Source organism: Odocoileus virginianus, chromosome 32 (genome assembly GCF_023699985.2).
Source record: "Odocoileus virginianus isolate 20LAN1187 ecotype Illinois chromosome 32, Ovbor_1.2, whole genome shotgun sequence".
NCBI classification, from domain to species: Eukaryota; Metazoa; Chordata; class Mammalia; order Artiodactyla; family Cervidae; genus Odocoileus; species Odocoileus virginianus.
This window is the reverse complement of record NC_069705.1, coordinates 25,289,274-25,433,452: the sequence shown is the minus strand read 5'-3', so window position 1 is coordinate 25,433,452 and position 144,179 is coordinate 25,289,274.

Below are 144,179 nucleotides of genomic sequence, written 5' to 3'. Positions count from 1 at the left end.
AGATCAAATAGATATTTCATTCACACAATGAGAACAGAATGGTACAATGTAGGAATGATCAGAAAATGAAAAGCTGTTAGATTTATCCAAATAAAAAGTCATGGAAACATTAGAAAATAAAGTTTAGGAATTATCTCAGAAATTAGAAGAAAAATATGTAAGTGGAAAATATTTTTAAAATAATTCCAACCTTGAGTTTAAAGAGATTTGGGCAGGGAGATGCATTTTTTTTTTTTTTTTAATTTTTATTAGTTGGAGGCTAATTACTTTCCATCATTACAGTAGTTTTTGTTATACATTGATATGAATTAGCCATGGATTTACATGTACTCCCCATCCCAGTCCCCCCTCCCACCTCCCTCTCCACCCGATCCCTCTGGGTCTTCCCAGTGCACCAGGCCCGAGCACTTGTCTCATGTACCCAACCTGAGCTGGTTATCCGTTTCACCCTAGATAATATACATGTTTCAATGCTGTTCTCCTGAAACATCCCACCCTCGCCTTCTCCCAGAGTCCACAAGTCTGTTCCATACATCTGAGTCTCTTTTTCTGTTTTGCATATAGGGTTATCGTTACCATCTTTCTAAAGTCCATATATATGTGTTAGTATACTGTAATGGTCTTTATCTTTCTGGCTTACTTCGCTCTGTATAATGGGCTCCAGTTTCATCCATCTCATTAGAACTGATTCAAATGAATTCTTTTTAATGGCTGAGTAATATTCCATGGTGTATATGTACCACAGCTTCCTCATCCATTCGTCTGCTGATGGGCATCTGGGTTGCTTCCATGTCCTGGCTATTATAAACAGTGCTGCGATGAACATTGGGGTGCATGTGTCTCTTTCTGATCTGGTTTCCTTGGTGTGTATGCCCAGAAGTGGGATTGCTGGGTCATACGGCAGTTCTATTTCCAGCTTTTTAAGAAATCTCCACACTGTTTTCCATAGTGGCTGTACTAATTTGCATTCCCACCAACAGTGTAAGAGGGTTCCCTTTTCTCCACACCCTCTCCAGCATTTATTGCTTGTAGACTTTTGGATAGCAGCCATCCTGACTGGCGTATAATGGTACCTCATTGTGGTTTTGATTTGCATTTCTCTGATAATGAGTGATGTGGAGCATCTTTTCATGTGTTTTTTTTGCCATCTGTATGTCTTCCTTGGAGAAATGTCTGTTGAGTTCTTTGGCCCATTTTTTGATTGGGTCATTTATTTTTCTGGAGTTGAGCTGGAGGAGTTGCTTGTATATTTTTGAGATTAATCCTTTGTCTGTTGCTTCGTTTGCTATTATTTTCTCCCAATCTGAGGGTTGTCTTTTCACCTTGCTTATAGTTTCCTTTGTTGTGCAAAAGCTTTTAAGTTTCGTTAGGTCCCATTTGTTTATTTTTGCTTTTATTTCTGAAATTCTGGGATGTGGGTCATAGAAGATCCTGCTGTGATTTATGTCAGAGAGTGTTTTGCCTATGTTCTCCTCTAGGAGTTTGATAGTTTCTGGTCTTACATTTAGATCTTTAATCCATTTTGAGTTTATTTTTGTGTATGGTGTTAGAAAGTGTTCTAGTTTCATTCTTTTACAGGTGGTTGACCAGTTTTCCCAGCACCACTTGTTAAAGAGATTATCTTTTTTCCATTGTATATCCTTGCCTCCTTTGTCGAAGATAAGGTGACCATAGGTTCGTGGATTTATCTCTGGGCTTTCTATTCTGTTCCATTGATCTATATTTCTGTCTTTGTGCCAGTACCATACTGTCTTGATGACTGTGGCTTTGTAGTAGAGTCTGAAGTCAGGCAGATTGATTCCTCCAGTTCCATTCTTCTTTCTCAGGATTACTTTGGCTATTCGAGGTTTTTTGTATTTCCATACAAATTGTGAAATTATTTGTTCTAGTTCTGTGAAAAATACTGTTGGTAGTTTGATAGGGATTGCATTGAATCTATAGATTACTTTGGGTAGTATAGCCATTTTGACAAGATTGATTCTTCCAATCCATGAACACGGTATATTTCTCCATCTGCTTGTGTCCTCTTTGATTTCTTTCATCAGTGTTTTATAGTTTTCTATGTATAGGTCTTTTGTTTCTTTAGGTAGATATACTCCTAAGTATTTTATTCTTTTTGTTGCAATGGTGAATGGTATTGTTTCCTTAATTTCTCTTTCTGTTTTCTCATTGTTAGTGTATAGGAATGCAAGAGATTTCTGTGTGTTAATTTTATATCCTGCAACTTGACTGTATTCGTTGATTAGCTCTAGTAATTTTCTGGTAGAGTCTTTAGGGTTTTCTATGTAGAGGATCATGTCATCTGCAAACAGCGAGAGTTTCACTTCTTCTTTTCCTATCTGGATTCCTTTTACTTCTTTTTGGGAGATGCATTTTTTAATCTGCCTATCGGTGGTAACTGAAGCGATGGCCACAGATGAGATTGACTAAAGAGAATTATTTGAGAGGAAGGTCCTAAACCAAACCCTTTAGAGCTAAAAATTAACTGGCCTAGAAGATGATGACCATGCAAAACAGAAAATGAACAGTTGGAAGATCAAGGTTAAAGTGGGGGACCAAGAAACCTCTCATCACAGAAAAATGGTCAATATTAGAAACTATTGAAGGCAGGTCCAGTAAGATGAGACCTGCACACAAATAAAGTACCATAGACACAACGCTGAATTTCACAAAAGCTATTCTGGCAATGTGTTGAGTTTAGAAGTTAGATTTTAGGGAGCAGGGAATGTAAACAGAAATGGTAAGAAGAGGCAGCACCAGGAAGAGAGAGGCAGACTATAACCCTTAATGTGGTGGTAAAAAAAAAAAAAAAGATCTACTTTATTTCTCAAATCCATGGCCTATATGTTCTTAAAGTGAAACAAGAAGCTTATTCACTCTAATGAAGAATCTGGATAACCTATATAACTGATTCCTTGTGTATCAACATGAAACTTTTATTCCAATAAATACTAAAAATTATTCTCTGTCTTACTAAGCACTGTACTTGTTGTCAGATTTCATAATTATACAGGTGGTATGGGTTCTTTAAGCCTCAGTCATTCATTTTAAAGTTCCAAACTCATTTAACTAAAAATTCTTTTTCCGGGCTTCCCCGGTGGTCCAGTGGTTAAGAACCTCTTTACCAATGCAGGACACAGGTTAGATCTCTGGTCCAGGAAGATCTCACATGCTGCAGAGAAGCTAAGTCCGCCTGCCACAACCACTGAGCTCATGCGCTGCGACTACTGAAGTCCGCTCACCTAAAACCCATGCTCCACAAGAGACGCCACCGCAATAAGAAGCCCACGCGCTATAACTAGAAAACAGCCCTCACAGCGACAGAGACCCAGCACCATCAAAAACAAACAAAAACAAAAACAAACTTCTTTCCTCATCCCACTCACCCACACGTTTAATTAAAAGTGTCTTTTGTGTGTAAGTGTTTGGGGAGAGTAGTGTTTTCTAGCATGTGTGATTCACTCCAGTGTTCACATGGGAAAGAGGGATAAAGGAACAAGGATAGTCTCCCTGGGATCACCGTTGAAGAGGGTGAGAACTCTGGGGGGGGCACTGCTGCTCTGCTAGCCTGGCACAATTCTTCTATTTACCAGATTTGCAGATTATTTCAGAGGATGCTATGGGGACCCAGTTCTTGACATGGGGTATCCACTCTGGGAATCGGCACTTCCTCTCTCCCCACATGGGTGATCCATCGTAACTGCTATGATATCAGTGGGGGTGCCTCAAGCTCCATCAGCCTGTCGTGGTTTCCACTTCCCTGGTGGCTCAGTGGTAAATAATCCACCTGCAGTGCAGGAGACCCATGCTCGATCTCTGGGTCGGGAAGATCTCCTGGAGAAGGGAATGGCAACCCACTCCAGTATTCTTGCCTGGAGAATTCCATGGATGGAGGAGCCTGGCGGGCTATAGCCAATGGAGTCGCAAAGAGTCGGACACGACTGAACGACTGGAGGTTGTTGCCATTTCCTACTCCAGGGGATCGTCTCAACCCAGGGATCAAACCCAGGTCTGCATTACAGGCAGATTCTTTACCACTAGCGCCACCTAGGAAGTCCAGGTGTTTAATGACAGAGCAACATTCAAATGAGATGTCCAACTGTTTTCCAACCAAGAGGAAGAGTGGAAAATTCAGACACTGTAAATCTTCCCTTTTAAAAAAAAAAACAAAAACTCAAGCCCAACATGAGCGGAAGGGAGAAAACAGCCTCCCCTCATGGCCACTATGTTACTTCTAAAACTCAAATACTTCCTTTGTCATATTGACTATGGATCCAGAATTGTGTGTGGTGGGTAATTCTGATTTTGCTGGCTCACACATCTCAACAAGCTCTAAGACAAGGAGACTGACCTCACGAAATGGCAGTGTTTTGAATCACTCAGTTGTAATCACTCTGGTCTACTCTGTTCTAAGCTGTAGATGCCAGCTGCCAGTGTATCAGTAGGCATTCAAATCCATCCTGTCTCACTTGTATTCTCCATAATCATTTACCACTGTTGCTTGAATTTTGTCCATGTGAATAAGACAAACAAGGAGGGAATTAGCATATGTGCATTTAAGGGAAAAAAGGTGATCATTTTGTAGGGATAGTTCCATTTAGGAAATACATACAAGAATAAAAATTTAAACAAAAATTCACTATAGAATTTAGTAAATTGGTCATTCAATGAACACAGAGAAATAACACCCACTGTCAGGGATAGAGATTTGAGCATTATCAAACTTAGTGGATAAAAATGTAAATTAATTTTAGTTCTGAAAATTGTAAAGAGTATATCAAATCTTAATATGTTCCTATCCCTTGATCCAAAGATTTTGTTTCAAATAATTCATTCTAAATGTTTTAAATTTACATTCTAAAATGATTATTAAAGATACATTTAACTTGGATAAAAATGAAAATAACAATATGGGAATAGTTTCAAAATATAGTATTTTCTTATAATGCATTATGAAACAGTCTTCAGATATTATACTAGCCTCTCCCATTATACAAAAATACTCCTAATGCACTGTTAAATGAAAAAAGCAAGAACTTATTTGTATGTATTCCAGACCACATGTAACACTTAAACTAAGGTTCTTTCTCTCTCAAGATCAGCTGAAGCCAAAATAAATATATGTCAAATACCCAGCACATCCTAAATTTCTGTCCCTAATATTGTACAGGGCATGACTACAGATCATAAAACTGTTCCACATTAGTCCAATATCTCCCTGGAGCATAAAAGAGCAGTATTTGGTGAGAGGGGTCAGTGTTCTTTGCATCCTGCTAGTCTGAGCATATAATGTGTTTCTCCTTACCCAAGTCAAACGAGATGGACCTGCACTCAGAGACTGGCATGAATTCCTGTGACATATTGGCTTAGCTAACAAAGGGGGAAAAACCCAGCTGAGCTGGGCGGGAGCAATCCTTTCACAAATGGTGGAGCAGGACTCCTGCCCAAAGGGGCCGTGAGAAACAGAGGAGATCTCAGTGGAAGAGATGGAAGCTGAAGGCCCAGAGGTTGTGTGATGGGTAACATTGGCAAGATGTTGCCAATGTCAAAGGCACTGCAGCGAGGGATGCAAAGGGTGTTCTGGAGAAATTGTATCCCAAGAGAGAAAGAAGCAGCAACTATATGCATCACCTGCATACGGTGTCAGATTACACATGTACCTGCCAGACTAGTACTCTACCATCCATGTGCCAATTACCCATACCACCTTCAGCCTGAGGCCCAATCTCAAAGTGACAGGACCTCTGAAGTTAGAGTTATGATATCACATTAGACTTGCATTTATTTTGGAGTTAACAGAAAAGCGGGAGAACTGACTGAGATTTCATCCAGAGCAAAGAAAAAAACTATTCAAAATAACACATTTAATATGAAGTGTTCAATATGAATTGGTTATAACTCTGTGTGTGTGTGTGTGTGTGTGTGTGCGCGTGCATGCGTGCTTAGTCATGTCTGATTCTTTGTGACCCCATGGACTGTAGCCCACCAGATTCCTCTGTCCATGGGATTTCCCAGGCAAGAATATTGGAGTGGGTTGCCATTTCCGTCTCCAGGGCATCTTCCCAACCCAGGGATCAAAACTGCATCTCTTGCGTCTTCAGCATTGGCTGGCAGATTCTTTATCAGTGCACCATATGGAAATCCAGTTTTATAATGGACTACCAAATTCTAGTTATATAATCTACCATTTTAAGTATAGAAAATAAAAATGGAATGAAATATGGAAAAGTATGACTAGACGTTGGTAGGCAACAGATTTATAGGTAATTGTTTCTTATATATTTTATATATTGTTTATATGTGAAACAATATAATTCAAAAATCATAAAAGTAGTTATTAAAAATAATTAAGTCAAAGTAGTAGAAAAGTAATTCCAAATCTGTAATTCCCAAATCAGCCTCCACCACCATATTCAAACTAAGACTGTCTGAGCAAATACGAGCCCTGGTACTTAGCTAGTGGGGTATTTGTTTAGCCTCTGAATATTTTGACAATACAATTCTCTCAGGCATGCTGTGACAATTTTACCACTTAGCTAAGGGAATGCTGGAAGATGCTTTTCAAATTAATGGGATAATTTATGCAAAAAATTATAAGAATAGTATGATGCATGCATTAGGTATTAAATAAATGCTATCTGAAACCAGAAATTAAACTCATTATTTTTGAGGACTACTGCTTGTTCACACAGAATAAAAATGAAGTAGTGTTTCAAGGATGGATAAAGTGTGCTAAATAACTACCTTTCACTTAATTACTGAGAGCTAGATGACCGATATATGGGGAACATTCATTCCACAAACCTAGAAATCTGTGATAGCACCACAGTTCTGCAGAATGACCCCCTAGGAAAAGGCCCACTTGATTGAAATTCTTAATTGGAAGAGGGGAAGGATTCTTGTTTTACTGTTTATTCTTGTCTACGCTTACTCCTGCTTCAAACTGAACGCGTCAATTACATTCTCATATTATTCACAATGGACAATGTGCCCTCAATTGCTGTCAACATTATCCTTGGATTTTCTCACTGCACTATAAATCTGACAGGATATCTAATGGGAAAGGAGCAGTCATTTTCTATTTCAACTCAGTTTTCATGCACCAGGAGTTTTTCCCCCCCTCAACTCTAAATGTACTCTGCTTGTCAGCGGTGTAAGTAATTAAAAGGTTCAGTGGTTAAATATTGCTACAAGTAGTTCAAAAATAAATTGTCATTTTAAAATACAGACAGAGAGACAAACACAGATGGATAATAAATGCATGATCTGTGGACTGATGTGGAACTAGAAAAAGAAATGCTGACACCATTCTTCACTCAAAGAAGACAGGCGACTAAATTTAAAGGGAGCAGAAGTCCATAAAGGAATAAGTTGTAATCGAGAGGCACATTATGGCATTCAATGGCAGGTAGTTTATGGGAGAAAAAAAATCAACATAAGCGTTACATTTGCAAATGTAAGTCAGGGTTACTGTTTCATTTGTCAAGGTTTTAGACCACAGAGTATAAACATTTAAATGAGCAATTTAAGTCAAGCTAATCTTTTTGAGATTGTCCATTTATTCAAAACATTAAACTTAACTGGTGCTTCAAACCAGATTACTTTTTCTCTTTCCATCACGGTTGTCTCAACTCTCATCACTGCTTTCCTGTTGACTTCTTTTATTAGATTCTTTAAGCCCCATAATTGAAGTTAACGTGTATTTCCACTATCACCATGAGACTTATTAATATGAGACATCTTTTAACAACCCCAAAATTCCAAAAAAGGAAAAGGAAACTACACAAAATATAAAAAATAATTCACTTATTTTAAAGATAAATATGTAGCAAATCTTCATTTTTCTCCTTACAACACTAATCCCAGGAATTAGTTATAATTCCTTTCCAAACATTATTGTGCTGTTATAGATCTTATTTTTGAATTAGGAAGAAAAAAATCAAGTAAAACAAAACAGTCATTTATGGTCATGGCTGTTTGATTTCATCTCTTCTTGGTTTCTCACCAGTAATGTACAGAACGGGCTTCCCAGGAAGAACCCGCCTGCCAATGCAGGAGACAGAGGCGTGGGTTCTATCCCCGGATCCTCCTCCCTGGAGGAGGAAATGGCAACCCACTCCAGTATTCTCGCCTGGAGAATCCCATGGACAGAAGAGCCTGGTGGGCTGCAGTCCATAGGGTGGCAAAGAGCGGGACGTGACTGAAGCGACTTAGCAGCAGCAGCAGCAACAACATCACACGCTAGTAAAGTAATACTAAAAATCTCCAAGCCAGGCTTCAACAGTACGTGAACTGTGAACTTCCAGATGTTCAAGCTGGATTTAGAAAAGGCAAAAGAACCAAAGATCAAATTGCCAACATCTGTTGGATCATCAAAAAGCATGAGAGTTCCAGAAAAACATCTACTCTATTTAACTGACTACCAAAGCCTTTGACTGTGTGGATCACAATAAACTATGGAAACTTCTTAAAGAGATGGGAATACCAGACCACCTGACCTGCCTCTTGAGAAATCTGTATGCAGGTCAAGAACAACAGTTAGAATTGGACATGGAACAACAGACTGGTTCCAAATTGGGAAAGGAGTATGTCAAGGCTGTATATTGTCACCCTGCTTATTTAACTTATATGCAGAGTACATCGTGAGAAATGCTGGACTGGAAGAAGCACAAGCTGGAATCAAGACTGTTGGGAGAAGTATCAATAACCCCAGATATGCAGATGATACCACCCTTATAACAGAAAGTGAAGAAGAACTAAAGAATCTCTTGATGAAAGTGAAAGAGGAGAGTGAAAAGGTTGGCTTAAAGCTCAACATTCAGAAAGATAAGATAATGGCATTTGGTTCCATCACTCATGGCAAATACATGGAGAGATAATGGAAACAGTGAGATACTTAATTTTTTGGGTTCCAAAATCACTGCAGATGGTGACTGCAGCCGTGAAATTAAAAGATAGTTTCTCCTTAGAAGAAAAGCTATGACAACCTAGACAGCATATTAAAAAGCAGACATTACTTTGTCAACAAAATCTGTTTAGTCAAAGCTATGTTTTTTCCAGTAGTCGTGTATGGATGTGAGAGTTGGACTATAAAGAAAGTTGAGCATCAAAGAATTGATGCTTTTGAACTGTGGTGTTGGAGAAGACTCTTGAGAGTTCCCTGGACTGCAAGAAGATCCCACCAGTCCATCCTAAAGGTAATCAGTCCTGAATATTCATTGGAAGGACTGATGCTGAAGCCGAAACTCCAATACTTTGGCCACCTGATGCGAAGAACTGACTCATTTGAAAAGACCCTGATGCAGGAACGATTGAAATCGGGAGGAAAAGGGGACAACAGAACATGATATGGTTGGATGGCATCACCGACTAGATGGACATGAGCTTGAATAAGCTCCAGGAGTTGGTGATGGACAGGGAAGCCTGGCATGCTCCAGTCCATGGGGTCGCAAAGTGTTGGACATGACTGAGCAACTGAACTTAACTGAAGAAACACTCTAACAATATTTGGAATATCCTAAAGCAATAGCTCTCAGTGTGGATAATGGACCACCCACATGAAAATTATCTGATGCTTACTAAAAGGATAAATTCCCGGACCCTATCCCATACCTACTAATTAGCACTCTGTAAATGGGGCTTAGAAATCGCAATTTTCAATAAACTTCTCTTCTGAAATTTGAGTGCACTAAAGTTTGAGAAGTGTCCTGTGATCTGGCCAGGTTTATGGGCACAATTAATAATGTGATTTTTCCAGAATGAGGTGTAAACATTTAAAAATATCAATGATAATAGAAGTAGTGGGAAAATGCAAATTCACATTTGTTTAGCATACGTTATATGAATTTTTTAACCTAAAGAAGTCATAACATGACCAAGATTTTTACTTCATATTTTGTTGTTCATATTCCTTAATTTTTTAAATACACCTTACAATAGCAGAGCATGGACGAATAATCACTGTAGTGTCCGTTTTCCTACAGTGACAAGTCAACAAGAATTTTCAGGGGATGTCACAGGTGTGAGCTGGGAACCACTGCCTGTGTTTTTCTTATATCCATTTACATCTAGTCACAGTGCAGCACTGTCAAATTATCCAAGGTCAAAGGGAAGTAGAGAAAACTGATAACTGAACACTCGGCTAATAGGAGATGACAAGTATATTGTGGAGCAACGGGCTCGTTAGATGTAATAAGGATGCAAGCAGTGAGCTAGAATTAAGAGGAACCATCAAATGTCCAAGCAAGCACAGCCTTTGGCAGCCATCACTGTCTTAGCAAATCTCAAGTACAAAGGTGGATGTATAATACATCACACGTCCCTCAACATTGTTTCCCTTTTCTCCACTGTGTCATGTCTGTTTTATTATTTCACATGCATCATAGCTAATCCAAATATAGTTTAATTTTAAAAGATGGGATATAGTCAAAAGGCTTGCTTTATTTAAATTAAAAAATCTGCATTAGTAAACTCATTAGAGTTTTGTACCCGTTACTTTGTTATTTTATAAACCTATAGTGAGTCACTTTTTCACTAAAACAGTTTCCTCTAAATCAAATTTAAATATTTCAAATACACAGGTCGCTCTTCAGAAATAATGCAAGGCACATCATTACGTGTGGGTCAGAGTGCTAGATTAACTGCCACATAATTAATTAGATCCTGCAAAATCTTCTAAAGATATTCAAATTGAAGCTAGGTTTCTGATGTAAATGCAAAAATGTCAAAGATACAGCCAACAAAAACAGCAATTTTCAAAGTGGCCTTGTGCTTTAGGTTATAACATTTATTTTTGAAATGATGGCTCCTGCTTCATGTCCATAAAGTTACATGAAAGAAAATGAATGATGTAATACTCATATTCAATCATATCAACATCTAAAAGATATTCAGTTTTCATAAAAGATGTTTTAGATGTCTGAAAAAATCACAATGTCAGAGTATTCTGTGCTTTGCCTCTAAGATATTCCTGGCATATTTCATGCTGGACTGTATTCATTATTACCATCAACTAGAGCTGCCTCTGCTCACAGGCTTGGAGTTTGCAACCATGACAAAAATCAACTGCTTTCATCTACTGAGTAAGACCCAGAAACTCAACCAGCTACAATTTATTTAGCAGCTCAACCTCAGGGAGTCTTTGGTCCTGCAGATTTCTGAAAACACAAATCTAACTATTTAGATGCCCTGAAATGCAACAAGAAAATACGTCTGTTACTATCTTCTTGTAACAGTTTTATTAAGTCTGGAAATAAAGGTGATGCTTTCTTGAGGCAGAAAGAGAAATACATCCTGTATCCCAGGATCTGTCAATACAACGCACATTTCTTTGTTGGAATGAAAACAATAAAAATCTATCACAGACTTCTCTCTGTGATTTAGAAGGGGGGCTGAAAATGTCATTAGCTATTCTTTGTTCAGTTGCTAAGTCGTGTCCAATTCTTTGTGACCCCGTGGACTGCAGTGTGCCAGTCTTCCCTGTCCTTCACCATCTCCGGAGTTTGCTCAAACACGTGTCCATTAGCTATTATTGGGGCACAAGAAATGAGCAATGATCTCAAAGAGGAGCCAGTGGCATCTCTCATTCTGAATGTGTCCCGGTGCTATTACTGAGTGGATTTCTCTGAATTGTGCAAGCTGTTCGTGATTTCACTCATGGCCACTCTCTGGTGTAATACCAGCAGACACATGCAAGAGTACTGTCATCCTGAGGAACTGGACTATCTGTCCATATATCACATCAAATCTTAGTCACACAGGAAGGCAGCAGACAATTGATAACTGATAATCAACACATCTTAGAGAAAAAAATTGGTAACTAAAGGAATTACACTTATTAGCAGTAGAGATGTTCATGTACCTTAGTTTTGGAAATGAGTCTCAAAAGAATCACCCCATATCAAAGGCCTCATCATCAGTGTCAGAGTGAATCATGTCTATATTTCTATTTACATTGATGCATAATTTTTAAGGTGTATAAATCTCCAAAATGCAAATAAGATGCATAAAAGCTATGGCAATAATAATATGAGCTAAGATTAGAGTACTGAGTAAATTTTAAACACTTTATATATTTAAATGAATTTAGAATTAATTTATAAATGTACTTACAAATTGTTATCATTGTTCAGTTGCTGAGTTGTGTCTGGCTCTTTGATCCTACCAATAGTTTTATGAAGGAATTTTCTGTTATTCCTATTTTATAGACGAGCACACAAAGATTAAATAACAGAAAATCTTCTCTGTATTCGCCAAAATAAAATTTTCATTTTAAATTAGCTTCCTCCAATAGATGGGGAAGTAGTGGAAACAGTGGCTGACTTTATTTCTGGGGACTTCAAAATCACTGTAGATGGTGATTGCAGCCACGAAATTAAAAGATGCTTACTCCTTGGAAGGAAAGTTATGACCAACCTAGACAACATATTAAAAAGCAGAGACATTACTTTGCCAACAAAGGTCTGTCTAGTCATGGCTATGGTTTTTCCAGTGGTCATGTATGGATGTGAGAATTGGACTATAAAGAAAGTTGAGCGCCAAAGAATTGATGCTTTTGAACTGTGGTGTTGGAGAAGACTCTTGAGAGTCCCTTGGACTGCAAGGAGATACAACCAGTCCATCCTAAAGGAGATCAGTCCTGGGTGTTCATTGGAAGGACTGAAGCTAAAGCTGAAACTCCAATACTTTGGCCACCTGATGCGAAGAGCTGACTCATTTGAAGAGACCTTGATGCTGGGAAAGACTGAAGGCACGAAGATAAAAGGGGATGACAGAGAATGAGATGGTTGGATGGCATCACCGACCTGATGGACATGAGTTTGGGTAAGCTCTGGGAGTTGGTGACGGACAGAAGGCAGGAAGATAAAAGGGGATGACAGAGAATGAGATGGTTGGATGGCATCACCGACCTGATGGACATGAGTTTGGGTAAGCTCTGGGAGTTGGTGACAGACAGAAGGCAGGAAGATAAAAGGGGGTGACAGAGAATGAGATGGTTGGATGGCATCACCGACCTGATGGACATGAGTTTGGGTAAGCTCTGGGAGTTGGTGACGGACAGGGAGGCTAGGGGTGCTGCGGTCCATGGTGTCACAAAGAGTCAGACATGACTGAGCAACTGAACTCAACTCAACTGAATATTCATGTAGTGAAGAAGGAAATGGCTACCCACTCCAGCATTTTCTTGTCTGGAAAATCCCTTGGGCATGAGGAGCCTGTTGGGCTACAGTCCATGGGGTTGCAGAGTTGGACACAACTGAGTGACTGAGCATGCACATATCCATGTGGAGCATCCTCTCTCATCTATCTGCAGGGCTGCTATTCAAGTTCTCAGAACATATGGTCACAACTGGAATCCATGCATGGATCTTGTAAAGTATTTTTAATATGAACCCTGACTGTATGTTTGTGTACACCAGGGTTTCTTCCCCTATATTCCTAAGACATTTGGAAGTTACCTCTATTACTGTACATATCAAATACATGAATTTCATGTCTACTTTCCAGCTATAGACTGGAGGTGTATGTTCTTTCAAAATTCACATGTTGAAACCTGTGGTGATACTTGGAGGTGGGGCCTTAGGGAGTTGATTAAGTCGTGAGGGTGGAGTCCTCACAAATGGAATTAGTGTCCTTATCAAAGAGTCCCCAGAGAAATCTCTCACTTTTTCCACCATATGAACACACAGCCAGAAGGTGGTCATATATGACCAGGAAGTATGCCCTAATAGGATAGTTCATCAGCCAGCACTTTAATCTTGGACTTTCCAGTCCCCAGAAATGTGAGAAATCAATTTTATTATAAGTTATCCAGTCTATGGTATTTGTGTTAGAGCAGCCCAAGCTGATTAAGTCATTTCCTAATTAGATCGTGATTTTTCAAAAGGCAAAGATTAAAGTATTCATCATTTTTTCCCCCAACATATGGCAAATAATTGCATATAGTACTGCACAATAGAAACTCTTGAGAGTCCCTTGGACTGCAAGGAGATCCAACAAGTCCATCCTGAAGGAGATCAGTCCTGGGTGTTCATTGGAAGGACTGACGCTGAAGCTGAAACTCCAATACTTTGGCCACCTGATGCGAAGAGCTGACTCATTTGAAAAGACCCTAATGCTGGGAAAGATTGAGGGCAGGAGGAGAAGGAGATGACAGAGGATGAGATGGTTGGATGGCATCACCGACTCAGTGGACATGGGTTTGGGTGGACTCCGGGGGTTGGTGACGGACATGGAGGCCTGGCGTGCTGTGGTTCATGGGGTCGCAAAGAGTCAGACATGACTGAGCGACTGAATTGAACTGAATAGGTATAGCTGAATGAGTGCAAGAAGCTGATGACACTAATTCTATTTTCTCATTTAGAAGGGGGGAAACAGAATAACATGGCATCACAGAAGAGCTGTGAAGATAAAATAGACCAGAAAACATAAAGTATGCTTAGAAAATTGTGTGTGTGTATGTATGAAGTGAACAACTTAGCGACTGGACAACAAAGTGAATCAATTCACCCTATACATTGGACTTACACTATCTAAAGTCTGAGGATTTCATTTATCTTAAAAGTGAGTAAGATCGCCACACCTGGCCTGTTCCAACAGTTAAGTCATGTATTGAAGGCTGTGCCACATCTATCCCACCACAATCATTTTAATGACTATACAAAATACATCTTTGTAGCCATTCCCCTCCACCATGTGAAGCCAATTCTTAAAAAAAAAGAGGCTCCAACCTAAACAGATAAAGTTTATTTCAAATGGATACAACTTAAGCCTGCCAAACCATTTATAAGTCAATGCTCTGCTTCTCATATGTTGCACTCACTTTAAATGATCATCAATTGACTATTTTCTCCTGTTTTCCAAGGAGAAGTACTGATGTGACTCTTCCTCATTATTAATAACTCTTAGTAGTCCATTTTTACAGTAATGGGTTACTTGGCTCTTTGTCTCTAGACTCACATAAATCACCTGTATCATCTGCTCCACTCCAAACTGTGAGACAAATTTTGGCTCAGGTTATAACATCTACAATAGCCTAAGGATCCATTCTGTTCTGTAACTATACACATGCTTCTCTGCATTGGGTCCTTCAGTTTCCCACTTACTAGAATCCCAAATGTGCATTTCATAGTCCCATATTCCTATCCACAGAACATTTCTCTTCCAAACAAATCATGTTGCTATCTAAGAACCCAACAGAGTAAGGTTCAAAAACCTTTACACTGATTTCTTGCAATTGGAATCTGGTTAATAATTTTATCCAATTTCTTCTATTCAACAGATTCTGGAAATTAGCCACCATTTGAGCATTGATTCAACATCCCCCAATGTGCCTGTCCTTCCTTAAAAAGATTACTGTTTCAGCTTTACGTGAGGGTCCATAGTAACATGTTGCCAACACCAGACTATTTATTACTTGGCTTAATCTTCACAATCAAATATTCAAGGTTCATGCAAAAATTACATAAGAAAATCTATATACTAATGCAGGCTTGGGAAATAATTGCCACTCAGAATCTGTACAAAAAAATAACAAGAATTGGAACCAAATGTCTTTGGGGGAAAAAAAAAAAAGAATCTGTGTACAAAGATCTGGTACACAGAAGCTTTGTTCTTTCAATTCTTCTGTATTTGAGGTATATGCTTGGGATACTAATTCTTAAACTTCCCCAAGTCCCTATCGTTAGACTTCAAACAAACATGTATTAAATACCAGTTTATTTTCTTGCAAGTGTGGGGATATAAACATGTTATGACATGTTCTTTCCCCTTGATTGATGAGGGTCATTAAAGCATGAATAGAATCACAGTGAGATGGTTAGATAGCATTGCCGACTCAGTAGAGAAGAATCTGAGCAAACTCTAGGAGACAGAGGAGGCCGGCTTGCTGCAGTCCATGGGGTCACAAAGAGTCAGACATGCCTTAGTGACTGAGCACAGAACCACGATGCAGAGCTCCACCTGCTCAGCGCTCTCCAGGCTCCTCCGAGTTCTGCCGATGTGCTCGTCCCACCCTCACCTTCCGCCTGTAAGCTTTTCTCCCAGACGGTCTCAGGGCTCATTCTGTCACCTCTCTCACATCCTTGCTGCACTGCAACATTCTCAGGGAGACCTTTTACATGTTGAGACTGAGTTTCTGAAAATCCAGGAATTCTTAGTAATGAATAAACATATCACTTCACCATATCATAAAATATATACTTAATGCAAGTTTTACTTGTCAAAGAAACAAATTTTGTAGCTTATGGCAATATTATATGTTGGAGTGTTTTTGTTTTTTTTTTTTTTTACAAAAACTGTATAGCATATATTTTTTTGAAAAGTCCACTATGTATTTTTGGAAAAAAGTTATGTCAATGAGACAAATGTGGGGTGGGGGAACTTAGGCATGCTCAGCTCAAAGAAGCTTCCAGATCCAAGATATTTCTGAATCAATTTCATTGACCCCCTAAAGGGACCAATTCTGAATAAAATGACAATTAGAGGCAGTTATTGTGAAATAAGGACTATATGAGAAAATTCCAACTGCTTTCAGCATTATCTTCTTTTACACTCCCAAAGAATGCATGGATAATAACAATGAGTGTCAGCCAAAATACATGATGTCTCTTTTCAACCGATAACAGAAGAAAGTTGGAAACTGAGACAATAGAGAGATGTGTTTACTTACTCAAATGAAATCTTTGCAATTTGTCTACCATAAACCATTGTGCAAGCGAGCCCTGATTTCAACATCTGACACTAACAAATTACAAAATATTCAAATACACTATAAGCATTGTTAACAGAGGCATTTGGTTCATATTTGTGTGTGTGTGTGTTAGTCGCTCATATTTACTTGACTCTTATTTACTTTCAAGTTGAGTGTTAGAGTAACTGTGTCTGGCTTTTCCTATTTAAGGCTAACACCAATTCCAACCCTTGCTCAGAGCAAATTTTCCTAGGATAAACTTCCCGGGATGGATGAAACTCCTGGAAAGAGTGCCAAGTGTTCAGCCTTTCAGAAAGATTCATGAATATGGATGGTATTGTGAAAGTATTGATTACCAACATCCCCCTATGATACTTTTCTCTCCATCAGATACACTCGATTCTCCAGATATTACTAGGAGCACAATTCAAGATCCTAAATAAAGATAAGTGATAAAAACTCTGACCCTTGGGCCACTGGATAATTAAAGCCCCGCCTTTTTTTTTTCTTAGCAGCAAAGTAACATACCGCATACATGTCTTTCCCATTGTTTAATAAAAATGCAAATTCTTCATCAAATGTGCACATATAACTCTACTAAGATCCTGGAACCAATGCTAGAAGTTCAAACATGTTAGTGAAGGACTGCCATGAGAAGCAGTGTAAGACTGAGGGAACAGAGATGGAGTGCATGCTGCAAATCACAGAAAATGTTACCATACTCAAAAGCAGAAAGATATCTGCAGTCCTCCAGAGAAGCAAAACTCAAGCATCCAATCACCCTGTTAATCTGAGCCAGATATTTCACAAACCACTTGTTGACCAAAATACAACATGCGCCTCAAATCAAAGTCACAAAAAGGCAGCAATGATTTTAGGAGATAAAAGAAAGGGTTGTTGAAGATAGAATTCAGCTTAAATCCCAAACTATATTGCCTGTATGATGGACTAACATTTAAAAGCACACTTGATTATGTCAATTTTCTTTTAAAAATCATAGGATTCAATTCTATTGAAAAATTTCATCCTAACATGATAAACATGCTTTGTGCCTTTGATGAACAGGGTGGGACTTTTTTTTTAGGAGGGAAGAGCATCAAGTTCTTTACATGCCATTTCAATTAAACTATAAAATATCTATAATATTAATGCAAGACGTATTCATACCAGCTGAGCTATCAGGGAAGCCCTAAGGCAAGACATAGTTGTACAAACAGCAACTGAGGAATCTGCTTTCCTCTAATAAACAGGAGCACTGATCAAATAACTCTTCACTCTAATTTTCATCAACTGTTCCTATCTTCATGTCCCTTTAGGGAAAGCCTTGACTTTTTTGTTAACAATAATAATAATAATTCACTATGTTAAATGTATAGATTGCATTTATAGAAGTTTTCCATTTACTTACCCATTCAGTTTTTCTTGTAGTAGATATTATGTGTTTAAGATTAATTTTATAAATGTATGTTTAATTGACCTCTGAGAATAAAACAAAATAAAAGACTATATTGACATTATTTTCTCCTGAAATTTAATTTTTAGATAATGGAATAGATAGAGCAGATACTGAATCCATTGTTAGAAACAACTATTTTTCTTTATTAATAAGTTGTGAGCCACACCTGAGAATAATGGAAAATCACGTGAAAGAACACTTGCTATAAAACCACAAGGGACCTATTCACCAACTTTCAGTTGCACTGATAAAGACATCAATTTGAGTTTCCATGTGTATGTACTCTTTCTGTTAATTTCAGCACAAAACTGTGATGATAATATTGTTTGTTGCATACTAAATATTTTTACCAAACTTGTTGCCTCTAGGGTGAAATTAAAGGTTGGTTTTGTGTTATGTATGTGTTTTAATGAAAAGCAGAGTATCATGGTTCCCACTTGCTTGTTAAAGATGAAGGAGAAAGGTGATACTCAAAAGTAATGATCACCGATTTTAAGATCTTATTTTTAAAATTTTGGAGTAAAGCAACTACAGGAAAAAAAATGGTTGAATTTTAGATTAACCCAATGTGATAAACTTGATAGGCACAAAATATGTAGCTTCTGTTTTTTTTTTTTTTTCCGAGACCATATACATGGATGATGTCAAATCTTCATATCACACTGAAATGAAAAATACTTTAGAAATAAAAACTTGGTTTTATGTTTGCATTTGAAGATCACAAAAAACAAACTGATTTCTAATATTTGACATATACATGATATAAAGATCCCAAGGAAGAATTTTAATTTTAACCTATTTTCTGTAAGTCATATTTCATAAGAATGATATAAAATGAAAGATGTTTTTCTCTTTGTACCGTTTTTTTTTAATGAATATAAAATGAAATATCTTTGTTTTTCTGGCATAGATTTAGAAAGGCAAATATGTTGGGAGATTGGAAGGAATTAATCCTTCAGCCACATTCCCCTGAAGATTCTGACTGATTAAAAATAGATAGAGGAGCAGAACCAATCAAGAATAGACACAACCTGCGCAACCATACGTGGACTTTCTGCACAGAAGCCAGAGGGGAATTAAAATACACTGCCTGCCTTAGTAACAGTTTCTGGATTACAGTGCGACTTGGTCTGGCAGCAAAAATGGGCTCCTTCCACTTTCTGCCCTGAGTTGAATTCTCTGACTAAACGTGCTTCAGTGAACTTGAAAAGGAAGGAGCTAAAAAGGTGCAGAGAAAAGGATTAAACTTTCTTTATTAGCTTCTCTTTAGAGGGACAGAAGTGCCTAGAATCATGGTCTGAGACAGGAACTCTTAAAAGAAAAGTTTGAAAATGTATTTTAACTTCACTGGAAATGGTTTAATAAAAAACGTTATAACTTTTCTGTAATCACATCATCAGAAACAGTACTGTACAAAGGTATCATAAACAGAAACAGGCTTAATCTAAATTCGAATTCTGTCACTTATGTCACAATTTCCTCATCTATATAAAATAGAGATAATGATGCTATCAATATAAAGTCTAAAAAATGCCTAATAATTAGACAAAATTTTAAATGCCACTGGGAAAGAAAGCCAGAGCCAATTAAAATATGACAGAAAGCTCTTAATGCTATGAATTTTATCTTGTATGCAAATTAAAAGTACTCTTTTAGAACTGTGCATTTTAATCATATGCCAATATCATGCAAATACATAGAGGAAAATATAGGCATCATAAATTGGAATTAGAAACTCCTAAAGCTTTTTCATATTCAGATTCAAACTCTTCCAAACCAGTTCTTGAATCAGATTTGTCAGTGTCTGAGTTTTTCCTTATAACACATTGTCCATTGTGCTATCAGAAGTGTTAATGGTTCAGCACTTCTTCACACAAATCCTCCTAAACACCACTGGTGTTGGGCTCCTCATCTGCCTTTACACTTCCAGAACCAGCCTCTGCTGACTCTGGCTTTAGGAACACTGCTCAACCTGGGCGGCTCACCACTCCCTCTATTATCCGCTGACAACAAAGCGGTTCTTAGGATTTAGAGTGTTTTGTTTACTCCCCTTGGGAAGTCCTTCCTTGCTCCTGACATCTCTTCTGAATATTTTTTAAGACTGGTGATTTTGATGTTTTGAGATGTGCAGGTAATAACAAATACCATCTTAACTTCTGCCCCATGGACAGCAATTGTAAGAAATCATCCATTTTAAGACATATCTGGACTTTAAAACTATAAAAACATTTTATTTAATGTATTCAGCATAGAATCAGTGGAAAATAGAGTTATTACATGGATATAAGGGCTTTCCTAGTGGTTCAGATGGTAAAGAATTCAACTGCAATGCAGGAGACCCAGGTTCAATCTCTGGGTCAGGAAGATCCCCTGGAGGAGGAAATAACTATCCACTCCAGTATTCTTGCCTGGAAAATTCCATGACAGAGGAGCCTGGCAGGCAATACACTTCATGAGGTCACAATGAGTTGGATACTATGAAGTGACTAAACACATATGGATTTAAATGAGTCAAATAATCTAAGACCTTAGAATAGTGGCTGATACTTTGTAAGACCACACCAAATGCAGTCAGTTACTATTACTACTAGCTGACCTAACACATGGTCATGAGCTCCAGCTGGTTAATTAGTTTAAGAAAATGTTACTCCACAAGTCTTGCATATTTTTGGCCCCCTAAAAACAAGGAAAGTTACTTAGAAAATTATTAATAAATGCTAAACAAACTTCTCTGATTAATGGCTTCTATTATGCTGAAGATTAAACCGGGTTTTCTTGAAAACAGAAATATATGGAGCATCAACACCATGTTGCCAGAATTCCCTAGTGGTCCAGGGGTTAGGACTCCTCCTTTCCACTGCAGGGAGTGCAGGTTCCTTTACTGGTAGGAGAACTAAGATGCCACATGGCCGAGCCAAAAACCACAAACAAACAAACAACCCCCCAAAATACCTGTGGTGTAACAAGTCCTACTTGAAGTATCTGTAGAATCATTATGGCTCTCACGAAACTGTGAATTTTATAAAAGACAAATATCATGTCTTCTAGTATATTCTCCATATCAACAACAACAAAAAAGTTTTTACGCTAATGCTTAGCTGTTTATGACCTCCTGGAGCAAGGGTATGGGAAACATGTTGCTTAATGGGTCGTGATTTTGTTTTTGGTGTATTAAGAAGAGATGATGACCCCTTACCCAATCTCCCATCAAAGTCTACAACTGCTTAAGATCAGAAAGGACAGACTGACATCACACTTAAAGCTGGCGACTGAAGTTTACCTTTATTCATAACAACATTTTGATCAGCATAAGCTCATACTTTCATAAAACTAAATAAATCTACCCCAAAATAGACTCCTAGGATTTGTTTGCATCTCATAAATTCACCTTCCATTTGTAATCCAGTACATTTAAATCCACATCACTGCAACAGTGAAAGATCACTGCCACCTATACACACAGCATGAGTTAGAGAAGCTATTCAATACTTTAGAAAAATGAGAGTGTCCCAGAATTTAAATTAGAAATATTTTGTTAAAACAGTACCTTAGCAAAGAGAAACAGGAACTTGTAACAGAACAATCTTTCAAAAGTAAGTATTTTTTCTACTGCTTTACTGCCTGATCAAATCACTGGCCCAAGGAGACATCACTGTTACCTGCGAGATGAATGAGGTATGTGTATGTATATATAATATACTGAAGTTTCAAAATACTAATTTTCCACACAGTTGGAAAAATGTAAAAATAATATATGTGGCTTCCTAGTTTGCTTTCTAAGAGCAACTTGTTAAAATGTGAAAGCAAGTGTGATTGCATAAAACTTGAATCTTTTCTCCCCAACTATGCAAAGAAAAAGCAAAACAGTTATTGAACAAAAATAGCACATACAAGTAAGTAAGAAAAACTAAATCTCTACTCAAGTATTTCCTTATTTATCAAAAAGAAATGTTCCCATATATTTCCCACAAATGCATGTTTTCAGCAAATCAGCCAGATGTCCAAACAATAAAATAGCATATTGTTTTTTACAAAACCATTTTTAACAAAAGACCATGCTTATGGTATTTCTGATGTACCCATGCCAAAATGTGGCCCTGGCCAGATTCCTGTTTCTTACACTCTCAAATCACATTTCCAGATAAGAGTGATCCAGTTACATTTAGAACTGACCGTAAATGCCAAGAATTTATCCACACCAATTCACACTTTGTTAATGCCAACATTCTTTGGTCTTCACCTGGGTATTGAATACTACTTTCCAGCTCTAGGACTTTTTTGATATGGGAAGAAGTTTGGCCAAGAACCAAAGAACAATTTTTGTAAAAATGGAGTGGATGAAACTGCTGAGGTAGTCATTACCTCTCAAACAATAGAAACTACTTCTCCAAGAGTTGTTTTGACAACAAGGTGGGATGTCTGTGCCCTCACCTCTATGAAGCTCTCCAAGATTGTTTATTTTACATTGATCATAATTAGCCTTCAGGATACATACCCTGTCCATGATACACACCATGTCCTTTCCTTTCTCAGCATCACTCAACAGAGTAAGATGTTGAGTCTTACTCAAAGACGTAAGAACTCATAACTCTCAAATTGTAAGCTATGTGTCAGTGCAGTAAACATAAAGGTAGCCTCAAAAAAGCACTATGAATGAGTTAAATTTCTACCAAAACATTTTACTTATGAGCATGCTATACAAAGGTAATAAGTGGCTCTGTAAACATATGGTATAAATGTGGATTTTACTAACTATATTTTAAAAAGAAGAATCAAAGTTATATGAGCAAGGCCAGCAGTGGCATCTGATTTTATGTAGGTACTGAGGAGTTCACAACAAACAGATGGGGTAATAGTGAAGCAGTGACAGATTTGATTTTCTTTGGCTCCAAAATCACTGTGGATGGTTACTGCAGCCATAAAATTAAAAGACATTTGTTCTTTGGAAGGAAAGCAATGATGAGCCTAGACAGCATATTAAAAAGCAGAGACATCACTTTGCCGACAAAGGTCCATATAGTCAAAGCTATGGCTTTTCCAGTAGTCATGTATGGATGTGAGAGTTGGGCCACAAAGAAGGCTGAGTGCCAAAGAATTGATGCCTTTGGACTGCAGTGCTAGAGAAGACTCTTAAGAGTCCCTTGGATTGCAAGGAGATCAAACTAGTCAATCTTAAAGGAAATAATAACTGAATATTCATTGGAAGGGCGGATGCTGAAGCTGAAGCTCCAATACTTTGGCTACACAATGCAAAGAGCCGACTCACCAGAAAAGACCCTGATGCTGGGAAAGATTGAAGGCAAAAGAAGAGGCTGGCAGAGGATGAGATGGTTGGATGGCATCATCAACTCAGTGGACATGAGTTTGAGCAAACTCTGGGTGATGGTGGAGGACAGGGAAGCTTGGTGTGGTGCAGTCCATGGGATCACAAAGAGTTGGACATGACTGAGTGACTGAACAACAAAAACAAACTGCAGAGTCACGGATGCTGTCCACCTTCAGTGAACCCCTGGGAGGAGAGAAGATTTGAGGATAGTGGACAACCATGAGATTATACTCACATCCACGAGTTTCTTCACTTCTTTAAGGCACCAATGGCATCAAGCCAGGTTTTATCTTGGAATCCCCAGATTCTGAAGTATTCCACCACGTATTTCAAGACAACAGCCTTAGTTTTTTCTTTTCTCCTACAGTAGGACACAAGAAATAGGAATGTCTTGACACAAAGGGAAAAGGAATTATTCTTTACTCCCTATTCTAAATGTCCTTCTTGAGTCAAAGTCTGCTTCCACATGATACAAGATCACTCAAAACAGGCAGGGAAAATTTGCTCCAATCTACAGATAAGGTACTAAATAGAGACACTATCAGAATCGAGACATTTTGGTCACTTATTAAGTGCAGAGATTTTATAGGAACTAATGATCCCATTTAATGAATTAATAAAGAGATAATCATGCAGACTCAGTGGCTTGATCAAGATCAGACAGCTGATTTGTGGAAAGCAAGGGTTTGAACCAGGTTTGGCTAGGCTTATTGTATTATATTCTACTCAAAAGTAGAAGAAAGATTTGGTTATACCTATAAACCTACGAAATTCACTGGTAAGATCAATGGCTAGCCTTGTTATAACCTTCTCTTAAGCATCTTTGGACTATCCATAAACTATAATCAGAGTTGCACTTGGATACAGAAAATTAATAAGAGGATGCTTTATCTATTCTTAGGGAGAATAAGCACTGTAATATTAATGTCTAAAATTATAAAAAGATATCTTCAAGACTTGAAAAATAAATCAACATAACATAGGTAAGATTTATGTTTTGTATCCTGATAGTTCACATCAGTGTGCAGTCTTTGCTACACAAATTTAAAATAGAGGATAAACTTACACCCAGAAATATTTGAAGTCACAGATTAGTACCTATTCATCTCATGTAAATATAGTTAAAAGTTTACACATTGCCTTACATTTAATCAATGAACCAAAATAATTTGAAGTAGCAATATCATCAAGCATTGCTGAACTAGTGTTAAATCTTTTTTTTTCCCTAAAGTAATGAAGCATACTTACTTTCTGGTTTCTAGTACTACATAATAAAAGTCAAATTTAAGCATCATGTCCAGACTGTATGTGAGCAATCTCAAACTATAATTGAGTAGAACAGAATGTCAGATTTAGAAGAGCAAGTGTAAATAAAGCAGATTTAAAAACAAGAGTATATAAAAAGGAAATAGAAACCCCACTTATGAGCAATCTAGACCTGAAACGGGGCTTCCCTAGTGGTTCAGACGGTAAAGATCAGCCTGCAATGCGGGAGACCTAGGGTTTGATCCCTGGGTTGGGAAGATTTCCCTTGAGGAGGGCATGGCAACCCACTCTGATATTCCTGCCTGGAGAATCCCATGGACAGAGGAACCTGGCAGGCAACAGTCCATGGGGTCGAAAAGAGTCGGACACGACTGAGCAACTAAGCACCGCAAACCTGAAATTGGCTACAAACTTGTAGATGGGAAAGTGAAAGTTGGTCGACCTTTTGTTCCTATACCAAAGCATTTTTATAGATTTTATATTTAAATTGACTTTCACATATTAGAAAAGGCAGAAGAAAGCCCACAAATTTAGAAATCATACCATGATTATCAAATATATCATTTCATAATAATAGAAATGTAATAGTATTGGGGAAGTTATGAAATATTAACATGCAGAACAACTCATTGTGGGCAATTCAATTTCAGATCATCTGGCAACAAAACCACCTTGAGCATATGCTCAATTACGGCACAGAAATGCAGTGACTGCCATTTTTAGAAATGAAAACGCGTCTGTGGCACCTCAAATATCTACCCTGAATTGTAAACTCTAATAATGAGAGCGTCAAACTTCCAGAGCAACTGTGGCATATGCAATGCTTCTATCATCAGCATAAAACTAGATCCATCATAGCAGGAAGTTAATACACATTTGTTGAATTAATAAATATGCAGCACTGCATGAATAGGAAAATACATGTGATAACTTTCAAAAGCAGGGTTGGAAATTCCCAAGAAGAAACAGTGTTTATAAAGTATCAAAAACAAAAGCTACAAAGGAGCAATTGATGTTTAAACTGTATTTTCCCATCAATTTAATCAACCATATTTCTAAGCAACATGTAAGACAAATCCTGTCACGTTTCAGAATTAATAGCCTCGAGTTCTTAATTCTTACGGAGGTTGACAAATTATTGTTCCTTATGGCACCAGTCACACTTGATCATAAGTAGCATCTCTACACGTTAACATTCCTTCCATCAAATTGAGCCTAAGTTTATTTGTCTAACACAACACGCCAAAAGGCCTATGATGCACAATGAATCAAATGTGTTCCATTAATGAGCAAAATGTTTCATGTGTGGAAAATGATTCTCCAGCTTCCAAATGGTTTCATATAAATACAAACCCATTGCTGCAGTTCTTATTTTATTTCCACAGTAAATGACTGCTGTCTACCATTCTTGGAAGTAGCCTTAAAGTTGTTTTCAAGTCATTGAGCTCGGAGGCACTAAAATGCCACACATTTCTATATATATATACATACACACACACACACACATATATATGTATCTTTCCTGGCATCATCACACACTTGTTTTTCTAAGCTTTCTTGAGGATTTATTGAGAAAATAATGTTATATCAAGACTGAATTAATAAACATTCTCTGAGGGAGCATGTTCTCTCAATATGCTATGTTTTTTGGTTCCGCTAAGTATTCTAAATAGCATAAATTAAAACCTCTATTCTATTCGTTAGAATGCACTATTAAGAGGGAAATGGAAATCTCCATAGACCTAGCATTCAGAACAAAACAGATAGGGTTTAAATATCCAGTTCACCAGAAATTGAAGATATAATCTTGAACCGGTCACCTCACCTTTTGTGTTATCTATAAAATGGGCATAATTGTACCCAATTTCATTTTAAGATTAAATAAATTTATTTATGTAAAATATAAAGCTTAGTGCCCTGCACGTGAAAGATACTCAACAGACTTTTCCCCACTTTTGACATCTGCATTCCAGTTTAAATTGATAAGGAAAAGTTCTCAAGACCATTGCTCTCTTTGAGTGCTCCAAACCAAAGAATAACTGATCAGTTTGTAATCCTAAAAGAAACAAACTGTGATGAATTTCACATTTGAGAGAACAGTAAGGGAGAAAATTCATGTAAATCCTTACGGTCTTCACCAGGTAACATTTTCAAAAGGGTGTGACTGCCCAGAGTTTTTAGCCCTGGCCTTACCTCAACCCATTGCTTCTCTCATGATACAGAAACTTTGACATAGGCAGAAGGGGACTGAAATATTAAAGTTCACCTTCTTGACTTAAAGCAGCTATTACCTGATCATGGCAGAAGACAATCTCATTTGATGGAAGGCCAATCAGACTAAATAGATAGGAGGAACATGTCTACTATCTAGGATTCTTAAGGTAAATATGTTTCCATGGGGTCAGAACCCTCTGGTCTCAACAGATTAGATATCCTATAAGAAAAAAAGACATCTCTGGGTCTTGATCATGCCTTGGAAATTAAGGTATTTCTAGGATAACTCTCTAACTCATAGCCAACATTAGAGTGACCACCTCTCAGGCCCTACTTCTTTGGCTTGATATCCTAAAAATATTAAATTCACGAATGCTAAAGACAGCTTCAGAGATACCAAAGATTAAACTACAATCAGAACACTTAAGTAAATACTCTTTATTGTGATATCATATATATTTGAAAGTTGATCATTCATGTACAGAATTAAATTTCCCATTAACAATTTAAGCAACTAGAAAAAATTCTGACCTTTCAGAAAATCAAGATCTCTCTATTCAACTATTTTAGTAATAATGTAAAAGAACTAAAAGTGTAAGAAAAATATTCCTTTAAATACAAGAAATATCATTCCAAAGACATCATTTATTTAAATTTTTTTATTAAGTGTGATCACTTAATCTTTTATAGTTATATTCCTACCCTAGAATCTTGTCAAATTGTTTTTTATAAGGGTGTTTTCAGACATTAAATCTTAACAATGAAATAAAATTTCAAGGAATGATTTAAGCAAAGTTTTAAGATCTTTTGTGAAAGTAGTTAAATATCTGAGATGTAAATCTATGTCTTATCTTTCATCTTTGGAATTAATTCTCCCCCTAAATACTACATTTATCTTTAAAAGGATGTATGATTATGCTATAAGAGCTTTCTTCAATATATGTATTAAAAACTCACTTCTGTTTGAATCTATTCAGAGATATAAAATCTATAATATCACAAGATTAAAATTATATACACACAATGGAAAAAAGGAAGTTATAAACAAGACCATTACAAGGTAGTTTACGTAATTGTGGAAATCTTTTAAATTCCTTATTGAATGCATGCTTAGTCGCTTAGTTAAGTCCAGCTCTTTGTGACCCCGTGGACTGTAGCCTACCAGGCTCCTCTGTCCATGGGATTTCCCATTTCCTTGTCCAGAGGATCTTCCCAACCGAGGGACTGAACCTGCATCTCCTGTCTCTCCTACATTGGCAGGTGGATTTTCTACCTGCTGAGCCGTGTGGGAGGCTCCCCTCCCTGCTGAATAACCACTCTTAAAATGCCAGATGGTCCACCTTGATTGAAATGCTGTTCATGTTATTGGTTTGGGTCTCAAACTTGAATTCCTGAGCTTAGAACTCAGTGACAGAACATAATCTTGACGCAACTTTGACATCAGGAGGAGTGTCACTGCTGCCACTAGAAGGGATGATGAATCACTCTCAGCCCCTCCAGTCTGCTTGACACAGCACAAAACTGAAGACCACTGTGAAAAACAGTCTTGCAGTAACTTCCTCCTATAGGCCTTAACTCACACAGGGCCTAAAATCAGATTGCATTTGATGCGATTGGACAAACCCCTAACATGCACTGAATATAATTCCATTTGTTAGGGGCTTTTCTGAGATAAAAACAAGACCAAAAAGAAAACCACCAGATCCTTTTCTAAAAAACTGAACTGAAAGACATTGTGTGGGCACCCTTAAAGAACGAAAGTTGGAACGAGGGCAACTCCAATGCCTCAAGCCAACACCTGAGCCGTATTTCTATGTCAATGTCTCAGCTCTGCTGGGCTGGGGCAAGGTGGACACATTTCAGTCCTGACAAACTCAGGTCCTTTCTGACAAAACCACTGATCTTAGTTATGGTTTCGGCTTTGATGTTACTTATGTTTCGGATCACTAACCCCAGACAAGTAGCTGCACTGCTTGTTTTATAGGCCAGTGATCATGAGATAAACATTTGTGATTTCACGGCCCTAAAGACTAGGAGAAATCTTTACTGACAACCTATGACAGGAATGTGGAGTAGGAAATAGCAATCCACTGCAGTATTCTTGCCTGGACAATTCCATGGACAGAGGAGTCTGGCGAGCTACACAGTCCATGGGGTCGCAAAAAGTCGGTCACGACTGAGCACACACGGAGGCACGATAGGAATGACTTTAGACACTATCACTAATCACCTCATCACCATAGACCAATATTGCAGTCTGAATTTTTAATGAAATTCTCAGCTACTTCCTCTAGCTGGATACCAACACATTTAAAACAGTTTCTAGACACTAACAAACTATTATGCTATATGATGAAACTATTAAAGAATATGATATCTATTTTATCTCCTATCTGCACATATGCAACCTGTGAGGCAGAAAGATCCAGCTGCCAGTCCCAAGTGAAGACTCCCACCATATGAGAGACAGCAAAGCTCATAATGCTGTCAATTGCCAGAAGTAGGAGCCTGCAGACTGGCCGCCTGAATCTTCCACAGGTTCAGAGGGACCAGGGTGGACTCAACATTCAAGGCATTGGACAGACCCATGCTTCACCGACAGAAAGAAATGCAACGAGATCAGCATCTGTAAGGCCAACTGTTGCTCAGTCACTAAGTCCTGTCCGATTCTTTGCGACCCCATGGACTACAGTACTCCAGGCTTCCCTGTCCTTCACTATCTCCCATAGGTTGCTCAAACTCACGTCTATTGAGTCGGTGATGCCATCTAACCTCCTGATCCTCTGTCACCCCCTTCTCCTCCTGCTCTCAATCTTTCCCAGTATCAGGGTCTTTTCCAACAGGCACATAAAAAGATGTTTAGCATCACTAATTATTGGGCTTAGTCGCTCAATTGTGTTCAACCCTTTCTGACCTCATGGACTGTAGCCAGGATCCTCTATCCATGGGATTCTCCAGGCAAGAAAACTGGATCGGGTTGCCATGCCCTCCTCCAGGGGATCTTTCTGACTCAGGGATCGAATCGGCGTCTCTTACATCTCCTGCATTGGCAGGTGGATTTTTTACCACTAGTGCCACCTGGAAAGCCCCATCACTAATTATTAGACAAATACAAATCAAAACGACAGTGCAGTACTCCTTCACATTGATCAGAATGGCCATCATTAAAAACTCTACAAACAACTGATGCCAGAGAGGGTGTGGAGAAAAGGGAACTCTCCTACACTGTTGGTAGGAATGTAAGTTGGTGCAACCACTATGGAAAACAAATGCAGAGATTCCACAGAAAACTAAAACAAATAAAATTACCATTCCTGGGCATATATCTGGAGAAAACCATAATTCAAAAAGATATTTGCATCTCTATGTTTACAGCAGCACTATTTCCAATAGCTGAGACATGGAAGCAACCTAAATATCCATCAACAGATAATGGATACAGAAGATATAGTACATATAGACAATGGAATATTACTTAGCCATAAAATGAATGAAATCATGCCATTTGCAGCTACATGGATGCAAATAGAGATCATCATACTAAGTGAAGTAAGTCAGCAAGAGAAAGACAAATACCATATAATGTCACTTACACATGAAATCTAAAATGTGGCACAAACAAAGCTATCTATAAAACAGAAACAGAATCTTGGACATGGCTTGGGGAAGGAATGCAGTGGGATGTTGGAGTTAGCAGGGGTAAGCTACTATGTATAGAATGGGTCAACAAAAAGGTCCTATCATAAAGCACAGGGGAACTATCTTCAAGATCATATGATAAACCATGATGGAAAAGAATAAAAAATGTGTATACATATATAACTGAAGGACTTTGCTCCACAGAAGTTAACACAACATTGTAAATTAACTATAGTTCAACTAAAAAAAAGGTCAGCACATGTAGTATGTTCCCATCTCCCATGGCCACAGTCTCTCTTGATGAGCCATCATGAAAGTTGGACTAAACACACCCCTCTCCTTCTATAAGCAAGACCCATTCCCTTCCCAGGTGTGTGTGGCGGGTGGGAGCCAGATACATTGGTGGGCTGATCAGGTGCCACATGAGTATACAGTTAACAACATAAGAAAGTTCACTGTGTACCCAGAAGGGAAGAAAAGTTTTTCCTAGTATGGAAGAATATGGGACCAAACAGCAGCTCAGCCTTTAGCTTCCACATGGGGGATGCTCCATCTCACACTGGATATCCATACAGCGAAACAGCATTTGTCCAAGAAAGAAACACACCATTAACTGATGCTACATCACGGATGAAACTTGCAAGTGATATCCTAAGTGAAAGAAGCCAAACAAAGACCACAAATTGTATGATTTCTATTTACATTAAATGTCCAGAATAGGCAAATTCACAGAGATAGAAAGATTAGTGTTACGAGGAACCTAGATGGGGGAGATTATGGAAAATGACGACTCCTAAATAAAGGGTTTCTCTCTGGGATGATGAAAATATCTCAGATTTAGTGGTGATGGCTGAACAACATTATTAATGTACAAAACAAACTAAGCTGTCCACTTTTAAAGGGTAAATTTTATAGTATGTGAATTGTGTGCTGTGTGCTAAGTCGCTTCGATTGTGTCCGACTCTATGCTACCCTATGGATTATAGCCTGCCAGATTCCTCTGTCTATGGGATGCTCCAGGCAAGAATACTGAAGTAGGTTGCCATGCCCTCCTCCAGGGGATCTTCCTGACTCAGGGATCTAAACAGGTCTCTTAAGTCTCTTACATTGGAAGGCGGGTTCTTTACCACTAGTGACACTTGGGAAGTCCCAGTATGTGGATTATACCTATTGAATAATGCTTACCTTTTTTAAAAGTGGGGTTAAAGTAATAATAATAGCTAACACATATGAGCATATACTATGCACCAGTCACTATGCTAATACTGATGTCACATTGATGGCCTTATTTAATTTGAAGATAATCTCAAGTGATCCAAACTGTTTTCATCTCCATCTTATAGGTTTTAGAGAGATTGGAAACATTTCCCAAAGCTGGTCAGTGAGCAAACAGTAGAGTCGGGACTGCCATTTCTGGCATCTGACTCTGAATCCACGCTCTTGACACCACGCACCACCTCCAGCAGTCTACCCTTGGGAAGGTCTGAAACATGGTTGGGTGATTATCTTCGTGTGTACGTGCGTTCTAACCCTGGTAGTAAATAAGAAGAGTAGAGTTGCCAGGTGTTCGGCGGCAGCTCCTTTTCTGCTTGGCTTAAAATAACTGATGGAAGACGTTATCAGACAAGTCAACACTTTAAAAGAGCTGAACTTTTCCATAAACACCTGGAGTTGGAGGGAGCAGCAGAGAAACAGGCCAGCAAGAATCATGAGAGGGTAGGCCCCTTCCAAGGTAAACATACCTTAAAATACACAGAAGTCCAAATCAAAACAAGTCAGCCTGCTGACAGTAGCTTATTATTTTTTTCAACTGGAATATTTTAAGGATTCTTTCCTTTGTGAGCAGGCCCAAAATAAAACAGTGTATAAAAATTTTAGAAAACCTTCTTTCCAATCATAATCATTTATAATCCAGAAACGAAAATGGAACTAAATAGCATTTACTATACATGAAACACAGTTAGTAATAATTAGAAATAATTATGAAATGAAGAAAACTCTATATTAGGAACTTACAATAATATAAAATTTAAGATGAAAAATGGAACAGACAACATGTAATTGTATTTTAAACTATGTTCAAACATGTGTTCTTACTGAAACTGATAAGCTTAGTTTGGTCCTATACAAAATCCCAGAGTCATTTATTTTTATAATAGCTTACAAAGTTATATTTGTATGCATAAGCCCATATTAAATATCTCATTAAAAATGGAGAATGAAAACACTGCAGGTTGGGATAGAGGAATGAATAGCAGAATCTTAAGCTACTCATTTGGCAGTAAGCCCTGAGTTGTTGTTTGGCCAGTGAGCAGTTGTGTGCCAGGCAATCAACAATTTTCTGGGCATCTATTATTGTGTCATTAAGAAAATTCCAATTACTATTCTTGGCAATTTTTTGTTTCTCTGTTTCCAGCTCTGACTACAAATGTAATTTAAATTTCTAGAGTCCGCTTGGAAGATATGAGTGAGAAATACTATTGTCTTGGTCTAACGGTAGTGACTATGTCCACTGTTTCCTTCATTGACAAAATTCAGATTAATGACTTTGAAATTTTGTATTTCTTTAGCATGCATGTAAAATGCTATAAGCATCATGGTAACTGTACCTTATAATGCATTTTTAATGTGTTTATAGTGGACATTTCCAGTTCTCTTATTCCTGATACCATGCTTAAGTATCTCTCCAGTACAGTTCAGTCACTCAGTCATGTCTGACTCTTTGCAACCCCAACAACCGTAGCACGCCAAGCCTCCCCGTCTATCATCAACACCCGGAGTTTACCCAAACTCATGTCCATTGAGTCGGTGATGCCATCCAACCATCTCATCCTCTGTCATCCCCTTCTTCTCCTGCCCTCAACTTTCCCAGCATCAGGGTCTTTTCCAATGAGTCAGCTCTTCCCATCAGGTGGCCAAACTATTGGAGTTACGGCTTCAGCATCAGTCCTTCCAATGAACACCCAGGACTGATCTCCTTTAGGATGGACTGGTTGGATCTCCTTGCAGTCCAAGGGACTCTCAAGAGTCTTCTCCAACACCACAGTCCAAAAGCATCAATTCTTCAGTGCTCAGGTTTCTTTACGGTCCAACTCTCACATCCATAAATGACTACTAGAAAAACCATAGCCTTGGCTACACGGACCTTTGTTGACCAAGTAATGTCTCTCCTTTTTAATATGCTGTCTAGCATAACTTTGTTATGTCTGGTCATAACTTTCCTTCCAAGGAGTAAGCATCTTTTAATTTCATGGCTGCAATCACCATCTGCAGTGATTTTGGAGCCCCCCAAAATAAAGTCTGACACTATTTCCCCATCTATTTGCCATGAAGTGATGGGACTGGATGCCATGATCTTCATTTTCTGAATGTTAAGCTTTAAGCTAACTTTTTCACTCTCCTCTTTCACTTTCATCAAGAGACTCTTTAGTTCTTCTTCACTTTCTGACATAAGGGTGGTGTCATCTGCATGTCTGAAGTTATCGATATTTCTCCCAGCAATCTTGATTCCAGCTTGTGCTTCATCTAGCCCAGCATTTTCATGCTGTACTCTGCATATAAGTTAAATAAGCAGGGTGACAATATATAGCCTTGACGTACTCCTTTCCCTATTTGGAACCACTCTATTGTTCCATGTCAAAATCTCTCTCCACCTACTGCCAAAAATGTTCATTCTTTTTTTCTTTCTTTAGTAATCCAGATATTCTAAGTTGCTTCTGTACCAGTTTGGCACAATCCAGGTAAAAGAATCCTAGATAGTATTTCTGTTCCTGGCAGAGATCCTGGAAAGTAATGTTATTCGTTCCTTTCTTCCAAACGAGCTAGCCTTACCCCCAAATCCTCATTATCAGCAAGTATTTATAAGCATATACTGTGTGCAAAAAGCTACATAGTGCTAAGTCTTGGTAAAATTTTTGACTAACATATATTTTTTAGGCATACATAATAGTGTGCATTCTTTCCACCATCTCATACTGTCTCAGAGGATGGAGTCTAAGGGGAGAGCTATGTTTACAAGACAAAAGGAAACAGCTCATTGGATCAAAGAATGTTCAGTGTGTGTGACGTTATGGAGATCAAGAGAAGGCAGAGTTACAAGACAGTGGAACTGGAAAATAGTGCTAGATAATGCAAAGACTGTAAGGAGAATGAGAAGTGATAAAAGGCCCCCAGATTTGGTCAACAAATAGTTGCCAGTAACTGTAGACAGTTGGAGGGAGCTTTGCCTGGAAAAATAAAGGTGCATGCTTGGAGAAAGACCTTAGCTTCTCTTGCCCCTGCAACGGTATTGATGGAGAAACCCTACTGCAATCAATCCAGTACAACCATTATCTGATAGTCACTGCCTATGGCTAATCAGGGAAGCTGAAGCCCTTGTTTTCAAGGAGTTTACAACTTAACTAGGGAGACAAGTTTTTAGACATAAAGAAAACTAGAGAATACACGGGCTGAGGGGAACAAACTAAGACACTGGTTTCTTCCCCTTCCATGACTGCCTTTGTCCTGCTACCCTTCTTGTGCTTCTGGTCAGAAGAGGACACACAGAATTAACCTGCTGCACCAATCTCAGGCTCAGGTGCCCTCTCAGAAAAGCGGTCAGCTGCCACAGTGCCAGAAATGTCAACATTATCGTCAGATCATCAGTTCCTTCGATTAAGAATTTAAAAGGAAAAAAATAAAATGACTACCATTGACATTCCTTCATTTCCTCCATTTATTTCACGAGTCTTTGTTACTCCATAAAATAAGAAAAAATTCAATAGCCAGATTTTTTAGATAACTGCTTTGATTTAAAAATTATATATCAACCCATGCACCTATGATCAATTAATCTATGGCAGAAGAGGCAAGACTACACAATGTTTCAAAGATAGTCTCTTCAACAAATGGTGGTTGGAAAACTGGACAACTACATGTAAAGAAAAAAATGAAATTAGATCATTTTTTCACACCATACACAAAAATAAGCTCAGGATGAAATTAAAGATCACACTATAAGACATAAGAAAAGATAGGCAGAATACTCTCTGACATAAATTGCAGCAATATCTTTTTTGATCTGTCTCCCAGAATAATGGAAGTAAAAACAAAAATAAACAAATGGGATCTACTTACCCTCAAAAGCTTTTGCACAGCAAAGGAAGCAAAATAAACAAAACAAAAGGACATTCTACAGATTGGGAGAAAATAGCTGCATATTTGTGGATGTGACCAACAAAGGATTAGTCTCCAAAATTTACAATCAACTCACAGGGCTTCCTGCCAATTCAGGAGACATAAAGACATAGGTTCAGCCCCTGGGTTGGGAAGATCCCCTGGAGAAGGGCATGGCAGTCCACTCCAGTTTTCTTGCCTGAAGAATCCCATGGACAGAGGAAACTGGTGGGTTACAGTCCATCGGGTCACAAAGAGTGGGATATATGACTGAAGCAACTTAGCACACACATGAGGCTTCACACCACCAAAACAAACAGCCCACTGAAAAATAAGCAAAAATCTAAACAGACATTTCTCCAAAGAAGACATACAGAAGGCCAAGAGGCACATGAAAAGATGTTCAACATCACTAATTATTAGAGAAATGCAAATCAAAACTACAATGAGATATCATCTCACACCAGCTAGAATGGCTATCATCAAAAAATTCACAAACAATAAATGTTGGAGAGGATGGGGAGAGAAGGGAACCCTCCTTCACTATCGGTAGGAATGTAAATGGTACAATCACTATAGAGAACAGTATGGAGATTCTTAAAAATTAAAATAGAGCTACTATGCGCCTCTGCAAGCCCACTCCCGGGCATATATCTGTTTACAGTAGCCAAGACAGGGAAGCAACCTAAATGTTCATTGACAGAGAAATGGATAAGGAAGATGTGGCACATATATACAGTGGAATATTAGTCAGCCAATAAAAGAGAATGAAATAATGCCATTTGAAGCAACAGGGATGGACCTAGGGATTGTCATACTGAATGAAGTCAGACATAGAAGGAAAAATTTTATGGCATCCCTTATATGTGGAATCGAAAAATAAATGATACAAATGAACTTACAAAACAGAGAGACTCGCGTACTTAGAGAATGAATTTATGTCGTAGGAGGAAAGACGGGGGGAAGGGATAGTTAAGGAGTTTGGCATCAACATGTACATATTGCTATATTTGAAATGGATAACCCACATGGACTTACTGTGTATCACAGGAAACTGCTCAATGTTATGTGGCAGCCTGGATGGGAGGGGAGTTTGCGGGAGAATAGATACATGTATATGTATGGCTGAGCCCCTTCACCGTTCACCTGAAACTATCACAACATTGCTTGTTAATTAGCTATATCCCAATACAAAATAAAAAGTTTTAAAAAGTAAAATACATGCATATCAAGATTTCTGCTACTGAATATATCTATTTTGTACATGTATGAATAGCTTTTAATTCAAAAGTTTCAGAAACTACTGAAAAATCCTGAAAAGATTATAGCTTTTGCTGCTGAGTATACTTTTGAAATATCTGTATGATTTGAAATTTTGCATTTAAAAGTCTCCAGCAATATTACAAAATATCTATTACACAAATATCAGAAGTAGCATTATAAGCATAATGATTAACAATTCACTAGGAAAATAATTCTTCATTCTTCATAAAAAGATGTAACAGAACTCTTAACTACCATATAGCTTCCCCATAAAAAAAATCAATAATTTTTATAGTACTTACACTTAATTCACTGAAGTATTCTCAAAGTTGGACAGTGACATTTCTCCGCAAAGAGCAGTGCTCTATGCCATTATTTGTTTTATCTGTAAATGTTCTGGATATGCATAATAAGCTACAGTGTCTTATGAACCTGCGACAACAGCGATCTCAATGTTCTACCACCTGGCATCTAAAATAACCTTTGAGGAAAGCTACTGCATTCTCTAGGTTGAAGGGGCTGGTTTAAGGTTTTTCTCCTTACTACTTAATAGCCACCTGGTAACCTGCAGAAAAAGTGTCAAATACATCTAAATGAAGGGGTTTGTCATTTCTAGAATGACCACTTGCCTTTCCCATGTGACAGCTGGTAGGAGCTTTATCCAACCAATTTGAGCGATTTACAAATACAAGAGGAGGCTGCGCTACTGTTAGAACTAGAACCACTGGCCAGTGTCAGCTGTTTCTACATCTCACTACACTGAATAACTTTCAGGGAGTTCTGTTGAACACCATTCAGGAAAAGATATCAGGGATTAAAGAGCAGGCAGCAGCAGAGAGTTGGTTATCTAAAGGAATAGTAACATAGCGTCTCCTGAAGTTGAGAATCTAGCCTGATAGCAATCAAAGAGCCCAGCAAGCAGAGGGCCACACACCCCCTCAGGAAATTCAAGCCTCACAGGGAATCCTTTGTCCACAACGTTTAAAAATCTCTCCTGGAGGGATTAAAAAGTCCTTGAAGCAATGATCCAATGAGACACCGAGAGGCAGTGGGTATTGTAGGATTGTTCTCCACAGTACACCAAGTACCAGCAAGGATGTGAGCTCAGATGCTCAGAAATTGCTGGTGGAAATGCAAACTGGAAAATGGTTTGGAAGTTTGTCTAACAAAGTTAAACATACATTTATCCTACGGACCAGAAAATTCACTCCTAGATGTTTACCCCGGAGAAGTTAACACTTATGTACATACAAAAATCCACGTGTGAATATTTATAGAAACTTTATTCATAATACCCCAAACCAGAAACCAAATTACTGTCTTTTAATAGATTAACATATTTTAGTATTAACCATACACTGTTTGTAGATGCCCTTTATGAGACTGAAGATGTTCTTTTATATTCTTAGCTTGTTGAGAGTTTTTGTAAGGAATGCAGGTTAAACTTTTTCTGCATCTAATGACATGATTGTATGGTTTTATTTCTTTTGTACATTGATACGGCAAATTACAGTTTGATTTTCAATTGTTAAATGAATCCTGCATGCCCAAAATGAAACATGTTTTGTTATGATCTATTATCCATACTATGTGTCCCTGGGTTCTACTTAATGAAACTGTCCTGATAAGTTTTGTGTCTATGCTCAAGAGAGATCATGGAACAGCCTATAGCTGACTTATCTTGAAATGTCTTCCTGTAATTCTGGTAACAGGGTAATTACGCTGTCATAAAGTGAATTGGGAAAGATCCCTTCCTTTTCCCTTTCCAGAGAAAGCTTCTACAGAATTTATATCATTTTTAAATAATTCATCAGTGAAATCATTTATACATGGAGCTTTCATTTTTGGAAAGTTTTAAACTATAGCTCAAATTCTTTAATACACATAGACTATTTGGATTATTTTTTTCCTCATGAGCTTTGGTATTTCATAGCTTTCAAGGAATTTGTCCAGTTTATCTAGGAACATAAGGACATAAAACATTTCCTAATATTTCTCATACTTTAAAAACCTCAGAATCTGTCAAGTTGTTTCCCCTCCCCACTTTTTTTTTATTCTTGATATTGATAATCTGTATCTTCTCTCTCTCTTTTGGTCTGACTGTAAGCTTATTAATTAACTTTATCTTAAAAAACTGTCTTTTGTTTTATTGATTTTATCTGGTGATTTCTGCTTTCAATTTCATTAATGTATGCTTGCATCTTTACTGTTTCCTTCCTTCTTGTTTATTTTGGTTTCAACTTACTTCCTTTTAGTAATTGTTTAATGTGGAAGCTTAGATAACTGATATCTGACTTTTCTCCTTTTCTAATCAAGTATTTGATGCTACACGTTTCACTCTAAACACTACTTTAACGGCATCTCATACATTTTGAAATACTGTGAGCTTTCATTCAACTTAGTTATTTCTAATGTTCTTGTGTTTTTCACCAAATGGGCTATTTACAAGTATAAGCTTTACTTTTTAAATATTTTCAAATTTCTCACATATATTTCTACTACTTCTCTATTTTTTTAATTCTACAAGGTCCAGGAAGTACAGTTTGATTTCAATTTATAAAATTTAATATGACTTATTTTCTGGCCCAGAATATGCTCTGTCTTGGCAAATGAGCCATGTGATCTTAAAAAGAATATGGACTATTCTGCTATTGTGTGATCTATAAATGCAATCAGTATTTTCCAGGGTTTCAACACCCTTACTAATTTGCTACTAGCTATCTTAATTACTGAGAGAGAAGTACTGAAGATCCTTACCATAACTGTGACTATTATCTACAAATTAACTGTAATTGGCTAGTTTAATTTCTAATAGCTTAAACTTTATATATTTTGAAGCTGCGTTGTTAGCTGTGTACACATTTACTATCATGATGGCTTCTTCATTAATTGACCCTTTAGCCTTATAAAATACAATATATGACATTTATTGCTAAGAAATCTACTTTCTTCTAATTGCTGTCTGGTATACCTTTTTCCACACTTTTCACCTTAAACCTATTTGTACTTGACATATTTTTGATCAGTAACTTTCTATTTCTGTATCATGGTATTCTTCACTGTTAAAGATATATCAGCTGTTCTGCCTGCCTCTTAGGGTTATTGTAAAGGTTAGATGAGATAATTTATATGAAAAAAGTTATGTAAGCCCTAAGTATGATCATTATTTTAAGATTTTATAGGTCTTAATAAAAAAAGTATTTCAGGAATTTAAATTTATTGAACACATAAAGAATGTGCTAAGTGGACTAGGTTAGAGGGTGAGAATCTTATTTGGAGACATTTCAGTAATTTAGTCATTAAGTGATGAGAGGGTTTAACAGCTTTGGGTCTATTTAAGTCATTCCCTTGATAATACTTTTTCATATTTTTCACATATCTTTATTCGAAGACATGATTTTGCTGTACATCACCTTCAGTAGATTTTGTAAAAGTAAGAAAGGGATTTCACAACAAACTATGGAAAATTCTTAAAGAGATGGGAATACAAGACCACCTGACCTGCCTCCTGAGAAATCTCTATGCAGGTCAAGAAGCAACAATTAGAACTGGACATGGAATAACAGACTGGTTCCAAATCAGGAAAGGAGTGCGTCAAGGCTGTATAGTGTAACCCTGATTATTTAACTTGTATGCAGAATGCAGCATAAGAAATGCTGAGCTGGATGAAGCACAAGCTGGAATCAAGATTGCTGGGAGAAATATCAATAACCTCAGATACGCAGAGGACACCACCCTTATAGCAGAAAGTGAAGAGGAACCAAAGATTCTCTTGATGAAAGTGAAAGAGGAGAGTGGAAAAGTTGGCTTAAAACTCAACATTCGAAAAACTAAGATCATGGCATCTGGTCCTATCACTTCATGGCAAATAGATGGGGAAACAGTGGAAACAGTGATTGACCTTATTCTCTTGGGCTCCAAAATCACTATGGACAGTGACTGCAGCTACAAAATTAAAAGACTTGCTTCTTGGAAGAAAAGCAATGACAAAGCTAGACAATATATTAAAAATAAGAGACATTATTTTGCCAACAAAGGTCCATCTAGTCAAAGCTATGGTTTTTCCAGTAGTCATGTGTGGGTGTGAGAGCTGGACAATAAAAAAGGCTGAGTGCTGAAGAATTGATGCCTCTGAACTGTGGTGTTGGAGAAGACTATTGAGAGTCCCTTGGACTGCAAGGAGATCAAACCAGTCACTACTAAAGGAAATCAGTCCTGAGTATGCATTGGAAGGATTGATGTTAAAGTTGAAGCTCCAATACTTTGGCCACCTTATATGAAAAGCGGACTCACTGGAAAAGACCCTGATGCTGGGAATGACTGAAGCCAGGAGAAGGGGATGACAGAGGATGTGATCATTGGATGGCATCACTGACTTAATGGACATCACTTTTAGCAAAACACGGGAGATGGTGAAGGATAGGGAAGCCTGGCGTGCTGCAGTCCATGGGTCATGAAGAGTCGTACACGACTAAGCAACTAAAAAACAAATATTCACACAAATGCAATGGATAGATAAATCATGTCTCCACCTACCTTGTTATGCTTTTATTCATGTTACAAGCATTAAATGGGCTCCCCTGGTAGCTCATCTGGTAATGAATCTGTCTGCAATGAGGGAGACCTGGGTTCAATCCCTGGGTTGGGAAGATCCCCTGGAGGAGGAATTAGCTACCCACTCCAGTATTCTGGCCTGGAAAAGTCCATGGACTGTATAGTCCATGGGTTTCAAAGAGCCAGACCTGACTGAGCAACTTTCACCAACACAAGCATTAAATAGGTAACAAAAGTACACATCCTGCACTCCATTATACTAAGTCTATTAGCGTGGGAAGAAGACATGAGGGAAAGTGTATCCTACACGACTTTCCATATAAAATGTTAGAACATTGAAATTTATACTGTGTTTAAATGGTGTCAGTGAAGATAAAATTGGACTCTACATGTAAGATCACTTGCTCAGTTTGGCCCTTGTTGGGAACTAACTAAATCTTTCTTTCAAAAGGCCATAATAAAAGCTTTCTCTTTATCTTTGTACTTGAGAAAGAACATAAAATGTATTAAGTGCTCCATAAGAGAGTTATGTAATTCTTGGCATTACAATTTTTTTTTTAAAGAGCAATTTTCAGAGCATGCTAGAGATCAGAAACATTTCCCTAATGTGGAACCTAAAGAACTACTTTGAAGAAAGGCCAAGGGACCAAATTTTTTTTAAAGGGCTTTATTTATGTAGAGAGTATTTATCACAGCATCTGTGTATCATGCAAGTATATCTGAAATAAAGGCCTCCATAACTGTGGACAGTTTTATGTTTTAGTGAAGGCATAGAGAAATATCCAAATACACACCAAAAATGGTTTATCAACAAGAACAGCTTAGAGACATAATTCATATACCATATAATTACACTTTCTAAAGTATATAATTCAGTGCTTTTTCATGTATTCATGCAACCACCCCTGTTATCTAATTCCAGAACATTTTCAACCCAAAATGAAAATGCACACCAAATATTAGCTGTAACTCCTCTCAATTTCCCTCTTCCAAATCTTGTTTACGTCTGTCTCTGGGTTTGGCCTCTTCTTGATATTTCATATAAGTAGACTCATATAATATGTGACCTTTTGTTTGGGGCCTCATTCACTTAGAATACTGTAGATAAATTTGCCATACTAACAATATCAAGTCTTCCAATCCTTGAATACATATATATTCCTTTTTATTCAGATCATCTTTAATTACTTTCAATGATGTTTTGTAGTTGTAAGTATACAAGTCTTGAACTTCTTTCATTAGATTTATTCTGATATATTTTTAAATGTTATTAGAACTGGAATTGTTTTCCTAATTTCATTTTTGGATTGTTCATTGATAGTATACAAAAATATAATTGAATTTTGTATATCAGTTTATATCCTTTCATCCTGCTTTATTATCTCTAAGCATTTTGAATTGCTGTCCTTATAATTTTTTATATACAGTATTGTGTCATCTGCAAATAGACATTTACATTTTCTATTTCAATTTAGATGCTTTGTTCTTTTATTTTTTGGCCTAGTTTTCCTGCATTAAATCTATAGACTTAGTATATTTAATATATAGTACAATGTTGAATAGAAACGGCAGTAAATATCTTTCTTTATCCTAATCTTAGAGGTAAAGCACTCACCATGAAGTATGATGCTAGTAGGACTTTTCAGATTTTTTGTTAGAAACTGAATGTTTGTGTCTCCCAAAATTCATATAATGAAACTTTAACTCCTGATGTGATAGTTTTAAGTGATGTCAGAATTGAAGAAAGAAACAGACAGTTCAACAAAAAACATTTGGAGATTTCAATATTCCCCTCTTAAAAATGAATGGAACAACTAGAGAGAAAATCAACATAAAAATAGAAGACTTGAATAATATTATAAACCAACAGACAATAGTGTTTCTGAATCCTAAGTATAGGAAAGCATTGTTTCTAATTTTATTCCTTGATAAATCTGGAGAACTGTGTTCAAATCTGAGAACATCTGAAATGATACATTGGACCAAGTTCCAAAGAGAACAACCAGGAATGAGATGTGTTATGGAGACAAGAGTTGAAATGATGGATTGATTTATAGCATGTAGATGAGAGGACTTGACCAGAAATCTAGCAGATTTCTTCAAATGTTTAAAAGACTACTAAATGGAGAGTCCCTTGGACTGCAAGGAGATTCAGCCAGTCCATCCTAAAGGAGATCAGTCCTAGGTGTTCATTGGAAGGACTGATGCTGAAGCTGAAACTCCAATACTTTGGCTACCTGATGCAAAGAGCTGACTCATTGGAAAAGACCCTGATACTGGGAAAGATTGAGGGCAGGAGGAGAAGGGGATGACAGAGGATGCGATGGTTGGATGGCATCACCGACTCGATGGACATGAGTTTGAGTAAACTCCGGGAGTTGGTGATGGACAGGGAGGCCTGGCGTGCTGCGATTCATGGGGTTGCAAAGAGTTGGACATGACTGAGCGACTGAACTGAACTGAATGGAAAAAAGACAGTGCTCATACTGTATTCGCACATCAAGTAGAATTGGGACCAGTAAGATGTTTGTTTAATCATTAACAACTACAACTCAATTTACAGAATTATATTAAAAGATAAGATATTCAATTCAGGGCTTCCCTGGTAGCTCAGCTGGTGAAGAATCCACCGGTAGTGCAGGAAACTCCAGTTTGACTCCTGGGTCGGGAGGATCCCCTGGAGAAGGGATAGGCTACCCACTTCAGTTTTCTTGGGCTTCCCTGGTGCTCAGACGGTAAAGAGTCCGCCTGCAATGTGGGAGACCTGGATTCGATCCCCGCGTTGGGAAGATCCCCTGGAGGGCGGCATGATAGCCCATTCCAGTATTCTTGCCTGGAGAATCCCAATGGACAGAGGAGCCTGGCAGGCTACAGTCCATGGGGTTGCAAAGAGTCAGACACGACTGAGTGACTAAGCACAAGATATTCAAAGATGGAAAAGGTACAAGAGACAAATCCAACCCTTTTAGCAGCAAAGATAGGGCAGGAAGGTACAAGCAGAGGTTTAAAAAATAATGAAATCTTGATCTATAAGTTCTTTCTAACATTGGGATTTTTATTCTATCATTATATCATCTCCAATACGAGTATTTGACCTTCCACATACTTTGGATTCCTACTATCTGACCACTAAGATTAGAAGTAGTTGGCCTCAAAGGCTCTAAATCTCCAATTAGAAGGACCTAGGCAGATATACTATAATTCTTTATTTAATTAAAAGTATCAGGTGGAAGGGAAAATGAATCTCTATTCTTTTATATGTATCTCAGAGAGTCCCAAAGTTTTAGAGGCAGTATCATTCATGCAATTTCTTAAGCAAAAATGGACCTAGAGAATAACACAGGTCTCTCCCTTGCCAACAATGTAGTCAGAAATATTTTTATTTCTCACTTTCATTATAACAAAATGTTTTAACATTGGGTGACAATTTTATAACCTATTGATAAAGTCCCCTATTGCTTCCTCTGCTCAAGAGTTCATGATTTTATTAAATGGAAGACAAGGCGGAAAAAAAAGGAAGGGAAAGTTTGGCTGAGAGTTGGTGATTCTGAGTCATTTTAGAGACTAGAGTATACAATCAAATTTATGGTTATACCCTTATCCCTTTCTGAGGAAATGCTTTTCACAACCACAGTTTTGGCAGACGTCTTCTTGTTGTGGGGATCAGAAGGAAAACAAATGTTTATTGTTAGCCTCTGTCTGGCCAGCAAAATTATCAGAGCAGAAAATACCCCTTTTCAGTAAATACTGTATTCATGAACTGAAAAAGCAGACTGCTCCATTTCCAGCAATGACGCTCTACCAAGTAAAACATTAGTTGGAGACAACAATGTGGTCACAGATGTAAGACCACAAGAAAAACAAAACTGAAACCAAATGCATACTAAGACAGTGCAAACACATATAAAGATTCTCCTGCGTTAGGGGAATGGTGATCATGCTTTGTGGTGATTTTGTTTATGATACAAACTTCAAGAGAGCAAAATTTTTTCTGGAATCCTTGGGTATATTACATTTGTCAAATATTGTTTTAGAATCTATTTATCTATTCATCCATTTAGCTATTTAGTTTTAGTATGTGGAAGGTAAAAGAAGAATGTTTGGCTAATGCAAAGTTTTATCATCTATCCATTTAAGAAGTACAAGAAAATAGTAACAAACACAAAACAAAGGTGGATTATTCAGAATACACTGGCTTCACTCAGTTGGAATTTTTTTAACTTGTCTGACTTCTCACCAGCCTCTATTTAGCAGTGAAATTTTTAAATAGCTGTTGTATGTAGTAGACTACAAATAGGGACCTAACTCACATTGTAACACTGTAAAATCTCACAGTTTCAGAAATTTTCATTCACTGACTAAGCATATGTTATAATCTATAATCCTGCATTATGGAGTCATTGTGAGTTGTAAGATTATTTAATAAAAATAAATACACATTTTCTCATTTCAGCCTTTAAAGATTGCAGGGAGTTCCTAACAACAAATAAAATTTCTACTGAAATCACTAAACTATTGATAGCTTGCATACACACTTGATCAACTTGTCTGTTATTCACATTATCAAGAATTCTTTGAACTAAACTCAGAATTACATTTTGGAAGCTGATTTAAACTTACTTAATGATGTTAATACCATCAGAAAGCATTCCTTATGGATACATTATCTTTCGGAATTGTTTTGATCTTGATTGGAAAGGGTTTGGCACTCAGCCTGAAGTATTATCTGTTATAACATTAGAAAATCTTAATTTTTTGCAGCTTTATAAAAATTGGCACCACCTGAAGGGATTTTTGTTGAAGAAGATGTTGCTATGCGTATTTCATATCATCATCTCCTTTAGTTTTTAAATTTTGGTGATTTTTTTTTTGGTCAAATAAAATTAAAAGAAAAATATAAAAGTGTAATGTGCCACTAAGGCAGTGGCCAAAAATCACTAGCTGATGAAATGGCTTTAATTAATGTATGAAAAAAAACAATACAAGTTTCCTATCTCATACATGTACATTTCTAGTAATTAATAATGTCATGTTTTTTTTTTAAATGGGGCTTCCCAGGTGGTGCTAATGATAAAGAATCCCCCTGCCAATGCAGGAGACATAAGAGATGCTGGCTTGATCACTGTGTCAGGAAGATCCCCTGGAGGAGAGCATGGCAACCCACTCCAGTATTCTTGCCTGGAGAAACCCACGGACAGAGGGGACTGGCAGGTTACAGTCCATGGGGTCTCAAAGAGTCAGACAGGACTGAAGTGATTTAGCATGCAAGCATGCTATTGAAAGGCAAGGATTTACAAATGTAAATGTTGTCATTCTGCTTACATCTAAAAGAAGGATTTCTTATCTGACTAGGTTGTGACAATATGTATTTGCATTGATTTCTCTCTGCTACATCTGATCTGAAATGTGCTCAATTGTATTTTGGTCAACATTTTCAAAGAAAACTCTTAACCATGTGGCAATAAAAAATAAATCTAAAAAACTGTCAAATATTGTTCCCAAACAAAGGTATCTTCTTTAAGCCAAGCTTTGCAGTATAGCTCATTATTGCATGTCCTCTGAATTGATTTTATTCTCTCGAGTTTCAGAGAACTGTTTTCAATCTCTGTTTACTGTTATTCCTATGCAGATTTGCGATACTGGAAAACAAGCTGCCTGATTTACTGTTGTGTACTTGGAGTCTTTTCAAGAAAAAGGAACTGCAATTGATCTTAATAGGGACATGTATACAGAGAATTTAGCCTGAAGAGTACAACTGAAACTTCTTAGATTGCTTTAATATTGAAAGAGGAAACACAGAGGAGTTTTCTTGTTTATCAATACCTGCTTTTCATAATACAAGGAAAAGTTAATTGCCGAAAGGCAATTTTTAAAAAGCAATTTACTGCTTCCTTGCTACAGCTTCCTTTTTTGCTTTACTAAGAAAAATAATACAAAACAGGTATGTAGGGAGGAGCCAAGACGGCGGAGGAATAGGACGGGGAGACCACTTTCTCCCCTACAAATTCATGGAAAGAACATTCGAACGCTGAGCTAACTTCACAAAACAACTTCTGACCACTAGCAGAAGACATCAGGCGCCCAGAAAAGCAGCCCATTGTCTTCGAAAGGAGGTAGGACAAAATATAAAAGATAAAAAGAGAGACAAAAGAGCTATGGACGGAGACCCGTCCCGGGAAGGGCATCGTAATGGAGGAAGTTTCCAAACACCAGGAAACCCTCTCATGGGCAGGTCTGGGGGAAGTTTTCGTATCTCAGAAGGCAACCTAACTGGGAGGAAAAATAAATAAAACTCACAGATTACGTGCCTAAAAGCAACTCCCAGCAGAAAAGTACCCCAGACGCCTGCATCCGCCACCAGCAAGTGGGGGCAGAACAGAGAGGAGCAGGCAGGCACTGCTTAGGGTAAGAACCCGGCCTGAGTGCCCTGAGGACAATCGGAGGGAGCTAACGTGAGATAGCAACTTAAACCATGGGATAGCAAGAGAGAGAGAGAAAATTAACTGGCCCGAACACACTGCCAGCCATTCGCAGAACAAAGGGACTGAGCAATTCCAGAGAAGAGCTAGCCGGCTGCCGACTGGCCCATCCCCGCCGGAGGCAGGAGGCAGGGGGGAGGGGAAAGAGGCAAACTCGGCCCCAGAGACGGCACCCCCCTACCAAACTGCAAACAGGCCTCCAGTTTCTAACCAAAGACTTCCTGAGATTCTGGATGGTCGACATCTGCCAGGAGGGTCGCGGCTAGAGGCCAACTCCTGAGAACAGACACAAGCCCCATGCATCTGACTGGCGTGTGCGGAAACTGAAGCTCGGACCACGGAGGAGAGAAGGCGCACCGCACCCGGGGAGAGTGCGCCCATCAAGCTCCTGGCTGCCTGAGCTGCTCGGGCGAGGAAGGCACAAAACGCAGGCCCAACCGAGTCGGCGCTTTTGTGGAGTACCCGAAAACTGGAACCGCATGCAAAGCAGGGCCCACTCCATACAGAGCAGCCGGGAGCCTGAGCAGTGTAGATGGGGAGAGCACACACCCGTGAGCGGGGCAAACCCAGTGTGGCCGGAACACTGTGAGTGCTATCCACACACAGTGATATCTGTCTGCAGTGCCCCGCCCTCCCCGCAGCTCGACTGAACCAGCGAACCAAAACAAGAGACCACCTCCGCCCGCCTGTGTCAGGGCGGAAATTAGACACTGAAGAGACCCGCAAACAGAAGCCAAATAAACAAAGGGAACCGCTTCAGAAGGGACGGGTGCAACAGATTAAAATCCCTGTAGGTAACACCGACTACACCGGAAGGGGTCTACAGACATCGAGAAGTGTAAGCCGGAACGAGAAGCTATCTGAAACTGAACTGAACCCCACACTGACCACAACAGCTCCAGAGAAATTATAGATATATTTTTACTTATTTTAAATTTTTTTAAAAATTTGTTTTTCCTTTTCTTTTTTTTCTCTTTTATTTTCTTTTAAAATTCCCTGTTATTCCCCCATTACTCCTTAACTTTCATTTTCATATATTTTTACTATTTTTTTTTAATTAGGAAAAAATTTTTTCCTGTTTTATTTTTTTTCCTCTTATTTTCTTTTAAAGTCCTTGATTACTCCTCTATTACTCCTTAATTTTCCTTTTCATTTCACTATAACCTTGCAAAAAAAAAAAAGGAGAAGCCATATTTTTAAACCGAACTTCATATATATTTCTAAAGTTTTTTGTTTTTAATATTGTATTTTTAAGAGTCTAACCTCTACTCTAGATTTTTAATCTTTGTTTTTCAGTATTTGATATCAATTTTGGACATTTACGAATCCAACATTCAGTACCCATTTTTACTCAGGAGTGTGTTGATTACTCTCTCCCACTTTTGACCCTCCGTTTTCTACCTCATATCACCTCTGTTTCCTCCCCGCCCCCTTCTCTTTCCAATCCAATTCTGTGAATCTCTGTGGGTGTCTGGGCTACAGAGAACACTTTGGGAACAGATAACTGTGTAGATCTGTCTCTCTCCTCTTGAGTCCCCCTTTCTCTCCTCCTGCTCATCTCTATCTCCCTCCTCCCTCTCCTCTTCTTCATGTAACTCTGTGAACCTCTCTGGGTGTCCCTCACAGTGGAGAATCTTTTCACCATTAACCTAGAAGTTTTATTATCAGTGCTGTATAGTTGGAGGAAGTCTTGAGACCACTGGAAGAATAAGACTGAAATCCAGAGGCAGGAGACATAAGCCCAAAACCTGAGAACACCAGAAAACTCCTGACTACACTGAACATTAAGGAATAAGAGACCATCCAAAAGCCTCCATACATACACTGAAACCAACCACCACCCAAGAGCCAATGAGTTCCAGAGCAAGACATAACACGCAAATTCTCCAGCAATGCAGGGACATAGCCCTGAGCATCAACATACAGGCTGCCCAAAGTCACACCTAACACATAGACCCATCTCAAAACTCATTACTGGACACTCCATTGCACTCCAGAGAGAAGAAATCCAGTTCCATGCACCAGAACACCGACGCAAGCTTCCCTAACCAGGAAACCTTGACAAGCCAATCATCCAACCCCACCCACTGGGTGAAACCTCCACATTAAAAAGGAACCACAGACTACCAGAATACAGAAAGCCCATGCCAGACACAGCAATCTAAACAATATGAAAAGGCAGAGAAATACCCAACAGGTAAAGGAACATGAAAAATGCCCACCAAGTCAAACAAAAGAGGAGGAGATAGGGAATCTACCTGAAAAAGAATTTAGAATAATGATAATAAAAATGATCCAAAATCTTGAAAACAAAATGGAGTTACAGATAAACAGCCTGGAGACAAAGATTGAGAAGATGCAAGAAATGTTTAATAAGGACCTAGAAGAAATAAAAAAGTCAATTAAAAATGAATAATGCAATAAATGAGATCAAAAACACTCTGGAGGGAACCATGAGTAGAATAACAGAGACAGAAGACAGGATAAGTGAGGTAGAAGATAAAATGGTGGAAATAAATGAAGCAGAGAGGAAAAAAGAAAAAAGAATCAAAAGAAATGAGGACAACCTCAGGAACCTCTGGGACAATGTGAAATGCCCCAACATTCGAATCATAGGAGTCCCAGAAGAAGACAAAAAGAAAGGCCATGAGAAAATACTCGAGGAGATAATAGCTGAAAACTTCCCTAAAATGGGGAAGGAAATAGCCAACCAAGTCCAAGAAACCCAGAGAGTCCCAAACAGGATAAACCCAAGGCGCAACACCCCAAGACACATATTAATCAAATTAACAAAGATCAAACACAAAGAACAAATATTAAAAGCAACAAGGGAGAAACAACAAATAACACACAAAGGGATTCCCATAAGGATAACAGCTGATCTATCAATAGAAACCCTTCAGGCCAGAAGGGAATGGCAGGACATACTCAGAGTAATGAAAGAGAATAACCTACAACCTAGATTACTGTATCCAGCAAGGATCTCATTCAGATATGAAGGAGAACTCAAAAGCTTTACAGACAAGCAAAAGCTGAGAGAATTCACCACCACCAAACCAGCTCTTCAACAAATGCTAAAGGATCTTCTCTAGACAGGAAACACAGAAAGGTTGTATAAACGTGAACCCAGAACAACAAAGTAAATGGCAACGGGACCACACCTATCAATAATTACCTTAAATGTAAATGGGCTGAATGCACCAATCAAAAGACAAAGGCTAGCTGACTGGATACAAAAACAAGGCCCCTATATATGCTGTCTACAAGAGACCCATCTCAAAACAAGGGACACATACAGACTAAAAGTGAAGGGCTGGAAAAAAATATTTCACGCAAACAGAGATCAAAAGAAAGCAGGAGTCGCAATACTCATATCAGATAAAATAGACTTTAAAATAAAGGCTGTGAAGAGAGACAAAGAAGGACACTACATAATGATCAAAGGATCAATCCAAGAAGAAGATATAACAATTATATATGCACCCAACATAGGAGCACCACAATATGTAAGGCAAACACTAACGAGTATGAAAGAGGAAAGTAATAGTAAAACAATAATAGTGGGAGACTTTAATACCCCACTCACAACTATGGATAGATCAACTAAACAGAAAATTAACAAGGAAATGCAAACTTTAAATGACACAATGGACCAACTAGACCTAATTGATATCTATAGGACATTTCACCCCAAAACAATCAACTTCACCTTTTTCTCAAGTGCACACAGAACCTTCTCCAGAATAGATCACATCCTGGGCCATAAATCTAGCCTTGGTAAATTCAAAAAAATTGAAATCATTCCAATCATCTTTTCTGACCACAGTGCAATAAGATTAGACTCAATTACAGGAAAAAAAAATTATTAAAAATTCAAACATATGGAGGCTACATAACACGCTTCTGAATAACCAACAAATCATAGATGAAATCAAAAAAGAAATCAAAATATGCATAGAAATGAATGAAAATGAAAACACAACAACCCAAAACCTATGGGACAATGTAAAAGCAGTGCTAAGGGGAAGGTTCATAGCATTACAGGCTTACCTCAAGAAACAAGAAAGAAGTCAAATAAATAACCTAACTCTACACCTAAAGCAACTAGAGAAACTAAAGAGACCATAGCAAAAATCAACAAAGCTAAAAGCTGGTTTTTTGAAAAAAATAAACAAAATTGACAAACCGTTAGCAAGACTCATTAAGAAACAAAGGGAGAAGAACCAAATTAACAAAATTAGAAACGAAAATGGAGAGATCACGACAGACAACACTGAAATGCAAAGGATCATAAGAGACTACTACCAGCAGCTCTATGCCAATAAAATGCACAACTTGGAAGAAATGGACAAATTCTTAGGAAAGTATAACTTTCCAAAACTGAACCAGGAAGAAATAGAAGATCTTAACAGACCCATCACAAGCAAGGAAATCGAAACTGTAATCAGAAATCTTCCAGCAAATAAAAGCCAGGACCAGATGGCTTCATAGCTGAATTCTACCAAAAATTTAGAGAAGAGCTAACACCTATCTTACTCAAACTCTTCCAGAAAATTTCAGAAAAAGGTAAACTTCCAAACTCATTCTATGAGGCCACCATCACCCTAATTCCAAAACCAGACAAAGATGCCACAAAAAAAGAAAACTACAGGCCAATATCACTGATGAACATAGATGCAAAAATCCTTAACAAAATTCTAGCAAACAGAATCCAACAACATATTAAAAAATTCATACATCATGACCAAGTGGCTTTATCCCAGGAATGCAAGGATTCTTTAGTATCTGCAAATCAATCAATGTAATACACATTAACAAATTGAAAGATAAAAACCATATGATTATCTCAATAGATGCAGAAAAAGCCTTTGACAAAATTCAATATCCATTTATGATTAAAACTCTCCAGAAAGCAGGAATAGAAGGAACATACCTCAACATAATAAAAGCTATATATGACAAACCCACAACAAGCATTACCCTCAATGGTGAAAAACTGAAAGCATTTCCCCTGAAATCAGGAACAAGACAAGGGTGCCCACTCTCACCACTACTATTCAACATAGTTTTGGAAGTTTTGGCCACAGCAATCAGGGCAGAAAAAGAAGTAAAAGGAATCCAGATAGGAAAAAAAGAAGTGAAACTCTCACTGTTCGCAGATGACATGATCCTCTACACAGAAAACCCTAAAGACTCTACCAGAAAATTACTAGAGCTAATCAACGAATATAGTAAAGTTGCAGGATATAAAATTAACACACAGAAATCCCTTGCATTCCTATACACTAACAATGAGAAAACAGAAAGAGAAATTAAGGAAACAATACCATTCACCATTGCAACAAAAAGAATAAAATACTTAGAGGAGTATATCTACATAAAGAAACAAAAGACCTATACATAGAAAACTATAAAACACTGATGAAAGAAATCAAAGAGGACACAAACAGATGGAGAAATATACCGTGTTCATGGATTGGAAGAATCAATATTGTCAAAATGGCTATACTACCCAAAGCAACCTATAGATTCAATGCAATCCCTATCAAGCTACCAACGGTACTTTTCACAGAACTAGAACAAATAATTTCACAATTTGTATGGAAATACAAAAAACCTCGAATAGCCAAAGCAATCTTGAGAAAGAAGAATGGAACTGGAAGAATCAACCTGCCAGACTTCAGACTATACTACAAAGCCAGCCATGAAGACAGTACGGTACTGGCACAAAGACAGAAATATAGATCAATGGAACAGAATAGAAAGCCAAGAGATAAATCCACAAACCTATGGACACCTTATCTTCGACAAAGGAGGCAAGGATATACAATGGAAAAAAGACAACCTATTTAACAAGTGGTGCTGGGAAAACTGGTCAACCACTTGTAAAAGAATGAAACTAGAACACTCTCTAACACCATACACAAAAATAAACTCAAAATGGATTAAAGACCTAAATGTAAGACCAGAAACTATCAAACTCCTAGAGGAGAACATAGGCAAAACACTCTCTGACATAAATCACAGCAGGATCCTCTATGACCCACATCCCAGAATATTGGAAGCAAAAATAAACAAATGGGACCTAAAGAAACTTAAAAGCTTTTGCACAACAAAGGAAACTATAAGCAAGGCAAAAAGACAGCCCTCAGATTGGGAGAAAATAATAGCAAACAAAGCAACAGACAAAGGATTAATCTCAAAAATATACAAGCAACTCCTACAGCTCAACTCCAGAAAAATAAATGACCCAATCAAAAAATGGGCCAAAGAACTAAACAGACATTTCTCCAAGGAAGACATACAGATGGCTAACAAACACATGAAAAGATGCTCAACATCACTCATTATCAGAGAAATGCAAATCAAAACCACAATGAGGTACCATTACACACCAGTCAGGATGGCTGCTATCCAAAAGTCTACAAGCAATAAATGCTGGAGAGGGTGTGGAGAAAAGGGAACCCTCTTACACTGTTGGTTGGAATGTAAACTAGTACAGCCACTATGGAAAACAATGTGGAGATTCCTTAAAAAACTGGAAATAGAACTGCCATATGACCCAGCAATCCCACTTCTGGGCATACACACTGAGGAAACCAGATCTGAAAGAGACACGTGCACCCCAATGTTCATTGCAGTACTATTTATAATAGCCAGGACATGGAAGCAACCTAGATGCCCATTCAGCAGATGAATGAATAAGGAAGCTGTGGTACATAAACACCATGAAATATTACTCAGCCATTAAAAAGAATTCATTTGAATCAGTTCTAATGAGATGGATGAAACTAGAGCCCATTATACAGAGTGAAGTAAGCCAGAAAGATAAAGACCAATACAGTATACTAACACATACATATAGAATTTAGAAAGATGGTAACGATAACCCTATATGCAAAACAGAAGAGACACAGATGTACAGAACATAATTTTGGACTCTGTCGGAGAAGGCGAGGGTGGGTTGTTTCGAGAGAACAGCATCGAAACATGTATATTATCTAGGGTGAAACAAATCACCAGCCCAGGCTGGATGCATGAGACAAGTGCTCGGGCCTGGTGCACTGGGAAGACCCAGAGGAATCCGGTGGAGAGGGAGGTGGGAGTGGGGATCGGGATGGGGAATACATGTAAATCCATGGCTGATTCATGTCAATGTATGACAAAAACCACTACAATATTGTAAAGTAATTAGCCTCCAACTAATAAAAATAAATGAAAAAAAAAAGAAACTTAAAAAAAAGTAAATGAATAAAGAAAAAGAAAGTTGGGCAAGAAAAAAAAACATATGTAATGTAAAATTAGTGACAGGTTAGGGGAATGAAAACAACAACTGAATTATGTCAAAAACATCACACATGATGCTGATAACTGTTAGGCTGTTTTTCTTCCGCAAATATTTTTGAGTATTTTGTGGTGAGTTTCACTCAGACATCCCAACAGATTGCCTTAATTATGTAAGAGATTTTTCTTTTAAGTATAAGTAAAATGAGACATAAAACATAACAGTAAAAGAGGAAGTAGAGTTTTACTGTTATCTACTAGAGAGTTTCTAAGTTTACAAAATCTTAAATAACTCATAGTTTAGGAACTTTCTTTTCAATACTTAGCAATGATTCACTTGATCACACATTCTGAACCAAAGATGGGAATGCATGTCCTGATATCTCTTATCTTCCCGACCCTGATAAAATATACTATTTAGAAACTTGGATATACTATTTAGAAACTTGCTGTGCTTGTAAATGTAGAGCATGAGCAACATGAGTAAAATGACTAAAAATAAAGTCCTACACAGTGATGAGGTGAAAACTGACCCCATATAGTGGTCTAGTTGGTATCTTCTCTGTTTGTGCACTATGCCACCATTCAGAAACACATAGATTTTATGCTCTTTGCTTAAGGAGCTTATTTTAACATGGCAGAGGCAGACACGTCTGCAGCAGGTGTGAGCTGTATTGATTTTCAGAGGAAGGAAGGGAAGGTTCCTAGAGGTGGTCATCTTGCAGTGCCACTTGAGTATGTATGGCCATGGATTCCAAAAGTAGCTCTTTGGAGAAAAATCAGCACTGTAAAAGTACTTATCAAATAGATGAGTGAAGCATAAAATAAAAAATTACAAAAATTAGTGGTTAGATCTTGTTTTTATTTTCTTATCTGTAATATAACCAGGTCACTCTTTCTGCTGATTATAACAATTAAGGGGATTATTTTTAGCCTTTAAGGAATTTGAAGGTGAGGTGATTTGCTTTTGCACTTCAAAACAAATTTTCAATAAAATTAAAGACTAAATATTTGTATTTTAAAATGGCAGTCTAGGCTCTACTTTTCTAAGGGCAGTGTGAAGAAGTCAGGCAATTCTAACCTGTAGGATCTAAAAATAGATACAGACAAAATTAGTGAAATGAAGTGAAATGATCAATGCAGGGTATAGAAAAGTGGCCAAATGCCAGCAACAAAGTGTGAAGTGTTTGTTTATGAAAATCACCTGCTGCATCAAGTAAAATGAACTTTTGCTTTTTTGAACCAAGGATATTCACATTCTCCCAAACCTAGGCAGTTCAAACTTAAGAGTTTTGCCAGCTGGAGGTGTGTGGAGGTGGTAGACTTGGCTTGAGAGTAACCAACAGAGCAACGAAACATTAAAGAACGATATTATTAAAGTGAAAGTCTCACTCATAGAGAAAACACAGCAAAGGGCTGAGACAATAAACAGACTGAACAAGTTCTAAACTGTACACATGTGGAAGAAATGTGAGCTTGGTGGTGGTGGTGGTGTAGTTGCTAAGTCGTGTCCGACTCTTGCGACCCCATGGACTGTAGCCTACAAGGCTCCTCTGTCCGTGGGGGTTCTCCAGGCAAGAATACTGGAGTGGGCTGCCATTTCCTTCTCCAGGGGATCTGGTAGCACCATGAAAAAAGAAACTCTGAGAAGATGTGTAATTGTGCTGCATCTTTGAGTGCAATCCTCAGCCTGAGCAACGCTGAGGTGGCAAAAGAGTGGAATTGTTTCTGGCTTCGGGTGTCTCAACATAACCTCTGCATAAATAATTGAATAATTATTAAACAACAGAGCTGAATGAAAGACCTCAGGAAAGCAATCAGGAGGAAACTCAAAGAAAAAGTCTGATATGAGATATTTGAGGTTGTACACTGTTTTGCAGTTCAAAGTCAGGCAAGTTACTGGATTATTGAAAGAAAACAAACAAAACAAAACTAACAACCTTCTGAAGAACAAAACAGAAGCCAGCGTCGCTACCTGGTATTATCTAATATTCAAACAAAAAATATAATATACAAAAAAGACCAGCCCCCACCCACCGCCCCCCCCCCCAACAAAAGTCTATAGAAACCCTGAGTAGGCACAGATTTTGGATTTAGTAGACAACATGTATAATATACAGGCTCAAATAATCAAAGGATGATATGTTGAAATAATAATGAAAAATTGTTAAATGTGAGTACATAGGTAATATCAGTGAGCAAGTGGAAACTATGAAAAAGATACGAAAATTCTAGAGATTACAAAGTAAAATATCTGAAATGAAAACAAAACAAAACACTATAGAGGACACAACAGAAGATTTGAGATGGAGAAGAATCATTAACCAGGAAGTTAGATGAGTAGAAGTTATTCACTATGAATAATAAATCTTTTTAAAAAAGTAAAACAAGACCATAAGTAATATATGGAATAATTCTCAACATTCCAATAGAGCAGTAACTGAAATTCCCAAAAGATAAAAGAGAGACATCTGGCAGAGAGCAAAATTTAAAATATGACCAAACACTTCCCTAATACTATGAAAGTTTTAAATTTGTAGCCTCGCAAAACTCAGTAAAGACCAAGTAAGATTAAAGTAAAGAAAATCACAGCTAGACGTATACACAAACTATATATGTATGTATAAACTTAAACAACATAAGCAACAAGTTGTATAGGGGTCTGTGTATGGGTATGTGTAGCAAGAGTGTGCTTATTTATGTAAGAATATGGGGTAGCTAAGTGTCCCAAACTGGAGTCTTGATTTAACAGAACCAGGGAAGTGCATCAAGAACAGAAAGAATAGGGCTGAGAACACACCTCTAAGAAAGCTCCACATTTAAGGAACAGGTAAAATCACTGCAGATGGTGACTGCAGCCATGAAATTAAAAGATGCTTACTCCATGGAAGGAAAGTTATGATCAAACCTAGACAGCATATTAAAAAGCAGAGACATTACTTTGTCAACAAAGGTCCATCTAGTCAAGGCTATGGTTTTTCCAGTGGTCATGTATGGATGTGAGAGTTGGACTACAAAGAAAGCTGAGCACCAAAGAATTGATGCTTTTGAACTGTGGTGTTGGAGAAGACTCTTGAGAGTCCCTTGGACTGCAAGGAGATCCAAGCAGTCCATCTTAAAGAAGATCAGTCCTGGGTGTTCATTGGAAGCACTGATGCTGAAGCTGAAACTCCAATACGTAGGCCACCTGATGCGAAGAGCTGACTCATTGGAAAAGACCCTGATACTGGGAAGGTTTGAGAGCAGGAGGAGAAGGGGACAGACAGAAGATGAGATGGCTGGATGGCATCACTAACTCAATGGACATGGGTTTGGGTGGACTCCGGGAGTTGGTGATGGACAGGGAGGCCTGGTGTGCTGCAGTGCATGGGGATGCAAAGAGTCAGACACGACTGAGTAACTGAACTGAACTGATAGAGATAGGATTTTTTTTTCCAGAAACTGAATAGTCTGAGAGATGATATGATCTAACGATCAGTCATAGGAGAAAGTTAAGAGAGGCAAAAAAATTTATCCTGAGTTGGGAAGGTTGAAGCTCTGTAAGGTCAAAGTGATGGTATCGATGTAGACATTGTAAGTTAGCGTGAAGATGGAGGGATATAGAATGGGAAAAAATACATGACCCAGGTGATATAGAAACACGACCAATGAATGGCCACATAAAGAGGGTGAGTGTCAAACCTTTAGAAACTTAAAGGCAGAGGAGAAATGGAGGAAGACCTTATGCTAGTTGTTATACTTTCAGTGGGCTTCAAGCAGGAAGATTCATAAAGGAGAAAGCCTGTTAGTACTGTGTATTGCAGTCCTTAAAATAATAAGAAATTTTCTTACTACAAAATCTTTTATTCTAGCAGCACTACCCACTTTGATATATCTATCAGAGGAACAGGTGAAGTGTGCCTCCCTGAATATATTCACACAAACTCAGCTTTGAAGTTTCACTTTCTGAAATATATTGGTAAAATCTAGTTCCCTAAGAAATGTTTAACACAACCTTACTAATCAGGGCCCCAACATAGCTGTTTGCAGTTAAGTGGAATGAAGAGTAGATTGTCATCCTCGAAAGCTTTGATCTTTGGTTGAATCTGTAATCGTTTGCTTGGCCTGTTACTGACTGAGAGGGTAAGGGGAGTGGGGCTCCTGAGTTATAATAAAAAGGTTTTGCCCTGGGATTTATGCAGCCACCCCCAACCAAGATGTTATATTTTCTAGATAAGCATTTGCCTTTTTCATTGTGATTTTCATTTGTACATAGCACAATAATAAATAATCTCTCAACATAGCTACCCAGCCATGGAATTCCAAAGTCATTAAATATCAAATTCTACTTTTGGAACTTTTAAGTACAGAGCTGCTGGTTGGCACAGCCCTAATATTCAGAGATAATGGAGAGTTAGAAATTTAAAACACCTTTGCTGTGCTATAAAGCAAAGAATATACAGCAATGCAAGACCAGCATAAGTTAAACGGGGTAGAATTCTCAAGCCGTAAAAATTCCCAGCCCATTAAAATGACTAATAATATTGCTCTGTATTTATATAGTGTCCTCCTACAAAGAAGCTTAAAATGTTTTACTAACATTTTCTCATTAACTCTACCTTCATCTCCAGGAAATATGTGGTGAGAGATGTTACTGCTATTTTTTTCTTGCTTTACCTGTGGTTAATGGGATGCCTGGCATAGTAAGGCCATAAATTGAAGGTCATTCTGTGGATTGGTGATTCCAGGAGCTCCTTTTGTTTCCCCTTCTTTGCTCTATGGGCAATGGTACGTGTATGCGTGCTATGGGCAATGGTACGTGTATGTGTGCCTGTTTTCAGCTGCTCAGTCATGTCTGACTCTTTGTGACCCTGTGGACTGTAGTCTACCGGTTTCTTCTTTGGAATTTTCCAGGCAAGAATACTGAAGTGGGTTGGCATTTCTCACTCCAGGGATCTTCCCAACCCAGGGATTAAACCCATGTCTCTTGTATCTCCTGTATAGGCAGGGAGATTCTTTACCACTGTGACACCTGGAAAGCCCAATAGTGTCTCTTTAATCCAGGTTTTTAGTTCTCTTGTCATAGATGAGAGTGTATCTTTTTGAGTATAACTGGGCTAATGTTACACACTAAATAATGTATCAATATTATTCATAATATTGATAAACTTCTGTTTAAGTTCTCACCCATTGACTAAATACTTTCACAATAATTACCTTTTTTTTTTTCTGATAGGCAGTGGAGAAAATTGTTGTGAAAAATAAGTCATTAATCAGTGCAATTAATCTGTACATTTATGCTTTTGAAGAAATCACAATTCAGAAGAGAAGTCATGAAAAGCACTAAAATTTTCTGAATAAAATTTTACTTAACATATAGGGAAACACCTCTTAACAGACCTGTGTAAGAGTGGTGGTATTTCAAATGCAAGTCTTCACATTTTATAAGAGGTAAGATGGCAGGTAATAAATAGGAAATTTCACTGAAGACCAAAATAGCTTCATTAAAAATTGACATTTTAAAGTAATCATATTTGTTTGGTTATTTTGATGACAACATTCAATTGCCTGAAGCTCCCTTTGTTACCGGATTGTTTAGCTGTGACAATGTTTTATCTCTGTGCTTTTGCCACACTGTTCCTTCACTCTGAAATACCAGTTATGTCATCTTTTGGAACTCCTTTCTGAGCCGGCAAAAAATGTAGGTTCCTCCTTCCACTGGATCTCAGTGCCCTATGCAAAAGCATATCTACTGTAGTACTCATTCTGATTTCCTAAATATATGCTTATGTACAGTCCTCTTTTATTCTGTGGTCTGCTTTAAGGAAAGGGAGCTTTACTTATTAACCACAGTCCTAGTGTCTGGCATATGATATGCACTCTAAATGTGAAGAATGAATGATGTAATTAGCTCTTGATAATTCCACTCTATCTTACTGCTTTACTCCATTTACTTAATGAGTCTGTAGTTAAATATATGATAAATGAATGAATTAATGAGTGAAAGCATTCAACTGATCAATAAATGTATCGTAGTAGGCTTAAGAGAAAAGACTTCTGTAGACTGCTTCACTTTCAGTATCTATGTGTCATTAAGCCATGTGTAAACTCAGCTATAAACCTAGCCCTCTCGGTCCCACAGTTAAGCGGCAATGAAGTTACTGCTATTGGTTTCAACATTTTATGGGGATTATTATTCATAAATATGTTCATTTATGTTTTCTCATCTTCAAAAAGATATTGTTTTCTGTCTAGATTATCTGCCATTAGTCAAGTTACTAGGACAATAATTTAAAAATATTCTCTTCATCTATCTTTCTCTCTTGTCCCCAGACAGGTAGTTTCATCAGAATTCGAAGTATTTAAACTCATTCTGTGTTTTAACACCAATGGAACATGGTCAGTTAACGTCCTATTCTGCCCACGTTAACAAATCTTCAGTCATGTTCTCTTCTCCATGAGTCTCCACCACCTTTTAATCATCCTTTGGGTTTCTCTGTCACCAGGCTCATCAAGTTGTATACAGATAAACAGCTTTTTGTACCAATCCTACTTCAATAAAATGGCTTTAAAATATATAAACTTAAAAATTAAGGGTCTAATCAAATGTCAGGGGACAGAATAAACGAATAGAACACAATGGGAGATGTGATGTTTGAGTGGAGAGGAAAAACCTCCCAGATGGGTGATTGTGAGCAGACTTCGGTGAAGTGCAGAAACAAGTGTATGTAAATCTGAAGGAAGAACATTTCAGGCAGAGTGAATGGGACTGACATGAAGACACACTGGCTCAGTTACTGCAAAAGGTCAGTTGTGAATAGGTCACAATAATTTAAGGGGAGGATGCTAAGAGAAGTTGGCAGAGTTAGATAGTCGGGGATAATGTGACGTAAGCTGTGCCAGCCACTGTTTGAACTTTGATTTGTATCCACTGAGATATTAATCCACATGTATCATTTGCATCTTACTTCCTTCTTTCTAAAGTGTTTCCATGGTTTATCTTAGGTCAATACACAGATTCAGTGCATTCACTTTAAATACCGTATACTGTGCCATTTTACAAATGCATGACAATTTTCTATGCCAGTTCCTTACTGATAGACACTTAGGAATTATAATTTTCACATTGTCGGGTTAGTATTCATTCAGAAAAATTCTGCCTTACAGCCTGGATGGGAGGGGAGTCTAGGGGAGAACGGATACAGGTGTATTTATGGCTGGGTCCCTTTATTGTTCACCTAAAACTATCACGACATTATTAATTGGCTATACTCTAATATAAAATATAGAGTTTAAAAAAAGAAAGTAACTTTCTGCCTTAAATTAAGAAGAGTTTTGGTTTATTATGACTGACACTGTGAAATAGTTTCTATGACTTAGTTCCGTGGTTTCTAATTAACAATATTTTTGCTTTGTTTTTTTGTCTCCTTTTCCTGCCCATTGTTAGATAGATTGCATTTCCTTGATGCCCATGTTGTTTTCTCTGTTTTGAAATTAAAGCAGTGTACTTTTAGGCTTATCATTTAACTGTTTAACACCCATGTTTAAATGTAGTATTTAATGTCCATCTTTTAAAAATTTTTACTAGTGTTGTCAACTGATGTCTTAATTCCATCCAATACCTATCCAGATGTAACAACTTTTGTGAGTCAAAAACTTCTACACCTGTTACAATTAATTTTGTATACAATTACTTTGCATTTTCTTCATCTGGGTTCTTTTTTTGTTTTATTGCTGAAGTATATATTTTGTAAGAATTTTCAGGGGGCCCCTGTGGGCAGCAACTCAGTCTTTTAAGTCTGAAATTGTCTTTTTTTCCTGAGTTATTGTACTGTCACCTGACTTTTACTGATGCTCCATCTGATCTTTACAAGTCATCTGCTGCACCCCTTTGCCTCTGATGCTCAGCCTCCGAACTACTGTGTGTGGGGGGGGGCATTTGTTATTATTTGTGCTGCAGAGAACTCAGTATAAACCTTCAATCTGATCACTCCTGTCTTTCTTCAATTCTGGAAAAATTTTAACTAACTATATTAGAATATCACATATCTTCACCATTTTCTCAATCCCCTGCTTCTGCAACTTTTAATAGATAAAGGCTGGAACTTCACCTGCACTCCTCCATTTTTCAAATTCATTTTCATATATTCTGTTTCTTTCCATCACTGATCTATATTTAGTGACTGTGCATCTATATTCTAATTAAGTCTGCTAATGCTTTATTCATCATTAGATAAAGTTTAAAATGTCTGGTGATTTGATCTTTTAACTTAGAAAATCTATTTTTAATACAGTCTCATTTTTATTTAATGATTTGTTTCCTTTCTCTGAGATCATTTCCAATATACTTGATTTACACTTTCAGAAACTTCATTCTTAGAGTACAAACCTCCTGTTTCGAATCAGCTAGGTCTCACTCCTAGCAGTTTGCTTCTTGGTATCACTGTAACTTTTTATGGTGATCTAATGATGGGTTCTCCCTTTCTGTAAGAAGTGTTCCAGTTGGTAACACTTGTCCTGTTAGGGTTATAAGCTTTTCAAAGAATCTAGACTAATTGTGTGTTTCTCATGAGAACTGCCTTGCCATCTATGTCATGTGAAATCAGAGATCATATCATCACTTGGCACCTGCTTGGTATTCCGGTTTGTGTTAGTAACATCACTTCTCTAGGCTAAGGGCACTTTTTCCAGTCTCCATTCCACAGAGGAAGCAGTGCATCTGGATTTTTGGCTTTCTGTATGGGGCTCAGTTTTGTTTTCTACTCAAATAGATTTGGAAACTCACTTCCTGCCCCCTAGATGTTATGCCTATAACTGGTTGTAATATTCACATCAACTGTTACACTGGGCCTTCAGATCCCTCCCAGCAACAGTTATCTGGGTATTTTCCTTTCTTGCTTGTAATGCTTGCTTTTTTTGTATTTTGCATTGTTTTAAAATGAAGCGACAATGTTTTTCCAAAGCATAATTTCAGTCCTACTATGTGTGAAAAAACATTGTATTTTGAACTCTTGAGCTATATCAAAAGAAAAGCTGCTATCAAGTAGCACAACCTTTTCACAGTTTTGGACAGCACCAAAAGAATTATTTGCAAAAATAATATATATACATACATACATATGTGTATATAAATATATGTGTGTGTGTGTGTGTGTGTATATATATATATATATATATATATATAAGTAGTAGTCATTTTGTGTAATGAACAAGTTGCAAGAACATCTTGCTGGCAAAAAAAAAATCAAGTATTGATTTTTACGTTCTACAAAGCTAAACGGTTACTTTCAACAGATTTTCCCATAGCGTGGGGAAAAAAAATCTTTTTCTTTCACTATATACAATTACTCTTTAGAAATTTGAAACTTGTGTTTAGGGTCCTTTATGACTTGCGGGAATGTACATGAATTTCTTAACACTTAAAAATTTGAAAAACACATTGCTATTGTTTGGAATCCTTGGAGGAAAAAATAGATTTTATCTACAAATACAAAAATGGAAAAATTTGAGAATTAATACTTGCTTAAAAAACTACTAGATGGAGACTTCCCTAGTGATCTAGGGGTTAAGAATTCACCTTCAATGCAGGGGGTGCAGGCTTGATCCCTGATCAGGGACCTAAGATCCCACATGCCAAGCAGCCAAAAACCAAAACAAGACAGAAGCAAAACTGTAGCAAATCCAATAAAGAGGTTTTTTTTTTAATGGTCCACTTAAAAAAAAAACAAACGTAAAAAAACTACTAGATGAAATTATTCTACATGTGTGTTCTATCTGTGCTCCTACCTCACAGGCACCACAAGAGAAAGTAATAGTCTCTCTTAAAATTCAGAAGAACTTTCATCACTCTACTATTTTTATAAATGTTTTCCTGTTTTCTAAAGTAGTTTGAAGCAAAAGTCTATAAAAGTGGTAATTTCTCGATTAAAAAATAAAGAAATAAATAACTTGAGTAGATGTCAATGTTATACAGCATTAGTGGAATACAAGTGTCTGTGTGAGGACGCACTTAGTTGTTCAGTTGAATCTGACTTTTTGTGACCCCATGAACTGTAGCTCACCAGGCTCCTCTGTTCATGGGATTCTCCAAGCAAGAATACTGGAGTGGGTTGCCAATTCCTCCTCCAGGGGGTCTTCCCAATCCAAGGATCTAACCTGGTCTCTGGTACTGCATACGAATTCTTTACCATCTGAACCACCAGGAAAGCCCAAGCTGGGAGGGGATAATTTGTAAACAGAAGTTCTTTTTTACTAAAGACAAGCAAATCTGAGAGACTAACAAGTTTCAAATACTCCTACAACACTTCAAACTAATTTCATGTTCATTAGCTGAATCTTGTAGTTAATTATTGGATCAGAGTACCAGCAGAGGTTTAAAATATACATACGTATATTAAGAGAGAGATGTGGGGGTAGGTAAATTTTGAATGTACACACAAATACACACAGATATTTGAAAAAAAAAGTCTGTTTAACTATTAAGCTTGGACATTAACAAAAGATTTTATCAGACAGCCAAAAGTTCATATTTCGTATGTTCATTCTGTGTTTACACTCTTTTTTAAGGATTTTTTGCACTCAGTGTTGTGTATGCCAGAAAATGCCATTAGGAAGGTAGCTTTTTCTGAATTTCTTTTGGGTCTATAACACAATTTTAATTTTCACAGTTTAGTATCTGCAGTTGTCAGTAATGCAGATAGCAAATGTTGATCTACGGCACTGCAAGGCAGAAAAAGCCAAGCATGATTACTCGGATAGCTATAAAGATGGATCTTCTTTTGCATGTGTGTGTCAGTTGAAATCGAGAGGCACTGTGAAAAATTCGAGATGAAAGCATTGTCACTTTGGATAAATAGGGGCTCCAAAGCCTGCTCAGTAACATAACAGTTCCCCCCAGGGCTGAGAGCCTCAATAATCTAGAGTGGATCTTTTGAATTAATGCCATGAACTATTTGCTCACTGCATAACTGCAGTTAGAGAACTGTTCCTGTAATTGACCAAAGTTATAAGGTTTCATACCTACTTTTACTTACCTTGACAGCTTACAATTGTGATACAAAGCAGCTGCTAGGATTCTGCACTGCCATTAAACGGCAAGGGAAAACTGCAGTGTTCAAATGAGGCTGCTGCTGCTAAGTCGCTTCAGTCGTGTCCGACTCTGCGCGACCCCATAGACGGCAGCCCACCAGGCTCCCCGTCCCTGGGATTCTCTAGGCAAGAACCCTGGAGTGGGTTGCCATTTCCTTCTCCCACGTGTGGAAAAGTGAAAAGTGAAAGTGAAGTCGCTCAGTCGGGTCCGACTCCCAGAGACCCCATGACTGCAGCCTACCAGGCTCCTCCGTCCATGGGATTTTCCAGGCAAGAGTACTGGAGTGGGGTGCCATTGCCTTCTCCGTCAAAGGAGGCTACCAACTGAAAGTAAGCCTCAGTTTGGGGATTAAAATGTATTTCAATGGTTTGCACTATGCTTGGTTTGTCTACAAATTTTATTTTCCATTCATTTGAGTGGAGATTAAAATGATAAACTTGAAACTCTTCAAATAAACTCATAATAATATTATTTTTTGGAATTGCTTTTTTTCCTTGAGTTTAATTTTAATTTCAAGCAATGTATCTTAAGTGTTCACCCAAACTGCTTACAGATTGTCTAACTTTCTGGTGAAGAAAAGTGACAGTGTTACTCGCTCAGTTGTGTCCCACTCTTTGCAAACCTATGGACTGCAGCCCACCAAGCTCCTCTGTCCATGGAATTCTCCAGGTAAGAATACTGGAGTGGGTTGTCAGTCCCTTCTCTGGGTGATTTTCCCTTCCCAGGGGTCAAACCTGGGTCTCCTGCATTGCAGGCAGATTCTTCACCGTCTTAGCTGATTGGAAGCCCACAGTTAGGAAAAAAGTCTTTGAATTAATATTTTTGTGCTGACACCAAACAGTTACAAAGGTGGTAATGATATATCTATGTCAACCTGACAAACGCGAAAATGATTTCTTTGTTGGTAAGTTGAATAAAAATTTGGAGAAATGTCTCAGGTATGAAGTGCAGAAGACCACAGATACATGTGAACTAATAGAAAAATATATCCTGTATTACAAATATTCACATCAAACTTTCAGACACACAAAGAATGTAGATAACTACAGCATAACCTAAGATTCTCAGGAAGGCATGAAATTACTTCCACTTTTCCTTTTCTAGAATTTTTAATAGAGTTTTCCATGGTTATTTATATCTTAAGAAATATAAAAGTATAATAAACTCTAATGTACTAATGAATTTATTTGCAAAACTATGTTTTTATTGATATAAGAGAATTATTGTGGTGATAGAGGTTTTAATACCTATACAGTATTGACCTTACTGGTCTCTAGTCAGCCAGTTTGGGTCACTTGTTTAACCTTTTACCTTATATGCAAAGTCTAAGTCTAATAAGATCAAAGTGGGGGGTCTCGGGGTTGTTTTGGACAGTGTTTACATTGCCCACCCTATATTTTTTTTTCCAGAAATAGCAACCCAGAAACCCTTTCCTTTACTTAATAAGGCTTGCCATAGATAGTTATTTAATATTGGTCATTTATAAAACATATCGAAGTGCTATTTATTGATAAGAGAGAGAGATTTCAGCCAATTCTGAAATTACTGTCAGATGGGAATTGTTTTAAATCTACAATTTACCTCCACAAAGCCCCAAATTATGTTAAATTTAAGCCGTCTACTCAGATAATTTTGTTTTGTAGTATAAAAGCAACCTTGTTGTATCTAAGAAGACATTTATATGAAAAAAATTAATACTCTATATTTTAAGATTCTAATGCTGGTCTTTAATCATAGAAGCTGCATGAGTTCTAAAATATAAAAAATCTAAAATAACTTTTCCAAAATAATGAATGATAAACCATAGAAAAAGAAAAATATCATCCATAATTATATTCTAATAAATGTATTATTTGCAAATTTGTGAAAGGGGAAAAGCCATTGGGCAGTGAATCCTAGAATTTTATCATAGTTATTGTTTTCTATTTGTTGTTAGTCCATTCACTTCAAAAAGAGAAAACAAGAATAGGATTTCCCCTAAGTGAAAACAAAAGAAAGTAAGACATGAAGAATTTTTGGCTCTCACTAGTGAAAGATTAGTGCTTTTTTGTATTAAAGATCTTGAATTTATCTTATCTGCATGAAGCAAAGGAATCTGCCCTTGATTCAAGCTCTTCTTTTTCTCCTTTCAAAGCAAGGACTATTAAACAGCATGTAAATAAACTTGTCAAGCAAAACCTATTTATTGTCACAGCAAAGGCATTTGGTAGACAGCTTGTCAGAGACTGAAAAATTAACATCTTTTTCGGACTCTTTTTCTTCCCAACAGGTTGATACGTTTAAGACAAATATATAACATAGCCTGGTGTTATTAAAGTATAGCTATGACTGCTACATCTTAAGTTTAATATAAAGTAGTAAATTTAAAATTTTTTGTAGCTTTGACACAAAGTAACTTGATATTTTAACTTTAATTGAATTTTGATCATTTCATAAGGTATGCCTGAATGTTCATTGCTCCACAACAGAGAAATTTAGCATTGACCAAAATTGCTACAAGAAGGAAAGATATAGTTGGAGAGCTATTTTCATTCACTATTATTTTTCATTTATTTGACTGCCTAGTCCTGCTCTGTTGTACGACAGTAGCAGAAGGGGAAAATTGGTCTCAGATTAACTATTTCAAAATATCTCCTGAATTAGAGCTTTGGAGAATTTCTCCTGAGGATTTGGGAAAAGAACTACCAAGTCTGATGCAGCCAATACTCTACAATTAAGCATGGAGCAAACAAAGACATCAATAAAAAAAATACCAAGATGAATGAGAAGTAATATAAGAATGTCTAAATTTTTGGCATTACAACAGCTTGAAGAATAATGCCTTAAAGTAATCTAAATATCAAAGTCCAAAACAAACAAGCAAAATTATTCACCAATTAGTTGCATAGTATGCATGATATGATCACAAACACATCAAAGTCATAAAGATTCCTGCTCACTGAATCGCAAGATAAATTTACCTTCACATGGTAGAGACTGAATAGCTCATCCCAAATAAAACTCAATATCTATATGGCACAAATCTTTGACCATGACTTCCTCCTGGGTGGTTGGACCACTACTCCCAGAATTTTCCCTGTGCACAGGAAAGAATCCACCTATGATAACAAAAGTTACCAGCCTCCCTCTCCTAAAGCAAGATGAACATATTCTGTTTTCCACTGTCAGAGATCATTTGGCTACCATTTTTGCTCCATGTATTGACTTGGAGGGCAATATAACACATATTGAAGCCCTTACTAAATTCATCTAACTAGGTTTAAATGAAAATCAACAAAGCTTGGCTTTACCAGACATTAAAATATCTCTAATTTAAAAAAAAAAAAGCCATTCTCCAAAATAGGATGACCTTGAAATTATTACTTTTTGCAAGGAGGCACCCTGTGCCATTATCTAAACAAAATGTTCCATGTTCATACGTGATGAGTCTAGTAAGGTATTATTGTTATCAAATCCCTTAAAATCTAAATAAACACCCTGAATGATCTTACCCTCAGCTTAAGGGACTTGATAAATTAGCAATTTGGATCATGGGGCTCTTGATGAAAAAAAAATTGTTATTTTGGGAACCATCATCTTGATATGTCCTTGCTCTCAAATGTGCCTTTATTGCTGCTAAGGTATCTGCCTCCGAAGTAGCCAGGTTGTCATGGAATGAGCACCTCCGTGCTGTAAAACCCCTTGATGAATGCCCAGGGCACATTACAAAAGAGGAGGACGTCTAAGATGGCTAGAGCTGATCACAAAGGATAAAAAGTTGCAGGCGATCATTGATAGGTCATGGCTACCAGTTGATCCGGGAGCAGAACCTGGGCAATCTGGGCTTCTCACCTCCTTCCTTGTCCTTGGAATGTACACTCTGCCCACCATTCCCACAGTGGGAGCTATTTTCACAGACACTGACTGGAGAGACCAGTGTGGTATTTGAATCATCTGGACTGTGTTAAAGGCCCGATAAAGGCCCCTTTCTAAAGATTCTGGTAGTAGGTTTGGAAATCTACTCATCTTGTGGCCGCCCAAGATAAGGCTTGTAAGGAAGTTCCTTTTCTTACTAAATCTGCTGCCTACCAATCTAGGGTGGTCTTTTTCTTCAGTCCTTCCTTGTCTTCTATACAGAGGCTAGTTTCAAATTTCACCCAGGAAAGTCCCAAGTTTGAGAATAATACTTGATTTGAGATCTATGTGCTATTATGATGATTATTAGAAGATGTAAGAGTAGTAAAAGGGCCAGTGCAGGAAATGCAAGAGATGTGGTTCAATCCCTGGGTCAGAAAGACCCCCTGGAGAAGGGATGGCAACCCACTGCAGTATTCTTGCCTAGAGAGTTCCATGGACAATGGAGCCTGACAGGCTACATAGAGTCGCAGAGTTGGACATGACTGAAGCAACTTAGCAAGCATGCAAAATAGTGAAAATAATTAAAGATTTGGGATAATCAACATGAATATATAGAGTTTAGATTTATATTTATATACAGAAAATTTCACCAATTTTAGCAAGAGTTGAAGCCAATTTTCAATCAGTGAGTAATCCTTTTTTGTGACTCAAAAGCATCATATATTAACAACCAAAGTCATCAGTCAGCTCAAAAACTTTAGTGATTTCTAATTTTTTCTTACAAATTAATATAAAGACCTTAACCTGTGTTGTAGTCTTACCTAATTTGGGGAGAAGATAGTCTCCAATAGATAGATACAGTTGATTACTACAGGTTCCCTTTCCCCATCACCACAATCTGGTGATAGGAAAACAAGTCCAAGACTTAATTCCAACACACACATACATGCATGTGTTAGAAATCTGAATCATATTTTATAGACTTTGGCAGTCATTGAGATAGGAAATCTGGATAATGATTTCAAATTACCATTTTCGAAAGGTTCCTCTTATTGCCATGTGAAAGATAGATTGGAGAGGACAGGGCTGGAAGGAGTGAATCAGAGTTGCTTGAGGGAGGCTTGTAATAAGTCAATGCCAATGGGGATAGAAAGGGTGAAAATGAGACCAAATATGATACTGAATTAACAAGCATTAATAGTATCACTTATAGCAAACTATGCAAGTGAAGAAAGAGATGGCAAATAAAATGAATGATGAGTTGGCAGGCCCATGATGTCAGTGTCTATGCCGCAATATGAGAGAACTGCAGAAAAAGTATCTCAGATAAGAAAAAAGAAGCCACTAATTCCAATTTTTAAAACGCTGTCTGAAGAGTACATGAAATGTCTAAAAGGTAGTTCTAAATATAATTCTCAGTTCAGTTCAGTCACTCAGTTGTGTCCAACTCTTTGTGACCCCACAGACTGCAGCATGCCAGGCCTCCCTATCCATCACCAACTCCCAGAGTTTACCCAAACTCATGTCCATTGAGTCGGTGATGCCATCTAAACATCTCATCCTCTGTCATCCCCTCCTCTTCCTGCCTTCAATCTTTCCCAACATCAGGGTCTTTTCAAATGAGTCAGTTCTTCGCATCAGGTGGCCAAAATATATATAATTCTAGAGCATATGAAAAAATTCTAGATCAAAATATAAATTTGGATTCATTATTATAAACTAGCATATGAAAGAACAGACACGAATAAGAGAGCCCGAGTAAAGCAATAAAATAGAAGGAAAAGATTCTGTTTCAATCCTTGAAAACAGAATTATTTAAGACATGGGTGGAGAAAAGTAAACATACTAAAGTGATGTGGGAGGCAGTGCTCAGAAAAAAAGAAGAAAACCAAAGGAAATTGAGGAAGTAAGTTGTAAGAGAAAAATGAATTTCAAGATAAAGAATGTTCATATTGTCAATTACTCCCAAAGAGTAAGTAAAAGAAAACGACAAATTCATTGGATAAGTTTTCTAGAAACTCAGAGTTTACCATAATGTAAACAGGTTCAGTGAGAACAGAATATAGATCAAATTCCTTACTCAAAGTTGCCTTTATTTTCCAATTAAATAGTAGTATCAAGCTATTTTGTCCCTACTATTATGTCATAATGATTTACCTTAGTTTTCACTCAACCACCTAAGGCTATACCTCATAAAACATTTCCTGAATTATTTTGATCTTGTACATGATTTTGAAAATTGTAAACCTGGGCAAAATCCCAAATGGAAAAGTCATCTTGAAAAAGCATTTTCCTATGTATAAAACCCCAAAAGTTTATTTTCCAAGGGAAAAAAAATTAAAGCTCCATATCCAATAGAGTGCTGTTCATGTATTTTGTATTTACAAAGGCAGTAAAAGAGGCTATTAGGCCCACTACTCTACGAGTGAACATAAATCCCAGTGCCTCTTGTGGAAAAGAATATTAAATTCTTATATTGCAGGTTTCATAGCCTCAGGGATAGACAGGACGTCTAAGGAGTCAGAAACTCACCAGGAGGAAACAGTGATGGTTTCAAGAACAATTTGGTCTCAGAAAAGGAAACACAGGAGATTATCCAATCATAGTCACTGTGTGCTATAGACAATAACTGTCTTTGACTCATCAATAGACTTTGGCTCCTTGAAGCAGACAAACAAACAAACAAAAATTGCCTCTAGCGGCCAAAATTATAAAGCATTAACAGTTCTCTGACACCCAGAGAGCTTAAAATTCAAGACAAGGCAACAATCAACTGTGTACAGTTTTCAGTGATTCTCCCAAGAGCCATCTTGAGGCTTTCGACCAATTTCTACACTGTGCTTGCTGCCCTTGTGATTTTATGCCTCTGGGCCAAAATGACAATATACCATACCAAGTGACTCTGGATCTGGACTAGATAAATAATTAATTCTAAACTCAGCCAGAAGCCACTACTGCTGGCTTCAGTTGACAAAAAGCAACTATTACCCTGACTCCAGTGCTGAGTACAGAGACCTTGAGAAAGCCCGGGAGTGTCATGATATTTGCAATACGTATGAATAACGATCTACTTTTAATAGAGTTTCTTACCTCTTATTTTCCCCAGTGATATCCTAGTAACCAGGAATAGCCGGAGAGAAGCCACCACTCTCTTTTCCCTTTAGTACACAATAGCATGATTCAGCCAGTTGATGTTATGTATTTTTTATTATTCTTGAAATCAGGAGATCTGTCTTACACATATTAAATGTTCAAGATTGGCAGAAACTCAGAACTCCTTTCTTTAATGTCAATTTAAATTGCTGATATCTGTAGTTAGCCTCAGAAATTTCATTACATTCACAAAACTGATTAAAAAAAAAAAGCAGTTCAATGCAAAAGGCCTACTCCAACTATATAAATGAGAATGTATTTTTTAAAACCTCAAAAACAATATCTTGGTCATTCATTTACAATTATTCATTTCCTTCCTATTTTATGCTAAATAAGAGAATGTGCATTAGAAAAATAACCAGGAAAAAAAACCTCTTTAGATTAAGAAGAACTATATCTCTTCATGTATATATAATACAGAAATATCTACACTAAAACTTTCTCTTTCATACTCCCTAATTTTTCCCAAAGCAATGACTTCCCATTAAGTAAACATGTACAAAAACAGTACAACCGATTCAAATAATTTACAGGTTCAAATAATGCCTAGAAAGTGAAAGGCATTCATTTAATACCTACCCAGTTAAGGTCACTGATGAAAGCCATAGCAGTCCCTGGAAGCCCCTTGGTTCTATTTTCCTTGGCAGTAAAAAGTTGAGACTGCTGGGGCGCTGGGTTCAGCAACCTTAGTTTCACCACCAGCCATCCCCATTGAAGACTTGCCACCATCTTTGAACACTGCTTTGGAAGAGGTTCTTAAAAATAAGGGAATTACTGACTTTATCTCCTCACCAGCAACTGGGGTTAACCTATGGTGGCTCAGACGGTAAAGCGTCTGCCTACAATGCGGGAGACCTGGGTTTGATCCCTGAGTTGGGAAGATCTCCTGGAGAAGGAAATGGCAACCCACTCCAGTACTCTTTCCTGGAAAATCCCATGGACAGAGGAGCCTGGTAGGCTACAGTCAATGGGATCGCGAAGAGTCCAACACGACTGAGCAACTTCACTTTTATGTTTCTATAATGCTCAACGACAATCTCTTGTATCTCCCCTCTGTACAACTCATGTCTTCAATGTCCTTATGTTTTTATATGCAGGGGGAAAAAATCAGAAAAAAATAAAACTGTCTTCCTGAAATTGTGATTCATTTGTGCAAAGATCTCTGAGGCAGGTAAATATTAGAGGCCTTGTTATGGAGCAATGGGAAAGACTCAGTGGTAGAAAAATTCAAAGAGAAAAAGAAAAATCAGTATCTTTAAAAAATATCCTAATGCCATGGTGATTAAATGCTTAGACAAGTTTGGGTTCAAATCCTGGCCCTGCTATTTGTAACTTGTATAATCCGGGGCAAAACATGTAGTCTCTTTTTTCCCCAACTTTTTATTAGTAGCAGAGAGTAGTTATTGTTGGCTTCCATGGATACTGCCACTTAGCTTTTTTTTTTTTTTTGCTTCTTCTGTGAAATGGAGATAATAATAATACTTTCATCCTGGGGTTGTTATGAGAATAAATGAGTTAATATTTATGAAAGGCTTAGAAGAGCATACTACATAATAAGTACTCTGTGGTTGTTACTTATAAATAAACACCTTAGAAAAATTAATCCATGCTTCAGTACTGGTTTAGTATAAATTGTATGATCTGAAACCTAAAAAAGTTAATTAAAAATAGCTAAATTCATATAGGAGGAAGTAAATAACTCCTCTCTAGTTAAACCAAAACTCAATTTCACAAATGTAGTGCCCACTTTAACACAGAGCCTTCAGGAAAATATTAAGTAGAAATATTTTGCAGAAATATATTGCAGTATGGATGAAATACAGTTTCTTCCTATTGATAAGACCCAGCATTTTCCCTGTTGTAAAATAGTTACACATTTAATATATGCCACTTCAAAGAACCTCTAGGTATTGTTCAAATTTTTTTCTTTTTTCAAAATTTATTTTTAATTGAAGGATAATTGCTCCACAATGTTGTGTTGGCCCCCTGCCATATACAAACATGAATCAGCCACAGGCACACACATGCCAAATTTTTTATTGCATAAAAATTTGTATGTTTTTCCTATACAAAAAATATTAACTTAAAAATAGCAGAGGAACTATATTCAATATTTTGTAATAACCTATAATGGAAAATAATTTTTAAAAGAATATAAATACATATATATGTATAGCCAAATCAGTTTGCTGTACACCTAAAACTAATGTAATATTGTAAATCAACTCTACTTTAATAACAAACTAGGCTTAATAGAACTACAAATCCTCAGATTGGATAAATGTGATTATTGAATTTTTAAAATATGTCCTTAATATAAAGGTCATATATGGGAAGCTCACAGCTAACATGATACTCAATGGGAGAAGGCTGAAAACATTTCCTCTAAGATTAGGAATAAGAGAAGCATGCCTTCTCTCATCACTTTTCTGCATCATAGTATTGGAAGTTCTAGCCACAGCAGTCAGAAAAATTGAAAAAGAAATCTGAATGGGAAAGGAAGAAGTAAGACACTATATATAGAAAATCCTAAAGATCCCACCAAAAAACTATGAGAATTCATCAATGAATTCAAGTAAGGCTTCAGGATACTAAATTAATATATGGAAATTTGATGGGTTTCTACACGCTAACAGCGAATTATCAGAAAGAGAAAGTAAGAACTTACAATTGTATCAAAAAGAATAAAATACCTAGGAATAAATCTAGGAGGAGGTAAAAGAGTTACTTGGCAAACTGTAAGACCCTGATGAAAGAAACTGAAGTTGACACAAATAAATGGAAAAATATGTGGTGCTCCTGGATTGGAAGAATTAACATTGTTAAAATTACTGTATGACCTAAGAAAATCTACAGATTCTATGCAATTCCTAGCAATCAAATTTCCTGACAAATTCCTGACATCTTTCACAGAACTGTCACACTTACATGGTCAATTAATCTGTGACAACGGAGGCAAGAATAAACAGTGGGGAAAAGACAGCCTCTTCAATAAAATAATCAAATGTTCTCATACCATATACAAAAATAAACTCAAAACGGATTAGAGACTTAAATGAAAGGCCTCAAATCACAATACTTCTAGAAGGAGAACATAAGTAGTAGTCTCTTTGACATTGACCTGAGCAATATTTTTTGGATATATCTGCCTAGGCAAGAAAAACAAAAGCAAAGCTAAACAAGTGGGACTATATCAAGTTAAAAAGGTTTTTCACAGTGAAGAATACTAACCCATAAAATGAAAAGACCGGCTATGTGATAACAAGATAATATCCAATGTACACAAAGAATTCTTCCAACTTAATGTCAATACAAACAGAAACAATTTAAAAATGGACAGAGGGAGTGAATAGACATTTTTCCAAAGAGGATATGCAGATGACCAACAGACACTTGAAAAGATGTTCAGCAGCACTAAATATTAGAGAAATGAAAATCAAAACAAAATAAGATATAACTTTACATCATTCAGAATGATTAATTATCAAAAAGACAGCATATAACAAGTGTTGGCAAGGATGTGGAAAAATGGGAGCCTAGTGCACTGTTGGTGGGAATGTAAATTGGCTCAGCCACTACAGAAAACATTATGGAGTGTTCTCAAAAAATTAAAAATGGAACTACCATACTATCCAGCAATTCCACTTCTGGGTTTTTTTCTGAAGAAAACAAACAGATAAATTCTGAAAGATACATGCACATTGATGTTTAGTGCAGCATTATTTACAGTAGAAAAGATATGGAGGCAATATAAAAGTTTATTCATAGAGAATAGGTAAAGAGATATTTTATATATATATATATATATGAGACAAAGGTGCAATATATATGTGTGTATATATGTATATATACAGTCCACTACACAGTGGAATATCACTCAGCCATAAAAAATGATAAAATCATGCCATTTGAGACAATATGGATGGACCTAGAGAGTATTATGCTAAGTGAAATAAGTCAGAAAGAGAAAGACAGATGCCATATTATTTCGCTTGCATGTGAAATCCAAAAAAAAAAACAAAACAATTGAAGAAACATAACAAATCAGAACTAACAGATACAGAAAACAAACAACTGATTACCAGAGGGGAGGTCAGATTAGAAAATGCGTGAAATAGGTGAGGTTGATTAACAGGTACAGAAATCCAGTTACCAAAAAAAAAATCAGAGATGAAATGTACAGCATGGAGAATATATTCAATAATATTGTAATATCTTTGAATGGTGACAGGTGGTAACTAGACATATCATGGTAGTCATTTTGTAATAGGTAAAACTAGCTAATCACTATGCTCTTATACTACATACCTGGAACTAACACAGTGATGAGGGTAATTACATCTCAACTAAAAATAAACATGCAGACTCATGGAAAAAACACATCAAAATGGTACGGATGGTTGTCTCTGGGGGAAGGATTATAAGTGGTCATTAATTTTTTCTTTATGCTTATTCGTATTTCTAGTTATATGCAATGAATATGTATTGTCTGTAAAATTAGAAAACAATAAATGCTACTAAAATAAAATTTTAAATACAAACATACCTTAAAGAGAATGTATCAAAAAAAGAAACAGCTGCCATCAGTTAAAGTGGCTCACTACATACAAAAAGGGTATGAGATCAACTTTAAAAATCGTGTTTCATTTATTACCATTTCATGGAATTGATTTTCCGTCCTAAGAAATAAAGAAATTTTGTACCTGACCCCCCAGAAGACAACATGACTTGACTTTCTTTAAGAAAAATAAAAAAGAAAGCAGAAAATAAATCTTCCATGTTGAAAGAACAATGCATAGATTAAAATACAAATTTTAATATTTTCCTTTTTTATTAGTGAACACCTATTATACGATTGCCTTAATTTCCTGAAACTCTTTACACTTATTTCCTCATAAATTATGCTTCTAGATATCAGTGACATTACAAAACAAAATGTTTATGTCTGAACATACAAGAGCCAGTGTTACATTTGGAGACATATGCTGAAGTGATTGAGTATAAATTACCAAGATGTGAAATTGAGGCAATATTTAATGAACAAACTTGAAAATACAACATGTCAAGTTTATAAATAGTCATTATAAAGGGTGATCCTTTGAACTTTAATTTCCACAAATGAAGTTCCAACATTTTAAACTTTACTGAAAGCCCCAAAAAGCAAAAACAAAAGAAAAAAAGCATCAGCCCATACTTGGTAGAGATCCAGTTGTTTTAGATTTGTTATTATGATATTGGAGGGAAATGTTTGAATTTTTCAGGGGATATAATATACTGTCACACAGAATTGTAACTCTAAAACACTTTTAGATTGTCAGACTAGTGAGAGTTCATGAACATACAGCCTCTGTAGATACCTGGTAGCCGCTGGTCTTCAGTAGGACCTCAAACGTCCTAGTCATCTTAAAATTCTTAATAATTTTGGAACAAGGAGTCCCCATTTTCCTTTTGTACTAGATACCATGATGTATATAGTCTATCCTTAGTAGAGCTCTCTTAACATCCCAGTTCTCTCTTTTACATATTATTATATGTTCAATGGACATTTATTCCATTTATTTACCCTAAGATCATCTGCAAAGAATGTAAGTAGCAGCACCTGTGTTGCCATGTCCCTAGGTGATGGTAAATGGGCCACATGCTTTGGCCTCACTTCCCCTTTTGTCACCTGGGACCTATTTTGGTCAACAATGTCCTCTTCTTTATCTTTAGACCTATCCTCCTCCACATCATTTACTTTCAGCCAAAACCTGCCCAAGTATCTTGCATATTTAGCAAAAAAGATGTATCTTTTATTTTTATCTATTTAGAAACCCACCAGTTTATAGCCAAGAATCTGAATCACAGTATTTTTTTCTTCTTCACGAAAATAATACAAACACAGTAGAACAGTATAAAAATACATTAAAATATTTTTTAAAAAATCTTTCATCATTTTACCATCAAGAGAAAAATGCTATCTAAGAATATTGTTTTTAAGAAAAAAAAGATCTACAGCAAAAAATTAAAAAATTTAAGTTAAATAAAAATATTATTTCTTTGCCTTATTCTAAGCATTTATCATGAAAAGTGTGATCCATGAGAAGACCAAAGGAGGTCTTCAAGACTCAGGGGATCCATGAGGTCAAACTTCTGTTTATTACCAGTAGTTGCTACCTTCTTCACAATCATACCCTCAGAAGAATAAAATAACTTTTTATTCCATGCCTTGATGAAGCAGTGATTTCTATTTATTTTATCAAATCTTGACCTGCAAGCACATTTTTAAAAATATTCAGTGTGATGAAATGAGAAATATGTACAAAGCACTCCAGCACAGTAAAGTAAGCTAGCTGTCTTGAGGAAAAGCATTTGACCCATTATTTGAGCTGTGAGCAGAACCAAATACTTTTATCACAGAGCTTCATGACTGACAAAAAACTATATTTATTCAGACTTGAGTATTTGTGAAACTTATTTTTTTTTCCAGAAATTAACATAGTGAAGCCATCACATTAAGGGAAACAATGGACATACTTGTGGTCAAGGATAAAATTTAAACTTTCAATTGAAAAATCAGAATTGTAGAAAACACATTCCCACTACCATGAGCTTTATGGCTTCAGAGTAGTTAAAGACTATTCTGATGACATTGGTGGTGTTAAAAAATATGATTTTTGATACTGTATAATTAAATATGTTATTTGGGATATAGGGATGATTCAATGAAACAATATATATTCCAAGATCATGCATGGGTAAAAGAGTCTAATTCAAAAAACTCACTTTCAAAAATAGTGTAAAGTTACTTTTAGACACTCAAAAGTAAAATCTTTATTATGTGTGTGTGTGCACTCAGTCACTCAGTCTTACCCAACCCTTTCCAACCCTATGGACTGTGGCCCACCAGGCTCCTCTGTCCATGGGATTCTCCAGGCAAGAACCCTGGGGAGGGTTGCCATCTCCTCCTCCAGGGGATATTTCTGACCCAGGGATCGAACCCTGGGTCTCTCACGTCTCCTGCATTACCGGTAGATTCTTTACCACTGATCCACTGTGGAAGCTCTTATCATCTATAGATTCATGTTAAAAATAATTAAGAGACCTTGAATGAAATGGACAGGGTAAAATAGAGAAAGAAATTATGAAAAATAGGCAAAAGCAAGTTGATTAGCCTAAGTCACCTTTGAGTGTAAAAAATATTTAGAAAAATAAATTGGTGAGATAAACTCAAGGCCAAAGTAAAATACTTGGCTACAATAAGAGAGATAGTAGAAAATAATCATAGCACTATGAATCTTCTTAAGTAAGTGGGAAAGGCATAGTAGATATTCACAGTATTAAGAAAATTAAATGGTTAGTTTGCATTTTAAAAATATAAGAGCAGGGCTTCTCTGATGGCTCAGTGGTAAAGAATTTGCCTGCCAATGCAAGAGACAGAGCTTTGATCTCTGGTCTGGGAAGATCCCCCAGGTCATGGAACAACTAAGCCCGTGCATCACAATTATTGAATCTGTGCTCTAGAACCAGGGAGCCACAACTCCTGAGCCCATGTGCCACAGCTACTGAAGCCTGAGCTCCCCAAAGCCCATGCTCTGCAAGGGAGACCACAGCAGTGAGAAGCCAGCACACCCCAACTAGACAGCAGCCCCCACACTCCACAGCTAGAGAGAAGTCTGCACAGCAACGAAGACCCAGCACAGCCAAAAATAAATAAAGTTACTGGTAAAACATACATAAGAACAATAATAAAAAGATAATAGAAAGCACAAGTTTTATTATAGTAGAGAAGAGAATTAACGAACATCAGATCATTGCAATGTAAGACATGAAACAGGAAATGAAGAAGCAAAGAAAAGCAGGGTTAAATAACAAAATAAACCAAAGCCTCCTAGTAATCATTGTATGAATCTGGGTTTTTTCAGAGAAACAGAACAAGATATATATATGCATATATACATATATATGTGTATATATATCTCGGTGTTACAATTTGCAACTTACAGATTATAAAAGGGGAGACTTAAAACCACTGAAAATGATATAAAAATAAACTGATACATAACAAGTATAAGAAGTAGCATAAACTGGAGCTTCCTCCTCAGTTCAGAAGATTCATTTTAGAAAAATGACTGCTAGACAACAGAAAGCACCATGGAAACCATATAAATCTTCAAACTTCCTGCTGAATATCTGAACAAAGCATGCTGAAACTAATCAGGCATAGATATTGGGAAACAAGGAGACTCTCCACTGCCTCAGTCAGCAAACAATTGGTGTCTACAGACCTTTCCATGTTCAAGGGAAAATAATCACACAAAAACAAATACCAAGATAAGGCCTGAATAAGAGTCATCTGGTTGACTAACATTTCCAAAAGTCTTGGTCTCAGAATTAATTCTGAAGCTACTAAAAGGTAAGAGACAAAGGCCTTGTCATAAAATATAATTAGAAATTCTGACTTAAATGTTACAATGATTTCTGTATTTCAGGACCTTCTGGTACCTGGAATATGCTGGTTTTCATCGTGTATCTAGAACTGATGACTACTTTCTGAGAATTTCTTATGGCATTGGTATTTTCAGAGAGACTTTGAGAAATGCTCCTTAGAAATATCTTCATAAGGAAAATATAAGCAACATCTCTTATAAAAATATAAAAGCTTTTGAAACTTCAAAATGGGGAGGGGCAATAGTTAAAAAGAGATCTGTGTTGAGATGAAAATATGGTTGCCCTATAAGTGTATTTATATTCTTCTGAACATTTTAGAAATTTCCAAAAAATTATTACAAGGCTTACTAAAAGGTAGAATTTTACCTAGTTGACTCTATGAAGCTAGCACAATGCCGGTACTAAAACCTTAGAAATATAGCAAAGTCAGAAATCAATCTAGCTTATAAATACAGAAGCAAGTATTTCTACTTAAATACTAGATCTGATTACATGAAATTTTAAATTTTCTATATCAAAAATATCCTAACTGTAATAAACATCTAAAAATATTTGCAATTACTTGCAAATGTGTCAATATCCTTAATATTTAAGGATAAAATACTGTTCAAATAATCAAAGAAAAATTGAAAAAGAGGGAGAGATATACCATTCGCATGACAACTAAAGGGTCCAAAGTTCATCAAAATTGAAGATTTTTTCCCCCCAGTGTTAGAAAATTCTACACAACCTGATTCTGGAGAATTGTACACTGGAGTAAATTGGGAGATAAATTTAGGATATTCTTGTATGGTTGTCATGGTACCTGAAGCTATAAGACTTCACTTAGGTGTCTTCTTCATAGAGGTCAAATACTACCTCAAATAGACAAGAAAGAAAAAGGGGAAAAAAATTGGTAACCCCACCTTTGGCCAAAGCAAGTAATCAGTGTGTATATGTGGGAAATGTAATCATGCAGGACTACAGTCTTGGGGAAAAGAATAACAACAATATCAACAAACATAAACATAAATGTCATGTTTAAAAAAGTCACATCAAACAATAGCCTGAAGCTATTAAGACAACTGGCGGCTCAGTCTGAGTAAAAGAAATATTGGGTTGGCCAAAATGTTCATTAGGTTGCTTTTCTGTAAGACAAAAGATGCAAAAGGGAATTCCTTTGTATGTACATAGAAGACCTGTGTATTATTTCTTTCTTAAATTACAGAGAAAGGAAGCAAAAATAAAGTTCCAAAATTCCAGATACTCCAAATGGTAGAAACCTACTCTTCCAGAACACCCAGACATCCAAAAGTTAGCACAAAACATCAAAACCATCAATGGCATCCAAGTCGCCATGTCAGTATCTACACTAGAGGCAGGAGCTGGGTGGCTGAACAGGACAGACAGAGAAGAACTTTCTTCCTGATGGTTTGGGAACTGGACAGGAAATTAAGAGAGAAAACATTAATCAATGCAAAATGTCTAAAACAAAGTCGAACCCCCAAATTTGTGTATACTAGAGGATATGTGTGTGAGTGTGTATGAAATACAAAAAGGAACAAATATATGTAAAGGTAATAATGACATGAAGAAAATTTCACTTTGGGGAAAGAAAAAAAAAAACATCTCAAGAAACAATGGTGATTTTAAGGTAAGAAAAATTTGGACTCAATACAATGAACCAAATCAGTGAGCACATGCATAGAAAATATGGAGTGAAACATATAATTTTTAACTAAAGTCTTCTGAGTGATAGAAATACAAACTTAAAATTTCATTTTCTTTTGCATAATTTTTACCTTCTGAAGTTTCTACAACTAATTTGTTAAGATCCTAACTAAACCAATATTTATTTGAGTTTTCTATATGCCAGGTACTGTAGTAGACATTATGAATACATCAGTAAGCACATTCAATATGTTCTCTGCCCTTCAGGCACTAATTCAATAGAAAGAGATTACCAAGAATTAGAAAGGCATAATACAGTATGATAAAGTGTTATGATCATATTGATAGATAATTGTAAAAATAAGAGAAAATACTGTACAACTCCTTTAGGAGTTGGCTAGCAGAACACAACTCAGTGGAGGATACTTTATGTAAAGAAATAACTTATGATAAAGTGAGTGGGCATTTAAGTATTTAAGAAACAAAGAAAGCAAATATAGATTTCCTAAATTGCTGTATTAAGAGATGATATCGAACTTTGTAAACAGGGAAATAGGATATTACCTGAAGGGGAATGTAACATTTGGAGAGAAACTTAAATTACAGAGATTGTGTGAGAGTTGTATTGACGACAAGAATAAGAGGGAGGGAGGAAGGGAGTGGGGGTGGAGACAGAGAGAATGGATCCTAACAGCATAGGAACCCAGACAGCCTAGCTTTTCCGTACTCAACTGCATTTCCTCACTTTCTAAAGACTCTCAGTGAAACACAATGTCCCTTTTCCCTATTCTTGGGTCTCTTCTTGCTGCCATTTTAGTTCATCAGCAAGCCATCCTTTGTGATTTGTTAGTGATCTGGAGTACAAAATATCTCTACAGTCTTTACCTTGTTAAATTAAAATGCTAATACCCCTCTTTATGGCACAGTGCTTACCTGTGAAAATTACACATGAACACTGGGGATTCTAAATAAAAGAGCTAATCTCTTGTTTAGTTACATTGCACTTGTAAGATGTGAAAATATTCTGAATGAAGTGTATGTTCTCAAATTAGGTAATGAAAGAAAAAAATTGGGGAAAATAATATGTGAGCATTTTCAAAGTACTGTTTTTAACAAATACAGTCAAGAAAAAAATTATTTGAAAGCTCGGGTCTAGTTCTGAGAGCGAGAAGGAGCTTCTAATAACATCCCAAATCTACAATTTAAAATTCCAAAAGGAATTCTATGAAAGTGTTCACTGTCTGGTGATCTGGAGCAATAAGACTTTGAGTCAGATTCCTGACAAAAAACAATAAACACATCTTGTATCAAACACACTTCTCTCTCCTCTGGTTAGTAGGACATAAACACCAGTTGGTTAAATCCAGTCTCAGCTATTCTTTGAGAATGCAGAATGTAAACCAGGATTATGTGCACACTTGCAAAACCGCCCCAGGGGAGTTGAGTCATGGCAATGTGTGTATCCTACTGTAGGTTCAAATGCGGTTCCAATAGCGGGGAACCAGAAAGAGCAGAGAGGATCTCCTTCTACATTTATTATGTTCTGATGATACTGTATTTTAAATAAAGAGAGAAATTTTTTCTTCTAGAACTATTTCACTCATTTCTACCTGAGTATATCTTAGTCATTATATTGAAGTTATTTCATTGAGTATAAATCTTCAGTAAGTATACTGTACTAAAGATGGTGAAGGAAGGAAGGGAGAAAGAAAGAAGGAAACCTATCTTACCTTCATAGTAATTCTTGCTTTCAAATACTGTTCATTATGATTCTTTTTATTTAAATAACACCCCTGAGAAATTATAATTCTGAGATTCTAGAATAATTTGCATTTTTGTGGTTAAACAGACCAGTGTGAACTCTTTAAATAATCCACGAAGGACTTCATAACCAAGATGCACACAATCAAGTTGTACTTGATCATTAAACAGAGTTTCAGCTGTGGCTTGTAGGCTCTTACAAACTAATCCTCACAAAAACAGCCCTTATTGAAAGCTCATTTGTGATTCTTGGGGACAGAATGCACTGAACTGGCTTTGCTGTTTCATGAAAACACTCTTCTTACTTCTTCAATAGTCTGTCACACATTCATTTCCTGTGTATGAACATAAAGCTATTTAATATACCAATTCTCTGGAAGCTGTTTATGCAGTCATAAAGTCAGTGAAATGTGCAAACTCTTCAGTGGAAACTGTCTCCTGGCCTAAGAGGCCTGCTCAATGAGCCATCCCACCTCCCACGCCCACACCAGCCTCATTTCTATCCTCCTCTGCACTTAGCATCTGAGGTCACGCTGGTCTTCGGTCATTTTCCATCCCTTTCTCTCACCCAGCACATCCTCACCTCTTGTTCCCTCTGCCTGAGTACCCTCTGACTTCCGATTTACTGCTGCTGCTGCTAAGTCACTCCAGTTGTGTCCGACTCTGTGTGACCCCATAGATGGCAGCCCACCAGACTCCCCCGTGCCTGGGATTCTCCAGGCAAGAACACTGGGGTGGGTTGCCATTTCCTTCTCCAATGCATGAAAGTGAAAAGGGAAAGTGAAGTCGCTCAGTCATGTCCAACTCTTAGCAACCCCATGGACTGCAGCCTACCAGGCTCCTCCTTCCATGGAATTTCCCAGGCAGGAGTACTTGGGTGGGATGCCATTGCCTTCTCCTCTGATTAACCTCAGCTTATATGTCAGTACTACGAAGACAGTGTCCTTGATCACGCAACAGAAATTAGGACTTCCTAAGCATCAAAGAGGTGTTCCCAGGTGACTCAGTGGAAAGCAACCTGTCTGTCGATGCAGAAGACATGGGTTCGATCCCTGATCCACGAAAATCCCCTGGAGAAGGAAATGGCAACCCACTCCAGTATTCTTGCCTGGGAAATCACGTGGACAGAGGAAGTTGGTGAGCTACAGTCCATGGGGTTACAAAAGACCAACTAAACAACAGCAAAGCTTCAAAGAACTCACAAGAAGAAGTAACTATTCTACTTATTTCCTTCTACCTGCTTTCTTGTTTATTGCATACCCCCCTCTCTAAAATATGAGCTTGACTGATATCCATGTAACTATCTCAATTATTATAACTATCTCATTTACCATTTCATCCGGCATATAGTACCATATTTGTAGGAGCAGGGTTCCCAGAAAATATTTTTTAGAATACTTAAATCAATGTTCCTACATGAATCAAAGTGAACAAAGTGTCTGAGGTTCTTTTAATAGGCTTAAGCAAATGTATCTCCATGGACAGAGGAGACGGGTGGGCTACAGTCCGTCGGGTCGCAGAGTCGGACACTACTGAACGACTAAGCACAAGCAAATGTGAATAACTTGATGGCATCATTGTACACAGTTCTGCTAAGAGACAATAATGACTGTAAAGATGAACAAGAGGTAACTCTTGAGTTTATATTATTAGTTTGGTAAATAAAATACTTGTGGGAAAATGTTCAAAGCTATTCTGGATTTCTTCACCATTAAAGAATAAATGAAGGTAAAGTACCAATGTTTTCCCAGCAGGTAGGTTTTCTCAGTGCAACTGGAAAAAGCTGGAAGTTACTCAAAATCTGGCTAGCTGAATTTGCTAGTCTGTATATGTAACAATCACACAGGATCTTCATACACCTGTCTTTTTAAACATGGACTGAAGAAGACTGGAATGACTGAAACTGTCATTCCTATTCCTCTACATATATATTTTGAATATAGAGACAGTTATACCGTAACCCCCCAAAATAAATATTTTTGGAATACTGTATTCCATTATAGTTGCTACCTATTTTATGTCAATTCTAGCTATTTTGCATGTTAAGAAGTAAGATTTCCTCACTTAATGATGAATTAGTTCTAATTAGGATTGTTTATTTCTGAAAGCTCTTTAATTGTAATTATGGGAGGCACAAATGGAGCAGAAGTCTGTAAACTGGCAGGAGAGAAAAAGGTTCCCATGTAAAAATGAAAATGAGACATTGTCGGAAAAAGAATAAACAAGAGACAACTAGTGATAAAAAAATTTATGAATGTAAAATAGAACAAAGAGGGTTTTGTCTTCCCAGGAAGATCAATGGTGCTCTAGTTTATAGTAAAATTAAAAAATAAAGATAGTTAGACAAAATAAATGACTGTGTCATTAGGGGACAAGAATTTAATTTTAGTATTCTAACTGTAAAACTTAAAAATCAGATAACCATTGTTGGTATCCCAATCTATGTTTTGAAATTTTACTGAATTGTGAAATCCAAAAATCTAGGAGCAAAATGATGCTAAAATAGATCATAAATGATAACTGAAGCAGAAGTATTCAGGAGTTGTATCATGAGAAGATGTCAGATAACATCGAATTAGCAGATTGTCCAACTATTTAATCATCCTTAAATTTGATAATAGACGATCAAGGTGAAATCTGATAACCTGGGAGAGGCACTCTACCCAAGTTTGTTTTCCAACCATTAAATTACTGTTGGACTACTGGAGCTAACGAGATTGTCCATAGGATTTCCTAGGCAAGAATACTGGGGTGGGTTGCCATTGCTTCCTCCAGGGGATCTTCCCAACTCAGGGATCGATCGAACTCACATCTCTTGTTTCTCTTGCATTGGCAGGCAGATTCTTTACTACTGAGCCACCTAGGAAGCACCCCAAAAGAAAAGTACTGCTTTTCATATATTCCAGAAATTTTCGGAAGGGAAATATTCTAAACTTGAAATCCTTCACATACTAATAGCTAAAAAACTTCAGATAAAATTGAAATAACATAAATATAACATTGCTTAAAAGGTGATGTTTCAAATTTGTTTATAAACATTTCTCCAGACTTACTCATAGATATGACTTTTATAATTCATTAAATATTATTTATAATTTTGCTAATTAATATTTATAGATCAAAGGAGAAAATAGAAAATTAGACTTATAATGTGATCTTGAAAGTTTGAATTTTCGTATTTTTAAAGGACACATTTTGTTGAAGAACAAAATTGCTGCTGCTGCTACTAAGTCACTTCAGTCGGGTCTGACTCTGTGCGACCCCATAGATGGCAGCCCACCAGGTTCCTCTGTCCCTGGGATTCTCCAAGCAAGAACACTGGAGTGGGTTGCCATTTCCTTCTCCAGAAGAATAAAATTAAACTTTTGAAAATTTGAATATTTAAAATCTGAATCCCTAAATCAGCCATATTCAGGTGACTTAACAAAAATGTCACTTAAAGAGATTAATCAATGATTTAAAATGCCTAGTTAAATAAACAGACATCTGAGTGAGCTTCTTTGGCATTTAAACAAAGATAAAAGGGAAAGAAAGGAAGGAAACCAGAAAGGAAGGGAGAGAGGGAGGGAAAGAGGACAGAAGGAACTTAATAAAGACACTCTGGAGCAACAATAAGTGAATTTGGGGGAAAAAGAAGTATTTGTTCAAATAAGTATAAGTATGTAACTGCATCCACTTTGTGTAAATAATATGTGCTCACTAAAACTTGAAGAATGTTTGAAATCACACTTGAAAATGAAAAATTAAATTTTCATTTAAATGAAAATGAAATAAATTTTATTATAAAATGAATAATTTTCATTCATTTCATTTAAATTTCATTAAAATATTTTATTATGAAGCCATTTCTGCAAGTTTGTACATGAATGGAAATCAAGTTGTTTTTCTGTTTGATAATGGCAGTTATGAAGTCATTGGTAATTCCTGAACTAAGAGATATAAATACATCAGCAGATTAATAACAAATTTGCAAACCAGAAATAATCAGTCTCATCATGGTGGTAGGGAGAAGAGGTGATGACCTAGTTAGGCTAGTCTCCTTATATAAATATGTTCTCAAATTTAGACTCAATATCATAAAAATGAGTTTATTTTACTTGATGTTATAAAAGGAAAGTAATGAGAACAGCCAGTGGATTTTCAGAATAAATGATACATATAAAAATGTAAGGAAATATGTAGAAGACAATATTAGAATTTAGAGGAGAGATCATGAAGTTATACATGTGAGTTACACACAAACAGGTGATCTGAAACTGTGAAAGTTGACAAGGCTTTGAGAAGAAAAGTTTATAAGAGGAAGAACAGAGTGACAAGTGACCTCCAAGGAGTATAACTGTTTAGGTGGCAAAAAGAAGAGATGAAATTGAACAGTGAGGCATGAAAATCAATAAAGCAAAGTTTCACAGAAGTCAAGACTATCTTGTAAACACCATGAATTGCCTTTGGCTAAAAGAAAATATATACAGCCCAACTCAGCTCTATCCTTAGGTTTATTGCTAATTTAAGTATCATCCTTAGACACCATGACCAGTAATCAAATTGAAATGGGCAATTGCTGATTTATTCTCCAGTTGTTTTATGAAGATAATTAATTATACTAGGCCTTGGGATCATCTTTCTGATTCCTCGTGAGGTTTCCCTGGTGGCTCAGGCAGTCAAGAATCTGCCTACAGTGCAGGAGACCCAGGTTAGATCCCTGGGTTTGGAAGATCCCCCAGAGAAGGGAATGGCAACCCACTACAGTATTCTTGCCTGAAAAAATCCCATGGACAGAGGAGCCTGGTGGGCTACAGTCCGTGGGGTCACAGAGTCAGACACGACTGAGCGACTAACACTTCTGAGTCCTCCAAGGAAAGATACCGGAGTATAATTGCCTTACAATGCTGTTAGTTTCTGCTGTCAGTGAAGTGAACCAGCTATATGTGAACATATATCCCCTCCCTCTCAAGCCTCCCTTCCCACTGCCCTCATCCCACCCCCCTTGGTCATCACAGAGCACCGAGCTAAGCTCCCTGTAATTTATACCATTTTCCCACTAGCTACCTATTTTACACATGGCAGTGTATTACACGCCAAAAGTGAGAGGCCGATGTAGAGAATGAACACATGGACACAGGTAGGGAAAGGAGGCGGTGGACGAATTGGGAGTCCCTAGCATTTTAAAATGCTGCCTGAACTAAGAAATGATGACTTGGTCTCTAGCTTGTTTCTAAATAGCTATACCAATCAGCACTCTCAGAAGAGCAGAGAAGGCAGACAATGTGTACAGACCCAAGGGAGGGAGACAGTCACTGCAAACACAAGAGGAAATCCGACAGGCGGGCAGAACTGCACAGAGCTTTGAGCCCCTGTAACAAAGCTTTCTTCTCGCCGTGTCCCACAGCCTGTTTCCCTCTCCCACCATCTGTCTTGGCACAGAGAGCTCTAAGGGCAGCTCGCCATCTAACCCCTTTACTCCATGAGCAGAATTCCCAACATTAATCTGGTTCCTTTTATTGTCTGCTCCTTGAACGGAAGCCAAACTAGCCATTCGCTGCAGGTGGTTATCAGTCAATACTTGCAACTAAGATCCAAACCAGTTTTCCCACAGAAACACATCACATTATTGAAAGCAATGCAGAAAGTGTGTTTTTTTTTTTTTTTTTTTTTTAATTCAGGGATGCCAACAAACTAACATCTGAAAGGAACTCTAAAAAGGTTTCAGAAGACAAATGAGTCTTTAACAGTCCTAATTTCCAAAAGTTAGCTTGAGTCATTTAAATGCTCTTCTTTTTTTTCTCCTCAAGCAAAGCATTTACAAGGAATAGGTGGGTTTTTTAATTTTTTAAGAAAAATTTATGGGTACCTACTCCAGAGACAGATCATGTCTTAGACAATGGAGATAAAGCAATGTGTATGTCATAGCCCCTACTTAATGGAGCTTACATTCTGAAGCTTTAGGAAGAAACTAGACAAACACCTACAGATCATTATATATAGTGTTATGTGGTATTTACATATATAAATGCTATGAAGAAAATAGAATAGGATAGAGAGATATGAAGTGACTAAAAAGGTGATTCAAGAGGGTGTTATTTTCATGAGTAAGGACCTCTTTAAGGAACCAGCATTTGTAATAAAATATACACAATGGAAATGATCCAGCTATCTAAGTATCCAGGAGGACAATTCTGAACATGGAAGAAGCAACTGAAAGCCCCGAGATAGCACAGGACCACAAAAATATAAACTGTCTGTCTCGCTAAATTTGCAATAGAAGAATGGGAAAGATGCTGTTGGGAAGCAGGTCAGGGTAGAACTATTTAGATCCTGACAGGCCATGCGAAGAAGCACACATGTTACTTAATTTTCCCTGGTGGCTTAAATGCTAAAGAATCTGCCTGCAATGCAGGAGACCTGGGTTTGATCCTTGAGTAGAGAAGATGCCCTGGAGAAGGTAACGGCCACCCAATCCAGTCTTCTTGCCTGGAGAATCCTGTGAACAAAGGAGCCTGGTGAGATACCCTCCAGGGGGTTACAAAGAGTTGGGCACAAATATGTGACTAACACTTTCACTTTTCACTTTTTCAGACAAAGAGAAACCCTCGACCTGTTATCAACAAAGAAAAGACGCAAATAGATTGCCACATTGAACCTACCCAGGTTCTACATGGTGCCATCACTGTGGGAGAGCAGGGCTCCCACCAGTCTTGCCCCACATCACTGTGAGGAATGATGGTGCTGGCTTCCCTGAGAAAAAGCCAGGAATGAAAAAATATACCTTTATCCTCAGTAAGTCAAGAAGTTCTACCGGGAGAAGAATTTTTCCTCTACAAGTAAGCGCTGATTTCCACTGGGCTCCTGATGAGATCTTTGTTAAGTGAAACATATTTCCTCAACTCTTACTCCTGACCACTTCTCCTCTCCCCATCATTTTATCTGGAAGCAATAACAATGTCCAAAGATGTGCAGTTCTAGCAGGAGTGATTGTGCACACATTCTCGAGCAGGAGCGTTTCAGAGTCATTCAGAAATTACAGCCACAGCTTTGAGCCAAAGAGAAATGGATACGGCAGCTCTCAGCAAACAATAATGCATCATGCAAGTAAACATGAGCACCAGGAGGAGAATACCAAACATGTGGGAACCAGGACAACCACCTGCACTAAGTTTCTGCTTCTCATCACCTGGCCCATTGAGTCTCTATGTGTGAGCAAGTATCACAAAAAGATGTTTGGTGCTGCCACGACAATAAATTTATCAAAGTTAGACTCATTGAACTCTGTGAATTATTTTCCAAAATATAAACCTCAATCTGGAAAGAGTTGTCTTCACCTGAGGCATTTCCGTGAAAATAAATTCAATACTACATAAAACAGACAATGGACATAATCAGTGGCTAGGCTGATATGTGATTTTTCATAACTTTCTGAAGATACTTATGATATGCAAAAATGCATTCTCTTATTTGTCATTATTATACTGAAATGTACTGAACAACCCTGAGGTAAACATTGAATCAGCTACTTGCTCTTTAACACACTGGTACAAAGTCATTTCTCCAAAATGAGAGGAAAATTAAAACTCCATGAGAGAGTAACTCTGGAATGTCCCACTGATGTTGTTACTATTTAGATTAAAATATCAGTTTCAATGACTATGGCAAAAATTGCAAAGCATTTTTTTCTATTTACACTTATCAGACAAATAAAGCCGAAGCAGACACACAATTTCTCCCTTGGCTCTGGTTAGCCCGGTACATTGAAAATATAAGGATAATTTCTCAAGGTTATCAGAGCCGATAGGCATACCGACTCGCTCGTTCTGCAGGGGCACAGATCCAGTTGGCTTGCAGAGATACTGTGAAAGCCTATCTGCTAGATGAATGTACCTCTTCTGTTTTTGTTTGCTGGCTAGGCACATAGATCAAAAAGGTGGCATGTCTTTATGAGGCCAAAATTAGGTCCTGTTTCTCATCTTGAATGAGTCAAACTTTATGGTGACAAATAGTCTATAATCGAAATGGATCAAATCCAAAAGTTTACATTCTCCTAGGTATGTCAAAGTTGGATATGTCTCTGTTGTTACTCAAAACCAAAGAAAATATAGCTTTGGAAAGGTATAGAAACTGAATGTTCTATATAATACCCAGATAGGAACAGCTTTTTGTTTCCCCTCTATGAAATATTTAAGTTGAATATGAATTTAAGAATCCATAATGAATGAAATGGTCTTCCATACTGGAGTACATAAAATTATTAATTTACCAGGAAAGTTAAAAGTTGAAATGGAATCTGGCTGAAGTATGTTTGCACAAAATGTTAATAAAATGAGAAAAAATTATTTACTAATTTATAAAATGCATGTAATTTCAAGGCACTCATGAACACTTGAATAAAACAAAAGACAATATTTTTTCTTTATTAAAATATATAGGATAAAAAAACGTAAGTAGCTATTCCTATGGCACTAAGTATTAGAAAACTTTTTAAAATAAACATGCATGTAGAAGAATGATAACTACATTTTCATTCTAGCTCTCTTACTTTCTGGAATATCTATCAATACAGGACATAGTGGAATAACTCCTCTCCAGATGCTTTTTTCTAAAGCCAAAGTTCTTTCTGAACCCAGAGTTCCAAGGTAACTCCAAGTAACTCGTTCAAATGACATTCCAAGTAACTCATTCAAGTGATGACTGAACTTGACACTGCTCACTGATGTTAGAGCTTTGCAGCCAAGAGAAGGGCTCTGTAGTCAAGACTATCTGGATAGAATCCTGGCTCAGTCTCTTACAGACTGTGTGACCTTTGACCAGTTATTTGAACTTTGATTTCCTCAACTTATTAAAATGCAAATATTAGTACTAATCACCTTTGAGGATAGATACGATGATTAAAAGACATAACATTCACAGAATTGTTTAGTGATGGTGGTGGTAAAGGTGGCAGTAGTGATGGAGGAAGTGAGAAGAGAGTTTTGTCAATCCCTAGAGACACAAACAATGGATACACAGGTTGGATCCAATTATTGTTAGTCAATCCTGAACACCTATATACATAAAGATACAGTTGTCTCTTGAACAACAGGGGTTTGAGCTGCAGGGGCTCACTTATATGCAGATATTTTTCAAGAACTAACACAATACTACATGATTTGCTAGTAGTTGATTGAATCTCTGAACACAGAGCCCTTATTTGGAGGTCTGACTATAATGTCATATGGAGAGTTTCAACTGTAGAGGTGTTACCATTCCTAACACCCTATGGTTCAAGGGTCAATTGTAAGAATAAAGCATTTGCATACACACCCACATACATACAATCATTGGAGATACATATGTCTCCAATAATACATATTTATTTGTATAATGATACATATATATTTCAAACTTTGCAATACTCAGGTTGATATCCTCTCTTTGATATCACTATGTAACCTCCAACATCAAGTGATAAATATGTAAGGATATGCACACTCAATTTGATCTCCAGGGGGAACTGGTCAAATATTAATTAATATCACTATCTTTAGATGAAGTAGATATTAAAATACTTTGCCAAATCTAGTAGTTTTGTGGTTCTTTGCCTCCTACTTCTTAAAGAAAATACCCATCATCAAAAAGGAACCCCTTCAGATATCCCATCATGAAATATAAAGCCTTGGTTAAATCTACACCTTCCTTTTCCTCCTTCTGCCATAGTTTGTTAGGTGTTTATTCTATGCACAGTTAATTTCTCTTTCTTGACTCTAGATCCTGCCTTCTCCTACCTTCGCAGTTATTTCAGTTTATATTCCATCTATGGCTGCTACTATATTTTCACACTCTCTCTATAGCCCCTTTCCATCATCACTGAAATGAAATTGTTTCAAGTCTTCCCCAGTATAACAAACAAACATAAAATAAATGATCTCTTTAAACTAGCTCTTTTCTTCTCATTATTATACTGGCTCTCTCCACACCTTCAAGAACAAACTTCTGAAACCAAATTATCTGCAAGCTCTGGCTACATGTTTCATCTTGAACTAAGAAATCCTTCGTACAGTGCAGTTGAGCTCTCACCCCAAGCATCCACCACAAGCGACCTTGCAAAGGACAAAAGACTGTGCTGGGAAATGTTTCTAACACAGTTAATAACATTCAGTGCTTGTTTTCTCAGGGCTATTTTATGCTGTGCACTGTCCTAGTCTTCTGAAAATTCTCTCTTCTAACCATACCACTTATGTGATTTTTCCTCCTCTATCTTCCATCAATCCTTCTCAAGATTTTTTGACACTTATTATCTATCAACCCATTAAATGTTAGTTTTCTCCTCAGCCATCATCTCTTTAAATACACACACACACATATTTACAATTTAAGCTTACTATGTTTTAAGTTTGTACATTCAGTAAATTTCCATACATCCTCACCTGTAGGGAGGTCTCATAGTGCTTTGAACTCAACATATCCCAAACTGAACTGTTCATTCCCTTTGATCAGATCAATCCCCAACAAAACTCTTTTTTTACATTTTTACTTCAGAGTTTTGCCTCAGAAGTCTGATCGCCTAAGAGAAACTCCTGGAAAACATCATCAGCACCTCCTCCTGATACCAAGTCAGTTGTCTGATCTTCAGTTTAGTTCTGTCACTGAGTCGTGTCCAACTTTTTGCGAGCCCATGGACTGAAGCATGCCAGGCTTCCCTGTCCATCACCAACTCCTGGAGTTTGCTCAAACTTATGTCCATCGAGTCAGTGATGCCATCCAACCATCTCATCCTCTGTCATTCCCTTCTCCTGCTGCCTTCAATCTTTTCCAGCATCAGGGTCTTTCCTAATAAGTCAGCCCTTCACGTCAGATACTTCAGGTCAAATACTGGGGTTTCAGCTTCAGAATCAGTCCTTCCAATGAATATTCAGGACTGATTTCCTTTAAGATTGACTGATTTGATATCCTTGCTGTCCAAGGGAATCTCAAGAGTCTTCTCCAACACCACAGTTCAAAAGCATCAATTCTTCGGCACTAAGCTTTCTTTATTGTCCAACTCACACATCCATACACGACTACTAGAAAAACCATAGCTTTGACTAAACAGACTTTGTCAGTAAAGTAATGTCTCTGCTTTTTAATATGCTGTCTAGGTTTGTCATAGCTTTTCTTTCAAGGAGCAAGTGCCTTTTAATTTCATTGCTGTAGTCACCACCAACAGTGATTTTGGAGCCCAAGAAAATAAAGTCTGTCACTGTTTCCACTTTTCCACCCTTCTATTTGCTATGAAGTGATGGGACAGGATGACATGATCTTAGTTTTTTGAGTGTTGAACTTTAAGCCAGCTGTTTCACTCTCCTCCTTCAATTTCATCAAGAGCCTCTTTAGTTCTTCTTCACTTTCTGCCATAAGGGTGGTGTCATCTGTATATCTGAGGTTATTGATATTTCTCCCAGCAATCTTGATTCCAGCTTGTGCTTCATCCAGCCTGATGTTTCACATGATATATTCTGCATTTAAGTTAAATAAGCAGGGTGACAATATACAGCCTTGACGTACTCTTTTCCCAATTTGGAATCGGTTTCTTGTTCCATGTCTGGTTCTAACTGTTGCTTCTTGACCTGCATACAGATTTCTCAAGAGGTAAAAGAATTTTCCATAGTTTGTTGTGATCCACATAGTCAAAGGTTTTAGCGTAGTCAATGAAGCAGAAGTAGATATTTTTCTGGAATTCGGTTGCTTTTTCCATAATCCAATAAGTGTTGGCAATTTGATCACTGTTTCCTCTGCTTTTTCGAAATCCAGCTTGAATATCTGGAAGTTCTCAGTTCACATACTGTTGAAGACTAGTTTGAAGAATTTTGAGCACTACTTTGCTAGTATGTGAGATGAGTGCAATTGTGCAGCAGTTTGAACATTCTTTGGCATTACCTTTCTTTAGGTTTGGAATGAAAACTGACCTTTTCCAGTCCTGTGGCCACTGCTGAGTTTTTCAAATTTGCTGGCATATTGAGTGCAGCACTTTCACTGCATTATCTTTTAGGATTTGAAATAGCTCAACTGGAATTCCATCACCTCCACTAACTTTGCTTGTAGTGATACTTCCTAAGGCCCACTTGACTTCACACTCCAGGTTGTCTGGCTCTAGGTGAGTGATCACACCATTGTCATTATCTGTGTCATTAAGATCATTTCTGTATAGTTCTTCTCTTTATAGTTGCCATGTCTACAAATATCTTCTGCTTCTGTTAGGTCCATACCGTTTCTTCCTTTACTATGCCCATCTTTGCATGAAATGTTCCCTTAGTATCTCTAATTTTCTTGAAGAGATCTCTAGTCTTTCCCATTCTATCGTTTTCATCTTTTTCTTTGCACTGATCACTTAGGAAGGCTTTCTCGTCTCTCGTTGTTATTCTTTGGAACTCTGCATTCAGATGAATATATCTTTCTATTTCTCCTTTGCCTTTCACTTCTCTTCTTTCCTCGACCATTTGTAAGATTTCCTCAGACAACCAGTTTGCATTTTTGCATTTATTTTGGGGGGAATGATTTTGATCACCACCTCCTATACAAATCACGAACCTCCATCCATAGATCTTCAGGCACTCTATCAGATCTAATCCCTTAAATCTGTTTGTCTGATCTTGGCGGTTGCAATTGCCACTCAACTCTTTTCTGTCCCTAGGTTCTATATTAATCTGGACCTCCATTATTTTCCTTCCATTGTATGCCCAAAGTATCTCCTTTCTATTACACATTCTATACCCTTGCAATAGATTTCTCATATTGCAGCCAAAGTCTCATTCCCTAACACAGCACTGCCCTGTATAAGACTTGAAAGACCCCCATGACTTCTGACTGTTGAACTATAACTAAATGTCCTTAGATAGCTTCCAAAGTCCTCTGCCATCTCAGTTCTACCTACTTCTTCACTCCTCCTTTGTCAACACCTTTCCTGTGCTCTATCCTTCAACAATGTTGAGTTTCCTTAAATTCTTCATGTCTGTGCTCTTTTTTGCCTCCAGGCCACTTCATCACTATCTGCACCTTCTTGCTCATTCTTTCTGTCTTCACCTGGAGAAGGGATTCTCATGTTGGCAAGACTGAGCATAAATGTGACCTCTGCCAAAAGGCCTTCTCTGACCTCTGTTCTTGAAAATACTTTCCTTCTGTGTCTGCCTACAGTCCCCACATTATTATATTTACTTGTTGAACTGATGATCTGCCTTGCTGGTCTGTCCCCTCCAGTGTTACTTATTTTGCAGGGTCATGTCAGTCTTTTCACTGCTCTATGCTTAGCACTGACTCATGGCATGGGTAATTTAACCACTGTCAGGAAAATAAAAAAGTGAATACAATCACTGTTAAATGATATTCATTAAAGAAAGTTTCATATGATTAAAAATGAAAATTAAGAAGGTGACTGGATTCTTATATATAATGATTACTAAAATTATGGAGGATTGATACTAACCAAATCCTTCTAAAAATATCTACTAATGTCAATAAAAGTATTCTAATTTGGAACTATGTTTATGTGAAGTAGTTCATTGTTCCCAACATAAATAAATAAGAAGTGACTGATAGTAAAGCAAGAAGCAAACATAATTTGATGTAGCACTTTTATGAACCACTTGAAGGAAGCAACAGTTAGAACTGGACATGGAACAACAGACTGGTTCCAAATACGAAAAGGAGTATGTCAAGGCTATATATTGTCACCCTGCTTATTACATCATGAGAAACGCTGGGCTGGAGGAAGCACAAGCTGGAATCAAGATTGCTGGGAGAAATATCAGTAACCTCAGATATGCAGATGACACCAACCTTAGGGCAGAAAGTGAAGATGAACTAAAGAGCCTCTTGATGAAAGTGAAAGAGGAGAGTGAAAAAGTTGGCTTAAAGCTCAACATTCAGAAAACTAAGATCATGGCATCCGGTCCCATCACTTCATGGCAAATAGATGGGGAAACAGTGGAAACTGTGGCTGGGCTCCAAAATCACTGCAGATGGTGATTTCAGCCACGAAATTAAAAGACGCTTACTCCTTGGAAGGAAAGTTATGACCAACCTAGACAGCATATTAAAAAGCAGAGACATTACTTTGCCAACAAAGGTCCGTCTAGTCAAGGCTATGGTTTTTCCAGTAGTCATGTATGGATGTGTGAGTTGGACAATAAAGAAAGCTTAGTGCCGAAGAATTGATGCTTTAGGACTGTGGTGTTGGAGAAGACTCTTGAGAGTCCCTTGGACTGCAAGGAGATCCAACCAGTCCATCCTACAGGAGATCAGTCCTGGGTGTTCATTGGAAGGACTCATGTTGAAGCTCCAACTCCAATACTTCGGCCACCTGATGCGAAGAGCTGACTCATTTGAAAAGACCCTGATGCTGGGAGGGATTGAGGGCAGGAGAAGAAGGCGATGACAGAAGATGAGATGGTTGGATGGCATCACCAACACAATGGACATGGGTTTGGGTAGACTCCGGGAGTTGGTGATGGACAGGGAGGCCTGGTGTGCTGTGGTTCATGGGGTCACAAAGAGTCAGACACAACTGAGCAACTCAACTGAACTGAACCCCTATGAGAAGAAATGTCCTAAAAAGTAAAAACCCATGAAAAGCAGCAATTATTTTTTGTTTGGTGACTTTAAAAATAATTTGTAAATAACATATTTCAAAATGCTCTCACTGTTTGGTCACTGGGTAGAACTTTAACAAATGTTTCTCTGACTGTAGGTTCCTCTATAATAATATAAAATGTGTTGTCTTAGAAATCAACTTTATTTATATAAACATAGTCTTAGTTTAAAAATTATCAATTTTAAAATATACTCAGCTGTTTCTATGTCTTATAATTTTACTAAAATAAATTTTTTCAGCCACTTAAAATTTATATCTTATCTTCAATTATCACATTGCTTCTGTTTTCCATCCTAGCATATTTGACCACCAACTTCTAATTGACATTATTTCCCTATACTTGTGTTCTCTCCACTAGTTGTTAAACTCTCAGTGTCTAGAACTATGTGCTTCATCTTTGGAATTTACAAAACAATTTATGTGTGTATTGTAACACATATTTACCACAGTGAACTGATAAAATGTGCTAGTGAAAATGCAATGGTAAAAAAGAACCAGTGCAGTCAAACTATGTAGTAAAATTCATTTGTAAATAGGAGGTTTCCTGGGTTTCCAGAGGTAGAAAACATAGCCTTGAGTCCAAGTTTTTATGTGTAGCATCAGAACTGAAGAATATCTCTATTTTTATGTGGAGAGAATAAACACTTAAAAAAAAATCCTCTAAACAAAACCAGACTCCAAATGTCCATGTCTCTCATATAAAAGTTAGCTTCAGATCAATAAACATTTTATTGAGTATTTAACCATTATATGCACCAGGTGCTGATGTAGACCCCAGGGACACATCAGTGAGTAGTATGCAGAAGCAAATATCATAATAGATGGGCCGACCATATTTTGACTGCATTCATGTGTTAGCCATTATTCCCACCAGGGCATCTGACCCTTGGAGCTGAAGAACAGAAGCTGGTCTATATTTTTGCCTGGAAAAAATTTAGTATCTGCATTTCTCTATCTCTCCACTATCATATATCTCTTCCCTTCCCCTATTTCTCTCAAAAGCTTCATGAAGATTTGATAAACTCTAGCAAATTTATACAAATAAAATACATGAGGACATCTGAAGACTGCTATTTGAAGAGTGATTTATCACTTTTACCTATTTCCATATAATTCATATCTAGTACTGCAGATAAGTAGACATTTTCTTTTTCTGTAGTTTTGTGGTTATTTAACATAAATAATTTGGTGATTTCATCTCTTTTAATGTTTCCATGTTCTTATATTTCCATCAATTTTTTTTTTTTTTTGTACTTTTCTTACCAACAGAAACACTTGACCATATCTGAAACTGATATATGGGGCAGTACTTAAGAGAGGTATGTGAAACTCAATTCCTGCTTTTGCTGAGAGGCAATTGCAGGTCTTTGTCAAAATAATTATCAAGACTGCATAGATCCCACATAATGTGTGTTAGATTCACCCCACACATAACTCAGCCCAAACCATGATATATGCTGCCAAACACTTAAAAATATATAATACAATGCAGTATCTCATAGTTGTTCACTCAGACATGACCCAAATTTGTTAAGCAAACAACGTTTACCTGGTTAATGTGGTTGGCCTTTGGGCTACATTCTAAATGGAGCAGAAACATAAAGGTTTAAAGACGAGTTGCCTCTTGCCATCATAAATCTAAATAAACATATTGGTATAATTGAATCCATCTTTTGACACAGGATTCCAGAATGCTGTACTTTTGGTTTTAAATGTTCCTCTGAAAAGGGAATATAATGATGCCTCCTGCTCCCTCCCTATCACTTTCTCCAATCTTCAGGCCTATTCTCAGCAGCAATAAAATTCATCCCATTTCAAACTCCCCTTTCTTTCCTTTCTCAGCAGATACTCTACAGCAAGTCTGGTTTTTTCACCTATGCCCAATGTCCTTACTGACTTAACATTTTCACATGGTTCCTTCCACACCTCCTGTCCCCAGAAAATAGCACCCTTGTTTCTCTTCATTCATTTATCCAAATATAATGAGCACCTATTCTAAGTCAGGAATGAAGTTAGGCACAGAGATAGATTGGCGGATAAGGCTTAAATAGTGTTACCCATGGAGTTTTCTTGTGACATGTATACTTCTGATTCTTAGCACAAACAATCATTGTAAAAAGTTTACCCAAAGGTGGTACCATCAAGGACTGGAGAAATTCAGTAAGAATGCCAACAAGAGGTAAAATGAGAGTGCAAAAGACTTAAGAAAACCATTAAAAAAAAAAAAAAAAAAGACAACCTACAGAATGAGAGAAGATATTTGCAAATGATGCAACAGACAAGGGGTTAATTTCAAAAATATACAAACAGCACATACAGCTCAATGTCAAAAAAACAAACAACCCAATCAACAAAATGGGCAGAAGACCTAAACAGATATTTCTCCAAAGAAGACATACAGACAGCCAAAAGGCACCTGAAAAGATGTTCAATGTAGCTAATTATTAGAAAAATGTGACTCAACACTGCAATGAGGTATCACCACACATCAGTCAGAATGGCCATCACCAAAAAGACTACAAATAATAAATGCTGGAGAAGATGCAGAGAAAAAGAAGCCCTCCTACACTGTTGGTGGGAATGTAAATTGGTGCTACCACTATGGTGAATAGTATGCAGGTTCCTTAAAAAACTAAAAATAGAGTTACCATATGATCCTGAAATCTCACTCCTGGGAATTTTTTCAGAGAAAAATATAATTTTGAAAAGATACGTGTACCCCAATGATAAAATTTACAAGTCAGTTGAATTTTTGTATAATGCAACAGAAAATTGGAAAATAAAAAATTAACGTCCTTCACAACAGCAACAAAACCCATAAACTATTTAAAAATAATTTCAAGAAAAATTGGGTATCATCACTACAGAAAACTACAAAACATTACTGAAAAAAATTAAAGGGTAAACAATCTGAGACACAGCCCATGTTCATAGATTATAAGGTCAATATTGAGATGTTAATTCTTCCCAAATTATTTACAGGTTCAGTATAGCCCCAAACATAATTCTAGCAGAAATTTTTGCAGAAATACAAAGCCAACTCTAAAATTTACATTTAAAAGATAATAAGCAAAAATAACAATGAAACAGAAAGCAATGAAGTCACAGAACTCATATTACCTGATTTTTAAGACTAACAATACTATGTGTATTAGCTTACAATCAACAAATAGAACAGAATAGTGAGAATAAAACTAGATCCCAATCGTCTGATTTTACACAAAGGTAAATGGGAAATGGAATTTTTTTCAAATAATGGCAAAAAAATAACAAATGATAAAGTTAAATTTTAACTCTTGTTTCACACCACACACAAAAATTAGTTTGTAGTAGTTTGTGTATACAAAAACTACAACCATGAAGCTTTGGAAAAGAAAAGGAAATAAATTGAAAATTATTAGACAAGCAACAGAGCAGAAAAAAATATTTGCCAAACATATCTCTAACACAAGGCTTATATCCAGAATTTATAAAGAATTCCTATATCAAATAATAAAAGAACAATCAGGTTTCTAGTTCCATCTGCACATTAAGGATCTTTGAAGTTGCCATTCCATCTTAATAAAAACAAACAAAAAATGCTGAACAGACTGGAAAATCAACTATTCTTTTTGAATCCACAGATGGAGAGAACGCAGGGCAAATGATTGCCCTTAAGACGGAGGAATCGCACAGAGGAGCACAGAGAGTTGCAGCCCAACTGACCAGAAATTCAGGAGTGAAAAGTGCCAGAGGCGCCAGAGCCAGAGCAGGAAAGCCTGAACTGCAGTGGGTGAATGACCCGAGGCTAGGCTCAGACAAGTCCCAGTTCAAGCATTAAAAACTCCAGGGAGACCCACCCAGTCGTAGGGAGGGTCTACAATATTGTGAGAGTTGCCTCAAGGAACCCGATCAGATTCCCACAAAAAAACCCCCACAAGCTTCTGGCAAGGGGGAGGGGGAAGGAATCATTATGAAATGTGGAAGACCTTCCTGGGGTTAACAAGGATTGCCCTCAGGGGGAACTAGTTAACCTAACCTTAACTTGCTGGGGTATGATCAGAGAAGGGAAACACCTAACTCCAGCACAGTCTAGCCATCCTGTCCCATGTGAGGCAGAAAGAGAACTAAAACTGAAACCTAATCATGGGACTCTAGAATACTGTTCCTCCCCCAACACCTCATAACACTAGAGACCTATTTAAACCACATCACTAAAGGTCTATTTAAGCAGTTCCTCTTTTCAGGAACATCGTATTCAGCTATTAAAAAAAATTACAGTGCATATCAAATGGAAAAAGAAACAATTTGAAGAAACAGAGCAAGGATCATAATCAGACTTGGCAGGAATGTTGGAATGATAAGATCAGAAATTTTAAACAACTATGATCAATAGGTTAAGCAATCTAATGGATAAGTAGACAGCATGCAAGAAGAGAAGGCAATTTAAGTAGAGAGAGGAAAATCCAAGAGAGACTCAAAAAGAAATGCTAAAGATAAAAAACACTGTCACAGAAATGAAGAATGCCTTTGACAGGCTTATTAGCAGACTGGTTGTGGCTGAGGAAAGAATCTCTGAACTAGATGATATACAAATAGAATCATGAAAACCAAAAAAACTAAGAGAACAAAGACTGAGGGAAGAAAAACAGAATAGATTATCCAAGGATTGTGGCACAACTACAAAAGATATAACCTGAAGTCATGAGACTACCAGAAGGAGAAGAGAGACAGAAAGGCACAGAAGAAATGTTTAAAACAGTAAGAAAAATTTCTCAGAGATCAACAAATGGTGTGGAACAACTGAACATCTATATAGAAAAAAGCTGATATAGACACAGACCTTACATCTTTCACAAAAATTAAGTTACTACAGATCAGAGACCTAAATGTAAAACACAAAACTGTAAAGTTCTTAGAAGATAACACAGGTAAAAATCTAGATGACCTTGGATATGGTGATGCCTTTTTAGTTAAAACACCAAAAGCAGAATCCTAGGGGGAAAAAAATCACTGATAAGCTAGACTGAGTTAAAATAAAACATTTCTGCTCTGCCAAAGATAATGTCAAGAGGAAGAAAAGACATGTCATCGAATGGGAGAAAATATCTACAAAAGACACATCAGATAAAGGACTGCTATTTTTTTTTCATTTATTTTTATTAGTTGGAGGCTAATTACTTTACAATATTGTAGTGGTTTTTGCCATACATTGACATGAATCAGCCATGGATTTACATGTGTTCCCCATCCTAAATGCCCCTCCCATTTCCCTCCCCATTCCATCCCTCTGGGTCATCCCAGTGCACCAGCCCCAAGCACTTGTCTCATGCTCTTAAAACTCAAATATAGGAAAATAAACAACTTGAATTAAAAGCGAACCAAATATCTTAACAGACACCTCATCAAAGGGGGTATACAGATAGCAAACAAGAATATGAAAAGATGTTCCACACAATTGTCATCATGGAAATGCAAATTAAAACAATGAGATACCACTATACAACTACTATAATGACCAAAATTCAGAACACTAACAACACTAGATGCTGGCAAGGAGGTGGAGCATAAGGAACTCACTCATTGCTGATGGAAGGCACAATAGTCCAACCACTTTGAAATATAGTGTGGTGGTTTCTTAGAAAACTAAATATACTATTACCACGTGATCCATGAATTTCTCTTCTTTGGACTTACCCAAAGAGGTTTAAAATTTGTGCCCACACAAAAATTTGCCCATGAATGTTTATAGCAGCTTTATATGTAATTGTCAAAACTAGGAAGCAACCAAGATGTCCTTCAATTGGTGAATGGATAAATAAACTGTGGTACACTGAGACAAAAGAATATTATCCAACACTAAAAAGAAATGAGCTATCAAGCCATGAAAAGACACGGAGGGAACTTAAATTCATACTACTAAGTATAATAAGCCATCTACAAGGCTAACAACTGTTTGATTCCTACTGCACCTCATTTTGAAATAGGCAAAAATGTGGAGATAAAAAAAAGAACAGTGATTGCCAGGGATAGAGGGCAGAAGAGTTGAAGAGGCAGAGCACAGAGGATTTTTAGGGCAGTAAAAATACCAGGTGTGATATTATAATGGTGGACATTTATCTAAACACACTGAATATACAATACATACATTTAGAGTAAACTCTAAACTATGGACTTTGGATAATTCACATGTTGTGTCAGTGTAGGTTTATACTTAGTTAAAAAAAAAAAATTACCACTCCAGCTGGTGATGTTGATACTGGGAGAGGCTATATACTTCTGGGGACAAGGAGAATATGGAAAATCTCTGTACCTTCCTCTTAATTTTGTTGTAAACCTAAAATCACCCTAAAAATAAAGTTTTTTTTAACTTTATAAAAGGAAATTCAACCTTAAATGAAATATCTTAGCAGTTATTCATAAAAGGATTACAAATGGCCAATATTTACAGGAAAAAGTGTTCAATATTGTTAGCCATAAGGGAAAAGGTGACTTAAAATTAAATACAATGAGATATATAAGACAGAATAAAATTAATGACAGACTTCATATTTTTGGGCTCCAAAATCACTGCAAATGGTGACTGTAGCCATGAAATTAAAAGATGCTTGCTCCTTGGAAGAAAAGTTATGACCAACCTAGACAACATGTTAAAAAGCAGAGATGTTACTTTGCAAACAAAGGTCCATCTAGTCAAAGCTATGGTTTTTCCAGTAGTCATCTATGGATGTGAAAGTTGGACTATAAAGAAAGCTGAGCGCTGAAGAATTGATGCTTTTGAACTGTGGTGTTGGAGAAGAATCTTGAGAGTCCCTTGGGCTGCAAGGAGATCCAACCAGTCCATCCTAAAGGAGATCAGCCCTGAATATTCATTGCAAGGACTGATGTTGAAGCTGAAACTCCAATACTCTGACCACCTGATATGAAGAGCTGACTCATAGGAAAAGACCCTGATGCTGGGAAAGATTAAAGGCGGGAGGACAAGGGGATAACAGAGGATGAGTTGGTTGGATGGCCATCACCAACTCAATGGGCATGAGTTTGTGTAAGCTCTGGGAATTGGTGATGGACAGGGAAGCCTGGCATGCTGCAGTCCATGAGGTCGCAAAGAGTTGGACATGATTAAGCGACTAAACTGAACGTGTGCAAGGATTTATGACAACTAGAATTCTCATATATTGTTAGGGAAAATGTAAAATGGCAGCATCACTTCGAAAAAAGTTTTATTATAAAGTTAACATACCCCAAGATTCTGTAATTCCAATTCTAGTTATTTCACTAAAAGGAGCAAAAACATATGCCAACAAAAACCTGCATAATATATTCATAATTGCCAAAATTTTTCAAATGGCGCTTCATAGCAAATATCTTTTTATAGACCTATATCTGTAAGTTATGGTTAATAGAAGAAAATACTAAAGCATTTATATCTAGACTAAGTACTATTTTCTTTATGTTATTAGATAATACATCACAAGTACCTAAAATATAAAAGTATGAAATCCCAATAATTGATGTTATCACTTATTCATTTGCAAAAAGAAATAAATAGGTCTTTTCTATGATTTTCCCTTAATTTCACTAAAACACAATGGAAGAATTTCAGATATTTTTTAAATCATAAATTATATTTTAGAATGTAAAGTGATTTTAAAGACCACCTAATCTAACCCCTCAATTTGCAAAAACAGAGAATTCATGTTCAAAAAAGTAAAGTGGCTTAGTCATATCATCATGGGGAAAAAAAGATAAAAACAGAGTAGAGCATATAACAAGGAGGAGAAAACCTGTGTGTGACATGTAGAAGGCAGAATATGATAGGTCTTCAAACAGAACCATTTCAGTGAGCTAGAGAGGCACATGGAGTAAGCATATCAGGAGCCCGGCCTGCCAGGCCAGAGAGCTTTGAATTTGGTATTAGGGAAGTGTAGGTCTCAAAGTCTAGAAGAGGTGTGATGAAAACATCCATGGTCAGGAATACAATACTTGACCCATTGGTTCAGAGTGGGTACTGACCCTGCTCGAGCATGACTGATGCCTGCTGAATTGCCAACAACGGTGGATGAAATGACACCCACCCACAGCACTGGGAAGTTAAAATGAGATTATGATGTCTCTTTGCACACCTGGTTTGTGCTGCAATCAGTTTCTATTTATCTTCTCTTCAACAACCTCTTTGGCAAGTTCTATGCATTATGAATAAAGCAATCAGAACATAAATTAAGTCACTTGGGCTCATCATAGCTTATGAACACATCAATGGGCACAGTATACTATTTTCAGTCATCTCATAAGAAAAACTAAACTAACCAAACGTTTTTTTAAGGGTTGACTAGAAAAGACTATGATGTAACCTTCCAGCTCAGTTGCAAGGGAAAGTATCAAGTAGAATTTTATGTGAAGACAGAATGTCTATGAAGACTTTCAATATCAAGAAACTAGGGGTAAGTTCCAAATTATGGATGATGATTGCTAAACCCACAAGCCCTCTATCAATTCTCTAACTGGCTTCTTGCTTTTAATGTTCAATATCATTATGCTAATTTAGTCTCTACAAATTTTCTACTGTTTTTGTTGTAAATTTCAATTTTAGTCATTTTCATTTTCTTCAATTTAATCCAATTTAATTTTTGCATATGTGAAATCACTCACAATTCAAAGTCAAAAAACATTGTTTAAAAACTTACTCAGAAAAGCCTTAATTGTATTCCAAACTTATCTATTCTGCTTCTACCTACCGTTGTCATTAGTTCCTTGTTTATCATAGTAGGTATATGTCTAGTGTCTGTATGTATTCTTTTTTCCCCATATATATGAATTCATTTTAATGAAACAAAGTTCCAAAGGAAAAAGGCAAGTTAATAGAGTGATAAGAGAACCAAATTGAGAATTAATTATGGCAATGAAAAAATATTTAGATAGTGTACAGCTGCATTAGTTGAAAACACTGAGTCTCGGTAGAAATAAGGATGACTCTTAATATATATAACTCCCCTTAAACACATTTTTAAAAGCTGTATGTATTCTTAGTTCTCTTTTTTTTATACCACATATACAGCATTCTGCACACTCTGTTTTGATCACTTACAAATATATTCGAGCATTCAAACTGCTATTGCAGATACCTTTTTCATTCCCCGAGAGATAGAGAGAGAGACACAGAGAGAGAGAGAGAGTCTACACTTGATAACATTCCATTTGGCTATGCTTATTGATGGACATTAATTTATTCCCTTATCTTTTGTTTTTTGCAAATAACGCCACACAAAAGAATGTTGTGCATATTTTTTCTTATTTGGGGAGGTGAATCTTCCAGCTATATTTCTAGAAATGAGAATGCTAAGGCAGGGAGTAAACAGAGGGATGATTTTCTTAGCTATTCCCCTGTACAAGGGTTTATTCTATTTGAATCCCCACCTACAATGTATCAGAGTGGCTGATTTTCCACATCCTGCTCAAGAGTGAGTTTTCAGAGTTTATATTATTTGCCAACCTAATATGTGAGAAATAATACTCAGTTTTAAAAGTTTTCTAACTATAGAAAATTAACAAGCATTACAGAAGGAATAATAACTTGTTCTGAATTTTATAGTTTTGGAAATGCTCTATTATTTAGAAATAGCTCTTTAGTGTCCTCAATTTGCAGACCAACTTTTAAAATACCAGTAACGGGCACTGCAGCGTTGCTTCATTTGCCAGCCAGGGAAAGAGCTGAAGAGTTCTCTGTGCTCTCCAAAGAGAACATTTATAAAGTAAACCATATATGTCACGGGGAATTGAAGAACACTAATAAACTGTTTCTGCCCTAACTCTGAATATGATATGGTTGCATACGTTGCACAATAGTCATGCTGTTCCAACTTAAGCATATAAATGCTTCTTTCATTTTTAGAAACAAAATGACTGATTCTCTTCTAAATTAATTGTCAATCTCTTAAGATTTAACATTGAGTATATATACCATCCATTGCAATTAACCAAGAAGTAAAAAGATAATGGCTTTTTTCTTGTGATGGAACAATGGGATTTCATCTAGATTTTCTGATTAATTTGGTGCTTTACTTTGTTATTATAGCTCAATTCATGTAGCTTTTCTGTCCATTCCTTGAAGGCACTTTTATCATCCATGAAAATCCAAAATCAAAAGAAAAATATTTCAATATTCATTTTCCCCCATAGGGATACTTGTACTGCTGCACTGCAAGTAACTATTTAGAACAGGCACTTTCAATGCTATTGAACCGCCAGAAAACAAGTGTTATTTTTTCTTACCACTATTTTTTACTTCTCAGGAAATAAATGAAAATTAACTCAAATTACTTATTACTGTCATTAATATTGATTATCCAATTATCTAAACAACAAAACAAAGGCAATTCTGTTCTATTATGCTAGAAAATAAATTATCATTAATAATATTCTTGAGAATAAGGGACTATTATAGTCTAGATCATTTTTAAAGCCATAGTACTTTGGTGTCAAATTATTTTATTTCTTAGTTCTACAGCTTCATTCTCATGATTTTTATACTTTTTTTTTCCTACAGAGAACCAGGACCAAACAAAAATGTTACCTTCACATCCAGTATTGGAGAAATCAAACTAATAGTAATATATGCTTCATACTAACAGTAATAACTGCATTTATTTGCCATAAATCCTAACTTCTATTAATAAATAAGGTACATTCCAGTGATGTTTTAGATCCTAGATAAATGCAATCTATATAGGTCATAATGTAAAATTTGTGTGTTTTAGTCTAAAAATAAAAGATATCCTGGGCAGGGGAAGAGGGGCTGGGTGTTTAAATAGACATGGTGTTGCTTTATAGGTTAACTGCTTGTAACAGGTAACAGGTATGCGTTACCTATGCACATTACCTAAAGTATGTAGGTGTAGATTAATTAATTGCCTATTGATTAACAGGTAAAAATGGAGGGAAAAAAAACCTGTGTGGGTGAGGCAAAAGTGTTACTCCTGAAGATTATGTGTTATGTGTGCAATTTCCAGAGATCTGGAGAGAGTGGTGATGATAATAAAATATCCAGGTTTAGCTTGGCACACCCTTGTCCCTTTAAACATCTCTGTTTTCCCAGCTGCGTGTTTCCGGGCTGCACTCAGTTGAGCTCTCAAAGAGAAACTGAAGTGCCTTTCTCCTTCCACCATTTAAATGCCTGAGGAAATTATGTCCCCTGTGCACGAGGTTTTCTTCAGAAGTATCTAGTTCCCTAAATTAATCGGCACTCATGATTCCAGTCCTCCACAGGGCTACAAATATATATCATCTTCTAAAATTCAGGTCACCTCCTCTCCCCCAGAAAGATCTCTCCACCTCCTTTCCGAGATCCTTCACATTTCAGTTTTACCTTATCTTTCAGCTCAGCCCCTCTCATACATTTTCCATCATATAATACTGAAGACATGGCAGGCAACTTTCCCTTCTTGGTATATGCCAGGCATTTTTGTGCCTTCTTGTTTTGATTTCAATTCCTTCTGTTTAAAATTCTCCCTTCCACTTCTCTGTCTCTCCCCTTGCATCTGGGCATAGCTGTGAGATTAGTTCCAGTCAATATAACTAGGAATTAAAGAGCATCCCTAGGAATTAGGAAGGCCCCTTTAATATGACAAGGCATTTAAGAAGTGGCTGTACCTTCCCTTTATTTTCTAATCTGCTACCAAGTAAATTCAGAGATTTGGGGGTCCTCGGAAAGAGCAAAACTACAAAAAGAACAAAACCCAGGTTCCAAAATCGATGCAAGTAGGATAACTACTCAGTGGTATGAACACCCTCACTGGTCTGTTATGTGTGCAATAAAAAAGCATCTATTAGTAAACTAGTCACGTTTTGTAATTGATTCGTTATAACCATTTCAAAACCCAAGTGTTATATAATATATTCGAGGAAAAGAGGGTCATTTACAATTTAAACTGGGCAATGTACCTCTAATATTCAACTTCTATTAATTCAAGCACATTAAAAGTTATTAAAAAGACTCTACTATGAGTAATGTACTACACAGATCACCATAGAAACTTCCCAAATAAGAGTCCTTGCATTGAACAAGTTTAAAAAATATAATGACAAACTGAGAAGTTATATTACTTTCTTCTTCCATTTTTTTTTTATAAAAAAGAAACTTTTCCCTCAATGGCAAATATTTTTAATAATCAATTAGATAACAAAAGAAAAAAGATAATTGAAACTCTTTAACAAGATCTTAACTAATTTTTTTTTTAGTGAGGAAAACAAAGTTTCTTAGCAACTGAAATAATTCTGTTAAGAGGAAAAAAAAATTGGATCTAAAAATAAAAATTTCAATATATAACAGACACTCTCAGAACCAGTGTTCCCGGAGTAATAAGGTATCACTATAAAATTCACAAGACTACTTGAAATTTTAATTATTTATGCCATTTTGGGCCAACAGTTTTCCACAGTCCTGGCTCTATACCATATTAGTATCTAAATGTAATATAGTCAGAATAAAACTGCTGTAACTGAGTATATGGAAGAGACAATCACCAGATTGTCTCAGGAGTGTGTCCTCACATGCTGTTACAAGACAGCAGGGTCCTTCCTGATTTTCATCCTATGAAACAAATCATTTATGTAATGGCAAGAACCTCTTGTTCTCACTTAGGAACTCTGTACCTTTACATAGAAACCCAGCTCCAGTTAATTAAAGCTCTCAAATCTGCCTAAGAATAGCACATCAGCAAATCAAGTGAAGAATCACAAACTGCAAGGCAGAACAACAATAATTAAATTACAACTCAAAATTTTTTCACTACATTTTTTCACCATAAGTCACAAACTTAACAAACATTATTTAACTTCAACACTTAAGAAAAACATATACTGAGGGAAAACATTTTTATAATCCATTAAAGTGGAATAGACATTTCATCTGTAGTAGTACTTCCTCAGTAAATGTTCAGTCTTTCATTTGTTCTTGAATTAAGATTTATTCTTTATCAAAATGATATTCAACACCAACTTGGCTCAAATTTGAGTTGTTAAATGAAAATCTAAAATTGTTTGCAACAGTGATGTCTCTTAGTCTGAGAAAGTATTCTTGTTTTGGTTATAGATAAACCTTGTCATATTCGAATATATCATTTGTAATTCCCAGTTCAATTTCTCTGTATTCTCAATGCCAGAGGCAAAGAGATAATGATCTATCATCAACACAAAAACTTACATTACTAAGTGACACACCATATTATATCCATATAAAGTTTATCAGTGAAAAAAAATCCCATTTTTCTTTGCTACTGCTAAGTCGCTTCAGTCGTGTCCGACTCTGTGCAACCCCATAGACAGCAGCCCACCAGCTAATGGGTTACTATTATCATATACGTATGTTCTTTTTCTGGTTTTGCTTTGCAAAGTACTCTTAACTATTGGCTTTAATTCTCTCTTATATTTATATTCAAGTTGCTATTATTGACCCCATGTAAAGTTTAAAAAAATACATAAACATATATAAAACATATATATGTGTGTAGGTCATCTGCATTTTCTCTATGGATAAATGTCAATTCAGTTTTTCTGCTCATCCTTTAATCGGGTTAATTTTTCTTTTATATTGGTTGTATGAGCTGTTTTGTATATGTTGGACATTAATTCTTTACCAGTTTATATTATTTGGTAATTATATTATAATTACCAGTTTATATTATTTGTAAATATTTTCTCCCATTCAGTAGGTTGTATTTTCATTTTGTCAATGGTCTTCCTTGCTGTGCAAAAGTTTTTGAGTTTAATTAGGTTCCATTAGTTTATTTTTGCTTCTATATACTTTAGGAGACAGATCCAAAAATATATTGCTGCTATTTATATTAAAGAGTGTTGTGCCTATGCTTTCTTTTAAGAGACTTATAGTAGCTGGACTCAAATTTAGTCTTTAACCCATTTTGAGTTTATTGTTTTATATACTGTTAAAGAATTTCTAATTTCATTCTTTTACATGTAGCTGTCCAGTTTTTCCAGCATCACTTATCAAAATGATAACCGATTTTTTTTATCATATATTTTTCTTTAGGCACTTTTTAAAAATTTGTGTACAATGTGAATGTATTATTACTACTGAACTTACCCTTAAATATGGTTGACTGTAAATTCTATGTTACATGTACCTTACAACAATTAAAAAAAATTTTAAACACCTAGATAGCAGTCCATCCCAGTGCTAAATCAGACCAGATCTTGCTTTGAAGTCTTCCCCTGTTTGCAATACTCTTTAGTGTGAACTCCTTGGTGCTGAAGGAGGTGAGAGTTTTGGCTAAAGCCTCTCCCACAGCTGACACATTCATAAGACCTTTCCCCAGTGTGAACTCTCCAATGTTTAATGAGGCTGGAGTTGTACCTAAAGACTTTCCCACATTCTCTGCACTCATAAGGCTTTTCTCCAGTATGGACTCTCTGATGAATAATGAGGGTGGAGCTGTCCATAAAGAATTTCCCACATTTGCTACATTCATGTTTTTTCTCTGGTGTGGACGTTTTGGTGCCAAATGAGGTGGGAGTTTTGACTGAAGACTCTACTACATACACTGCACTCATAAGGCCTTTCTCCAGTGTGATTTCTCTGATGCCTAATGTAATCTGAGTTGTGCCTAAAGAAACTATATTGCATGATTTTCTTTAGGCACAATTATCGTATGATTTTCCTATCATAGATTTTTGCCTCCTTTATTGTAAGTTAACTAATAAGAAGCACATGAATTTATTTCTGGGCTCTTTATCCCTGTTTCATTGATCTAAGGGTCTTTTTTATGCCAGTACTATACTGTTTTGATTACTGCAGTTTGCTGTATCTTTGTAGTATAGTCTGAAGTCAGGGAACATGATTCCCCCAGCTCTGTTCTCTTTCTCAAGATTGTTTCTTCTTTCTCAAGATTCTTTTGAATATATGGGGCCTTTTCTGTTTCCATACAAATTTTTTAATTATTTGTTCTAGTTCTGCTAAAAATGCCCTTGATATTTTGATAGGATTGCTCTGAATGTGTAGATTGCCTTGGTTATTATGGTCACTTTAACAAGATTAATTCCCCCAATCTAAGAATATTTCTTTTTTCCAAAGACAAAATGTAGATGGCCAGCCTTCATATGACAAGATGGTCAACATAACTAATTATCAAGGTAATGCAAATCAAAATCACAATAAGGTACACATGTCAAATGGCTATCATCGGAAAGAACAAAAATAGCAAATGTTGGCTAGGACATGGAGTAAAGGAAATCCTATACTTCCTGCTGTTGGTGGGAATATAAGTTGGTGTAGCCACTGGGAAAAACAGTATGGAGGTTCATTGGTAGTGCTATATAAAAATATAATTGATTTGTATATGTTGATCTTTTAACCTGAAACATTGCTGAATCCTTTTTTTCTAACTTTATTTCATATTGGAATATAGTTGATTAACAATGTTATGCTAGTTTCAGGTATATGTGCTGAACTTCTTTGTTAGTATTATTTGCCCCCAATATTAAGGGAAATTCATTCAATTTTTCATCATTACGAATTATGATAGTTGTAGCTTTTTTACATGTTCCTCATCAAGTCAAACACATTCTTCTTTATTCCTAGTTTTTGAGTGTTTTTTTTTTTTTAATCAAGAAAGTGCTGAATTTTGTCAAGTGCTTATTTTGCATCAATGGATGTGGTCATGCAAATTTTTTTAGCCTTTGATAAGGTAGATTACACTAATTAATTTATTCATGCTGATGCAGACTTGCATCTCTGAAAAACTTCTCTCTTGGTCATGGTACATAATTCTTTTAATAATTTCTAAATTGTATTTGTCCATATGTTATGAATAACTTATGTATCTGTACTGATGAGGGATACTGGCTGTCAACTTTTTGTGTTAATTTTTTCCTAATGTTGATATCATAGTAATACTCTCCTCAGAATGAGTTTAGAAGAGCTCTTTATTTTTCTATTTTCTAGTACAGATAGTGTAAAATTGGTGTTAATTCTTCTTTAAATGTCTACAGACTTCTCTGTGAGTCATTTGACAAAGAGATTTGGGGGGGGTGGGATTTCAACTCAGAACTTAAATTCCTTAAAAATTATAAATTTAAATTATTTCATATTAAGTGAGTTGTCACTTGTATTTTTGAGAAATCATTCTATTTTATCTCAGTATTCTCTTATTGTCCTCTAAAAATCTTCAAGAGATCTAGTGATATGTTTTCATTTTCATATTAATAGTTTTTTTACTTTGTAAGTTCTGCTAGCTGGGAGAAATATCAATAACCTCAGACATGCAGATGACACCACCTTTATGGCAGAGAGTGAAGAGGAACTGAAAAGCCTCTTGATGAAAGTGAAAGAGGAGAGTGAAAAAGTTGGCTTAAAGCTCAACATTCAGAAAACTAAGATCATGGCATCTGGTCCCATCACCTCATTGGAAATAGATGGGGAGACTGTGGAAACAGTGTCAGACTTTATTTTTCTGGGCTCCAAAATCACTGTGGATGGTTACTACAGCCATGAAATTAAAAGATGCTTACTCCTTGGAAGGAAAGTTATGACCAACCTAGATAGCATATTAAAAAGCAGAGACATTACTTTGCCAACAAAGGTCCGTCTGGTCAAGGCCATGGTTTTTCCAGTGATCATGTATGGACATGAGAGTTGGACTGTGAAGAAAGCTGAGCACCGAAAAATTGATGCTTTTGAACTGTGGTGTTGGAGAAGACTCTTTAGAGTCCCTTTGGACTGCAAGGAGATCCAACCAGTCCATCCTAAAGGAGATCAGTCCTGGGTGTTCATTGGAAGGACTGATGCTGAAGCTGAAACTCCAATACTTTGGCCACCTCATGCGAAGAGTTGACTCACTGGAAAAGACCCTGATGCTGGGAGGGATTGGGGGCAGGAGGAGAAGGGGATGATAGGGGATGAGATGGCTGGATGGCATCACCGACTCGATGGGCATGAGTTTGAGTAAACTCTGGGAGTTGGTGATGGACAGGGAGGCCTGGTGTGCTGTGATTCATGGGGTCGCAAAGAGTCAGACATGACTGGGCGACTGAACTAAGTTCTGCTAGAAGTTTGACAATTTTACTGATCTCTTCAAATAATCAACTTTTGATTTATTGATTTTCTGTAAGTTTGTTGTTGCTTACACTTTCTGCTTATTTTGAGTGTATTTTGCCTTTGATTTTTTTAGTTTGTTGAACTGGAGTATTGATTTGAGACTTTTCCCTTTTCTAATATGTTCACTTAATGCTATGAATTTTCCCCTCAGCATTGCTTTAACTGTGTCCCCAAAATTTTTATTTTCAATTGGTTCAATATTTTTTCTTGCCTCATGACATTCTTTGTAATTTATAAATTATTCATAAATTTGTTGTTTAGCTTTCAAATGTTTGACAGTCTTCCTGTTATCTTTATCTATAGTTTTATTCACTTGTAGTCAGGCAATATACTGTGCATGATTTCAATTTTTAAAAATGTTTTTGTTTGTTTTACAACCAAGGACATGGTCTATTTTGGTTTGTCACATTGTGGGCACTTGAAAGGAAGTCATTGTGTCATTGTGAAATAATGTGTTCTGAATGTTGATTATGTCCTATTTGCTGAAGGAGTTCTCCTATATCCCTGCTAATTTTCTGCCTAGATACTCTATCAACTGAGAGGAGTGTCAGTTTCTCCAATTACAATGCTTTTGAAACCATACTCTAAAACTGTCGCTTTGATTCATCTCATGAAGGTAAATGTTATACCTTAAACCATTACTCTTTTAGAATTTCCTTTTTTTTTTTAATAAACAGAGCAATGCAATGTTTTAACCAATCTATTTTCTTCTAAGTAATTCATTTTTTATCCTTATACCTAGTAATTGTAGGTAACACTCTACTTCAGAGGAGGAGGAGTATAGCAAGACAATTGTTGGCCTTTTCTTCAAAAAAGCTTTCAAAACTCACTGTAAAGACATTTTTATGGGAGAGAAGGTTTCTCAAACCTCTTTGAAAACTGAATACTAGAACAAGGAAGACCTCAAGAAACAAAAGTTAATTTATAAATAATAGATTTAAGAAGAATGTATGGCAAAATGAAAGTCACTTTTCTACCTCAAAGGAAATTTAGATCCTCTGTACTGAGGATAGAGGGAAAAGTCATAAATCCATAGGGTTAGACAAAGTTTTGCATCCCTGGTATAGATTGTGTATTGTGAGAATTATTGAACTCAGAATCTGGTAAAATATGCCAAACTGGCTAATGAAAGAAACCAAGGATCAGAGAGAAAAATGCATATCTTATTCAATGCCAATATGAAGAGATGACAACTGAATCAAGCAGCCTTCACTTCTCCAAACACTGACATTTCTAATAAAGCCCTCCAAAATGTAAATGGAATTCCAGGAAGAAACTGCAACTGACTGGATTTACCCAAAAGTACATTAAACTTTTAGCCACCAAAATAGAATAGCAGTTAATATTATAAATCAAATTGATATAGAAAAACAAATGTACATTTTCCCCCCTAACCTAAAGCTTGTAAGGTGTGAAACGTGGATTCACTGATACTATATGCATCAACATAGACTAAAAGCATCCTGAATCATGCCAGAGTCCATGTATCCTTCCCATCCCTGACTGAAGGATGTGGCAAGATTCAGAGTTCTAAGATCCATAAAAGAGTAGAATTAGAAATAGGATGACAGAGGAATTTAAAAATAAATAAATAAAAGAAAACTTATTTGGAAATTTAAAATGTTGAAATGTTAATGGCTTGAGATGTATCAAAATTTCCAAAAGGGTTAAAATTAAAATTCTTTCTCCTATCTTAAATTATGCTTTGTTCAGGGCTTTCAGGACAAAAAGTTCATATACTCCAGCCCAGTTCTCAGGACTCTAAAAATAACAATAACTCAATAGTCTACTCCTCTGTATGGCAAGTGTATCTAAGTTATAACCCAAGATAATATGTAAAAACTCTAACGGGAATAAGCAAAAATGTTTGGTAGAATGAAAATCAACAAAAATCAGATATAAACATTTTAATTTAACTTCCAGTTCTATCTCTCAAGCAGGTAAAATGGGGAGAAAAATCTCATCATTAGAGTGCCATTGTGAAAGCATGGCACATAAAACCTGCTTCATAGATGCTAGTTTTGTTGTGGTTTTTTTTTTTTCTTCATCTGATCAAATAGCACTTCTTTGTTAATAAGACTGGATATATGCCTTAAACTTTATTTTGTTAAAAACAGCAATACTTGCTCTTCCTATGATAAAATGTTGTAGTGCCAAATAAATGAGGTTTATAAGTGACAGCCTTTTGGATATTAAAAATTATACTATACAAAAAAATACAACCTTTCTTAGTATATCATGGTTATTACACTCTTGGTTGAATAGAAGCCTAAATTTCTCACTAAACACTAAGTTCTTAATAAGGAAAATCAGTTTCAAAATTAATGAGTTTTCATAATAAAATTGGCACAGAATTAATACATTTGTGCTAGTTGCTCAGTCATGTCCAACTCTTTGCAGCCGCATGGGGTAGAGCCCACCAGGCTTCTCCATCCATGTGATTTTCCAGGCAGGAATATTGGAGTGGGTTGCCATTTCCTTCTCCAGGGGATCTTCCTGACCCAGGAATCAAACCCGGGTCTCCTGCATTGCAAGCAGACTCTTTCCTGTCTGAGCTACCAGGGAAGCCCAAATAAATACCTGCTGTATATGTAAATTAATATCTTTAAATTATAAAGCAAACAAATCAATTTTAACATACAGTTAAGCATTCTTTGAAATTTCAAGGAGTCCAACTTTTTACTCTGAATATACTGTCAATTTTAAATTCTCTCTCTCTCCTTCTCCACTTCTATCATTTTTCTCAGCAATACTCAACCAATGCTCAATCAGATCTGCACAAAGTTTGCCAGGTTGGGGGCTGCAAGATCCATAAATATTTACACTATTTAAAGTTTCAGTTTAGAGGTTAAAAAAAAAAATCACTATTTGCTTGCACCACTAGGGTAGCTGAATAGACTGTAAATTAAACAGGTGTGCCTCAAAGTACAGCCAGTTATATCATTCCAGCATAAATTATAAGCATCTTCTTTGTTTCTCATATTTGGGATCATGATAAGTTGGAAACTTTTAGTTTTTAGGTCATAGAAATAAACATTTTGCAAACATAGAAAGTAAATCAATTTTAAAGCACTGCTTTTTATTACTTGTACTTTACCTGCATAATCTATATGTGTATACATGCATAAAAGTATTAAGGTAAGTCTTTGATCTACAATTATGAATTTTGTGCTTCTTTGGTTTAAATATAATATATCTACCATAAGCTTATTAGCTTTTGGAAGTAAGTTGTGTTCAACTCCGTATTACCATTGCAAATTTTATTAGAAATTATATATCGAATTAGGGAAACCTCCACTTTCACATTTGTAATACTTTGTGCAGTTCAAGTTAATAACTTTTATTTCTGAAAATCACAACCCCCTAGACATAAGATACACACTCCTATACATTCAAAGATAAGAGAGCAATTAGAATACAGTCTCAAAAGCAGGACTTTGACTTTATTCCTCGCTCAGCATCTGCTACTATTCTAAGTGACAATTTAGTAATTATTTCTACATTACCATCGTTTGGTGCTAGACCTGTCACAGTGTCTCAAATGATTTTACATTAGATCAGAATTATGCATGTTTTAAACCCAGCAACAATTTTCTTAAGAAGTAGTAACAGAACTGCTGGGGGTACAACTAGCAGTCAAATACTCTATTCTATTTCATAAAGAAAGGCCAGATCCTAAATAGTAACACTTGCATGTAATTTTGGGGGAGGACTCTGATTTCTCTTGTCTAGAGGGAATAAGACAAAGACAAAATACAAAGCAAATAATGGTTTTAAAATAATTACAGATAACGCACAATTATCCAGACAAATTTGTACTCATTGCCAGAAGCAAGGTTAAGACCCTAAATTAGTTGGGCCACTGAGGTCTGGATGGTGCAGCCTCTATGAGACAGCTGGGCCCTGTCACCCTCTGTCAGGATGCTCACACACTTGTTTCTTCAACAAATGAAAGGAGAAGCACCAGAGGAGAAGGGCTGCCTTCGCTCCTTCTTCATTATCTCTAAGTAGAAAGGTTTTCCCCATTGTCAGTTAGCCAAAGAGGATGTAGGTTTGGTTTTATTCATTCATTCCTAAAATATTTTTCAAGTAGTTACTATACACTGGATGATATTCTAAGTTGTATAGCTATATCAGTGTAAAAAAAAGAAAAGAAAATCCTGCCCATTCTAGGCTTACATTATAGATCTACTTATCAGTATTTACCTATGTTCATCCTGCTCATTTAACATCTATGCAGAGTACATCATGAGAAACGCCGGGCTGGATGAAGCACAGCTGGAATCAAGATTGCCAGGAGAAATATCAACCTGAGACAGGCAGAAGACACCACCCTTATGGCAGAAAGCGAAGAGGAACTAAAGAGCCTCTTGATGAAAGTGAAAGAGGAGAGTGAAAAAGATGGCTCAAAACTCAACATTCCAAAAGCTAAGATCATGGCATCCAGTCCTATCACTTCACAGCTTAATGAGAGAACAACAACAAAATGCTCACTACCTCATTCTTTGGGCTAAGCTTTCCCCAAACATCTAGTTTTTATTTTCAAGACTTCTCCAAAGCAGGGGGAAAAAAATCAAAAGGGAGGTCTCAGATTCCTCTTGTCTTAGAGAGAGGCACAATGGATGCTCTGGTGATGAGAACCAATAAACCAATGTTCTCTTTCATAAACCCAAGTTTAAAGCACTGATCAAATGCACACAATTCTTACCCTTCCTATCTAGAGAGCTAAAGAACAATGAAAAGCACTGGAAGGGTTAGAATGGTAAAAGAGGCCCAGTTCTCATCTTAAGTGTTCTAACCACATGCACACATAAGTACACTCATCACCATGCAAGGGGATGAATATGTATGTTAAACAGCTTGATTGTGACACTTATTTCACCATGCATATGCATATCAGGACATTCTCCACCTTGAATATACGCAATTTTTATTTAAGTAGAGCTAATAAAGCTATAAAAAAAAATACAAAAACAATTTTAAAGAGAGTCCCAGTTCGTTCAGATGTCTCTGAGACAGAGCGGCAGAGGTGTTGAGCCAGCATGAGAGAAAATGGCTCAGGGAAGCAGGAGAGCAATCAGGCCAGAAGCACTTTGGCATGGCCCTCACATAAACGTGTCAACTTTTATTTCACCTTTTCAAATACACAGTAACTACAGCAAGGTAGTAGGGGGAAATGAGCAGCTATTTCCTGGCCTTTTAGAAAATGACTCCATGAAGTCATCCTTGCCCTTTGCTGAAAAGAACCTTATGCAGGCTTTTGCCTCTGGGCAAAGTCAGTACTTTACCACGTGGAGAAAGAGCACTCTTTCATTCTTCAACTGCTACTTTCCTGTATAAAGTGAGGAAATTAGTTACTTGGAATGTTCTTTCTATCCCAAGTCTGCTCGGTATAATCCCTTAGCTCACTAAGAGGCATTCAGATAAATCTCACCAAAATTCCTCCTCCCCCAAATGCTGCTGGCTATATATAAACTATTTAAAAATAAAACTGAGCCCATTTTTTGAAAAATAAAAATTGAAATTAAGATGTCTTCAATGCTTGACTTTATCTTATAAAAACTGAGTAAACTTCTTAACAAATCTAGAAATGGTACATACTTAGATAAGCTATATATTTTAAAAATAAAATTACATAGCTAAAACTCCAGTACTTTGGCCACCTCATGCAAAGAGTTTTCTCATTGGAAAAGACTCTGATGCTGGGAAGGACTGGGGGCAGGAGGAGAAGGGGACGACAGAGGATGAGATGGTTAGATGGCATCACCATGGACATGGGTTTGGGTAGACTCCAGGAGTTGGTGATGGACAGGGAGGCCTGGCGTGCTGCAATTCATGGGATCACAAAGAGTCGGACACGACTGAGCGACTGACTGAACTGAACTGAAAAGAGTTGTATATGTTTGATTCATGTTAGATTGTCCATATAAATAAGGCCAAATGATATCACAGCAAGGGAGAGGCTGGCTTTCAAAACTTCACTGAATACAAATAGCTTTGATGTAATACAATTTTTTTTGGAGTAAATATTACACAATTCTATGATAACAGTAAGATTTATTATAAACATTTATAATACTGATATAATGGTATAATGGCAAATGATCTTCATGATCTATGTTTTATTATGGGGACTTTTATTTGTTTGCTCAATAAATATTTTTTCATCCAGTTACTATGACCTTATCACAATGCCACTCAAAGAGAATACAGAGATGACTAAGAAATAGTCTTTGCTCTCAAAAAGTGTAGTCAAGGAAAATTACAACATATATTCAATTAAATGTTTAATCCTAATATTAAAATGAGCTGATACTGTATCTATTGTGTTCCCACAATGAAACGTTAGAAAATTTGAACACACAGGTATCCACTCAAAATCCAACAGGCTCTACTGCCTCTCAATTTTTCTTGTTATAGTACTGTTCCTTTTCCTTCTAGATTCTATTATAACTTTATATATGTTAGTAATAAGTATGATTATATTGGTGAAAACATGAATGCATTTTTATTAATATAATTTATGTTTAAAACAGCTTTAGGTTTAGCAAAAAATTACACAAAAATTATAAAATTCTAATATACTTCATTCCTCCCACTCCTCTACCCCCAGTTTCCTCTACTACTAACATCTTTTATTAGTGTGGTATATTTGTTATAATTGATAAATAGTGATACATTATTATTAACTAAGATCTATAATTTACATCCATTCTTTGTATTGTACAGTTTTATGGGTTTTGACCAATGTAAACTGTTATGTATCCACCATTACATTATCATACAGAAGAATTTCACTGTCCTAAAAATCCTGTGTTCTACCTATTCATCCCTTTTTTCTTTTTTCTGAACTCATAGCAACAACTGATCTATTTACTGTCTCTAGTTTTGCCTTTTCCAGAATTTCATATAGTGTGTAGCCTTACACCACTGGCTTGTTTCACTTAACATAATGCAATAAGTTTCTTCCATATCTGTTTGTGCCTTGATAGCTTATTTCTTCTTATCATTGAATAGTATTACATTATATGACCATACTACAGTTTGCTTACCCATTCACCTATTGAAAGACATTTTAGCTGCTTCCCATTTTTACCAGTTATAAATAAATCTGCTATAAATATTCATGTGCAGGATTTTGTGTGAACATAAGTTGTTAACTCATTTGGGTAAGTACTAAATAGCACAGAGTACCTAAACAAAATGTCAACAAATAATGGGTAATGCGGTGATTATTACCATGGAAAATAAGGAGATAAGCAGTGCTATGTAACAAGGCAGTCAGGCAAAACCTCCAATAAGGTAACACTGGAGAGACGCATAGGAAGGGAGGAAGTCAATGGACGTCTATGGGAAGAGCATTTCCAGCGGAGAATAGTAACTGCAGAAGCCCTAAGCACAACAGTGCTTGTTATTTAAGAACGAAAGAGGTCAGAGTGAGTAAAGTGAAGTTACTCAGTGGTGTCCAACTCTTTGTGACCCCATGAACTGTAGCCCCCCAGGCTCCTCCATCCATGGGATTTTCCAGGCAATAGTACTAGAGTGGGTTGCCATTGCCTTCTCCAAAGGATCTTCCTGACCCAGAGATGGAACCCGGGTCTCCCACACTGTCAGCAGATGCTTTACTGTCTGAGCCACCAGCAAAGTCCAATGAGTGAGTGGTGGGAATGAAACCTGAAAGGCGGTGCCGGCAAATGAAGGTCTAGGTAGGACCTTGGGAGATTTGGGGACTTACTCTGAGATAGTAATTTTGATGAACCTGTAGAAACAGGAAAAATTAAGAAACTACTGCAATTATTCATATAAAAAAGAGTAGTGCCTTAGATCATCTTTGTAGGGGTGGAATGCATGAAAAAGGAATAAGTTTTGGTTATGTTTTGAAGGTGTAAGCAATTTGTGATCAATTGCCTAGAGTGAGACAGAAGAGCAGTCAAAGTCACCAATGATTTTATTGCTGTTTGCAGTGAGAAAAATCACGTGAGACATGTTCCCCTCTGACTTTGCCATTGATGACACAAATTTAAACCACCAAAAAAAGAAAAAGAAAAAAAAGCTAGTGTCTACCCTCCTTCCACACATAGATTATCAAAGAGCATCAATTTGAATCTTTCACCACCTGATTCCCTTGCCTTCATTTCTCTATGTTTCTTGGTAAAAGTAGAAGTCATTTGAATCCTGATCCATCCTCTTTTATTCTTCTGTACTGTTGGTGATTTAAGACATTTACAGACATAGAGTTGACTCAGCTAACATGGTTCTTATTTACAATGGAAGCAAACTGTGTCCTGGACAAGTTAAACCACTTCTACAGGGCAGCATCTCTAAAAACCACACTGAGCCTCTTACTAGTCCTAAAAGTAGCAAGCAGGGCCCTTCCCCAGGACCATTCGGGGATATTCTTTTCCCAGATAATCTACTTGGCTTATTATTTCCTTTATACTCAATATCATCCTGTCAGGGTGATCATTGTCTATAAAACCTTGACAACTCAAAATAAATTAGCCTAAGTCTCCACCATCCAATCTTCATCTCTTTGCCTGCTTTATTTTTCTCCATATACCTAACACAATTTAATACACCCTATTTTACTTTGTTTCCTGTTTGTTATCTGCCTTTCCCACTAGAAAGTGAACTCCATGAGGACAGTCTGTTTTGGTCTTAGTATGTCCCAGCACCTAGAATAGGGCCTGACCCACAATAGGTGCTCACTCAGCAGAATGTCTTAGAGAAAGATAAAATATAGTGCAAAATGCTGATAACAACAAAAAGAGAGTTTAGACAAAACTCATTTTCTTAAATACCAGAGTCCATTTACAAATGTGGAGGATCTATGACAAGCTACATTTGGGAGATGTAAATCTTTCTTTTCACTCCTTTATAGACTTTAAAATACTCATGGTATTTCAAAATGCACAGTTCATAGTGGAAACCAATTGGGAAAAATATAAAATTTTTCTAGGGTTTATGTCAGTAGTAAAATAAATTTTAGAGTACGATCATAACTCTTGTCTCCAGACAAGTGCCGTCTATATATAAATCTGCTCTAGAAATGGGCCAAAGGATACATTGTAGTCAACATGAAATTTGATTCAAAATGTTTCATTAAAATGTACTCTGAAATATATTTTATTTTGATTTTTACAGTATATTTGCAAAGCTTATATCAGATAGGTGGAAACTTCTTGTTAAATCATCTATTATTTTAACGTATAATTAAATAAAAGCTTTAAAAATACAAAAATGATGCATGACATGTGTGCTTTAAAATGGTGTCAAATGAAAGCTTGTATGCCTTGGTTGACATATAATTCAAAAGCTAATATAAACAGGTTTCCAACCCAAGAAATAAAATATTAGCTCTTCAATCTTGATTTTAGGGACCAAAACCATATGTTGCTGGAAGCAAAAGTTATAGTACATGCACTTCCAAATTAGAAATACCACTGTAGGAGATTCTGTGACTATGAAATGGATCTATACCGAAATATATGGTTTCATGAGTGAGAAGAATTACTTTTCAAAAGTTGATTGTACTTCTGTGAAATGGAAAACATTTACCCAAGAATTCATTATAATGCTTTGAAAGGCTCTGAAAAATAGGCAAGGTTGGAAGGGTTACTCCCCCACAAAAGTAGCAGATGCAGGAAGGCCTGAACACACCCTCCTCCTGAGTTTGTGTACTGGGAGGCAGGTACGATGTAAGGAGCATGAATTGTGACGAGGGATGATGGGAAGTGCAATCAGGCTCCCAGGCCAAAGGCAGAAGTAGGAGAAATTTTATAAGTTGCCTCAAAGGCCATGTATATTAGATCTGACTCTTGCCCAGACAGTCCTAATTCTTCAGAAAAAAAAAAAAAAAACAAAAAATTATTGTTATACCTAAGAAAAGAGCCACTGATGGAGCAGAATTTTGCATCCATGTTGGCCTTGCAGTGGAAACAGATGGTCTATGTGGTTGCAGAATCAAACAGAAGGGGAAAACCTGATAAGGTAAGGTCTGAAATCAAGGTTTGGATTGTGAATTGTGTAAATCGAAATATTTAAGTGGCAGAGAGTCTTTTAAGTGAAACCTGGATTATACATTGGGATCCTCTTAAGGGATCCTTGAGCCAAGCTATAATTCCCTGTTACACCTAAGGATGAATTTTCACCTTAACTCTCAGTGCACGGTGAATTTCCTCCATACCTGCCTAGCTATTTGACGCATAGTACAGAGTGGTGATAAACTCAAATGAAAAATTATAGTCTTTAAAACATTCTACAATGAGTAATACAGATTTGATAGAGCAGGGGAGGAAGGACTGAGTTGAAAATTGATGTTTTATATAACGAATCAGTCATACAGACTATTATATGATTTTCTTAGAACAATTAGTTCTTTCGAAATTCTTCATGAAATAAGCAGCGAGAGAATATTTTGGGTGTTAGTGTTAATACAGCCTCAACTGTCTCACAAAGTCTTTAAAAACTGAGCCATTTGTTGAGAAAGAAGAGAGACCTGTTTGAGCTGATTAGGCCCCGGTGCCCTGATTCAATGTTGAGAAGCGATTCTATTGTTAGAGATCAGATTTGTCTCCTATTGAGAAAATAGCTATTGAGTCCACCTTGGAGCTACACAATAGCTGAGTCCAATTACATCTGCTGGTTGCTAGCTAGTTACATTCATGATGGCAATAATTGCAGAAAATTTTCAAATGGTTTTTAAAACAAAAATACAATTAAAAATCAAAAGGGCTTGACAAATGTGTAACACTATGTATCCACATTGTATTATATTGTCAATGCTCTAAAAATCCTCTGTACTCTGCCTATTCATCTCTGCATATGATGCTAACCTCTGGCAACCACTGAATTCCGTACTCTCTCCGTTGTTTTGCCTCTTCCAAAATGTATTATCATTAGAATCATACAATATGTAGCTTTTCATGATTGTCTTCTTTCACTAAGTAATATCCATTTAGGTTTCTTCTGTATCTTTTCATGGCTTAATAGATCATTTCTATCTGAATAATATACTGCTGTCATTAAACATTTGTCAAAACCAATAGAATGTACCACATCAAGAATGAACACTAATGGCTTCAGGTGATAATGATGTGTTAATGTAGGTCTATCTTTTATAACAAATGTATCAAGTGATGCAGGAGGTTACATGTGTGTGGAGACAGGAATCTCAGAACTCTCTGTATTTTCTACTCAATTTAGCTGTGAACCTAAAACCACTCTTAAAAATACATTGTTTTTAAGTATTTTTAAAATTTTTAAATTGCAATGGGCTATAAATTTTTCAAATTACTAGACAGAAAAGAGACAACATAAAAAGAGACTACACAATGTAGAAAATAATGAAAATATAAATGAAATATAGGGAATAAGAGAGACAAGAAAATGAAAGGCATGAAATATAAAAAGGGAGTCAAACATTAATTCTGACAAACATCACGAAATGAAATTTCAATTAAAGTATTATCACATTATTGATGGGAAACTATATTATATTAATTCTTTAATCTGTTGTATGTCAGCTTGCAAATATCTATATTTAAATTGAAATAAATTTTCAACAAGAATATTTCGGAACATGACAAATGATTCTAAATTCGTCTGAGCTACCAGGGAAGCCCAAGTAAATGAATACATAATAAGAATAAATGTTATTAAATAATACCATAGGATATCTAAAATTACTAAAACTTTTAGAAATTAAACAAATTTGAAATGATAGAAGAATAAACATATACATGGAAGAAACCAGAAAACACAGAAATAGACCTACATATACGAATTTACTGGAAAAACAAGGTAACATTTCAGATCAGTAAAACCAGAACAACTGTTCACTCATGGTGTTGAATACTGATTAAAGAATACAAAATGAAAGTAAGATCATGATTTCGCACCTTATCTGAAATTAACCCCAATGTTAAATATAAAAAAATGAAAGAAGAGAAAAAATTGGATGTATTTTTTTTCTCTTCTTGGAATAGATATCTTTTAAAATTATAGTGTCAAAGAAAAACCATAAAGACTGTATAAAATGTGAAAAAATTACACATTATATTACCGTATAAAATGCCAAGGGCAAACAACTATGGAAAAACTTATATCAAGTATGTTAAAGGTTCATTTCTTATAATATGTCTAAGTTATATAAATTAGGCTTTTATTATTAATTGCACTCTGTTAAAACATAGTCCTGCCTCTCCAGCAACACTGACCTGGGAGAGGGTGTTAGGATCTGAGCCAAACTAGGCCCCTACTCTGGAGCACTGACCAGCACTCACAAAGGCTGTTGACTGTCATGACAATCAGGTCCTCTCATAAAATGTCTCAAACAGCAACCACAACAAAGATTCAGTCCCTCTCTAGAAGAACTATGAAAGACTTGTTACAGGAACTGTAATTTACTCTGTTTCCCAACACAGAGAGAGCTGATCTGGAAGAATGATGCTGATTGGCCAGTAGGAGCACTTACACATGCGCACACACGCACACAATACTGAATACACCTGCAGTCCTAATTTTTAGAAACCAACCCAGTTTTCAGTGACCCTGGATGGTAAAATACTCTATTGGCATAAGTAAAGAAAATATGTATAAATATATGTATATAACCGCAGATCCACAAGTAGCATTGTGAAGTCAAAACTCAGCTAATCAAATACAGTCTCTCATTTTACTGAAAAGCATTCACCATAGTAAATGAAAGAGATTCTTAATCAGGTCAAAAAAACCTTTAAGGAATATGCCCCCTTTAGGAAACTACACTTAAGAAACTTCATTCCCATTGCAAAATATGTCTTAAGATTTTTGGTCTCTAACTTGTTACGTGGAACTGTGTGTTACCTTTAAAGGAAACTGAGTAATTTTCCATACATTATTTCTAAAATCTTGAAGGAGCTTGGGTGGTTAATCCTCATAATTTCTTTTTATTTTATTTTATTTCCATTTATTTTTATTAGTTGGAGGCTAATTACTTTACAGTATTGTAGTGGTTTTTGCCATACACTGACATGAATCAGCCATGGATTTACATGTGTTCCCCATCCTGATCCCCCCTCCCGCCTCCCTCCCCACCCGATCCCTCTGGGTCTTCCCAGTGCACCAGCCCCGAGCACTTGTCTCATGCATCCAGCCTGGGCTGGTGATCTGTTTCACCCTAGATAGTAATATTCCATGGTGTATATGATTTCTGATTAGGCTGTATAAATCAAATATTTCACTTTGAATTGAGATTTCTCTTCTGAAGCATGTATATTATCACTGCTAATAATGACTGAAGATATTTATCTCATAAGATCTACATTATTTGCTTTGTAAAGAATTGAAATTTAGTTCTTATTATAAAGAAATACAAGAGTAATTCTTCTGATATAGACATCTGAAAGATTTACAAAGCACTCTAACTTTAAATTGTATTCAACAAATTAATCTCTACTTCTGTATAAAGAATATTTATTTTAAATCATTGCAAATCCTGTGCTTTCAATAAGTTTTGATAGTCTTTAATATTTTTATCACACTTCCTCAAAGGTGGGCTAATTACTATTATTATTTTCAGTTAGAAATTCTAAATGTATTCCCCATTTTTCATGACTTTGAAACATAACTCTTGAGATATAATCTTTGCATGAAAAGCATAAAATGAATTGTCTGTCAAACAGTACTTATTTTTCCTGTAATGAAAATTCTCTCTACAATGACAAACATCCTCTGTTACCTGATGGGCACATCCAAGTCAAGCTTTTCTAACATTGTTAGGTGTTATTTATCTTGAACTTGTAACTCCTTCAGGCATCATGGACATTTTGTGTATGTGTGAGTACTGTGTGACCTTTGTTGCAAGAGGCTCTAAAATACATACTGACACTAAATTTGTATAAGAATCTGGAGAGGTAGGTAAATGTGCTAGGCTTCTCAAGAACAATGAGTTTTTATGAGGTCTGTTGGAAAGCATAACTGTGGTTTAGTGAGATGCCAGTAAGAGATACTCTAATTTAATTTAGCCATTACTTATTATCTGATTTTGAAAATACTGACAAGAGCCCATAAGATAGGACATCTAGTCTGTCTGTGAAGACTGTACCACTAGACATTACAGTAGAAAAAGTTAAGTGGTCATTTCCTAAATATATTTAAATATCCATGCCCTTGTTTCCCTACTTGAAACCCTTACAGGGTGATTGTATACGCTGATTTGAATCTTCCCATGAACAAAAATAAATAAATGAATAAAAAAATGAATAAGAGAATAAATCTATAAGTAAATACCTCTATAAGATTAATAACGAATTTCAGTCCACATGTGCTACACATTTGTCTAAGCTGTGCTCACTCTTAGATTTGAATATTGTATTTATGATTTGGTATCAGCTTTGAACTCTATGATGCCATAGATTTTTCCTGCATCTGCTAGAACAATTGATTTTGCTGTCAGCATTATGAAGCTACCTGTGACATGTAAATATTTCATTCTCATCTGTACATAAACCAGATAGGAATCACTTGAACTACTTTTTTAACCATCCTTAATTTAGATTTTTGTTTCTCATTGGTCTTTTTTGAGCTGTTTTATAATCCAGTTTGCATTTATAAATTTGTATTTACTCTGATAGTTACTGATTTAGTATTCTACTACACCTGTTGCTAGTCATCTTGATTCACTAGCTGCCTTATTCATCTCTGTTTGTAGCCTAATTAATGTAAGCTAGAGAGAAGTGGTAGCCAACATGATTCCAGAATACAAATAGGTAACAGCATAAGTTTTAAAACCGCCCACAGAGTATATCTGGTTTGTAACAGATATGCATAGTTAAACCTCATTCTTCTTTTAATCAATACCTTATATAAATTGGGAGAAAAATTTAAATGTGTGAAAAATAACACTGTCATGCATCAAGAATATATAATCAATATATAAAAAATGCTCTTTGTGGTTGTATCTTTGCGAAATTTAGGGACATTTGGGTGGAAGAAGGAAATGTTTATAATCACAGTGGATGGATGTAATCCTGAAGAACAGAGGCAGCATTTGTAGCGCTGGAATATCCTACTGTCACAGTTACATGGGAGCATGGTTAGATGTGTTCTTCCCCCTCAAATTCACTGGGCAATATTCAGTTCACCAGCTTTGAGATAGTACTCACCCATTCTGACGAGAAGGGAAACTATCAACTTCATCCAGAGTCCTTTGTGAAGGAAGCTCCTGTAAGACAGAGACAATGGGTTATTTGCTTTTTATCTCTAGCGTCTAGGACGATAACCAGAACACAGCAGATATTCAATACTGATATCACATACAATGCATGTTTCTTTCCAGCAAGCAACAGAAGTCCTAGAGTGCAGATATTATGAGGGTGAGCCAGTGCCCAAATCAGCACTGAATCTCAACACTATCTTCTTTTTTTTTTCATTTATTTTTATTAGTTGGAGGCGAATTACTTTACAATATTGTAGTGGTTTTTGCCATACATTGACATGAATCAGCCATGGATTTACATGTGTTCCCCATCCTGATCCCCCCTCCCACCTCCCTCCCCATCCCATCCCTCTGGGTCTTCCCAGTACACCAGCCCTGAGCACTTGTCTATACTATCTTCTCAACACTCATCACAATGCTCTGACCCCCATCCTTGCTGATCGAAGCGTAGGCTACAGGAAGACCTCCAGGTGGTTCATGGACACACTCAAGTTAGACACACGCTGCCTTACATCACATGTGACAAGCTCTCTATTGCTCACACTCACCAAGGCAGTATGTACTTACATACTTTGAGCACGTAAGTAAGTTAGCTCTGAAATCAGTTGGCCCAGGTTTGCACTTACCTTTCCTTCTTAATAAGTATAGGACTTTGGGGCAACTTACTTTGCTAGGGTTTATCATCTAAACTCGAGGTGGGAGTAATAATAGTACTGTATAAAATATTGTTTTATGTTAACTATTAAATAAAATACTACATGTGACACTTGTGAACATATTTTAAAATCCAGAAAGTTCCTAAGCAAAATTTATTTTCTGAATGCCAGCAACTGTCTGCAACATCATTTACAATATAACCATTTACATGGCATTTACATTGTATTAGGTATTATAAGTCATCTAGAGATGATTTAAAGCATATGGGAGGATGCTTATAGATCACCTACAAGTACAATGCCATTTTATATATGGGACTTAAACATCCTTGAATTTTGGTATCTTCAGGGGATCCTGGAACCATCCCCTATAGAGAGATACCCATGTATAACTGTACTATTACACAATAAATATTAGTTATTGTAACTTTATCCTAATAAGACATCATGTATACACCATGATTTTTCTGTGATTATATAATGTTCCACAATCTCAATTTAAAATCAAGAAACTCTTTCACCACTAAGCTGTCAAATAGCATGATAAACAAGAACTATATGAGTGTAATTATATTATTGATTTAGGGGAGATAGGAGCTATAGCTGTTTTTTCCTCTTCCTATCTCGTTCTTCTTTCATTCCCCACCTCCACCCTTTTTGGTCACTTAATAAACTTGTGAAAAGGGGGAAGGGAAATGTTCTCTTTGCTCATACTTATTCCATTTCTTCCTTGAAATATCCCAGAGTTAGTATCCTTGGGGTTAAGGGTCTCCCTCATAGCAATGACTGTGTGACTTAAGGACCTTGGACTTAAGCTGGATTTGAATTAACCCCTTCACTGTGCCAGGGCAGTACAATGGGTCAATGGCATTTTCCCCTGTAACCCTCAGAATTAGGGTTTTTGTAAGCATAGTAAGTAGCTTAACAGCACAGCAGAATGGGTGCACAACCCAGAGGTCTTGGAGTAAAACTATTCTTTCTTTCAGGCCCATTTTTCCTGACAGGGGGGCTCCTCTCTTTTCTTGCTTGTGTGTTAGGTATCTACCCACATATTCATGGTTTTCTGTTTTCTTTTTTATCTTATCATTCACAATGAAGTCTTTCTGGGTGGTTATAGGAAAAGAGGGAAGGGTCCCAAAACCTCCCACTTCCACTGGGGAATGTCAATTAATTTTCCAGGGACCAGGGTACCATCTCTGATTAAGGCATTTTGTCTATGACTCAGGTGGGACATTCAAGCCCTTGGGTGCTAAGCAGTCCACAGGCATGATGATAAGCCACAGTGCTAATTTCCTTAGCCCAGGTACACTGGCTAGGGACCTTGCCTGGGAAGAGCAGATGAATCTCAAATGCTCCTTCCTACCCCCCTTATTTTCTTATCAGTGCTGGGGTCACTGGCCACCATGGATGTGCCACTCGAAACCCTTGGGTGTCAGGAGAGCAGACAAAAGCAGCAAGACATTCAGCGGCACAGAAGGGCTTGGTCACTACCCTTTCCTTTGGTTTTACAAGGCATGGGAGCCTTTCTTAACTCTTGTCTTGGGGGCCTGCAACTGTGTTCTCCATGAGATTTTAGGAGATAACAGGCCACCTTCCTGAATGATGGCTAGATGACTGCCCCACATGATCAATTTCCAATCACCAGGGAGACACAATATGCTGGACTCTTTATCCTTGAGAACTCTAGTCTAACCACATGCAAGCAGGACTCAAGCTCACCAGTTCAGACACTTAGTCTTCACTGCCCCAGCCCCTAGTGACAGATCAGCCTCACAGCTCACCCTGTACGGGCCTGTCCGGCCTCCTGTCTCAGACTTGGTGGTGGGAGTCCCAGAGGTCTCACCCCAACAATACCTTGTGTCAACTAACAACAGTTCTCACCTTGGGGGCAAGATTTATTAGTTTACTGTAACAGAATACAGCATCTTCAAGAGATGTGCTTAACTTTCAGTGTAGAAAATGCCTTGGACCATTTGTAAATAATGTTTGACCTCCTCTATATTAGATCCTTTTCAGAACTGAAAAATGTCTTCTTAATGGCCCTATCATTCTTTATTTTCTAAGGAAGCATTAGACCTCATTTAAAGTGAGTGCTAAAAAGTTCTTAGGACAAGCTGGATCCTGAGGCTTGGCATGAGAACCTAGGCTCTGAATAAATGACAAGTTAAACTGCATATTTCGTTATCACCTTACACTTGTCTTTTTTTTTTTTCAGACATGATTTGTCAGGCTTTATTAACCAAGAGCAAAGCCGAGCCCTAGAGTTTCCTTTTAAAAAACCCAACCTTTTTTATGGAAAACAATGATTTTAAGTATATGTTCAATACTACAGAGCAAGAATTGATTACTTTCTAATCACTTATTCTTCAGAGATTAAAATACAAGTGTAAAACAGGTTAAAACAAGATTCTCCCCCATGATTTAAAAATAATTCCAATTGAAAGACATTTCAAACACTATGTGTAGAACTCAGGACCAAAAAGACCTTACAACATTTTTACCTTTGAGGTAGCACAATAATGCTGAATTAGATTTCTTTTACTACAATGAGCTCAGGAAAACAACGAGGAATCTACGTCTTTTCATTCAAAAAAAATTCCCTCACTTTTGTATATTCCATTTTTCTTATTTAAATAGAAAGAAAATTAGTTTTTTGTTGGTATATTTCTACACACCCTTGAGATTGTTGTTACTTCACAGATTAATTATAAATAGTTTTATATTTAAAATATCAGTTTACAATGCTATTAATGTCCATTTTCTATACTACCACCACTTATTAGATTGGGAAAACTCTATTATTTAAATTGTGAGACAACATTGAGATTTGGATGATTATGAAAAGGGATTCTGTCTGTAATAATGAGTCTTTAATAAAGTAAAAGAGCTACTGACACTGAATAAATGTTTAAATATTTAATTCTACATATGATGCCCTGAGCATTTGTTTGAACTTCTGTTAAGTAGAAAACTCATAACATTTTCACAAGCCTTTTATATGTTTATGATAACACGATATACATATTTGGCTGGAATTCTGGATCTTGTAATCTTCTATTGACCCCTAAAAGCACCATCAATTTTCAATATAAAGTCAGAGTAGGGGCATCCTGGGGTAATTTATGTGGCATAGGAACCTTTATGATCTCACAGTGAACCACGCTGAAGGAACTGGAACAGTGAAGGAATCTTTTGTTTAGGTGCAAGTCTACATAGTCTTTTCTTGCCTCTTTAAATCAGCACTGTGCAATAAAAATATAATGTGGATCATGTGTAAATTTAAATATTCTAATAGCTATATTAAAAAGTAATGTATAAATTAATTGTAATGATATAGGGACCTTTGAACAACATGAGTTTGACCCAACTGCATGGGTTCACTCATACAAGGATTGTTTTCAGTGAATCATACAGTACTATGAGGTCTGCACTTGGTTGAATCTGTGGATATAGAACAGTGAATACAAAGGATGAGCCAATACAGGGGGTGGACTGTAAGTTACATTTAGCAAAATGAGCTGAAATCAAATTGAGAAATGATACAAGCTTGGAAATAAGACAATCAGAAATAAATAAGCTCAGGAAGAAAATGATTACGCAAAGGAAGATACAAAATGAGAACTGACAAATTGTAGGAAATAACTAAGATAGAATCAAGTTTTATAAAGACTAAATCTGAAAAAGTTCAAGACTGAATAACACTGTAGAAAATTCAGTAAGAAAAATAGGAGGAAAGGATAAAAAGGAAAAAAATAAAGACAAGTATATCTGGAGTGCTATTTGGAACACAAAAAATATATCAAAAACTGCCCTGAAATTAGAAGGCTTGAATTCACATATCAAGATACCAAGTAGTCAGAAAGTTTGACCCAGAATACTAATACAACAACTGGATTTTAAAGTTAAGAATGTTTTTATCATCTGGGCCTACCAAAATAGATAAATCCACATGATTTATAAAAGTGAAAAAATCCAACTGGCATCAGAGTATTGATAACAACATTAAATGCTATAAAAAGAATGAACATTTTATTTCTCAAGGAAAGAAAATATGAACCCAGGATTTTTTCTTTTATCTAGCCAAACTATCATTGATGTTTTGCCACTAAGAAGACCATGCAAGAACTGAGGAACATGGCATTCATTAGCCTATTCTAAGGAAACTACTTATCAATGTGCCTCATAAACCATTAAATGATTAGAGATGTTTCAAGTATAAAAATCTTTGATGAGCACCAAATATATTTAATTATAGAACTCACACTTTAAAAAGGTACACAGATGTGAAAAATAGTGGATTCCTACAAAACAATAAAAAAACAACCAAACTCAAAAATGGGCAAAGGACTTAAATATCTCTTAAAGAAGTCAAACATAGGGCCAATAAGAACAGTAAAAGATGCTCAATAGTATTCATCAGTAGGGAAATATGAATTCAAAACACAATAAGATACACTTTCATAACTTCACACCTGATAAGATGACTCTAACAAAGCAAACAAACAGCATCAACAATGATAGAAAACACAGAATAACAAGTATTGGTGAGGATGTGGAAACACTGGAGCCCTTGTAACTTTTATATTTTTAGTGGGAATGTAAAATGGTACAGCCCCTGTGGAAAACAATTTGATGATTACTCAGAAAGTTAAATTTAGAGTTACCATATGACCCATCAATTCTACTCCTAGGTATATACCCAAAAAATCGAAAGCAGAGATTACAACACGTGTCTGTCATTGTTCACTGAAGCATTATTCACAAGGCAAAAAAGTGAGGAAAAAGTGAAGGGTCCATCAGTGGATAAATGGGTCTTTTAAGATGGCATATGAATATAGCAGAATATTATTAAACCATAAAAATCAACAAGGTTCTGATGCATGCTTCAAGGGATGGACCTTAAAAACATTATTCTAAGTGAAATAAACAAGGAAGAAAGGAAAATTATTGTATGATTTCACTTAATATGAAATATCTATAATAGGCAAATTCATAAAACAAAGCAGATTAGAGTTTATCGGGGGTTGGGGAGTAAAAGAAATGAGGAATTATTTTTTAGTGGTTAAAGAGTTTCTGTTTGGGATGATGAAAAAACTTTGGAAATAGCCGTGATAGTTATACAACATGTCCGTGTATCCCTTCAGCTCAAAGTCTAATTTTTAAAATAATCTTCAAGGGATTCTTAAAATCAGCCAGATTTGATAACTCAAGGTTTAACCCCACCCTGAGATCATAGCATCTCACCCTGAAGAATACAGGGCTGGGCCACCCTGCCAGAGGGATGATTTCACTGTGAATAGGTAAGGCATTGAAAACTGTTTGCTTACTGAGCATGTCCTCTGGACAATTTCATGGGTGTCTCCATTTAGACGATGGCTCTTAATTATTTTTTTGAGTCCGTGTCATTTCAAAACTCCCTTCTCATCAGTTAATATGATAATACTAATTTCACACAACACTGAGAAGCTAAGCAAATTCCAAGGTCAGGTCAACAGAAAAGGAAAAAAGTTTAGGCTAGCTTTTGGTTTTGGCAAAAAGATTTCTTGTAGCTCAACAACACTCATTTAGAACCCATGAGGGCTATGGATCTACAGAGGTTGGTTATCACAGTAGTAAGTGTTAATAAAGACCATGCATTTACTTCTTTACGTAAAATAATGCTGTCCATACCCATCCATCCCTAAACTCCTGTCAGGGTTTTTCTTTGTAACATTTATTGTCATTTTACAAAGTAAATAATTATTTATTTTTACTGTTTCCTCCCCAATTAGGATATAAACTCCTAGAATTTAAACTCCTAGAATATAAACTCCAACTAGAATTTAAGCAGTATTCAACTTGCAGTTTTGTTTCTTTTCTACTATTTCCCTAGGATGATAGGCCTCTAATAAATATATACGGAAAGAATAAATTTACCTTCATATCTCATTTATGTTAATGTCTCCTGGAGTCCTAACTAGGAATGGTAGGTAGGAATGAGAGTGGCTATTGACCATGACCACAAAAACTGACTTGGCAGAAGATACACAAATTCTGATCCTAGCCATAAGCATAATATCCAATAACATGGATACCAAGATAAAAGTCAACTGTTAAGGATTCAATTCAGTAAGTTTCTTTGAAATTTTTTCACCTACTGCAATATCCATTATGAAGATATAAATCGACTAGCTTATTAACTTCTTAAAGAACTGATGTATACATACCTATATGATTTTAACTTTGTTATTATATATGTTCATACTAAAGCTAGAACCAGTTTGTCTAGAATTTCAAAAGTGGCTCTATTTTCATTTTTTATGGCTGAATTCTTAAGTTCATTTTGATAGTCACGTAAAATAATGGATATTTAGTATGAAGGAACTCACTGCAGAAGTACTGCGGTAGTCTAATGAGATAAGATTGGGAGAAATTAGTGTTTGACAGTGTTTAAGTTCATTATTGCTAACAACACTGGCAGCTCAGTTGACTGTGTACTCTCACACTGAAAATAGTATTTGAAGCCAGGTAAACAGCTGAGAAAGTAAAACTGTTGTGCAATTTTAAAAACCATATATCATAGGGCTTTTTTTTTTTTTTTTACTAAAAAAAGGGGGGGAGATTAAATTATTGGCCTGTTCCATTGTGAATACAAAAAGTAGACTAATTCATAAGCATTTACTATAGAACAAGGTAAATGCATATAGCTTGAATCTCTATAGCCACAGTCAGCCATGTTCTACACTTAATGGACACTTATTAGGTAGTCCCTTTTTGAGGTTCCTCCTTTAACCCCCTTCTGGCATGGTTTCTCTCCTTTAATTTCAGACACTTAAAATCCCTCTCTAGCAATCTAAGTGTTTCCTGTCCTAGACAGCTCAAGGTCTATCCTCTCTCAATGTTCCAGTCAATAGAAAAAGAATCATTGTAGGAAAGTGACATTATAACCGCCGAGTGTGAAACCTAGACCCTGAGGAGACAAAACCTGAAACAGAATTCACGAGGTACAGATTACAGAATGCACTTCACAAAGGCATAGCCCTTATAGTAGCAATTTTACACAGCCAGAAGACTAAACTGGATTCACACAGCCAGAAGAATAAAACCAAATTTTATTTAAAAACAAAAACAAAACAAGACAGAAGTTTTTCTGTTGAGGTTATGAGCTTCTCAAGAGACACTGGTAGTTAAGAAGCCTCTAAAGTCAAGACTCTGCTACCGGGCATATATAATCTTTTGAATTCTCTCTTCAAAATACAAACTACCATCCAAATGTCTGTGACCATCTCCACTGCCACATCTCTTGGTCTGAGAAACTACCACTCTCATTTGGTTTTCTGAAGCCAAATAAATAAACAGACTGTCATTTATAGTTTAACAAAGGGTTCTTATTAACTTAAATTAGAAGTGGAAGAGAAGCTCCTTTCATGTTTCCACTAGTCAAGGCATGAAATCAGCAGTCAGGACAGACACCCCTCATGAGCTCAGTTTTAGAGGAGTGAGGCTTCTGGGAGTATTCTGAATGTCTGAGATCAGCCATCAGCACAATAATTTCTCTGTTTTGTGAACTGTATTTAGAAAGGTATTAAGCTTCTCCTCCACCTAGTAGGCAATCTCCAGCATGATCTCACAACACTGCCATCCAGTTTACTCATCACAGCCCCTCAATCAGAACCTGTCCATTACAGTTCTCCATGTATCTATACCTGCCACTCCTGCTTCTTTTAGATCAGATTCTTTTGAAAAACGATTATCTCCTTCGACTGACATATCATAAGCACGACTTTCATCTCAATACATATTACTGTTACCTAATATATCATGTTCATTTCCTTTTGGTAAAATTTAATGCTTTCTCAGTGTTCTGAGATGAAATTCTTTACATCATCCTCCAGAAAATTACTACGCACTGCCCTAACAATTGTTCTCCCTTTGTGAAGCAGGCGTAAGATTTTACAAAGTGAATTCTTCACAACAAAAGTGAATTCTCTAACTCTGGCCATAGTTGATCATTTTATAAAAATCAAAATTCATGTCAGATAGCTAAAGGTTGCTATTTGACATCTTCTAGATAGATAGTTGCTTAACCCCAATCTATACTTTATCATTTCACTGCCAAAAACTTAAACTTGAAAAGAGACGAAAATACCACTTGTTCTTCTAAATTCTTTAGTTCTTATATAAAAACATCAAAATCATGGAGAAAAACAGAGGAGGAAAGCCAACATGATGTAAATGCATTAAAATGGAAAAAAAGTAAAATATTTTTAGCATTTGCTCAAAAAACAGTACTATTATGAAATATAAATACAGTTGTGCAGATGTAACCTTTTACAATCTTAAAAACCTTTTAGAGATGGGCATGCTACTTAAGCTAAATCATGGTGAAACTATCAAACAGAGGAAGAAACTAGTGCTGGTATATAGGAAGTGATACCAATAGTTCAGCAACTTGCTTCATATAATAAGGAAGCAAAGATCATCATTTATAAAAGCAGTCTGTTAAATACATGCTTAGACTCAACTGTTAAAGAGCAAATGATGAAATGCAGAGGTTTAACCTACCTACCTGTGTTCACCTCAACTCCCAAAGATCTTTCAATTTTCAAGTTTGGTCTCTCAAACACATGGCTTATTTTGCTTTATTCAGAATTCAGCAAGCTATTACAATGTTAAATATTTTGTTCTGCTTTATTAAATTGAATGTATCAGATTAATTAGCTTGATAATACATTTTACAGACTCATAATTTCTGGATGGGATCAAAGACATTTGTCTACGCTACCAAAATGTGTATCTTTCCTAAACATATACTGCATCTTGACAGTTATATATGGTGGCAATGAGGAGAAAGAACTCATGGGTGACCTTAAAAGGCTACTCAAAATCACTTACACTATTTAATTTCTGAGCAAGTTAGGCATCTCATGCTTCATGAGTCCCTCAATGTCTTCCTGGTGATGGGTATGCCTTTCTTTGCCTGCTATACACTGTGAACTTTGAATGTACACGCAGACTGGAATTCTTTTGCTACCAAACATATTGGAAACTTACAGACATGATTAGACTTGGTGGTTTTATGTGTTTTATCAGCCAGTGACATCATGACATGTGAGAATGTTCTGCCAACAAAAGTCAAAATTTCCTAACATTAAGTTTTTCTCAGACAAATCACATGTACTAAATGTCATTTAATCTATACAATGATTTGAATGCAATCCAGACCCAAGGCAGGAAAAAACATTCCTCAACCGCCACTCTTATTATAGCAATACGTTTGATTCCGAGCAAAACACTAAATCAGGATTTGCAAGATACTAAAAGTTAAACAAAATAGTTTGATATCTACAAAAAGGGATACATCCTTTTGTCTTTTCAGTACTATCTCATTTGATGAATTATCGGGCTCCCTACTGGGGAAAACAAACAAAAGCTAGTAAATAGTACCTTTCTTTTAATGTTCGTTTTTATCTGTGAATCACAAAAGTAACATGGCAATAAGTAAATGAGTTGAATGATGTATGCAGAGAACAGAGCGTTCTACCAAATTGCTTCTTTTAAAGATAAAAACTCTAAGATAAGTGCATCCAAGGGGGGATTAAAGCAAGTCAGCAAAGTTCTTCTGAGACAAATAAGCATTACACTTCCCAGGGAAGGGCTTTTTATCAAGTCCAGTCATTTAGGTAAAGTAAAATCAAGCACATATAAACCCAAAATGCAACTCACAATTTCTCTGTTAACCCCGAGTTAATCTTTAAAAAACTCACATCCCCAAAACAAATTCTTTAAAAGCCATACTCTGTGGACAATTGCCTAAAAGAACAAGGACCCAGTCCTGACAAATTGGGCCTAATAAAGCAGAATGAAGGCATGATTGGATTCTTTATTTATGAGATATGGTGGAGCAGCTGCATGGCGTATACCATCTCCTAAATGGGTTCCGCCTCCAGCAGTTGTCTACAGCAGATGGAAAAGAGACAAGCTCCACTTAATATGTCACAGCATCAGCATGGTCATAAAAGAGTCCTCAGCAATTCTCTTTTGAACAGAAGCCACCTGTTTACTATAAACCTACCTCTTATTTCCCAAACCACAATTTTAATTTGCAACCTGCACCTGAAAGGTGCATACCTTGGAGTTCGAAGCTGCCAGGTTGCAAGTCAATCACAAGGGTTTGAAGAGTCCACATCTCTGGTAGAATTTGAACAGTTTAAAATTTTAATGTGTTCAAAGCTTGCTTCTAAATGAACTGTCTTCTCCTAGAAAGGGGTTTCATTGTAATTACAATTTCAGGTGGCAGTTTATTTGGCTTTTGCTTTATTCTAGAACTAAGTTTATTAGAAACAGACTCATTACCTCTTTGGTTATTAGAAACAGATCCATTATGTTTTCTACTTTATCTAGCAGAGATAGAGGCTGAAAAACTCAGCTTTGTCTCTAGCCTGTGACTATTATTTGTCTCAGAAAGAGAGTGTTTCATCAGGCATCTGGGACCCTTTCCTGTTCATTACAGGAAATCATCAGTGTCTCCAGTTGTCTATGATGGTTTAGCACTGATCATATGTCTCATAGGAGGGAAAGAAAAAAAACTGCTTCAAAAACTGGAGCTAGTGCATAAATCTAAAATCAAAGGTAACAGACATCATAAGAGCATCAGTTCATATTACAGTGCTATAAATCTATTACAGTAGACACAACCCCTCTCTGAACTAAGACATTTAGCACAGGAATGGAGCAGAAAAAAAATCTTATTTGGATGATGAATTCTACAAGAAATTTATGGTATGGCTCAGTTTTTCTATTACAATTTTGTTAGGAACCTGGGATTAAACTTGGATCCCTTCAGGATCTAATGTACAAATGATTTTTCTTGCCCTTTTTTCATTTTGCTACAAACTTACCCATCAAATTAATAACATTAAATCTGGAGCATGTAAAGGATTCTTTATAGAGCAATAGTTATTTTTTAAAAAAGATAGGAAGCTTCATCAGCAGTATTGGAGCATAATATAGGTTAATTGAACATTTGTCTAGCTGCCTATTTTTCTTAGGGAAACAAAAACACAAACTTAGAAGGCAACTTATGTTGTGTTTCTGCACCATGTTGCTCTGTCTGCCTATGCTAGATGATTGGGAAGTTTCATTAGTCACAAATACACAGATCTGCTCTTTGGTTTTGTTTTAAATTAAATTGTATAACTATCTTATATTTATTTTTCCTTTATAGAACCAAGTTTCCTGATTTAACCTGAGGAAAAAAGAGCCAGAGAATTCACTGAGATTGTTAAAAGGACAACTGATGGCTTGGTGTGTAAGGCAGTGCTGCTCTGGGTGCTCAGACGGTTAGTATTTTGTTTTTTTATACATTATCAAGCGATCCAAGTTACACATGCCACTCCATCTTTTCACACAGACATCACTTGTTGTTACAAATAAACTACA